The following is a 144,179-nucleotide window of genomic DNA, read 5'->3' on the forward strand; positions in this document are numbered from 1 at the left end:
TGAGGGATTTAAATAAGATCACTTATCAATAAAAAAAACGATGTAACTAAGGAAAAGTCAATCTATAAAAAAGAAAGAACAATGATTAATAAAATAAGGAAGTCTATAGACGTAACAGTTGTTTTTATTTATTTAATATATAATAACGATCCTTTTACTCCCAAGTATTCGTAGGGAGTCTCTAAATTTTCCTTGTTTACTTCTAGTGTCGCCTCTGTTGTTGACTTTTATGGTTATTAATTGAGGGCCCCAGTAATCAAAGCTTCCAAATCTTTTAACCTTATTATTTAATTATTCTTTAAGACACTTGGGGTATTACAGCAGAACCGCCAAGAAACACTCTGGGGGTGCAACTTCCTGGCGCCATGACTACTCATTCCTTCGAACTTGGTTTTTATTTTCAGGGCCGGATTTACTGCCTGTGGACCCCTAGGCTGAGTCTGTGGTGCGGGCCCTCTCTAAGGGGGGGGGGGGGGTGGGTGGTATATTTAGTATCCCTTTCAGTGAAACAGTGGGTGCCTCTTGCCTGGGTCTGGGTGGGTAGTTTATTTTAATTCACCTACAAAACTCATATTTTTGATCAGTTTTCTATTTTGAAAAAAATTACTTTATTATTAAACTAGACAATTTAACCAAACAGTGTTTAGAGGTTAAGGAATTAAGTGACACCAAAACCAATGAAAATAATCGAAAATTTCTAAATGCTGACACAACTCATATATCAGCTCTCCACAGAAGAGTTCAGTTCGGCGCAATTAATCCACACAAAACAACTGGACACTATGTCGAAGCGTATTTTAAGAATATAAGAAGATCCACATCGCAGTGTCGTGTGGTGCGGGCCCATAGGCTACAGCCTGGATAGCCTGCGCGTAAATACGGCCCTGTTTGTTTTAGTTTTCCAGGGCGTGCAAGTCGTCCCGTGGCAACTGAATAAGCCATGTCTGGTGGGCGGTCAAATGGGCCGGGCGCGCTGTGACTTGCGCTGGGAACGCGCACGCGGTCAAATGGCCTGGAAGAAAGACGAGAAGAGCACCCAGTGGACCTTCAGAGCTAGCAGCACCAGCGCGGTCTTCGTCGCCGTGTGCAGCCAGTACAGCCTGGAAGAAAACAAAAATAAAGTTACATTAGTTGTCAGAATTATTTCATGATGGAAGGACATTTTATAACGTATAATTTTTCTTCATAATTTTTTTTTGCATAAGGAAAACATTTTACACGTTGCAACTTTCTTTTATAAACTAACCATACCGACTGAAATGCATATAAAACATCCTCTAGATGTTATCTTTAAAAGATTTGTGCAATGGGAGTGCATGACTTGATGTAAGTTTTTGGACATACGCCATTGCTAAGAACTTTTTCTGTTGAAGAAAAACTAATAAATAAAATAAATAAATAAATAAAATAAAAAATAAAAAAAAAAAAATAAAAAAATAAAAAAAAAAAAAAATACTCAAAAAAGGAGACAAAAAACACACAAAATTAAGCAAACAATTGCTGTTGTCAACAAGGATATGAACACCACAAAATATTCCGAAACAGGAATATGGTCAGCAAACAAAGAAAAAACAAAGAAAAATGTACTAAGAGAACGAAAAAATCCCCACAAATGATGACAACACAAAAATATTGAAACCCAAAATAATTCAGCACAACAGTTGAAGCGAGACAAAAAACATGACAAAACGAAAAAACAAACAAATACAATAGTTTTACCTAAACAGAAACAAGCGACGTTTCGGGAACTGCTATCTGCTCCCGTCCTCAGGCAGAGACGCACATGGTACGGAAACACAGGTGCGACTGAGAAGGGGCTGGAAAATGAGGGTATTTATCAGAGAAAGGGCTACATCTTGCTCAGCCAATGACAGACGAGCTGTCTCCCCATTGGCTGTGCACCATGTAGTTAAAGCGGATTGGTTATGGTGGGTTGAGTATTGGCTATTGTTTTGTGCTGCAGGGATGTTTCTCTCTTTATCAAAGATAAGGAATATGGTCAGCAAACAAAGAAAAAACAAAGAAGAAAATGAGGGTATTTATCAGAGAAAGGGCTACATCTTGCTCAGCCAATGACAGACGAGCTGTCTCCCCATTGGCTGTGCACCATGTAGTTAAAGCGGATTGGTTATGGTGGGTTGAGTATTGGCTATTGTTTTGTGCTGCAGGGATGTTTCTCTCTTTATCAGCTCGTCTGTCATTGGCTGAGCAAGATGTAGCCCTTTCTCTGATAAATACCCTCATTTTCCAGCCCCTTCTCAGTCGCACCTGTGTTTCCGTACCATGTGCGTCTCTGCCTGAGGACGGGAACAGATAGCAGTTCCCGAAACGTCGCTTGTTTCTGTTTAGGTAAAACTATTGTATTTGTTTGTTTTTTCGTTTTGTCATGTTTTTTGTCTCGCTTCAACTGTTGTGCTGAATTATTTTGGGTTTCAATATTTTTGTGTTGTCATCATTTGTGGGGATTTTTTCGTTCTCTTAGTACATTTTTCTTTGTTTTTTCTTTGTTTGCTGACCATATTCCTGTTTCGGAATATTTTGTGGTGTTCATATCCTTGTTGACAACAGCAATTGTTTGCTTAATTTTGTGTGTTTTTTGTCTCCTTTTTTGAGTATTTTTTTTTTTTTTTTATTTTTTTTTTTTTATTTATTTTTTTTTTATTTTTTTTTTTATTTATTTATTTATTTTATTTATTAGTTTTTCTTCAACAGAAAAAGTTCTTAGCAATGGCGTATGTCCAAAAACTTACATCAAGTCATCCTCTAGATGCTTAAAAAGTGTTATTGTAAATCAGTACCTTTGTAAAATACAGGATTATTTGGACTACTACATGCAAATTTGTATTGAAGTCAATTTGAGGGCTTCTATCCGATTTTAGTTGGAAAAATTTCTTTAGTTTAAAGTACCAATTTTGTTAAAATTAAACACAGACTATTTGTTAAGTCTGCAGTAATAACACTCTTCTTTTGTCCAAGTGTGTGTTTACCTTGGTTAAAAATGAAAGTTACAGCGCGAAAAATTGAAAAAGGGCTTAGTTTATACGAAGATTCAGTTATTGAAATTACGAAGAACGATTCGTTTATTTGAGTAAAATTATTCGTCGAAAACTCTGTTAATTTAATGTTAATTCTAGCAGCGTGCATGGCCACTTCTCTAAGAGCATAGGGTGAGAGAAATCGGAATCGACGGAGAAAGTTACACAGTTTAAATAACAGTAAATTTATGGACTTTTCAACAAAGAATTAACCTCAAATAAATGTAGCGTTCTTCGTGATTTCAAACAACTTCGTGTAGAAACTAAGTCATTTGTCGTGTTACGATTTGTACATTTAGTTTTTAACAAAGGTAAACACACACTTTGACAGAAGAATTTGACAAAAGAAGAGTGTTATAACTGTAGACTTAACCAGTTTATGAATATTTGGTAATATTTTACTGTAATTATTATTGTATCGGAAATTTTTAGGATAACCCGTTAATTGACGAAGATCCCTGGGTAATTTGTAACCAGCATTCTTCTAAATTTAAAGTGAAAAAAAAAAATAGTGTACATAGTCACCTCCTGATCCTGATCCTGCCCTGCTGCATGGTGCTGGGGTCCTCCTTCAGGAGGTTGATGCGGCAGCCGTACATGTACTTCTCGATGAAGTCGTCCCAGTCCAGCCCGGCGATATCGAAGTCCCACAGCGTCCGGTCTTCGGGCGACAGCCGCCTCCACAGCGCCACCACGTTGCCGTCGTCGAAGTCCCAGTTGTGCGTGCCGAAGTAGGATATGACTTTCACGAAGCGGTGGATCTTCTGGTAAATCTTGAGCATCCTGCAAGGGCATCATCGCACTGTGAGGGCAGAGCTACGGCAGCGGATCGAAAATCACTTGGCTGACAGTTGGTAGACCTAACACGAAGTGGTGGATCTTCTGGTACACATTCAGCAACCTGCAAGGGCATGATCGCGCTGTGAGGGCAGAGGTGAGGCAGTGGACCGAAAATAGTTATGCTAACAAGTGGATGAAATCTTGAAATTGTTTTTGTAGTTTTTTGAGTTTACCCCTTACAAGCCCACTACATCTCTTTATAATATCAGTATGGGTAAAATAAGAAAAATAAAATACTATACATAAACTTTCCCCATGTGATTTGTCAACGCGCATTACGTAACATAGCATTTTCTGTTTCTTCCGCAAGTGTGCGTTTACCTCCAGCCCAGTTAATGTGAATAGAATGACTTGTCGGATCATACAGGATTGTCAAGTATTCTTGGAAAGCCATGGCAACATTGCAAAATAACTTGATATTATATGTACAGCATATAGAATTTTTTGTGTAGTTAAATATGAAAAACAACACATAAAATGAGTGTGTTTATAAGAACAAACAGTAAATATATTTTTAAAAAATGCATTGTAGTTATAATCCTGCTTCTTGCCCTAAGTCATCTAACTTAGATGTCATTTGACTGACAGTCGTTTCAAAGAAACTTGAGAAGTTCATCTCGTTTCGAAATAGTGGCAGACCGAGATGACAATTTTGGGAATGGCGGATAACCAATGGGTGTTGGTTATTATGGAATTTCTCCCTGTAACATCTTAGCTCTTGGTATACAGCATTTGGAAGGATTAATTTCGTGAACGGAAGTGGCATGGAACGAAAACCACGCTACTGCCATCTGTGGCAGATGGCGGGAACCAACGTTCACAAAGCCAAAGGGAAACTTTATGGTATTAACTGTTTAATGAATTTCAAGAGGAGCAGTATTTTAATAAAATTCCTTTTCGAAGATAAGTAATTTTTAAAGTCTGTTTTAGCTTTATAGGAGTTCGTTCATTACATAGTTGAAAAAGTTTAAAGTTTAGTTTCGGTCTGCAAAAGGGATGATTCGAGAGTCGACGTAGCTGCTCCGGCAGCGAATTCTAGGGGCGGGTGCGGAAACTGCGTGCGATTCGCGTCCAGAAATTTACAGAAAACACAATTCGCGCACGTTTATCATGCTTGGCATTATTTTTAAAGAATTCTATGTCAGACTTCGTGTACGTGTTTCACATAATAGCCCAAGTGTATTTGCAGCATGAGAACACAAAAATTTGGTCATTACCGAGGTTTAGATGTTGCACATCTCCGGCGAGTACTGAAGGCCTAGCTCCCATGTTTTTTTTTTTTTACCGTGGGTCCCATGAAGCTTGGTGACAGGGTCTCACTCACCTGGGCTTCCTGAAGATGGCGAGGGTGGCTGCGTCCACCAGCAGCGCGGGCAGGATGTGCAGGAAGAAGGACAGCAGCAGGTAGACGTGGTAGTGGCGGGTGAGCGTGATGGTCGGGTACCAGATGCCCTTGGTTGAGGCGATCTCCTGGCCGAGTCGGTTGGCCGTGCCCGAGAACTCCTTCCACAGGATGGGCCGCCGCGTGGACGACACGTAGTTGTAGACGGGCAGCGAGCCAGCGCCCCTGCCGCCCGCCCTGCGAACCAACGGGCGGAGTTCCAGCCAGGGTTCACTTGCGACATTTCTATTTCCACTGTACGTCACAGGGATGTGAGAGGTATGGTTCCGTGTCGGTGCTACTCAAATCCCGCAGAGGGGGCTGGCTCTGTTGGTGGTCTGGGGGTTTACGGCGGAGCTGGGGGCAGGTCGGTAGGGCCGATGTTGGGATGGGTCTCCTCAAACTCTCGACCTAGCCGTGCGCTCTCCAGTAACATGCTGCGATTGGAAATGGTGAATCTATTTCCCGGTTCTCGGAACCCATGTTTGGCACTGGTAACAGTGTCAGGCATGTAAAAGACCCATCTTTCTCCTAACCAGGATAACGCCCTAACGGGATCATATGCCTGGGGGAGTATTGATGAAATTTATGAGGTGTGAACCTAAGTTACATGTATGTCACAGAGAAACCAAAATAATGAACAGGAAAGATGAATTCACAGATACACAGAAAGCAAGCTGAATTCAGCCGATGTCAAATGCTAAATACTTGGATGGCACAAATAATTCTGTGGAAGGAATTAGTTTAAGTAGTATATGAAAGGGGCTCCAGGCACTGGTAACGGTGCATGGTGTATGGCGTCTGTGTCTGCCATCTCGTACTGTGACATCACGATGGCCATCTTGGATTAACCTCGACATTGACCCCGGTGGCCATTTTTTATATGCCATTTTGTTTTCAGCCATTTTGTACTCTAGAACATTCCGCCACTTAGTTTTGCAGCAGAATTTAGCCCAGGATCATTGCCCTGACGCGAACTCACCAGGCAGTGGCCTACTTCAAGGACGATTTGCCACAGAAAAAATATGTGCAAATGGACCACACACGAGATCTAGCGGCAGAAATAGTAACTTCTTCACTTGTCGCCAGCTAGTGGAGCTAACGCCCGCGACACCTGGTAGCGATATTGCTAACCTTCTTCTTTCTTTCCCCTGCAGGCCGCCAGAGAGCAGCACCGACTGCGCCATTAGCCCCAGGCTGTAGCAGATGTCTCGGGCGAGTCGATCCTTTTTTGTTTCGGATACCCCTCAACAGGTAGCGCTAAACTCGGCCAGTGCTACCAACTTCGAGATATCGAAGTTAGAGTTTTTTGTGATTCCCACTCGGAGAACTTCGGAACCTTTCGGTCAGGACGCCCAAGTCTCCCCCCCCCCACCTTTTGATTGAGTTATTCCTTTTAATTACGAGACGCGGCCCCTCCGCGGACACTTTGCTTCGCGATTCCAGATGGACTGTTTTAGGTTATAGGCGGATTGGCGAGACGCACAACAAGTCTTCTGTCCGGCCGTAACCGACGATGTAGTCAATTAGACAAGGGATGCTATCCCTATAAACTCTTTAAGTAATTTAGTCCGTCTGTACAGTACACAGCATAGTAGTTATTTTTTTTCAATAATTTTTTTTTGAAATTATGGAAATGCCCGCGACTCCCGCGTTTCCGCGATCTTCATATCCGGATGTGCTAAGCTTCAGACCCTAGAAGCCAAATTCCCTGTCTGGTGAGTTACTATCAGCTTCATTCCCCGACCTCCTCTTATCTTTTGCGGGCATTTTCTGCCCAGTTTGCTAACTGTCTGTGTACCAGTTCTGATCATGTTTGATTCGGACTGTTCACAGACAGGGTCCAAGAGCCGGATGCAGACCTAGTCGCATTTTCGCAAACTTCCTCTCCAACAAACAGGTGCCCTGTCACCATGTTGACTGCTGAACTCCGGCCAGCGAACATCAGACCTCAGGTCCTACAGTATTTATGAACCTTTTGGAACAGCATTTAAATTATTACGTTCGAAGAAATAAGAATTATATAAAACTTTCGTTCTGGACTTTCACCATCGGAATTCGGATTGTCAATGCAGCTATGAATTTTTTAAATTTAATTGAGTTTGTTTATTTATAATAAGTGAAACCTTTAATAATTAATTTAGGGCCGACCCGTATTTTTAACATATGCGAGACCTCTTTTAATTATGTAATTGAAATTATGTTTTAACAGATTTTAATAACTCTTATATATTTGTCTCTCATTCTACTGTTATAAGTTTCAACATTTAAATAAATATAGAGTAATTATATTCAGATAGAATCACACCTTGTTTCTGTTCATTTCTCATGTCCTTGTGAAACCTAAATATCCATTGTTGCAGCAGTGTTTAATGTTAATGGTATTATTATTGTAGTTAATTTTATTTACCTACACTGCCCCAACATAATAAAAATGATAGCAAAGCGTGGTTTCGCAACAGTTGGTCTTGCAGATTTTCAAACGTGTACTCCCATACCGAATATCGACGAAAGTAACTGCAAGATGTGCTTCCTTAAAAGTGATGGCACTGCTCATGAAATACAGTTACCTGTTAGTTCTTACAAATTTTGAAGACATGGCAAATTACATCTCGGAGAAGTTACCACCATATGTAGACTTTCAACTGCATGGAAATCCAAGCACCCAAAAAAGCATTCTAACGTGCAGTAAAAATGTCAACTTTACGAAACCTGGGGCTATAAGTACGATGCTCGGATTCGAACCAAAGATTACGCTGCAGAAAAAACGTACGAATCTACGTGCGCAGTAGAGTTATTGCCCATGAATGTCATACTAATAAACTGTAAATTATGCATGCGGATCATACCTCAATGGAGACTAAACAACATGCTACACCTGTTTTCAGCCCATGGGCCCGCCTGGATATAAACTGTTTGAAGTGCCGCAAAGTATAATTTATGTTCCCGTCATCGTGAAATCCGCACAAGAAGTCGTGGTCAGAATCGTTGACTGGCGAGGGCGCTTGGGGAATTTTCTAAATGAAGAAATTACATTTCGTCTGCACTTGAAGTGATCGGCATAAAGTTTGTAACACCGAGCAGTTATAAAATAAATCTCATTGGCGTGAAAAAGACCAGCTATCTACCAGAAGTCGGTTCATTTACACCTGATAGCGTGAAGTTTCTTCCCAGTACATGCGTGGAAGACCTGGTAATTTTTGATGACAGCATTACGAAAATAGAACTGCAAGAGTGCCAGAATTTTCTGCTCGGACCATAAACACTACCTTTAGAAGTACGCATCGCCGTACAGAACCAAAGATATCTGTAATTTGTCTTCGCTGTCATTTCTACGTATAAAGGACACGCTGACAAAGGTAGATGGTATGCAGCCGACAATAACGACAATATCCTGCAATTCTATACTTCACTTAATCGAGCGCATTACATTATGTACTCAACAGGTCGAGGTAGACAAGGCAAGATGTGTGGGAATAACATCCGCAAACAAAAATTACCTTTCGCTCACACCAAACGAAATGTCTGCTGCAAAGATGGCCGGTTGGGGCATGGAGGATGCATACAAGCTACCTGTTTATGCTGATGGAAAGTTCGAAGTTTGTGTTCCTCTGTCCATGCTTCTTGGATTCGCTGAAGACTACAAGCATATAATCATTAATTCGAAACTAGAGCTTGTACTGCTTCTAGCCAACATGCATATTAAGGCAATTGTTGCTACAGCATAAAATTCACTGGATGATCTCATGTGTGATACCAAGTCCTTTATTGGGTTTATCCCCCACCATATTGCAGTTTCATATGTTATGATCCTGCTTGCAACTAGGCTTCCGTGCTATTTTTTTTCTTTGTTTTAACATGGCATAGGACTTAGCTCTGGCTACTTGTTGAAGTCAAAACTTGTGAACTGGTGTGATTATCATGATAATTGTAGTCGCCTGCGTGAAAGAATATGTGATTTCTTTGCATCTCTTACAGACTAGAACCTGTTAGAAAACATGTGGGTGCAAAACGGTATAGACGGTCTGGGAGATAATATTTACGACTTTACATGACAAAAATTACGATGAATAATTCCAAATATACCAATCCGTACTAACTCACACATGGCGATGATAACATAGAAAGTAACTTCAACCAAGCCCCAGCCACTAGCAGTCTTATGGGAGAAGCGAGGGAAGCGATTAACACTTTTTTTTTCCACCCAAAAACAAAACTGGACAAATACCAAAAATAATTTACTCCAGATCACACCTGATCTTTGATGAAAGTTATATATTTTTTTGTATAAAAATTGTGTAATTTTAGAACTACTGCACTGTGTAAAATGTATTCAAAAATTTTAGACAATACAGCTGTGTTAAAATAGACTTTTAAGTGACTTAATGGAACATTTCTGATTGGCTATTTAACTGGGAGGTACACAACTGCCCGGTAATGTGCCCCTCCCAAGGAACCTGATGGGTCCGCCACTGGTTGCAGCAGTGCCAACCCCGTGGAAGACGTGGTCACTCACCCGTGCACACTGTGCACCTCCCAGGCGGACGCGATGAGCGCGCCCACCGTCATGTCGACGGGCACCATGTTGGCCACGTTGTTAGGGTCGATGTTGACGACACGCAACAGGCCCATGCCGACCCCCAGCAGAACGCCCGTCGGCCCGTAGATGTTGTCGATCCAGCCTGGCTGTGGCTCGGACCGTGTGCCGATCACTGCATGCGGAACAATACACCATGGAGGTTACAAGTTAGTGTGTGTGTACTATGGAGGTAACAATATAAGAGTGCATGTATGCGATGGAGGTTACAAGTTAGTGCGTGTGTGCCATAGAGGTAACAAGTTGGTGCGTGTGTGCCATGGAGGTTACAAGTTGGTGCGTGTGTGCCATGGAGGTTACAAGTTGGTGTGTGTGTGCCATGGAGGTTACAAGTTGGTGCGTGTGTGCCATGGAGGTTACAAGTTGGTGCGTGTGTGCCATGGAGGTTACAAGTTGGTGCGTGTGTGCCATGGAGGTTACAAGTTGGTGCGTGTGTGCCATGGAGGTTACAAGTTGGTGCGTGTGTGCCATGGAGGTAACACGTTGGTGCGTGTGTGCCATGGAGGTTACAAGTTGGTGCGTGTGTGTCATGGAGGTATCAAGTTGGTGCATGTGTGCCATGGAGGTATCAAGTTGGTGCGTGTGTGCCATGGAGGTATCAAGTAGGTGCATGTGTGCCATGGAGGTTACAAGTTGGTGTGTGTGTGCCATGGAGGTATCAAGTTGGTGCATGTGTGCCATGTAGGTTACAAGTTGGTGCGTGTGTGCCATGGAGGTTACAAGTTGGTGTGTGTGTGCCATGGAGGTTACAAGTTAGTGCGTGTGTGCCATGGACATAACAAGTTAGTAGTGAGTGTGTGCAATGAATGGCACAAGTTAGGAGTGCGTGTGTGCCACAATAATAACAAACTATGAGTGTGGGGTGTGCGATGGTAGTAAGATATTAGAAGTGCGTTTGTGCAATGGAGATCAGAAGTTAGTGAGTTGATGTTCGCCATGTATGTCATGTCTCTATAGCATAACAAGTTGACGTGGATCTTCTCTACTGTCGATAAAGTATATAAGTCAAATGTATGACATAATCAGAGCACAACAAAAAGTGTAAATCTTATAGGATAACAAAAAGCTTATCTTGAATTAAGTATATTTTATTTATTAAAAATACCTGAACACACACATGTAGGGAGCAGTGTTCGATTGTATATTAAGATCTTTATTAATAAAGGAAACAAAGATGTTCTTACTGTATTTCGCGTAGCGCGAAAATGGTGAGGTATGCAGAAGTGAAATACGTCTTAGTCCTTTTTAATTAACTAATTGTTTTTAGGGGTTTTTGACCTAATTTTTCCGCTATATCCATTGCAACGGCTATTACATTGTTGATGCATCATTCACTTCCGGATCATGATCCAATCTTCCTGTAACCATGTTTGACATCGTATAGAAACATTTTTTTGTTAACTACATGCGAATATGAAGGCCCTTGAAATCTTTTAATTTAAAATGGCGACTTTGGTAAGATTTTATTTCCGTTCAACTAAGTTATAACTATCTGTATTAGTTTCAGAAGTTATATTAAATTCTAATTAGTTTATTTATTCCGTTCGAAGCGTGGCAGTGGTGTACCCTCTTGTGGGGACATGTACAGTATGTCCACTAAAGAATGTCCCAGAAATAAAATTTAAAAGTATCAATCGTAAGAGTTTTAGTGTGTTGGTTCAAGGTCACAATAAAAGAGTTGCTCGAACAGTTTTAGATATAAGCGTATGCGCGAGTACTTATTGGATGTTTTCTCGCATGCAGCGCGAAAGTACGGCTCTTTCCCCAATTAGTATAGGGTGAACTTGTAAACTTTACTTGGCAATAGGATGGTGCCCCTCACCATTGGAATTTATTCGTACGGGAGTGGTGGAACGTCCAAGTCCCTGACCGTTGGATTGGTCGTAATAGTCTAGACGACAGAGCTCTTTTTAGCTGGCCTCCACGTACACCTGACATAAAGCCATGAAAACATTTTCTTTTTGGGGCTTTATAAATGATTGTGTTTACGTTCCGCAGCTACCTAATGATTTGCCAAAGTTGAGACACAGAACTGAAGAGGAAATTGCCTCCATTACTCCGGACGTGTTAACCAAAGTATGGGAAGAATTGGGCTTTAGTTTGGATGTGTTCCGTATAACTAAAAGTGCATAAATTGAACATTTGTAAAAAAAAAAAAAAAAAAACAGGTTACTTTAGCTTCAAATTGAGGTATGATTTGTTGCACATAGTGTAAATTAAACTAATATAATATATAATTGAAACTGGGACATTATTAATGGACAACCTGTGTAACGAACCGTGTTTTGCCTGCAGACCGCTGTAGTGAAGCTTGGGTTAGGCAACTGAATTGAAAATATTGTCACGCTGTCAAATTTAACGGGAAAAGGTTATTGAACTTAGTTTTGCGCAGTGGTGCTTTGTGAGCCCGCTTGAGTGCCTGATGCTTGCTTGCGACACTCGGTTGTGGTTCTTTCTCTTCGCGGCGCGGTAGATTCCGAACATTCTCGGTTTTTATGAGACGTTGGCATGATTGCTGCTCGATGCCTGGTCAGCTGGGAAAGCCTAAGATGTCCATCAAGTTCTGTCCCTGCTCGAACACGCCCGAATATTCACCTTCGGCCAACCTCGGGTTTATTTATATATATTTATAGTTCTCTGTTTATTTTAATTAATGTAGCTATACTAACCTAACTAATCGTCCATAGTGTTTTAAAGTGTTTTAATGTAGCTAACCTAACCGACCACTTTTAATATTTGAATTCATTTTTCCTGCGCAAAAATAAAACAAATCCCGAAGTTGGCCGAAGGTGAATTGTTCGGGTGTAATCGGGAATGGCCGAACTTAATGTGCATCTTAGGTCTCCCGGCCAGCTGCAGGCGGTTGTTTCTACATGGCGGCCTGGAATCTCCGGGAGCGTTGGCCGCCCTGGTTTGTTTCCGCTGCGTTGTTGTTCCTGCGCAGGCGCGCTCGCCCGTCGCGCTGGTGACTTGTGTCGCAATCTGGCGGAAGGAATGCCAGTCTGGCATGGGTGGTGTAGAGGGGAGAGCGTTGTTTGGCCGCATAGCGGTTGGTTGCGACACCACGGCCGGATTTTTGCATCCGCGTAGATTGTTCTCGAACGTGATGACGATGTGAGTGAAAATTAATAAATGGGCCACCCAGGGTGGGCCCGGGTTGGTTCTTCTCCTTGAGATTTTTGGGGATCGTCGGAGCCCCTCACTGGCTGCCATTTGAAGAAGGTGTTGTAAGTAATGGCAAACTCGTAATTAATTTTTCATCTCGGGCTTCTGCTCGAGTAGGTAACGTAAAGCATGTGGGCGTATGTCAAATTGTGGTAGGACGGCTTAACCATTTGTTTCTTTCCAGGAGTGCAGGCAGTTTGGTATCCAGAAATTTTAAATTCCTTTCGTTAATTTAGCCTGAGGATGGGTCGAGTTGTTTGTGAACATTAATCATTTCATTCTGAAAGTTAATACTCATACTAAGAATAGGGATAAATGATTGTTTATATTTTCCAAGGAGTGTTTGTTTATTTATTGTGAAAATAGTAGTTTGACATTTTTTTTAAATTTATTTGTGTCAGTCATAGTTTACATGAAATAAACCTGAAACATACGTGTGATGAATAATACTTTTTTTTTCTTTTCAGTCAACACACCCTACACCCCTTGTCCCAAGGAGGTTAGACATCCCTGTACCAGGTCTACTGTTTAACCCCCCCCCCCCAAATCTTTTGGAAATCTTAAGATGTTAGTTTATTATTTTTATCGACGTGACAACGTCTAATAAATCGATGAACGCCGGCTGCACGCACGAAAAATTATCCCGTTACGCACATTGTTCCGTTATGCTGTATCCCGTTACGCTCATTGTATGCTTGCACCGCATCTATCTCTCTTCCACTCGACTGTTTATAAAGTGAAGTGAAAAGTTAATGTGGTTTTCATTGCTTATTACAACAACAATTTCGGCAATAAAGGTTAATTATTCTCGCATTTTAAAAATCTGATTACTAGTATAATTTCAAGTATTTATTCTTTTATTATTAAAATAAAAATGATTCAATTTTATTCATAAAAGTATGCAATCATTGCATAAATGTTTTGTTATGACGTTGTCACGTTGAACTATCGTCCGTAAACCGACTTTACAGACAACCAATTTTTTTTGGGTGACATTTTGCAAATCTTGACGGAGTCTGAGTGTCTCAGCCACAATATTACCTCCACGGGGCTTTGCCTCTGGTCGACGCCGAGGAATCAGAGTGTCTGGCGAAGGGCAGAGAGTTGTGTGTTTGAGACGGAAGGAGTACGGCACCGGGTGCTCCACACAGCTGTTCGTCACTCACCCACGGCGGGTCGGAAGATGCCGACTGGCAGGTCGCCAGCGTACTCCTTCACTACGTTCTCGGCGACCGCTTTGGTGTACACGTAAGTGTTCGGGTACTTGCCCAGAAACCTGTCGGGAAAAGCAACAGCAAAATAAGGCTGGGTTCACAATTAAAAAAAAAAAAAAAAAACAGTAACAGTAGGTCGTGTGCACATTATTTGACCACCATTTTTTTTCCAACCTACTGACTCACAACAACACACAGGATGGTCGTGTGTATAGTAAGGATATTAATATATATATAATTGCTTTTAAGAAATTATGGCGAACACCCAATGAGAGGAGAGTATGGTAGCATTTGGGCGCGAGTTCGGAAAACTGTTTGAATTTATGTGTAATATTGTGGCAAGAGACTGTTGAGATATTAAATTGATCAGAAAATTCCTGCTTAAAAAATATTTAATGCTATTACTTAGAAAAAGTAACTAGCGACAAATGTAAATACAAAAAAAAATAATTTCGTAGTTATGATTGTTGGCTAAAAATTTAATACAACCCAAACTGTCTTCAAACTATTTGTCATTTGACACGGGATTTGTATTTGGTAGTTAGTTATCATGAATAATTACTTACACTACCAACATGCGAGATGTGTTCAAAAAGTATAAAGAATTTTGAAATTTCACTGATTTGTGCTATCTTTTTGGTTGTTGGGTTGTAAACATGTCTGAAAAGTATCTTCACATCGTTAGCCATATTATATGTTCAGTTTGTTATCAAAAATGTTATAATATGTTTTTCTACCATCGGCAATTTGTATTTTTTTGTTTAAGAAATTGGCTTAGAGAATTTTCCTTTTTTTAATGATAATGGAGTTACGCGTAGAAATGTTTTATAAATGGTATATATATAATTATATACATACACACACCATATATATATATTGTAACATGAGTACACAGCTACAGACGAGAGAGCTCAGCAAGTCCGAGAAGCAAAAGCAGGTCTCGCGCCAGCCAAGTGCGGCTACCTGCAGAGCGGCAGTGTGCTGCGGGAAGTCGCCAACCAGGCGTCCGACCTCAGACACTCGACACTCACTTGAGCGAAGTAACTTGAGCCACACATCACAGCATGCTGTCTCCTGACAATCAAATCCATTGATGGATGACTCTCACTTTGGCTAGACAAGGTGAAGAAGTAACTTGAGATACACAGTACAGCACGCAGTCTCCTGACAATAAAACCATGGATGGATGACACTCACTTTGGACGGGGAGAGGTAATGAAGTGGCATGAGCCACAGGTCACAGCATGCTGTCTCCTGACAGGAAACTTGGTGGATGGATGACATTCACTTTGGCGAGTTAAAGTGGCATCAGCTACAAATCACAACCTGACATTTCCTTAAAATAAAATTCATGGATGGAAGACACTCAATTGGACATGGCGAAGTAAAGTGGCTAGAGCTACACATCATATCATGCCATCTCCTTACAACCAACTCCATGGATGGATGACACACACGTTGGCATGGCGAGGTGAATAGTGGCTTGAGCTACATATCACAGCATGCCGACTCCTAACAATCAACTCTTGTGGAAGGATGACATTCACTTGGATATGGCGAGGTATAAAGTGACGAGAAACAGATCGCAGCATGCTGTCTCCTTACAATGAACTCTGTGGATGGATGACACTCACACGAACATGGTGAGGTAAACTGTCTTCGGTTACACCACACAATAATACAGTCTCATTACAATCAACTCTGTGGATGGATGACTCTCTCTTTGGCATGGTGAGGTAAAGTGACTTGAGCTACACATCACAGCTTGCCGTCTCCTGACAATAAAATCCATGGATGGATGACACTCATTTGGACGTGGCGAGGTAATGAAGTGGTCTGAGCTACACGTCACAGCATGCTGTCTCCAGAAAATGAAGTCCGTGGATGGATGACACTGACTTTGGCATGATGGGTGAAGAAGTGGCTTGAGATACATGCCACAGCTTGCCGTCTCCTGACAATCGACTTCGTGAATAGTCGACATTCACTTGTATTATGTTGAAAGATGAAGTGGCCTGAGCTACACGTCACAGCATGATGTCTCATTACAACCAACTATGTGGATGGATGACACTTTGGCATGGCGAGGTAAAGTGACTTGAGCTACACATCACTGCATGCTGTCTCCTGACAATTGACTCTCACCTGGGCGTAACGAGGTCCAGCTCTTTGTGGTCCACAGCCTTGAACTCGGCCAGCAGCTCCTTCACGTCCAGAGGCAGCGGGTAAAACTCCTCCTCGATCCTCTGGCGCGTGCAGTTGCAGTAGGCCGTCGACACGTGCACGAAGGCCTGAGGCAAGCAAGAGCTTCCTTTCGGAAACACGAGAAGACTGCCTGGCGCTTAGACCCGTCTTGCTCCGGTATCGCCCGGGACATTCCACCATCGCGCCTGCTGCTTCCACGAAGCACGGAAACCTAACCGACGGCAACCGATGATACTGCATTTCAAGTTTACTAAATACCATACCACGTGCCAGAATTTAAACGTATAAGTATAATAATAAATAAACCATAACATTAAAATAGAAAAAGAGATAAATGCTTGTACTTGAAACAATTTTTAATGTATTTAGAGCATAAACTAAAATGTCTTTCGCCGGCTCCTACTGGTCGCACGGAATAAACGTAAACGCAAGAGCTCAGCATTGTCGAGCTAAATCCGTACGGATCCGTCTCTGTCTGCGCGCTGTTGTAGAAAAAAAATTGTTCCGTGAGATCCGTCTACAGATACGTGTCATTGTAGAACGGGCCTATGAGGAGATACCGCGCTGGAAGCACCAAGCGTGCGTCACACTCATCATTCCGGTTCACTGAAGGGACACCCCCTCCCCCCACCAAACACACGATCAGTCCGAACGGGTCGTTACCACAACGCCGAAATACCATAATGCAAAATGTCAAAATTGACAAAAACGCCGACAGCTAGAAAAATGCTGTGTACTACAACGCCGAAATAACAACTGAATGAATTTGTGTGTGTTTCTTAAATGTACCTTAACACCGAAATACCACAATCAAACCTAACCTTACTTAACCTAACCTAACCTAGCGTAATATAACCTAACGTAACTTAACCTAGCATATCCTAGCCTAACCTAGTCTAACCTAACCTAGTCTAACCTAACATAGTCTAACCTAACATAGTCTAACCTAAACTAGTCTAGCATAACCTAGTCTAACCTAACCTAGTCTAACCTAACTTAACCTTTGTGACAGTCCTGCAATGACATTTTTCGGCATTAGTGTATTTCGGCGTTGTGGTAATTCGGCGTTGTGGTACACAGCAGTTTTCTAGCTGTCGGCGTTGTGGTCAATTTGGCATTTCGGCGTTGTGGTATTTCGGTGTTGTGGTGCGTCCCAAGTCCCGAACTGTCAGTTCGGACTTAAAAATCGGAACTGTCGCGTGTGAGCAAAGACTGTGGACTGATAAGTCGGAACTGATGGACCGTCGAACTGATGGCTCCACATCAAATGGGAATGTGGGTTGGAGAGCCCTCAGTCCGAACTGCCGTGTGTGTCAACAGCGTCTCACCAGTCCAAACTGTCAGTCCAAATAATCAGCACATCCGTCCTTCATCTGAATGTCGTGGGAGACATCTTTGTTTATAATCTTTGGTTACTTGCTATTTATGCCCTCTTTTTTTCCTAACTAAAAGCACAACTGCAATCCAGCATCCAATGTTTCGTTAAAATTCTATGCTGAAACGATAATCTAACAACAGCAACCACAAAACTGATCGTGTGTGGGGAAGACTTCAGGTCGGTCCAAATTGTCAGTTCGGACTGTTAATGTAGGGGAAAGTCGTCCAAAACGGGGACTGCGGGTGATATGGGGACGGTCCTTTTCTTGGAGTTTAGTGCTGCTATCTGTGTAAAAGTGTCGTACTATGAAGCTTCGCTGTCCATAAATCAGTGTGAAGCGAGACGTTGCGGGAGGCGGTTGTTTTTGTTAATTATTGAGTTGTTTGAAATATTGTCTGGAATTGGTTTCAATATTTCGTAAATGTTGATTTTGATTTTAAGAAGTAACACCTGAACATTGATTTTCGGTAAGTACAGCATTGATTCTTACAGGTTCCAGTAATGTTTTGATATGCCATTTTATAACTTACCTTTCATGTGAGTGAAAATACGCCATGTTTGTTAGACTGTGTGAGGGTCTGATAAAATGGGGACGCCTAGGGTAGGACAAAATGGGGACGTCCCCGTTTTGAACGACACAAAATATTTTTGAAGAAAAATGTTTTTAGATGTTAATTTTTATACAAGTCAATGATATTATGTTTATTAAGTGCCTAAATGTTAGATTTGACAAAAAAAATTAGTGTAGCTGTAATTATGTTTGTTGTTAACTATACAAATATTTTTATTTCCAGATGTCACCATGGGACGCTATCAAAGAACGACTGAAAGGCAGAGCTGGTCTAATGAAAGCATGGCTGGAGCAATTCAAGAAGTTTTAAATGGAAGAATGGGCTACAGAAAAGCATCTAAAGCCTACAGTGTGCCACAAACTACCTTGGAGAGAAAGGTAAAACAGGCTCGCCAAAAGGGGTTGTCTTCCAAAGCAGCTGCTGAAAAAAGGTTAAGTAGGTACAAACCAGTTTTCTCAGATATTCAAGAACGAGAATTAGTGGATCACATATTATTTTTGGAGCAGAGGTTGTTTGGCCTAACTCTCACAGATTTACGAACGCTCGCATTTGAGTTAGCTGACAAAAACAACCTCCCTCATGTATTTAATACAGAAAAGAAAATAGCTGGGAAGGACTGGTTATATGCTTTTCTAAAACACCATCCTGCACTAACTTAACGTGATCCTGAGAAAACTTTTATGGCAAGAGCAAAGGGCTTCAATCGTATAGCAGTCGGCAAATTCTTTGATTTGTTGGAATACCTGTTTAACAAATATAAATTCTCACCCAACGATGTTTACAATGTTGATGAAGGAGGTGTGTTGACAGTACCAAACAAGCCATCCAAAATTCTTTTGTCTGACATCAGCAGAACGAGGGGTGCTTGTGACAGCAGAAATATGTATGAATGCTGCAGGTAATTTTATGCCCCCTATGTTTGTGTTTCCTTGAAAGAGAGAAAACCGCCTTTTGATGGATGATGCCCCTCCCCTCCCCCGGATCATTCGCTGTGTACCACGAGACTGGCCAAGGAAACATTCCTTGCTTCGTTCAGGAGGTTTCTAAAGTTTTCTAACCCAGGACCTCAGAAACCAGTGTTGTTAATCCTTGATGGCCACAGTTTCCATACAAAGAGTTTGGAACTGATAAATCTTGCTCGAGAAAATAATGTTGTGCTGTTGACATTTCCTCCACACACAACATATCCTATGCAGCCCCTCGATGTGTCATTCATGGCACCACTTTCTGCCTTTTATGAACAAGAGGTTAGAAAATGGCTGATAAATCACCCTGGACGTTGTGTTACAATTTATCAAATAGGAAAACTGTTCAATGCTGTCTTTTCTAGAGCAGCTAATGTGCAAACTGCAATGAAAGGATTTGAAGAAAAAAAACCGGGATTTATCCCTTGAACCGAGATATTTTCCCTGAACATCTATTTGCACCATCAGAAACTACAGAACAGCCACATGGTAGAACTGATAGTTTTGAACAGCAGGAAATGACAGATATTAGGAGCAGTGGTCCTACAGTACTAACAACGGGACTCCAGACATCAACATCTTCATGCAATTCTATGATGGTGGAGGCTCAGCCATCTAGACCTACTTCCAGTTCTATGATGTTGAAGTCCCAGCCATCTATTTCCAGGCCTTATATGGTGGAGTCTTTGTAATCCTCTTCCAGACCTACTATGGTGGAGCCTCAGCCATCTTCTCCCAAGCCTAACACAATGGAGGAGTCCCAGCCATCAACTTCCACATCTACAACAATGGAAGAGTCCCAGCCATCAACAACTAGGTCATGTGGCTCAGTTTTTATAATTTCACCAAAAGTGCTTATGCCACCTCCCCAGGAAAAAGAACGCATTAAAAAAGTAAAGAATGACAAGAGGAGAGGAAAAACAGTCATACTGACTTCATCCCCTTACAAAGCAGAACTGGAAGTAGAAGAACAGGAAAGGAACACACAAAAATGTGTTAAACAAAAAACAAATATTCTTAAAAGACTTCATAAATCTACTAATCTTAAGATCAAAAAAAAGTAAGCAAAGGAAGGTAGAAAACTCAGCATCATCTGAAGAAGAGGAGGAAGAGAAATAAACAAACGAGGCTTGCATATTCTGTAATTAACTATACGTCCATTCAAAGAATAGAGAGATATGGATTCAGTGTTGTAGTTGTCAAGGAGCCTGTTCGAGTGCTGAAGAAGAAAATGACACATTTATATGTGACTTTTGTGCCTAATAGCTTAAGTTAAGCAAGTGTGTGACTATCTACAGTGTGAATATTCTTTGGAAAACTAAAAATGACTGAAATGCAATTCATTGATGATATTAGTGTATCTTTTTATGAGTGTTTCATGTTTTCACTTTTATTTTTACATTTAAATAACCTCTAATAAAAATGTTGTGCAACATTCTAATTATTTGTTGTAGGTACCCCGTTTTGTCCGACTGGTTGTTGAAAATGGGGTAGAAGATCATTTTGGAACTAAAGTTATTTCTTCTCCATATTATTATATTTTTTGCACTAACATATAATTTTTATGATAATACATGAACTTACCTACAAAATGAATTAAAGAGATTTTTTTATTCATTAGTAATTTCTTTTCTATGAGACAAAATATGTTAGCGTCCCCATTTTGGGCAACTTTCCCCTAAGCAGAGGGCCTCAATTCAATCCAGGCTGAGCTGTTCTAACTGGGAGCTGGAGTGATCGTGTGTGGGGGCCTTAACATCAATACACCCATGACTAAGCGGGCCCCTTAAATACTATTCGTAATCAGACACAGCCACCTTTCAGAAATACCGAGTGGATTGTGAATGGCTACAGCCCCTGTAACTGTAAATCAGCCAGGCAACCAGGTTAAGCTTTATTGTAATACCTTGACACGTAAAATATTTAATTTATTTCAACACTGACTTCTTATTTCGCAACAGAGAAACTGGTTTCCACGATTACTACTTGGAAAAATATACGTCAGTATACAGATTTACCCCTTCACTCATTCATTTACCAAAATTTTGCAAGTCATCAGCAGTCAATGGAAAAACACGTAGGTTAAGTTTGGTAATGCTTTACAGCGAAATATAAGTATTCTTCTGTTTGAACTATGGTTAATTTTCCTCCAATAACTTTGGTACTAAGAACCTGCTTAGTACCTGGCTACGTAAATGGTTAATGTTCTATGTAAAATAAAATAAAAATATCGTCCTTCGTCACGGAAACCTCAGTTTTCTGTTTCCCAGAAACGCGCGTAACAGAATTATTTTTTTCTGAACAACAGATCCGAGACACGTAACCTGACGTCATCAAGGTTAAGTCACCTCGTGTGCACAGAGTGTGACGTCATTCGGCCGCGAAACCTTCCACTTACAAGCGGGCATTAATTAGGTACCTTCGACTCTGCTCCTTCGCTCGCTCGCTCAGAGAAAATAATCGGACTGCGAACATCCCAACTGCTTCCGCTGCGCAACTTTCAGTCGCGCGAGGTTTCACTGCGTAGTCGTGCGTTCATATCTTTGGCTCTTTGAGCTTCAAAAAAAACTTATTTTATTTATTTATTTTTTCCTTGTGATCTTCTTGAAATTTTATCTGGGTCATCATTTTTAACTGCAGCTTTGCGCCTAAACATCAACGAGTACACAGGATGAGTCAGAATTCTACCGACAACCTTCGGCTAGAAGTCCATTACGAAGGAAAAAAAAAGTTGAAAAATATAGAGTATCCCAGAACTGATAACAAATAAAATAAAATAAAACAAGCTATACTTGTATGTAAAAAGAAAATATCTGGAAGACTTACGTGAAAAATAATATTGGTAATCGAGTATCTTGTACTAGTCATGCTGTAAAAAAATTTACTGTGCTATTTTATAAACTTATTCGAAAATATGGCTAATTAATGAAAATAACTTGCTAAAGAAAGCAAAGTAATTTTTTTACAGTGTCAATAGAAACATTTACCCGATTAAAATTGTTGCTTAGTAAGTGATGCAAAGATTTTTCCTCACAAAAGTAGAGCATGTTTGAATTAATTTTCAATTCTTATCAATAGTAGGCTATTTATTTATGATTGAATAGCTACAAAAAATATTTCGATCATGGTATCAAACAATTTGGCGCAGAGTGGGAATTAAAAAAAAAAAAAACATTTTAACATATGCCTATAACTCAAAAACTAAATTTTTTTGAAATTTTTTTTATATTCAGAAGCATGATTAATTGTCCTATAAACTGTTCTCGGCTTTAAGTTGAGTTAAGAGACATCATGTATATTAAAAGTATGTCTAAAGTGCTTCACTTGGCTGATAACGCCTTATGAACTTCTGGCTGACAACACTTGCATTGCAAAGAATAAATTGTTTCAGATAGGAAACCAGGTGTCTGGAAAATGTTGGTTCAAGAAATTTCTACATCCATCACCAAACTGGTCCCTTTCATAAAAAAAAAACATATATTTAAAATATCTGAAGGACATAAAATGTAAAAAAAAAAAAACATTATTTGAAGTCATTCTATAAGTTCAGTGATTACAAAATAACAAGGAAGAATCATCGGAGTTCAAAAAAAAAAAGTACACGGGTATGCACTCAAAAGATCTGTTTTTGGGTAATTCTTATCCTTTTCCCCAGACGCCTTGAAAGAAATGAATTAAAGTTTCATAGTTTCGTATCTGGTTGATGCATATCCTGAATGAACAGAAGAAATTCTAATGTACCCACACTTGCATTCTCTCCTGTCAATTTCCCTGACGGCAGAAGGGATGGCACGTGTCCATTAGCCAAAAGTAAAACAGCATCTAATAATTAAACGTGACTAGATGGTATTTACTAACACACAAACTGCTCGGATAACGAACGACCATGGTCAACCAGGAGGAATGTCGGGGAGCGTGAGGCACACCTTGAGGCGCGGCATGTCCTTGGCCAGCTGCAGGATGTGCTGGGTGCCGAACACGTTGATGTCCATGGCGACCCCGAGCGGCTCGTCGAAGCGCACCGTGGCGGCGCCGTGGAACACCACGTCCACCTCCCGTGCTAGCCGCTGGCGGTCCGCTTCGGACAGACCGAGCTGCGGCAGCGAGCAGTCTCCGGACACCACCGTCACCTTGTGCCGGAACTTGGGCACCTCCTGCTTCAGCTTGTCGAACAGCTGGGCAAACAACAACCAAGACCACCATCAAGTTGTGCAGTAACATGAGAACCTCCTACTTTAGCTTGTGACACTCTTTTGAGTGCCACGTTGTGTTTGCTTAGGTTTTGTGTGTGATCGAGGCGCGGGCGAATTCGTGCACGCTATCTGTGTGCAAGCGCGCGCGGCGATCAGGTTAGTTGCTGGTTTTGTCGTGCGGCGCTGTGATCTGGTGAAGACGTTGATGGTTGTGGCGAAAATTATGATGGTGATGGTGGTGGTGAAGAACTGAAGGTGGCGGGGCCAGTTTTGGCGGATGGGTTGATGCGTGATGCCATCCAGCTCCCTCACCGGGTCGTTGAAGAGCTGCTCTGCGCGGCTGTCCACGTCGACGCCCTTCTTGCTGCGGATGATGAGGAACACCTGCCTCAGAGCCGGGCAGCAGCGCAGCAGCCGCTCCATCAGCACCTTGCCCATGAAGCCCGTGCCGCCTGTCACCAGCACGCTCGTGTCCCGGTAGAACTCCTGCACGGGCGTGCCCATCTCCGGCTCCTTCGAGGGCATCGCCTGCGGCACACATCGGCACGGGCCACGATCAACACTCCAGCTGTTCACAGTCCAGTCTATTTCATCCCAGTTCCCACCCTGCTTAACACTCTCGATGCTATCATATCAGAACTCACACCAGGTGCACCCCGTAATCAACAACCCACCCATTCACAGGCACATCCATTTGATCTCAGAACTCACACCAGTTCCCAACCTGCTGAACACTCTCTATGCCATCATCTCAGAACTCACACCAGGTGCACCCCGTAATCAACAACCCACCCATTCACAGGCACATTCATTTGATCTCATAACTCACACCAGTTCCCACCCCGCTGAATAATCTCGATGCTATCATCTCAGAACTCACACCAGTTCCCAACCTGCTGAACACTCTCGATGCTATCATCTCAGAACTCACACCATGTGCACCCTGTAATCAACAACCCACCCATTCACAGGCACATCCATTTGATCTCAGAACTCACACTAGTTCCCAACCCCACTGAACACTCTCTATGCTATCATCTCAGAACTCACACTAGTTCCCAACACTGCTGAACACTCTCTATGCTATCATCTCAGAACTCACACCATTTCCCAACCCCGCTGAACACTCTCTATGCTATTATCTCAGAACTCACACTAGTTCCCAACCCCGCTGAACACTCTCGATGCTATCATCTCAGAACTCACACCATGTGCACCCTGTAATCAACAACCCACCCATTCACAGGCACATCCATTTGATATCAGAACTCACACCAGTTCCCACCCCGCTGAACACTCTCTATGCTATCATCTCAGAACTCACACCATGTGCACCCCATAATCAACAACCCACCCATTCACAGGCACATCCATTTCATCTCAGAACTCACACTAGTTCCCAACCCCGCTGAACACTCTCTATGCTATCATCTCAGAACTCACACTAGTTCCCAACCCTGCTGAACACTCTCTATGCTATCATCTCAGAACTCACACCATTTCCCAAACTGCTGAACACTCTCGATGCTCTAATCTCAGAACTCACACCATGTGCACCCCATAATCAACAACCCACCCATTCACAGGCACATCCATTTGATCTCAGAACTCACACCAGTTCCCACCCCGCTGAACACTCTCTATGCTATCATCTCAGAACTCACACCATGTGCACCCCGTAACCAACAACCCACCCATTCACAGGCACATCCATTTCATCTCAGAACTCACACCATTTCCAAACCTGCTGAACACTCTCGATGCTATCATCTCAGAACTCACACCATGTGCACCCTGTAATTAACCACCCACCCATTCATAGGCACATCCATTTAATCTCAGAACTCACACCAGCACCTGTGCGTTGTTCACGCTGAGCTAAAGTCAGCATATGAAGACCCGCAAATGCATTTTCTGACAAGTTGACAAAGGTAGCAGTTATCATAATTCATCACCCCTGACATAATTAAACAATGCGGCACAGTGTAAAAACACTAGGGAAGTAGGTATACAAAACGGACGTCTGGTGATGGCAAACAAGCTGTTCCATGTAGGGCACAAAGAGGTTTTACTTTGCAGTTTGCAAACGTGGCATAAATACTTCATTATTCTGTTGTTTTTTTTTTTGCGTGTAGTTATGTGGTCACCCCGATAGATGGTGTCACAATCGCGTTGGAAAGCCTTCTTTCAACAGACGAGAGAGCCAAACCCGAAGTTCCCCAGAAGTTCATGCTCGCCTTTTTTTTTTTCCGTACCACAACATGTGTATTTATTTGGGGGAAATCGTTTACATGGTTTCACAGTATCTTTAATGTAGCTATCCTAACGAAATCAACCGTCCACAATGTTTTAAATTATTTATAATGTAGCTAACCTAACCTAATTGACCATTAGTTATCATGACTTGTATATTTATTTACAATGAACCAAAAAAAAAAAAAAAAACCGAAGATGCACGATCGAACGTTTGGCTCTCTCGTCTGTTGAAAGAAGGCTTGCCAACGTGAGTATTCGGGTATGTCCAGAAGGACGAGTGAATCGTGGGCTTCCCGTCTGTACTTCCCGGGCGACTGGCGCATTGCGGCGGAACGGGAATTTCTCCCACGGAGCCACCAATTCGCCGGAGAGAACACGGCTAAAGTACGGGGTTTCTTCACGTCAGGACGGATGCGCACTGAGGCTTGCGGACTTAACGTCAGACTTGCCGGGATCACAGCTCACTTCCAGGAGAAGCCTTCTTTTCACAGACGAGGGAGCCAAACGCCCGATCGTGAATCTTCGGTGTTTTTTTTTGTTCATTGTAACTCATAACTAATGGTCAATTAGGTTAGGTTAGCTACATTATAAATACTTTAAAACATTGTGGACGGTCGATTTGGTTAGGATAGCTACATTAAATATACTGTGAAATCATTTAAACGGTTTCCTAGTCCTGGATAGCTACATATTAAAAAGTTATTTGCTAAGCAACCATAAAATGATTTTACAGTATTTTTAATGTAGCTATTCTTACCTAATATAACCAACCATCCACAATGTTTTAAAGTATTTATAATGTAGCTAACCTATTATAATGCACCGCAAAATTTAATGCCACACCGGTTTATACAATGAGGTAGAACGGAAAAAAAAGCGAGCATGAATTTCGGGGAACTTCCGGGCTGGCTCTCTCGTCTGTGAAATGAAGGCTTTCCCCAACATATGGGCCGTACGCACCACATCGAGAGATGACTTGTATCGGTTAAAACCACGCGCAAAACTCTCGCCCCCGCCTCTTTGCTTACAACCAACGTGACGTCCGCATGACTATAGTCCGTCTCACGCTTGGATTGCAGTAGAGAGCAAATGGTGCCATCTTTTACCAGACTGACACCAATCGACTTGTTAACATTTGAGTTAATACTATGTATACTACCAATACTCATAATGAGTTAAAGTACTTTTTTTTTAAAATTTACTATTTGTTGATGTTTCTAAACCCACAATACAATGTATTTTGATAGTGTTATAACAGTTGTATACATTCTGAAACAAAATAAAATTCGCTTCCAAACCCTAATGATTATTTCAAAAGAAAAGCTATTTGTAGAATTTTAGTCACTATTAATCCCAAGGCATTGAACTTATTAAGGTCAAACAGAGCCAAAACATTTTTTAATACAAGAAAAAAAGGTTCAACCCAAATTGCCTTTTTCAGTTACATTTACTTAGATGTAAGAATTGACTATTACTATATGACATAATTAATGAAATAGGACGAGAAAGGATATTTCAGAAATTCTAATGCAAAATTTTTTTTTAATAAATGTTTTAAACTAAAAAAATTGGTTTTCTGTAAAGTCGGTTTACGGACGATAGTTTAACGTGACAACGTCATAAAAAAATTGATGAATTGATTGCATACTATTATGAATAAAATTGAATCATTTTTAATGAATTATCACTATTTTGTATGGATACAAAGAAGGAGTGAAATGAAATCTACAATTCATTGTTAAAAATTTACTTTTAATTGCACTCATTAATTCAAATATGTTTATTACTTTAACGAAGATATTATTTTAACTATTACTTTTATACATGTTTGCTATTCAACTTCTTCCAATCTGTGTTATTCTGTTAAGGATAGGACGATGATAGGAAAAGTAGGAAACGAATGGGAGTGTTTCAAGTTTAATGTGCCTCGAAAAAGTCAAATCGATGGTTGTTCCAAATCGAGTGGAAGAGTGATAGATGCGGCGCATGAGTACAATGATTGTAACGGGACACTCTATAACGGGACAATGTGCGCAACGGGACACTTTTTCGCGCGTGCAGCCGGCGTTCGTCGATTTATTAGACGTTGTCACTTCAAAAAAATTCTTAATTGGCTCCGTCTATCCCAGAACTATATTTTCCATGTACCCTCATCATTTCTCTTAATTATCCTATTACGGATCAGAAAAGCCTTTTTAAACCACACGTACGTTTTCCAAAGGTTGCAAACTGAGTTTCGTTCGGAATTCAGCTGAAAGCCGCGCCTTCTGTTGACACACTTCAGGAGCGAGCCCACAACTCTCGTGTTCTTCTGGAACCTGGAAGAACCGGTTATATCGCTGGAGCTTTCAGGTGTCCGTAGCGACCCAGCCATGCGACCCCGGGTGAAAGTTTTCATTCTCTCACAGTATTAGAATTCAGTATTGTTACGTGTGGTAACACAGGTTCGGAAAGAATAGTCAAAATTAATTAAGAGATTTATTTATTAACCTCTATTTGCACTTTTTGACGTCAATACGTCTTTAAAATTGCTTCCATAGTGGGAGGCAATTAAAAAAAAACCGAATGATAACAAAATTCGTGGGGATACAGTTCGGCGTTGCAGCTACATATCTATAGTCTCCATCAAAAAATTTAATCACACCACTGGATAGCTAAAGGATCTAACAATTCGTTACGCCAAGTGAGGACTGTGACGCATTGCGTGTGGTGGAGGGGGGAAGCGCCGCCATTTTTAGGTCGTTTTGCTGCGTTTCGAGATTTCCGTTTAGTATAACTTTCGACTCGGAGAAGCTACGACGTTCATTTGAGTTTCAATCGTCAGCTCTCGTCAAAATCTATCGATTGCATGTATAAAACATTAGTGTAAAATAGTTACAGTGTATATATATATGTTAAATAAAAATATAGTATATAACCAAAAATATATAATGACGGCCTACAAACTACTTCTTAGTGTTCAAACATGATTATAACATACATAAAATAGCGTATTATATATTTTTTATGGAAAATATTACCTGTTACGTACAACATACAATCGTGCCCATGACACAGCCACGCCCCATTTTTTTTTCTAAATTACAACATTATAAATGCCTATCCAAAAAATTAATCGCACTTCATTAAAGTACTCATTGCAGTTCACCCACTGGAGCTCTACTCGACAGTGGCTCTGTCCACTGCTAGTATCTAACCGCGCACGCCGGTCCCAACACGCCGCCTCGCGCACCGCTCGCCCGTCCGCCGCACACGAGGCCAGTCTCTCGTCGCCCTCTATCGCTCGCCAAGGGGTCGTTCGCCCTCTCCACTTCCCTGCCCCTCCAGGGGTATAGTGATCCTCCGAAGTGTCGGCAAGCGCGGCTCCAGAAGGGGGGGGGGGGGCGGTGGGGGCGATAGCCCCTCCCGAGACCAACTTTATTTATTAGTGTACATTTATGTTTACTTACATATTTAATTTCATATGTTAAACTTTAATCTCATCAAAAGTTGCATGGAGCTACTAAGGTTCTGTATTTGAAACCCTGTATTTTGTAAATAATATTCCAAGGCCAATATCTGACCACTTTCATTTTTTTGCAACTACGACCTTTCTTTGTGCGATAGCCCCTCCCGAAAGGTCATCCTGAAGCCGCCATTGGGTGTCACGTCATCAAAGTCCCCTTTGAACTCGGCACTCGAAGCTGCGAGAACAAAGCCGTCCTAACGACTTCATCCCGTGGCGTACGAGAATACGGTACGTTGGCGCATAACCAGAGCATGCACACGATAAAAATGCTGCGTGAGCTGTGTGTGTACACGTGGATGTAGCATGAAGGAGGTAGATTGGCTTATTAACAATCCAGGTAGTACAAAAACATAAGCACCCCTCTCTAAATATGATGCAAAATTTATTATTTTTTTGAATGGAAAACCCAAGTTTTTTTAAGTCCTTATTGGTATAAAATTGGTTGTCTGTAAAGTCGGTTTACGGACTATAGTTTAACGTGACAACGTCATAACAAAACATAAATGAAATGATTGCCTACTTTTATGAATAAAATTGAATTATTTGTATTGAATTATCACTATGTTGTATGGATACAAAGGAGTGAAATGAAATCTGCAATTTAAATGATAAATTTACTTTTATTTGCACTCATTAATTCAAATATGTTTATTACTTTAACGAAGAGATTATTTTAACTATAACTTTAATACCTACATGTTTGCTATTTAACTTCTTCCAATCTGTGTTATTCTGTTAAGGATAGGACGATGATAGGAAAAATAGGAAACGAATGGGAGTGTTTCAAGTTTAATGTGCCTCGAAAAATGTCAAATCGATGGTTGTTCCAATCGAGTGGAAGAGAGATAGATGCGGCGCAAGCGTACAATGAGCGTAACGGGACACGGCGTAACGTGACAATGTGCGTAATGGGACACTTATTCGTGCGTGCAGCCGGCGTTCATCGATTTATAAGACGTTATCACGTCAAAAAAAAAAATTTCATGAAACATTTACATTAAATAATAATTAAAATTATTTTAGTTTAATATGGTATACACATTAAAATTCCAACGTTAACAAGCTCTTTAATATTAATGTGGCAACAGTAACCGCCATTTTCTCCGCACTGTGATCTATGCGTGGGACGGACTATAGCCAAACAGGTTCGAGGGATAAAAAAAAAAAAAAAAAACACGCGAACGCGACCTAATTTCCAACCTGACGGAATGCCTGCCGATTACCTCCGCTGGCGATTATGTAAAACTATGTTCGTAATGGCCAGCGACCACAGACGAGGTCTGAGTCACGCAGCCGGCCGAGACCTTGACTCGCTAAACTTTCCGTTTCCTACCGTTTTCTTTTTAACGGCACGAATCCTCGTCGCTCATTGTTCTGGAATAAAAAAAAATTGGTTGTCTGTAAAGTCGGTTTACGGACGATAGTTTAACGTGACAACGTCATAACAAAACAATGATGAAATGATTGCATAGTTTAATGAATAAAAATTTGTTGTCTGTAAAGTCGGTTTACGGACGATAGTTTAACGTGACAACGTCATAACAAAACAATGATGAAATGATTGATCCAGAAGAAAATGAAATATCATATTCGGCCTGAGACTGAGCTGTAATAGGTTTTTGCAACCAAACCATTTAGGCATTAAAAATATTATATTCTTAGAGGAAGAATTTTTTTTTAATTTTTCTATCTTTTGTATGATAAAATCTACCACTGCATACTTTTATGAATAAAATTGAATCATTTTTATTGAATTATCACTATTTTGTATGGATACAAAGAAGGAGTGAAATGATATCTACAATTTAATAGATAAATTTACTTTTATTTGCATTCATTAATTCAAATATATTTATTACTTTATAGTGTCGCGCGCGCCGTATTTATTTTTACAAGTAAAAAACTGAAAGTATCGCAGCGGCCGGGTTTCGATCCGTTAACCTTTGAATTGGTAGTCAGCGATGCTAATCACACGGCCACGATTATTTCAGATGTTACATATATATTTATAAAAATGTTGTTTTGTGTTGTGGAAGTTTTAAAAACGTATGTAGTCCGCCAGTTTTTATAACACGATTTTATAACAAATACGCATCCCAAATACACCAAACTTATTTATAATGTGTTACAATATTTTGTAAAACTTTGTGCAAAAGATCCCGGGTGTAATTTGAATTATTATGTGTAACTGTAAAACACCATTGTTCGTTAAAAACGTATTTGAATATTCAACATTACTTTTGAATAACCGTACCGATTGTGCTGAAAATCGGTGGACGATCGTTAAATTACATAATATTAATAATTCAAACGACGAAAACATGATTGAAAAGTCAAATCGATGGTTGTTCGAATCGAGTGGAACAGAGATACTGCGCATGCGTACAATGACCGTAACGGGACACATACGTAGTGGGACAATGTGCGTTAGGCCTACGGGACACTGTTTCGTGCGTGCAGCCGGCGTTCATCGATTTATTAAACGTTGTCACGTAAAAAAAAAAAAAAAAAAACGGCGCGAAGCGAAGATGGCGTGGTGACAGCAAAATAACGGTTTTCACCCGAGGGACAACCATAAACAAATTGAGAGAGTACCTAATTTGTTTCATTCCAATTTAACATTCATTTGTAAACATCACAGTGCGTGTACGCATTTCAGAGATTTCACACACAAATTTAGTAAATAAAACCTTAAAAATAAAACAACAACAATAATATTATTTTATGTTGCACCAGTTCAACCAACTTTCGAAAACGAATTTATGACACACGCAATTCAGTAACGCCGCGCATGTGACACGATATTTATTCCACTGAAAGTAGATTGTGTTGGAACAGAAATATACGTGTGAATTTACAGATATTTGTAAATTTGTACATTTACGTGTAAACAACAGTATCACTACAAAATAGTGTACGCAGTAATACTTGGTTCGGATACTTACACGGGAATTCAAGCCTTGTGTTGTTCCCAGTACCTCAAATAGATAAAAAGTTATGTAAAAATTTCCGTGAATAGCTTCCCAGTATTGACTGCGCATATTAATAAGCACGGTAAAACAACATAACTTCAAAATGTTGAACTACGCATGAATGAAACAAGAATTAAAATATAAAATCATGCGGAATTTTTTTGTAAGATATACTCGGTATTATCAGGAACACATGTGTTTCATATATATATACATACATACACACGCAAAAATTTTCAAAGTCATGTGCTGTACAAATTTACAATATATTTCTTACAGTATTGCAACTATTTATTGGCAACTGGTTCCCAAAGGAATCTTTTGTGAAAGTGCAGAATTTTTTTCTTCTGTGTAATCGGAAATTGTTTTTCGAACTCCATTTTATTCACGCTGACGTCATAGATGCGTCGAACGTGATAGGTTATAAATAGAGACCGGAAAATTCGCGGATTCATTCGGCGATAGGCTAGAAGTCAAATACATATACATTTTAGATGAATTTGCTATTGGCTTACTGTTCATATATACGAATCTCAACCAATTATAAACCCTCAAGCAAAGAAGGATCGAATCACAGACAAACCAGCTGAGACGACTCACAAGTCAGCAATCAATGAACATGCGTTATTTGCCCGAGTGTACAGGGGAATTTGCAGTCTATCCTAATGGCCATTGAAACCGCGAACTTTTCCGGTCCCTAGTTATGAAATCTTAGCGTTGCCGTCGTCACGCTACTGGGGTTCCAGCAATGATCTACGGCTTCGTCACGTGTTTGAAAGCTCGGAATCCAGGTAATTCACAATCATGTTGACTCTACAGTAGAACCACAAGCCAAGGCGTGGGCCACTCCAGGGCTGAGCAATCACCCGGGGTTCCAAAATATTGTTGCCCCTGCGAATATTGTGATTATTATTATATGTACAGATTATTATTATATGTACAGATTATTATTATATGTACAGATTAGTATATGTTCATATTATTGTGTGTGAAATTATTAATATATGTGCAGATTATTATTATATGTGCAGATTATTATTATACGTGCACATTATTATTATTAGTGTTATATGTTCACATTATTGTGTGTGCAGATTATTATGTATGTAATTATTAATACATTTGCAGATTATTATATATGCATATTATTATACGTACAGATTATTATTATATGTACAGATTATTATTATAATATGTACAGATTATTATTATATGTACATATTATTATATGTTCATATTATTGTGTGTGCAGATTATTATGTGTGCAATTATTAATATATGTGCAGATTAATATACATATATGCATATTATTATATGTGCCGATTATTATATGTGCAGATTACTATTATTATATGTATAGATTATTATATGTTCATATTATTGTGTGCCGATTATTATCTGTGGAATTATTTATATATGTGCATATTATTATAATATATGCATATTATTATATATGCAGATTATTATTGTATGTGCAGATTATTATTATATGTACAGATTATTATATGTTAATATTATTGTGTGTGCAGATTATTATTTTTAAATCCCAGGCATATATATATTTTTAAAAATTTCAGAAATATCACAGAACACATTTTCTTGTTTAGAAAAACATTAATTATGAATTACGTAAATAAAATATTTAAAAAATTTGGCATCCTAAGGACTACATCATTGTGAATACATGTTTTTAAAATGAATTACAAATGAACAGAACATCACGTCACACCATAATTATTATTAATATATTGAATGGCGAGACAGGAATATAATGTCATAATGAAAGCCATGTATTTTAAAAATAATTTTTTAAATCTTAATTGTTCCAGTTTGAATACACATAACTAAAAAAAATGTTTCTAAAATATTACACACTCATGTCAGTTACAAAAAAAAAGTAGTTTTGTTTTGATGTGCGATCGCTCGTGAAACTTCGGGTTTTACAAAATGGCGGTGACTTGGCCCTGTGATGGTGGGGAAGCCTTCATTTCACAGACGAGAGAGTCACACCCGAAGTTCCCCGAAGTTCATGCTCGCTTTTTTTTTTTTTTCGTTCTATCTCATTGTATAAACCGATGTGGCAATACCTTTGCGGTCGATTAGGATAGGTTAGCTACATTGTAAATACTTTAAAACATTGTGGATGGTTGGTTATATTAGGTATATATAGCTACATTAAAAATGCTGTAAAATCATTTTATGGATGCTTGGCAAATAACCTTTTTAATATTGTGCCGTTTATCATAATATTTGGGCACAAATTTTGAATTTTGAATTTAATTTTGAATTTTTAAAGAAGAAAACCAAATAATGAATTTGCATTTTTAAATTGTTTCCATTACTGTACACTCCGACGTAATCTTGTGCAACCCAGTGCACCTGCGCTTGTTCGCAGGCTTCAATTAGATACTGTTTGCTGACGATTTGTGATCGCAGCATCTCAACCGCGGTTTGAATCACGTTTTCTCCCTGTAACAGTGCGACATTTCGTGCTAGCGAACGCTACCCCAAGCCCACTGCTAGCAACTTTCATTTCTCGGAGGCAAGCATAGGTAAGGGTTTTGCCAACACGCCTCGGGACGGTCCACACGACGCGACGCCTTTCCCTTTCATAATATTTGGGCACAATATGTAGCTATCCAGGGCTAGGAAACCGTTTACACGATTTCACAGTATCTTTAATGTACCTAGCTATCCTAACCAAATCAACCGTCCACAATGTTTTAAAGTATTTATAACGTAGCTAACCTAACCTAATTGACCATTAGTTGTCATGAGTTGTCCAAAATAAACATTCACAGGGCACACGGCAAACGAAAAATATGGCGGCGTACAAATAAATGCCGTTGCCTTGTTTATGGTGTGGCATTAAATTTAGTTTATCAACACCGCCATATGTATTTACAATAAAAAAAAAACGAAGATGCATGATCGGTAGAGACCTGAAAAATTCTCGAATTCATTTCGTGTTATGCCTAAATTCAAATAATTATACCTTAATGCTGCTTCTGCCATTGGTTCACTGTTAATCTGGAGGACTGAGGGCCAATTAGAGACCCTCACTCATAGAAGTGTCGAATCACAGGCCACCCAGTCGAGACGACTCACAAGTCAGCAGCCAATGGACAGTTGGCATTTTCCCGAGTGTGTAGAGGATATTGGAGTCCATCCTGAAGGTCATTGAACCCGCGAATTTTTCCTGCCTCTAACGATCGGGAGTTTGGTTCTCTCGTCTGTGAAAAGAATGCTTCCCTGTGGTGGTGTGGTGTTGTGGGTGGTGGGGGGAGGTGGGGACGCGATAGTCTGCGGCTGTCCACGTCGTGTCGGATGCCACCCGAGATAAGGCCGCCATCTTGGCGAGTGTTTGTCGCCTCGGGAGCACGTTCCCCCGCAGAGCGATAGCGCGGACATGGCGGCCGCCCACCAACCACAGGCTGTCCGTCAAACACTCTCCCAGTTTCGACGCCACATCGGAACGGCTTCATTCATACCAGTGGTTCCCAAACCATCTTTACCTGGCGACCCACCTTTACTTATAGGTAGAGCCACGGAATTTTCGCGCATTCATTTAGTCGCAAGCTAGAATGCCAACCTCCACACTGTCGCACTGTGATCATGATTGGACCGCAGTTGTCTGGACACGCACCTCTACGACCGTGAGCCAACGATGTCCAGCTAGGAGAGAAGTAAGCGAATCAGGCAGTGCCAAATAACAAGGATAAAAATGTTCCCGCTAAGAAATCAACCAATGGGAAAGTAAACATGGGTTGAGCACACCTATAACTTTGAATTCTATCCTGAGGCCAGAGGAATCCGCGAAATTTCCGGGACTCTACTTATAGGTAGAGACCCGAAAAATTCGTGGGTTCATTTCGTGTTATGCTAAAATTCAAATAATTATACCTTAGTGCTGCTTCTCTCATTGGTTCTCTGTTAATCTGGAGGACTGAGGGCCAATTAGAGACCCTCACTCATAGAAGTGTCGAATCACAGGCCACCCAGTCGAGACGACTCACAAGTCAGCAGCCAATGAACAGTTGGCATTTGCCCGAGTGTGTAGAGGATATTGGAGTCTATCCTGGAGGTCATTGAACCCGCGAATTTTTCGGGTCTCTACTTATAGGTAGGGACTGGAAAAATTCGCGCTTTGGATTACCTCTAGGATAGACTACACAATCCCCTACACACTCGGGCAAATGTCACCTGCTCATTGGCTACTGACTCGTGACACCTGTCAACTGGGACGCTTGCGATTCGATACTTTTTTGGTTGAAGGTTTTTTCATTGGCTCAAAGACCTTCAGATAAACTGTGAGCCAATCAGAGAAGCAATGTAATGGTACAATTGTTTGGATTCTATCATATCGTGAAATGAATCCACGTATTTTTCAGGTCTCTAATTATAGGAATACCTCCACAGTCTATCGGTCCACGGTGGAGTGAAAAAAACCTTATTTGTATCGTATACCTTCCTTATGTATACATAATTTATCTTAAAATATTGCATATATATATATATATATATGCTTTTTTAAAGTTACAGAACGATTACTGATAAACAATTTGTGTTCTGATTTGAAAATGGTTGATGAAATATAAGCACTTTGATAGCAAAACCGTTATTTGTCTAACAAAATATATGTGTTTACACACAATTCGATTTGCTTCGATTTTTCTTATCTTTTCCGATGGTTTATTCGATGGTTTCTGACAGTTTTAGGATCAAGTCGCGACCCACCTGTAACCCTTCCGCGAACCCACTAGTGGGTCGCGACCCACCGTTTGAGAACCTTTGATTTAGACCATTCACACCAAATCATACAATAAAAAAAATTGAAGGTAAACTAACCTAGGTTTTCTTACAAACATCCAATATGCGCACCTTTAGTTGTACGGCACACAACAAAACCTAAAGTCCAATTATTCCCACACACTTTCGTTAACAAGTACGGAGTAACGCAAGCAATAATAGCCTCTTCGATTCTGTGTCTCAACTCTGGCAAATCACTAGGTTAGCGGCGGAACGTAGATATACATCATGGCGTTTATGTCCGGTGAACGTGGAGGCCAGCGGAAAAAAAAAGAGCTCTGTCGTCTCGATCAACAATCACTAGAGACCGGAAAAATTCGCGGTTTCGATGGCCTTCAAGATAGACTGCACATACCCCTGTACGCTCGGGCAAATCACGCAAGTTCATTGGCTGCCGACTTGTGAGTCGTCTCGGCTGGTTCGTCTGTGATTCGATCCTTCTTTGGTTGAGGGTTTATGATTGGTTGAGATTCGTCCTATATGAAGAGTAAGTCAACAGTAAAATCATTAAAAAGGTATATGTATTTGAATACTAGCCTATCGCCGAATGAATGTGCGAATTTTTCCGGGTCTCCACCAATCACCGGCACTTAAAAATGTGTCTATTCTCAAGTCACTGAATGTCGAGTTCCGCAGTTCGCACTCCACACTGGAGCTGGGCTCGACAGTGGTTCGCCCCTCACCTCGCGCCTGTACACACACACACAGTCTCGCGCCACTCAGTCGCACTCTCACGGTCCCGTCGAACTCCGCGTTGCGCCACTCTCACAAGTAAAGGGGACCACCAAGTTAGGTACAAACGGATTTTACTGGGTCTTATATATGTTGTGGAGGGAGGCCCCCAGAGTACTAAGCTAAAAGGGGTTTGTCCAATGCGCCTTAGTTTTCGCGAAAATGGCGGTTAAAGTGTTATACGAACGTTTTACACCGGTACATTTTCCGTCGCGCCAGGCTAGCCAGCCTAGCCTAGTTGGTAAGACTCTTGCCTTACCTGTTGTTGCGGATCTCCTGGTCCTTGGTTTTAATTATTCTTGTTTTTCTTGTTATTTTTCGTTACTTACCTATTCGCGCCACTAATTAGGCCCCCTGATTGACCACTTACTTTTCCCATCTGGAAGCAAGATGGCGACCTGGTTTTTAATTTTTCTTTCCGACCCTCCATGTTTCGGGTCGATTTTGTCTAATTTCTGTTCCCTTTTTGTTTGCTGTACTCTGGTTTTTTTTGTACTTTTTCCTAGAAATTTTAGTGGTGATATTTTGTACTGTTGTGTTGTTTTTTTAAACATTATAGTATGTATTTATTTTAAGCACGAAAGAGCTGAGTTAGCTGGAGCGTGCACTTTTATTTGCTGTAATGTTCGTTTGTAATGTGTATTTATGTGTTGAATAAAATCAATATAAATCTATAAATCTAAGACTTGCCTAGCAACCGGCCGGTCAGGGTTCGCTTCCTGCTCATAGAATTTTTTTTTATTTTTTCATAATTTTTTAATAGTTATTATTTTAACGCTGAAATAAATAGTCAAGAAATATTTTATTTTTGCGTGATGTATATTTTTTTCAATCATACTTTGGAGAGATTGCTACCTGATTTTGCCGTTCCCAACCTTTCTTTTAATAATCGCTCTTATGCTGTAGTTACGGTAGGCGAGTCCTAATGGGATTCTAATCTTTTAAAGGGGAAATAAATGGTCAGGAAGTATAGACTATATAAAACATCATTCACTCATTGTTATATTTAATGCTATTCAATGTGATTTTAACACACTTCTAGTACGAATTAAATACATCGTCGCTAGCGTTAAAACAAGAATTATTATAAAATAATCAAAAAATACAATTTATATGAGTAGAAAGTGAACCCTGACCGGCCGACTGCTAAGCAAGAGTCTTACCAACTAGGCTAGGCTGGCTAGCCTGACGCGATGGAAAATGTACCGGTGTAAAACGTTCGTATAAAACTTTAATCGCCGTTTTCGCGAAAACTAAGGCGCATTGTACAAAACCCTTTTAGCTTAGTACTCTGGGGGCCTCCCTCCACAACATATATAAGACCCATTGAAATCAGTTTGTACCATATTTGGTGGTCCCCTTGTCAGAGGGTGTCTCTCACCCTCTTCGCCGATGTCGCACTTCCCTTTAACTCTCTGTACTCCCGCGGAGGCCGGCGTCGCTGCTTTAAGTACCTGTGGCAACCTTCTCGAACCGACGAGAGCGGCTGTGACGTACTGCGTCATCCCGGGGCCGACCCCGACGTCCGAAACATCAAGAATGTCGACGCTTATTCACGCCACTCCACGCGGCGGCATCTGTAAGCCCGGAATTCCCCTCCGCCTCTAAAGGCGATGACAGTCCGAGGCGGGACGAAGCATTAGGAACGGAGGGGAGGGGGGGTAACGAGTACCTTTGTAATCCGGCCAGGCACACGTGGCATGCCTTACGTCAGTGGACGGCTAGTGACGTCAGTGGTCGTGCGTGATCACTCTCGAGCGTCGGAGGTTCACTGCGCAGGTGCTGGCTGGACCCGAACAACTCGCGCCGGGGAAACCCTCGTACGAGCAACCGGTATCGTAAATGAGGGGGGGTTTTCCCAACTCCCTTTCCCCCCCCCCCTTACGCGGGCAACGACTGCGGTCGCGCTCCGGGAGCAAAAGAGCGGGTCTGACGGGCGGCGGGGTCAGGGGAAGCCCGGGCTATGATGACGTGCGACGGTAATGAAGGGTTAGGTCCTGATGAGGGAGGGAGGGGGGAAAACCCCCAGGATCTCAGCGGCGGAACACAGACAACCGCCAGGGGCGCTTGCGTCCCTGGCCATCAAATTCCAGTCCAGGAGAAGACAACAAAGCGGACCTTGAGTCCAAGTGCCCAACCCCCGCATGGTAGACTCTTTATACTCTGTCCAACACTTCATCCAGACCATCCTCTGTCTCCTGTACTTTCCTACATTTAATGCATGCAAACTTGCATCCCGCATGAATGTGCCCAGGGTTTTCATTGTGTGTATGCAGGTTTTACCTGGCCCAACTTAACTAGTAGTTTATACTAGAGATAAGAGTGAGGGGAGTTAGTCATGGCGCCAATCGCTGCCATGGCTGGCCAATCCCCTCCTAGAACATGATGCATGCGACCCTCTCCCTGCATGGCTAATCCCAGCATGACTAGGCGTATAGGCTTCGGCCTGAGACGCACCTAGGTCCCTCCCTAACCCGGACCCCTCCAAAACACACTTTGTTTTTAGTTAGGTTAGGGAAAAAAATAATAATAATCGGAACACAGACAGCTTCCAGTTGTTTGGAGGGCGGGTGACCATCATGTCTGGGTGGCATGGAACCTGTACAACCACCCCCCCCCTCTCCCGCCCCCACGGTTAAAAGGGTGCCCGTAACATTGAAAAAAAAAAATAATAGTCCTTTATAGCGTGTACTTATGTAAGCGCTTTACAAGTTATACTTACTTGACGTAATTTAAAAAAAACATGCATGCAATTTATTAATAAAAATAAAATAATAAAATGATTGGTGTGATATTATAAATACGGTTGGTAAAGTGTAAATTCAATCAAATTTAAAAAAAAATTAAATAAATACTCAGTATTCAGTATTAATATTAACACACGTACAAAAATTATTATTTTAATTTAGTATAGTACACTAGATATTTTTAAAGTAATAATTAATTAATTTGTTAATTTAGATTACAAATAAATTGTACATACGGGAACATAACATCACATATATAAATACACTTGAAAAGTTTATAAACACAATTTCTATCACAAATATTCACAATATATATATTTTTTAAATTATATGGAATAGTATTCAATATCAATCATTCCGAAAAATATTTTGAAGTTGCTCGTGCATCGTAAAAATTAATTCTTGTCTTTTTTCTTCTTCAAAACGTGACGAAAGAAGTATAACTTCAAAACTACTACTTTAAAGATATTTTTTGTAAACAAATTCATCATCAAAAATATAGTTTTATCGGATTTTTACGGTAATTTAAGTTTAAAAAAATTGCACAGAGTAAAAAAAAAACTCTTTAAAAATCTGTACATCAGAGGCATAAAACATTACGTCCATTTTTGGGCAAACTGTTCGTTTTAACCTTAATTGACCACCGTATGACCTCTCTCGTGGCATACAACACTAAGATCTACTATATGTCAAAAATTCACCTTTTTTCTTGGTAGAAAATAGAGTAAATAAGTGACACATTTGAAAAAAAAAAAATTTTTGAACTGATCTTGTGAAAAATATGGTTATTGCGACATGGTGTCTTATGCCCCCGAGTTACAGAAATGTGTAAAATAATACTTTCTTCTACAAAAAAAAATTGAATTGATATCATAGGGTAGATGCGGACTGAGGTATATGGCAATTTCTTATACCATTGGCTTTTAAGTTTTAGGAAATACGGTTTTTGTTGCCGGAGGGTTGGTGGGGGTTGGTGGGGGTTGGTAGGAGTTGGTGGGAACACCACATAACTTAGAAAGTCACAACTTAGAACTGTCACAACTTAGAAAACTTGGAAAAATCCACATAACTTAGAAACACACAGCTTATAACGGTCATAAAATGAAACACACAACTTAGAAACACACAACGCAGAACCACACAACTTAGAAACTTCATAACGTAGAAACTCATAACTTAGAACTATCACAACTTAGAAACACACAACTTAGAACTGTCATAACTTAGAAACACGCAACGCAGAACCACACAACTTAGAAACGTCATAATGTAGAAAGTCATAAATTATAACTGTCATAACTTAGAACTGTCACAATTTAGAAAATTCTAAGTTATGTTCAGGCACAAATGTACGATTTTAAATTTAATTTGTACTTTTTAAAGAAGGAAACCAAATAATAAATTTGCATTTTTAATTTAATTTAATTTTGTTTCCATTACTGTACACTCCGACGTAATCTTGTGCAACCCTGTGCACCTGAGCTTGTTCGCAGGCTTCAATTAGATACTGTTTGCTGACGATTTGTGATCGCAGCATCTCGGCCGCGGTTCGCGTCACGTTTTCTCCATGTAACAGAATGACTTTCGTGTTAGCGAACGCTACCCCAAGCCCACTGCTAGCAACTTTCATTTCTCGGAGGCAAGCATACGTAAGGGCTTTGCCAGCACGTACTGGACTAGGTTACAGCCAGCGGCGAAGCCTCGGGACAGTCCACATGACGCCTTTCCCAGGCGATTTAGCAAATTTAAACCCCCCTCCCCCCATCAACCACCTGTGGCTTCACGGGAACTCCAACCCGGAGCATCGACCCCCAATGAACCCAGGCGGGGACATTGTCTCTTCAAGGACTTTCGCCCTTGTCAAACAGAGCCCTCAGCGAAGTCTAGCGGCGGGTAAAATCCCTAACCTTGCTCTGAGCGCTGGTCGCGAGCGCGCCCACTGCACTCTAGCGGACGTTTCTGTGACCCTCCAGACAGGTTCTCGTCTTGGCCACCAGAGTGCAATACTCATTCCTCCCATAAGAGACAGCTGGTCACAATTGACCTTGGCAGCAGTTGTAGTGCGATTGCGATCTTAGTTCGCCGGCGACTCGCGTGAAAGCGCAGCGAACATTTTGCAGTCTACTTTGCCCCTTCGGGCGTTCCCGGACACCTTCGGGCAATCACCACCCCCCCTTCTTTGGCTGGGGGCGGTTGCTTCCTTTAATTAGGCGCCCCGACGCCATTTTTTGAAGATTCAGCGGGCAGCATCTGGTCTGTGCGGACCACGCGTCGCGATCCGCGAGAGTCAATCTCCGTTGTTCGTCCCAGACTCGACACTACGTCATGTAGTCGCCAACGTCAAGGCATAGAGGCCTCAATTATCTTATTTTTAAATGTTGCTGCCCGCAATAGTTTTTTGCTAATCTAAATTATTTCTTTATCTCTCAACATGACTACCGCGACCTTCCGTGCCGCGAGCTCCCTTCTCTGCTCCTGCAGCCAGTCTACATGATATCACCCCGCTGTTTTGGGTTAGTGGTCGTCATCCCTGCCCCCCCCCCTTTTTTGCCTTTCCCTGGGCATAGTTTTTCCCAGGCTGAGCCGCCTGTTAACCAGTCTAAGTAATTTGGGACTTTGGTTGCAGGCGGGGTCCAAAATCAGCCTTGAAGTTTATCTCCAAAATCAGCCTTGAAGTTTATCTCCAAAATCAGCCTCGAGGTTTAGCTCCATGTTAACTCCAATATGAGCTCCAAAATGAGCTCCAAGTTCAGCTTCGAAGTTTATCTCCAAAATTAGCTGCAAGTTATCTCCAAAATTAGCTCCAAGTTTATCTCCAAGTTTATCTCCAAGTTTACACAAAATGATTCCTTCTGGACTTAATCGACCGAAACCTCCGGTGCCAGGACACAGAATATAATTAAATTTCAATGTAATTGTTTCTTTCTTTTGAGTCTGCGAGCTCACTTAAAACCAGTATTAAGTTCGAGATGTATTATTGTGTTACTTTTATGTGTATTTTGTTGCCCATTTTGTAATTAATATGTTTTAATACCAGTGTACTTAAAAGATACAAACAAATAAATTATTTTAGTAAAAGGGCACTTAGGTACATAAATCAAACCACCAGTCTTGTTATTTCATTATTATTCATCCCCGATCTACATAGCCTACTAGAGTTGCCAGGAGGTTATAAATAAAATTCCTTTGTACGACGTCTGGGCACCTCTGTGATTATTGTTGTTATTGTTTTGTTTTCTGGGCTGACGCTTCCAAGGCCTTAATTTAATTATTCATTGTTGAGTGTTTACCTGCAGCCCAGCGTTTGTTATAAGTGGAAAAATTTCACTATTTTCTGAGCGAGTCCTCGGAACGACGGTAGAGATTCCAACGACTAGTGCAGCTAAATTCCACCAGGAAGTGCTCTAGTCGATTTCCTTCACACCCAGCGACCAGCGTGTACGCAGTTGAGTGTGCGAGCGTGCAGCCGTACTGGCGAGTGAATAAGAATGTGCGTGATTATGCAAGTGTGCTACGATGTAAACATGCCATCGAGCGCTGCTAATGCCATATGTGTTTTCAGCAAGTAATTTTGATAACCGATAAAGGATACAATGGATTTTGACGGTTATAACCAACATAGCGACGAAAACCCTGCAAAAAAAGTCTCGCAGTTGTCTCTCTCTCTCTCTCTACTTTATTCTATCTGATCGTTACTTTTTGACGTGACGTCTAATAAATCGAAGAACGCCGGCTGCACGCACCAAAAAGTGTCCCGTTACGCACTTTGTTCCGTTACGCTGTGTCCCGTTACGCTCATTGTCCCGTTACGCTCATTGTTCCGTTACGCTGTGTTCCGTTACGCTGTCGGCGAGTGCAGTAATAATAGGTTATGTTACAATTGACTAAAAAAATATGGTGATTCATATAATTGATGATATAAATCTGATTACAATTTATTTATATGAAAACTTGTTCATAATTATATTTAAACTTTATAGCTAAACACCAGTTTTTAAAATTAATTACAAGTCATCTACACGTGAACTGTTTCGTCGACTGTTTATAAAGTGAAGTGAAAAGTTAATGTGATTTGCATTGCTTATTACAACAACAATTTCGGCAATAAAGTTTAATTATACTTGCATTTTAAAAATCTGATTACTAGTATAATTTCAAGTATTTATTATTTTAGTATTAAAATAAAAATGAGTCATTTTTATTCATAAAAGTATGCAATAATTTCATCAATGTTTTGTTATGACGTTGTCACGTTAAACTATCGTCCGTAAACCGACTTTACAGACAACCTATTTTTTTCTCTATACGCTTTTTTGAGCTTTTAAATATATTTTTTTGTAGATGGGACAGAAATATTCATATAAACTTATAGATATTTGCAAATTTGTAGACTTCATGTCTACAAAATAGTGTCCGCAGTAGTACTGGGTTCGCATTTTTACCCGGGCATTTATGCTTAGTGTTATTCCAGTAGCTCCAATAGTTAGAATTTATTTTTAAATAGTTCCCTGAACAGCTTTCCGATATTTCCAATTATTAAATATTTGATTATATTTTCCATGGTTAAAAAAGTTATGCTTAAATTATATGTCATTAAAATATAAAATTATCCACTTATTTTCGTAAAACATACTCAGTATTTTCTTGAAAAACGTGTTTCATATATTAAATAATAAACATGTTTTGTCACTGATAAATGGTTTTTGTTGGGGCTATAATAATAATAATTTTTTTTGCTATCACCGCAGAATATTTTGTGGGGTCTTTATTGACACGAAAAATATTTTATGATAGCAAAATTATTTTCAGTGGGAAATCGCAGTAAACGCTAATAGTTTCACAGCTGTTATCAATGTTTGTAGTTTGCTATTCAACTGCACAGTTGACAATCAGCGTATGGTCAAACGAGAAAATGGACTACCAAGAAATTTAAAACATTAGTTCCTTTGTTATCAGAGAACCACATATCCACGGCTTGTAAACAATTGGCATTATAATTTTTGTAAACACTTTATTTTTCACCATTTTGTAAGGTAAAGCACTACGATGAAGTCGCTGATAAACTGCTTATTAAATGACTAAATGCATTATGATTGTTAAAGAAATTTCGAATAGCTGTTATTTCTTGCATTGTGTTTCTTACACTTAAACAGCACAATCTTTCGTAAGACCATATTCGGTTATTACATGATTTTTGCAAGGCAAAAATTTTACACAGTTAATTTTCTTCGTTTGTTCCACTACATAAATATTACAATCTGTCTTCTGTAACAAACTTCATAACCAACGTGAGCTTCTTTTAATCTGCTATTTGGAAGAAATAAGGGAAATATTCATTATTTACATTATCCCTGGATTAGATACAAAGTTGTCACCCACTACACCAAAAAACAAATTTTTATACTATTTGAATTGATTGCTTTCGGAACTGGTTGCCAATAAATAGTCTATAACACTACAAGAAAAAAATTGTTAAATGTTTACAACCCAATGCTATGTTTATTTTTGCATTCATCAAATAAGTTTTTGGATACATTTCATTATTTTTTTTGTCGTGCTTACAACATTTGGTGCATAATTTAAAATATGAATTAATATTTTATGGCAAACATTTATTTTTTAAATCACGAAAACGATAATTGAATATTAAACAAGTTGACTTTATATTTTATTATTAATGTGCGCAGTTATTACTGAATAACTATTCATGGAACAGTTTACAAATAACTTTCACTAATGTAGGTATTGGGACAACACTAATATTTTACAATATTTTGGAATAATATTTTATCAAATTTTTATTAATTAGTGTTTTTATAAATTATAGAATTTTTCATTAAAATCGGATAATAATTACATATTTTCAAGATGGCGGACTTAGAGTCATACTAGTTGCCGATATATACCTTGGCATTAGTGGTGGGAGGTCAGTCTGCCGGCGGCTTACGTGGAGGAAGGATCTGACATAATTTGTTTTGCTCTCGCCGGGTTCGAACCGAGAACTCCGAGCTCCATGACGTAAGTTCGATTTTTAAATAATATTTTATTACAATTTTATATATTAATTTTTGTATAGACTTTAAAATTTTTCCCGATTTTCTAGCATAAAAATTACGGATTTCCAAGATGGCGGCCATAGTGAAAAGTGCAACGAATTAGAATCCAAGATGGTGTAATTATTTTTATTTAATGATATTTTTATTAATTCTAAAATTTATCTCATTAAAATTTGATAATAATTTCGGAAATTCAAGATGGCGGCCGTAACGAAAAATTGCAACAGTTACATCATAATCCATTATGTCGTCAGAGGCTTATCGGAGGTTGTAGTTATGGATTCTTAAGCCTCAATGAGGTCTTATTGAAGCTGTTGGGATTTTTAAGGATTAAAACGGGACATTTTCTCTCATAACGGGGATATTTTCCCTCGAAATCGGGATATTTTTTTTTAGGAATTTTGAGTCATTTTGAGTAATTTTTTTTAGGAAATATCACAAAAAAAAATTGCCGTCGTGACGTCACAAATCCAAGATGGCGAACCTCTATCCACATCCACACGCTGAACCCTGGCGATGGAGGAACTATTATACACTAACTATCTGCGTTATTAAAAAAAGTAGGGGGGGGGGGGTTGTCTGTAAAGTCGGTTTACGGACGACAATTTTACGTGATAACGTCATAGGAAAACATTGATGAAAAATTGTATACTTTTTAATTTTCAAATATTATTTATAGTTTTTTGCACATTTAATTTAAATAATTTGTTTAAATATAATCACGAACAATTAGTTAAAAAGACCGCCTTAACCTGTTTGATATTATAGAAGATTTTCTCGCACGGTGTGGTCGGCCGGTTCTTGCACGCTCGGCTCAGGCGGAACGTGACAATGAGTCATGCTTTTTCGTGCGTGCAGCCGGCGTTCATCGATTTATAAGACGTTATCAAGTAAAAAAAAATTTTATTCTTTAAATTTTGTGACCGAATTTCGTAGTATAGGCGTGTCTGCGACTTGAGAATACGTGAATTATGCTCGTTGCCGGGCTCACCTCTTCGGGAAGCCTTCTTTTCACAGACGAGAGAGCCACACCCGAAGTTCCCCGAAGTTCATGCTCGCTTTCCGTATCTTTAATTTAGCTATCCTAACCAAATCAACCGACCACAATGTTTTAAAGTATTTATAACTTAGCTAACTTAACCTAATTGACCATTAGTATCCTTTTATCAACATCGCCATATTTATTAACAATGAACAAAAAAAAAATTGGTTGTCTGTAAAGTCGGTTTACGTACGATAGTTTAACGTGACGTCATAACAAAACATTGATGAAAAGATTGCATACTTTTATGAATAAAATTGAATTATTTTTATTGAATTATCACTATTTCGTATGGATACAAAGAAGGAGTGAAATGAAATCCACAGTTTAATTGATAAATTTACTTTTATTTGCACTCATTAATTCAAATGTCTTTATTACTTTAACGAAGAGATTATTTTAACTATAACTTTTATACATGTTTGCTATTTAACTTGTTCCAATCTGTGTTATTCTGTTAAGGATTAGGACGATGATAGGAAAAGTAGGAAACGAATGGGAGTGTGTTTCAAGTTTAATGTGCCTCGAAAAAGTCAAATCGATGGTTGTTCCAATCGAGTGGAAGAGAGAGATAGATGCGGCGCAAGCGTACAATGAGCGTAACGGGACATTGTGCGTAACGGGACACCTTTTTCGTGCGTGCAGCCGGCGTTCATCGATTTATTAGACGTTGTCACGTCAAAAACAAAAAAAAAAAAAAAAACAACCGAAGATGCACGATCGGGCGTTTGGCTCTCTCGTCTGTGAAAAGAAAGGCTTCCCCCACCCCTTCAACCGTCCTCGAGACACGGTGACAGCGAAGGCCCCGTTTGACGCACCCGCGCGCGGCAGGCGGAAGGTTGGCAGAACTGTCCCACGCCCGACGGGAACGCGAACGCGACCTAGTGATGACGAGGTCGGTCGCGTACTTTACCTCCCCCCCTCCCACACTCCCTCCCCACAACGCGTCACTGCATGATTTACCACGCGGTAACCGGGCGAGAGTATACATAATTAACACAGTAGCTTCCGTTGTGCAAACCTGCCGCCAATAAATACATACATAGTCATCATGTAACCTCTCGTCATAATGTCAAGACGTCATCATGTGCGTAGTGCGAGAGCACACGTAATAAGTAATCTACTTAGTGAAACTCTTTAACACTTGATTGACGCACAGCCTAGAGAATTGAAATTCGTAGGAAATAGTCCTCGAGTACCCTAGGGATGCTCTGAGTGGAGTTTTTTTTTTTTTAAAAATGCCACCACTTAAGGCGTGAGAAAGAGTGGTAAAGTTTGTACGAAGCGAAATACCACTCAATGACCAACTCATCAGCTAGGCACCGAAAAAAATTCGCGAATTCATTTCGCGATAGGCTAAAATACAAATAGTTATACCTCAGTGCTGCCTCTGCTGTTGGCTCGCAACTCACCTGGATGACTCTGGGCCAATGAGAAACACCCAACCAACGCTTTATCGAATCACAGGCTGCTACGTTGGGACGTCTCACAAGACAGCAGCCAATGAGTGGGTCACATTAGACCGAGTGTACGAAGAACTATGGAGTTCATCCTGCAGGTCATTGAACCGGAGTTTATCCTGCAGGTCACTGAACCGGCGAATTTTTCCGGTCCCTACTCATCACGAATTCTCGTCAATTATAAGAGCTACACACCGGAAATTTGTTCCGTGCATTCCGTTTGCTACGTAGGCATCCGCTAAGAAAGGAGTTTTCCGAAAAGCAGCTCCCACGGTGGGCATCGGGGGGGGGGGGGGGGGGGGGAGAGTTAAAAAAGATCAATGGATTTCCCTTCTTTCAAGACTTGAAACTCAGCAGGGATGTTCTTCATATTGCGTACACATTAACTGAGCACGGTTTCTTTCTCTTCTAAGGCGGGTTGGGGGACCTTTTTAAGATACCAATTTTCCCGTCTTTCAAGCATACGTCCTCCAGACTTGATTCAGCAGTGATGTTCCTTATGTTAAATACATAGCCCTCAACTTGAGTACGAGGTTTTCCGAAAAAATTACTTCTTAGTTGTGATTTAGCCTGGGTAACGCCGGGTAGTTCAGCTAGTGCTACAAGAAAAATATTGCCAATATGTACGACTCATTGATAGAGACCGGAAAAATTCGCGGATTCATTCGGCGATAGGCTAGAATTAAAATACATTATATCTCTTAGGTGATTTTGCTATTGGCTTACTGTTCATCTGGACGCATCTCAACCAATTATAAACCCTCAACCCAAGAAGGATCGAATCACAGACGAACCAGCCGAGACGACTCACAAGTCGGCAGCCAATGAACTTGCGTTACTTGTCCGAGTGTACAAGGGAATGTGCAGTATATCCTGAACATCGAAACCGCGAATTTTTCCGGTCTCTACTCATTGACAAGGGAGTAGTCAGTAAGACAGGGAGGCCCTTTCTAAAGCTTTATTTTTTTCTCTCAATAATTTTGCAACTCATTAACACATCAGCTGATTCAGTCTTGTTTTCTCTGAAATTTTTATCTTCATATTTTTATTTAATTTTTTTTATTTTCGATATTTTTCCATGACAAACAGTGCAAAACTGCAATGGTGTATGTTCAAAAAACTGCATTGAACCACGATAACAAGCCTATTGAAAATATAGTTTTAAAGCTTCCTTCTGTCCACCTCTTCCACAAATTGCTATGGTTATTTTTGCACACATGTAAAACTTTTTTTTTTGGGAACAATACTGGATGTTTCTTGTCGCGATTACGAAAATGGGCGTTTATTGAAGTTATGCTTCTTCAGACACGTTATGGGAAAAAAAACGATGAGTAAATTTTTACGATGCGCGTGCACAATGCAACGAAAGTTTCACAGGAAGATGGCGGACCCAAGCGTATGAACATAAACTCATTTGTAGACACCTTCATGAAAATTAAGGGACATAAAACATATTGGTGTCCAAAAATGAAACTTTGCGATAGTGAAACTACCCTGGAATATATTGGGTAAACTATAGGCCTAATAGTCATAGTAAAGAATAATTTCAACCTCTAAAAAACCTAAGTATTCTGGTAAGGTATTAGATATTCGCCATTAAATATTCTGTCAGGCTGCTTTGCACAGTGGTTATAGTGAACGGTTAATTAGTTCAAGGAACTTGGTTAAAAACTCGACAATTGGAAATTTTACTACATTTAAAAGTTACTGGATCATACAAATTTCGCTCTAAGCAAATGTATATAAATACTTTTTATTTGTTCATCGTCTCGCTATAATAAATTTAATAATAGCTCAGTCCATTCGATTGAATATTTCACACTAGGTAGGCCTATATCCTCTTTGTTACTTTTTTTTACACGTGTTGGAAGTTATACTTTCATTTAAGACATTGAACTATTTTAGAAATATATCGTAACAAAAATTAGTTAAATAAATATTCAGTATGCAATATTAATATTCGATGATTCTGCGAACAAAAAAAAATTGCGTGCAAAAAAAAATCAAAAAATCCACTCCACGTCCCGGAACTTCAGCATGGCAAATATTTGACGTTGACGACTTACTTGCATCGTAAATTGTTTCGGTACATCGAACCAGAGTTATTTTCCTCCGTATGCGAGAACACTTTTCTCGTTTCGCGCTGCGCAATATTTTTTTTTTATGACGCGAAAGCACACATTACGTTGCAGAAATAAAAATTGTTGACGCAGGAAGGAGTTTGTTCGGTGGAGAAGTTAGCAAGCCATGCTCGGGGAACGCAAGTAGTGAGCCCACACTGAGACACACTGCGCTGGACCGAAATGGAAATTACGAGGGCGTGCCGATGAGTGACGCAAAGTATAAAAAATTTTCAAGCAGGAAATTAGTCCGTATAAAATTGGTTGCCAGTAAAGTCGGTTTACGGACGATAGTTTAACGTGACAACGCCATAACAAAACATTGATGAAATGATTGCATACTTTTATGAATAAAATTGAATCATTTTTTATTTTAATAATAAAAGAATAAATACTTGAAATTATACTAGTAATCTGATTTTTAAAAAGCAAGAATAATTAACATTTATTGCCGAAATTGTTGTTGTAATAAGCAATGAAAACCACATTAACTTTTCACTTCACTTTATAAACAGTCGACGAAAAAGTTCACGTGTAGATGACTTGTAATTAATTTTTTAACTCGTGTTTAGCTATAAAGTTCAAATATAATTATGAACAAGTTTTCATATAAATAAACTGTAATCAAATATCTATCATCAATTATATGAATCACCATAATTTTTTAGTCAATTGTAACTTAACCTATTACTACTGCACTCGCCGACAGCGTAACGGAACATAGCGTAACGGAAAAATGAGCGTAACAGGAGACAGCGTAACGGAACAATGAGCGTTACGGGACACAGCGTAACGGAACAATGTGCGTAACGGGACACTTTTTCGTCCGTGCAGCCGGCGTTCATCGATTTATTAGACGTTGTCACGTCAAAAATGAAATAACCATGTACTGAAACTATAACTAAAGGGCGCTGCTGACCGGTCGCAACGGAACAACTCGTGATTCCACGTGCCATAAGAGGTCATCAGTCGCCGGTGAAACGGCGTTGATTACGCCATCAACCGTGGAGCAGAAACGAGCTGTGATAATGTTTCTTTGCGCAATACGCAGTACGAGAGCCTTAAAACTCATGAAGTTATGCCGTGGTTTGTAAACTGCGAAAGGAACTCGTCAATGTCGAAACGCCAACACGAAACCAACTTGAGAAAATCACAATCGTTTTTATAAAGCCCGAAAGTTGCAATATATCACCAACCCTAGAGATTACAATTCTAACTGGTAGAAAACCAATTTCTATCCCTAGCTCCTCTTAATAACTGATATTTATCGATAAAAGAAAATATACCTTTAAAAAATTTATTTAAATATGTAATTTTCTTACACTACATGAAATGTTAACAATTGCAAACGTGATGTATATAAACACTGTTAAAAATATTCAGCTTAAATTTACGAAGAACACTTGATATTAAATTATCCAGGGATCTTAGTAAATTAACAATCATTCTCATAATTTTACGGATGCTGAGTTCACGTACTTTGAACGTGATTCGACAATAATAATCATATTACATGAATAATACATTGAAAAACGTGTTGAGCTTTCAGGAAAAACCTGATTTTTTTGGTTCTACATCTCTGGTTACATTGCTTACAAATAAACACAGAACTCAGAAGTCGGAATCCAGCGTAATTTTGACGAAGATCCAGACATCTGAAATTACGAAGAATTCTTAGTTTCTTTCAGGTTCATTCTTTGTTCAAAAGTCCGTTAAATTACTGTAATTTTTAACAGTGTGATGAAAACCACACCGTCATCTGTGCACACAAGGTCTGAGTTTTTAAAAGTTTTCAGAACACTTCTCATCAAGTATGGCCGTCGGAGACACAAGCAAAACCGCAATAAGTTGGAAATGTGCACATTCTTGCGTTGGTTTTTTTTTTTTACGTAGTTACAAACAGTTCCTTGAAAACGTCGTTATCGAACTTTTGTGTCATTGTTATTGTGTAGGGAATGAACCAGAGACCTCGGTGGTATTTACGCGGGCACTTTGCACTGTCAAGTGTGTCTACAAGGTCGAAGTTAATGGTTTCACCAAGCGCATCTTCGACCTTGAGACCAGCGAGCGCAGACTTTCTGGCTCTTAATGGACACGTCCTGTTTGGAAACAACACGTTTCTCCCCAGATCGCATAGTTGATGCTCACATTTTGATATTTTTTTCTTACAATTTTTTTAAATATTCTTCGAACATTTCATGAGAGACAAGCTAACCCATATAATCCTAAGCTGTAATTCGATTTTTCTTTTTTTCTGTTTAAAAAAATTAATATTACAATAAATTTATATTTATGTAAGAATTCAAATAAATTGATTGACAAAGTGCTGAGACAGGGTCTGTTTGACCTGTACCATTATGTTTGTTGAAACTCTGCATTTTTTAAACGATATATCCTTTGGTTAAAATTTTGCGTAATTTTATCAGGTTTTATTAGCTAATTTTTTTTTTAAATCTCTGAAATGTGTTAAGGGAATTTTATTTATCCAGTTTGAACGTTGAATTTTAAAGAAACACGTATTTTCATAACATGTCAATTATAAAATACCTGCGTGTTTTGTTGTTATGTTCATTGCGCAAGTCGTGGTAAGAAACATTTTTGTTAATATTTTTTTTTTTTACAGTCGCACGGGTGAAAACCTACATGTTTCACAACCGCGCGATGTGTAATAGTCGCGCCGCGCCGCGCCCTTCACGCTATGCAGTCGCGCTGTTGTTTCTGGACGCCACGCGACACCGAATATCGCACTGTTCTGAACAGGAAGTATTCTCGCCGTGCCACAAACTGATAACAACCCGCTACATGCCACGTGTTTCCTGCTGTTCACACATCCCACCAATCACACGACACCCACCAATGTTTATCAAATATGCTCAAACGTACCCGTAAAAAAAAAAAAATATTTGTTTTGATCTAAATTTTACGTTTATTCCGAAAAGTCATCGTAAGTGAACATTTTTAATTCCCTTCCCAAACGAGTTCGGTGACTAAAAACTTCTGAGTTGTAGCCGAGTCCAAGGCGAAGGTACCACCGACGTTTCTGTCGACGTCACATCAGTTGACGTCATCAGGTAACAGCTCGCTGATGATGGAAGACTGCAACCTCGACCGAAACTTTTGTGATATCTTCGCCTTTAGACTCGGCTACAACCCAGAAATCAGAGGTTCCCCCCCCCCCCCCCCAAACACTGTGACTCACCCCCCCCCCCCCCAACCTAATGATGGGCCCCCCCCCCCGAAATTTTTTATGCCATTTTCTCAATGATTTACTCAATTATTTTATAATATTATACTTTTTAAGTATTATATTATATCACATTTTGCATTAATTAAAACTGATTTTCTAATAATAATTTTGGTCATATCAGGTAATATTTCCATCCTGAACCGACAGATGCCAAACTGCTTTTGTTGAGGAAAGTGCGGGGTTGCCAATTTGATTTACAAGATCCCTTTCAATTATAAAAGCACCAGAAACGTATTTTCTCATTAGAAGCTATAATTATGTAAATAATATATACATTTTTCTCTCGTCTTTTAACCCCCCCCCCCCCCTGAAATTTTAATGACGCAGTCTGCGTCGTTACCCCCCCCCCCCCTTGTGGGCACCCCTGCAGAAATGATAGTTGAACGTTTAAAAAATAAACAGGACTGGACCCAGGGGTCCACCCAGCTCCACCCTTGTGGGGGCCATGGATGACGGTACAGTTGCAGCTCAACTTGCGGCGGTGCTGCCTGTTGGGGCAACAAGTCCCGAGCCATGTGTGAGTCCAGCAAGAAGCGCGGACGGCGAGTCGTGACCTCCGAGGTCGTGTGGTCGGCTCGCGGGTCAGCGGAGTTCCTCGCGACCTCCCCCCGTCCCGCCGGGGGGGGGGGGGGGGGAGCTGAATTGTATCCCCTCGGAAAGGGTACCTTTCAGGATTTTCTGTACAATGACACAGCAGAAAATAAAAACTGGAAAGGTACCCTTTCCGATTTCTAAAAAAAATGTTTTAGTTTTAACGCAAATATGTGGACCGGAAAGGTATCCGCTCGGAAAGGTTATGTTAGAGGGGACAACTTTCACGATTTTAAAGCAGAAAATAGTATGCATTTTTAAGAAAATCGGAAAGGTTACCTTTCCAATTTATTTTCTGCAGTGTCATCGTACAGAAAATCCTCAAAGGTACCCCTTTCCGAGGGGATACCTTTCCAGTGAATATTTGCATTAAAACCGAAGCATTTTAAGAAGTCGGAAAGGGTACCTCTCCAGTTCCTACCCAGCTACACTACAGCCACCATAAGTCTGAAAGGTAGCCTACCCTTTCCAAGGGGACACAATTCTGTCGTCCCGTCCGGCCGAGGGACACCCCGGCTCGGAGGGAGCGAGGCGCCATCCCTGCTCAGTGTGCTGAGCTGTAAGGTCGAGGAGAAGATGGTCCAGGAGAATAGTCCAGGAGAATAGACAAAAGTTTCGGGTGCTCGGATGCAGGATGCTGTGCCCGGCTCTGCTCCGGGACCAACATGCCGTCGTCGGGCGCGCAGGATGGATCTGTTAAAGACCGTCGAACCGATCACTAGAGACCGGGAAAATTCGCGAGTTCATTTCGCGATAGGCTAAAATACAAATAGTTAAGACCTCAGCGATGCCTCTGCCATCGGCTCACAACTCACCTAGGGATGACTCTGGGCCAATGAGAAACACCCGGCGACCAACGCTTTATCGAATCACAGGCTGCTACGTTGGGACGTCTCACAAGACAGCAGCCGATGAGTGGGTGACATTTGACCGAGAGTACGTAGAACTATGGAGTTCATCCTACAGGTCATTGAACCGGCGAATTTTTCTGGTCCCTATTGGTCACGCAAGTTTCCGGGGTTTTCTTAGCCCTTTGCCTTAGGTGCTTCTTCCCTGGACTACTAGAGGGCACGAGTCCTTCTGAAGTCATTTTCAATTGGCTGAAAAGCTGAATTCCCGCCCCCGCCTCCATAACCTAGATCCCCCTGAAACGTGTTGAAGAGTGGGAGGTGGCAAGAGTCTCTGTTGGCTTACCAGAACAGTAACGTGTTGCTGGGAAGGAGGCTGCCACCGTCTCTATTGGCTCGTAGAATAGTAGGCTTGTCTTCGAAACACTGACGAACAGTTCAACATGTTATTCCGGGCAGAGCCCGGCCTAGCCTCACAAACTCCTCCAAGAGCTGAACCCGTGAGGGTATTCCAAGAGCACTACTTTGGTCTTTTTTACTTTCCAAGCATCTATAGGCATGATGTGATGACATTGGAAAGTTTTTGGCCCTAGTTGTTTCCATTCTGCCTTATGATTGGTTAAACCACTCTGTGGGCCATTACCGAGAATAACATATCCGTTCCGACATCACCGCTGTGCCAGCAGCCAGAACGAAGCCTTGTCAATGTTAGTTAGAATCCATTTCCATATGTGTCCACACAATAAAATGGCGTTGGATGATTTTTTTTTACCTTTGCTATCATTCCGCGTGGAAATCTCTCACACGCCATCTGTGTCAGGACGGTCGCCTGTGCCCGACACAGCGACACGCTAGGGCGCTGAACAGATCGACGCTGGTTTCCGGGCCGAAGGCCGGCACACCCGCCACCCCCTTCCTAAGTCTGCGCCCTTTTAGGGTAGAATAGGAGTCGTCTTACAGATCTTACTAATCCAGACCCCAACATCTGAACCAGACTTGGAAGACAGGTCCCCTCCGCTCTGTCCAACTTGCGGACCACCAACTGCCTACGCAAGTCAGTGGACAGAGTTTCACAGGAAGTGAAGCCTCAGGTTTCCGACAGACCCAACCAGCACGTACTGACTTCAGAAACTGGTGACCACATAGGTCTGCCACCAGACAGGTTTCAACCAGCTAACTTGTCACCGAACTGAGCAAATCCGGGTTTGGAAACCAGAACCGTGCTCCAGAGATGAATGGGCTAGAGACCGGAAAAATTCGCGGATTCCTTTCGAGACAGGCTGGAATCCAAACTCGTTTAGCTTAATGCTGCGTCAGTGATTGGACCGCAATTTACCTGAAGGACTCTGAGCCAATGGCAAACACTCAACAAAAGAAGTATCGAATCATAAGAATCGCAGTAAACAGGTGTCCCGAGTCGGTAGCTAATGACTAGAGACCGGAAAAATTCGCGGATTCATTTCACGATATGATTGTACCTTTATATTGCTTCTCTGATTTGCTCACAGTTTATCTGAAGGACTTTGAGCCAATGAAAAACCTTCAACCAAAAAAGTATCGAATCGCAAGCGTCCCAGTTGACACGTGTCACGAGTCGGTAACGCATGAGCAAGTGGCATTTGCCTGAGTATGAAGGGGATTGTGGAGTCTATCCTAGAGGTCATCCAAAGCGCGAATTTTTCCAGTCTCTACTAATGACCAGGTGATAGTTGCCCGAGTACATAGAGAATCGTGGAGTCTATCCTAGTGGTCATTGAAACCGCGAATTTTTCCAGTCCCTATGAATGGCACTACACTACCCCTCCAAGTGCACTATTTAAAGCGGAGGACAGTTCTACAGTCTGGCAGTTGGTACCGACCCGCAATGGGCTCCCCCCAGGCCGATGGGTTGACCTTGAACGCGCACGAGTCTCCCCCACTGAGCGTCACCCTTCTCCCGACCTCTGCCACACCTAGGCACATCCAACACTAGCTCATTCTTGTGGAGCGAGTTTCCAGTCGCTGGGTTTTCAAACACCGGCGTCACACAACACGTTTCTTTTTTTTCTGAATCATTGCACCATCGCTCTTCTGCACTGCACATCACAGTGGAAAAACCCGACGAACGCACAAAGAAAGATAAATTCACTAGGCTTGGGCTGGCTGGAAGCTCGGCGGGAAATTATTAAGTCGCCCCAGAAAGAACCAGTACCTCCCAAACCAATGCGGACAGAAATGTCCAACCCCTCCACCCCCCGCATGGTAGACTCTTTTCTACTCTGTCCAACTCTTCTTCCAGATTCATCCTTCTGATTTCCCGTAAGCATCCTGCTTGATATTAATGCATTAAACTTTTGCATCCCGCATGTCAGAGCCTAGGGTTTTCCCCTTTGTCTATGCAGGTTTTACGTGTGCTCAACTTATATAGTTCTAGTCTAGAATAGTCAGTGAGGGGAGTTAGTCATGGCGCCAATCCCCCTCCTAGCACATGATGCATGCTACCTCTCCAGCATGGTTAACAACCTGCATGATTAGAGCGTATGGGCTTCGGCCTGAGACGCACTCAGTCTCCCTCCCTAATCCGGAACCCTTCCAAACACGCTTAGTTTTAGTTAGGTTAGAAAAAAAATCACTGGGTTCTCACTTACGTCGTTGTGTTGTCAGTTTTGTTCTCCAGTTCATCTGTATCGGTATCATTGTTGTGTTCTTTTGTCTGTCCCCGTGTTGTTTTTGTCTGTATTCTGAAGTTTTTGTTGCAACTGCCCAGTCGTTGTCTGTTGACATAGTTCATCTGTGCTGTGACATTGTTCCGATTCCTTCCGATGAATTCTGTAGACGTTTCAACATTTGACATTGGGTGACATTTGGCTTGTTTTCGGCGTGTTGCTGTTTTCATTCTGTCCAACTGTTCAACACGACGCAGATCTTCAACTGAGCAAGAAGCGACTCCACTTCAGTGTCCACGGAGTGGCGCAAGATTAACCACTCTCTGTTCAAGCGCGACTCCAGAAGGGGGGCGGTGGGGGCGATAGCCCCTCCCGAGACCAATTTTATTGATTAGTGTATATTTATGTTTCCTTAAATATTTAATTTCACATGTTAAACTTTTATCTCATCAAAAGTTTCATGGAGTTACTAAGGTTCTGTATTTGAAACCTGCAATTTGTAAATAATATTCCAAGGTCAATATCTGACCACTTTCATTATTTTGCAACTATGACATTTATTTGTGCGATAGCCCCTCCCGAAAAGTCATCCTGAAGCCGCCATTGTCTCTGTTCGCGGTTGAGACCTTCCGGGAGTGTCCTTTGTCCAGGGTTTGTTCTCTACGACCAGCGGGGCGGCTATTATGCCGACGCGCGTGAACGACTCGTGTATTCGTGTACTCATGCTTCCCGGGCGAGCGGCAGTGTTCCGTTAACTGCTGTCATGCAGCACGTCCGTACAAGAATTTCCCCACTTATAAAATTTCAATAGTACCAACTGTAAGCATTGTAGAGTGTTGGTCCGAGGTCACAATTGAAGAGTAACTCAAACCGTTTTGGACAAGCACATGCGCGAGTACTGCTTAGTTGTCTCTTCGCTTGGAGCGCCACCTACGCAAAATGGCGACTCCTGAGCGTTAAGCATTTTGTGTTCTGCAATTTACTTAAGAGTGAATCTGTAATTTCAGTTAAACAAGGGGTTTCGTTTGCACGAGAGTGGTTGAACTTCGACAGCTGTATTGGTTGTTAATGGTGCAGACGACACACAGCTCTTTGTCGCTGGCATCCACGTTCACCTGACATAAAGCCTTGTTGATTTTTTTTTCCTTTGGGTGTTTATAAAAGATCGTGTCTACGTTCCGATGCTACCTTATGAATTTCCAGAGTTGAGACACAGAATTGAAGAAGTTATTGCTTCCATTACTCCGGATGTGTCAACCAAAGCGTGGGTATAATTGGACTTTAGTTTGGATGTGTGCCATATAACTTAGGTGCACATATTAAACGTTTGTTAGAGAAACTAGGATAGTTTACCTTCAATTGGATTTATGATTTGTTGCAAATATTCTAAATGAAACTCTTATAATATACCATTGAAACTGGGACATTATAATATGGACACATCCTGTACAATGACTCGAAAACAAAGACGGATCTGTACAATGCCACGGAAACAAAGATCGATCTGTACAATAACACGGAAACAAAGACGGATCTGTACAACGACACGGAAACAAAGACGGATCTGTACAATGAAACGGAAACAAAGACGGATCTGTACAACGACACGGAAACAAAGATGGATCTGTACAATGACACGGAAACAATGACAGACCCGTACAGTTAAGCCCGGCAATGCTAAACTCATCCGTTTATGTTGTTCCGTGCGACCATTAGAAGCCGAGTATAATGTTGCGGTGTTAGCCATGTTTGTTTATGTTCTAAATACGTGAATAAATTTCTTCACTTACTAGGATGCCCAATGTTCAATTAACATTTTATCTTTTATTTTTGTGATATGTGTAAATTCTGCCCATGCTATGGTCTGGAAGCATGGCATATTTTTTAGTTAAATCAGTATTTCGTAACCTTGAAATGCAATCTCGATGACTGTTATTTGTTACGTTTCCGTGCATTGTGGAAGCAGCAGACGCGATAGTTTAATGTTCCGGGAGCACAGGAATAATTTTTGGTATACAAAAATGTTTGACACTCGTGTACAAGTAAACAAACGTACAGACGAAATGTACAGATTTGCGAGTGTGTAGAAACGTGTACGAGTATACCAGTGCACAAGAATGCGAGTGTGTAGGAACGTGTACGAGTATATCAGTGCGCAAGTCAACGAATGCGTAGGAACGTGTACGAGTATACCAGTGCGCAAGTATGCGAGTGAATAGGAACGTGTACGTGTATACCAGTGCGCAAATATGCTAGTGAGTATGAATGTGTACGAGTATACCAGTGCGCAAGTATGCGAGTGAGAATGAACGTGTACGAGTATACCAGTGCTCAAGTATGCGAGTGGGTATAAACGTGTACGAGTATACCAGTGCTCAAGTATGCGAGTATGAACATGTACGAGTATACCAGTGCGCAAGTATGCGAGTGAGTATGAACATGTACGAGTATACCAGTGCGCAAGTATGCTAGTGAGTATGAACGTGTACGAGAATGTTTACCCACCCCCTTTCCGATTTAGATTACTTCTTTTTTGCAATAATGAATTATAATGGTAATATTCTGATGTGTTGTTTACATTTTTGTTCAATTATACTAACTTCACGATGGCATTTTTACGATTCTTCATATCGAGTTCTCTTTAAGCTATTGAATAAACTTCTTGCATTAGTATTTATACAACAAAAGTTTGTTTTGCTAACCAATAGCTTCTTACCACAGTGACTTCAATTTTAGAACAGACACCAATTTCACAAGCCTATACGTTCACGTAGAGAGTATTTGAGACAATAGTTTATGGATTCCAAATTGTAAAACCACTTTAATTATAATAATTATAAACATATTGAATACAATTTCTTAATGAAGTAAAATAATTACATTTTTTAATCAAATATGAAATAAAAGAATAACGTTCTGGAAAAATAAATTTATTTAAATATTAAGTTTGTTTGGAAAATAATATTTCTCCAAGGTTTCAATATTTCGGATTGCAACACAAGCATTTTTATAGCAATGGTAGCCAAATTCATGCTTATGAAAGTCGTCAAATTTTAACAAAAGCCTCTTGGAAGCGTTTATTGGCCGATACCACAGAGGGAGACTCTTTATTAATCGTTTTGGCTCAATTTAATATTTTTTGACTTCATTGTGTTTTCCTGCAAAGAGTAAAATTCAATGAGAAGTGTGAAGATTTGTGTGAACACTTCTAATGTTAAAAAGTGTTTTTTTTTTTCAATAACAATCTTCATTGCATGAAATTAAGATGCACAAAATTTTATTAATAGTTTTCTGTTGAGGGGTATTATTAGGCCCAGAAATCTTGGATTTTTCAATCTTTTTGCTATAGTTAAAATTTTGAAATATCTCTCCCAATTTTTTGGCATATCAAGGCATAAATCATATATCTCCCAGAACCTAAATAACTTGTTACAAGCGCATATTCACCAACAGACTCCAGTCTGTAAGCACCGTGAGGAAAAAAAAAACTTCTAGTTTCACGCGGGCAACCACACCAGTTCACAAGTGTTTACTTAAGGGGCCCGCCTCGTCAGGGGCGTATCTGTGTCAGTGAGGCGGGATGATAAGCGCGACGCTCGCTGGTGCTTCTAGCGCGGTGTCTCCTCTGGACTGGCGCGCAGTCTTCTCCCAGTGCACATGAGCGGCGACCGTGACATTACACGGCGGAGAAATGAAGATAAAGTTGTAATGCAAGTCCCGTAAGTGCTTTCAGGAATCTGTACCGATTGTTTTCACGCCTAAAAATTACTCTGAATACATTCGTTTTAGCAATTTTAACTCTTCCAAAAATACAGTTCAAAAACTTAATCCGAGATCAAAAGTAATTTTCGACCCTCAGCGAACTCTTAAACGCTTTTCGTAAGCAGACCCCGACTCGGATATCTTGAGTAGTTTTCAAATCGCTGTTTGTTTTTCCTGAAGCTCTGCGCACCGTGTGTGTGCCCAGGTAGGCGGAGCTCTTAAGAAGCCAAAGCTACGTCCTTTGCTACGTTGATAAAAAAAAAAGCATGGAAGCTTTATTGCAAGCGGTGTTCAAAATATTTGAAATTGCAAGATGGTGAGGTCTGGTTTCCCCCCCCCCCCCCCCCCCTTTTAAGACAGCTTTGTAATCAGATAGATACCAAAGCAAAACCATTGAATGTATATAATATTCAATGGCTAAACGGAGACTTTTTTTTTTTGACGTGACAAAGTCTAATAAATCGATGACCACCGGCTGCACGCACGAAAGAGTGTCCCGTTACGCACATTGTCCCGTTACGCTAATAGTACGCTTCCGCCGCATCTATCTCTCTTCCACTCGATTGGAACAACCATAGATTACACTTTTTCGAGGCACATTAAATTTGAAACACTCCCATTCGTTTCCTACTTTTCCTATCATCGTCCTATCCTTAACAGAATAACACAGATTGGAAGAAGTTAAATAGCAAACATGTATAAAAGTTATAGTTAAAATAATCAGTTCGTTAAAGTAATAAACATATTTGAATTAATGAGTGCAAATAAAAGTAAATTTATCAATTAAATTGTAGATTTCATTTCACTCCTTCTTTGTATCCATACGAAATAGTGATAAATCAATAAAAAATGATTCAATTTTATTCATAAAAGTATGCAATCATTTCATCAATGTTTTTTTATGAAGTTGTCACGTAAAACTATCGTCCGTAAACCGACTTTACAGACAACCAATTTTTTCTTCAAAACTAACTCCGCGACAACTCGGCCTGCTGGTAGAACGATGACGAACACACCCCACTCTTGTCTCCCAACTGAACATTTCGCAGACGTGATGGTGTTCAACAGGTTGCTGTGTTCTTCGCGGTTATGTTTTTTTTTGTGTTCGAGTGAACTACTCAAGTGTGAAATGTTCACTTACAACGCGCGTGGTGGCAACCTACCCATTGACTTGATGTAAGCTTTTGGACATACGCCATTGCTGAGCACATGTATGCCTGTAGAAGAAAACTACAAAAAACCAAAAGACAAAAACACAAATTAAGCAAAAAATTGCTGTTGTCAACAGGATATAAACACCACATAATATTCCATAACAGGAATATGGTCAACAAACAAAGAAAAACCAAGAAAAATGGACTAACAGAACGACAAAACCCCCACAAATGATGACAGCACAAAAAATATTGAACCCAAAAAAAATTAGCACAACAGTTGAAACGAGACAAAAAACACGACAAAACGAAAAGACGAAACAAACACAATAGTTTTCCAAAACATAAACAAGTGACGTTTTGGGAACTGTTATCTGCTCCCGTCCTCAGGCAGAGACGCACAAGCACAGGTGTGACAGCAATGGCGTATGTCCAAAAGCTTACATCAAGTCATGCACTCCAATTGCACAAATCTTTCAAAGATAATAACCTACCCATTATTAATTTTTTTTTCTCTCTCGCTTTCAATTTTTTCCAAGGTACAAATTAGCTTCGAGGCAACTGGAAGAACCTGCTTACTAATCCCCAAAGGTGTGTACCCGCCCCACTTACCAATCGAGAGACACCTTACGTCGTTTCTGAGTATTTCCTCGTTGCGGGTTCCTGGCTGACCTTGAAGTCTCCTTGCGCGGGGGACAAGGGCTAAGACTGGCCTCCAGACGTGTTGAAGTACGCCGCCGACCAACATGTAGGTTCCGCCTCCCCCCTCACCCGCCACCGATCACTCACGTGTTGCAACACATTCCAGCAACTTGCCTTGGATCGTTCCATTCAACTCTGCGACGCAATCGTCCACAAATCGACGATCACGCGTGGACTAGAGCACGTGGGTAGTTTCTGATTCAAAGTGATGCAAATAAACAGTGCCTGAAGTAAAAAAAAAATTATTGATTCGTAAATTAAAACACCATTTTTTTTTAATTTTTTAACGAGATATACATACACAAACATACATCTCTGGTAATCGATTTCTCACAATTAAAAAGAAACAAAAAAAATCAACATATTTAGGAAAATCATTTGTTCAGGAGATATATTTAACATATTGCTTTTTTCTGACTTTTCAGTGCCTTTCCGTAATAAAAAAAAGTTAATGCTGGGGCTACAAAAAGTGTCTTTCCGGCGTCCTGTGGTTTTACCTCAAATAGCCTACTACGTTCCTCGTTTATCTACTAGATTTAGAGGCGGCTACATGGTTCTACTAATGGGTGGTCCGGTTCTCAGCACCCAAATGCTTGATTTTATTGATTTATTAAATCAACACCAAATAATTTACCCGTTTCCTGCGTCGTGTGTTTTTAGGCACGGTACAAGTGTGCTCTATTTCAGTATTGTTCTATGGTACTTGTATATCATAAAAAAGGGCAAAATTGTCACCTGTCGCACCTCATGAGGGATCCTGTTCATAACCAGACCATATCGCGTAGTAACTACTATATGGCTATACATATTCACACACAACACAAGAAACTAGAAAATTGAGGACAGCAGAACATTACATCACGCGATTCGAGAATGGTCTATATTACAAGGGCACAAAACTTTACACTTATTATTACATAAAATATCGAACACATTTTACCTATATCATAAAAACAGTAAAACAAATTCTTATAGAAAATCCGTTCTAAAAATAGAAAAAGAGTTTTTTTTTTAATTGACCCGATATGATTTTATTAAATGGTTACTGTTGCATGTATAATATAATGTACTAAAATTTGCTTTATGAAAATTGTTACCAGATGTTAATTTTATTATTCTATATTTATACACTGCATAGTAATGTTTCTAAAAATGTACTTTTGTTTTGTATTGTATTGTAAGGAGGCACACATGTTTGTAATTTTTTTAATTTATGTAAATAACAATGTATGTGCACATATATTTTACGTTATTTACATCCCAGAGCTTTGAATACATGACAAATCTACAAGACAAGAAAAAACATTATAGTTAAAAAACAAAAAATATATATATATATCGTTGAACAAACAAACAAAAAATTAAAAAAGTAAAATTTAAAATTAATTTTTTTGTCCAACAGCCAAATAATGAACCACAACTCTGTAGGCTATAACTAAAAGCGTGGGGTGCGCTCTTCTTTCATTTTAGTAATTACTATATCCTAAAATTGGTAATAGAAAATTTAAGACAAATTATATCCAGCACCCCATTAATAATTATAAGTTTATTATTGTTATTAAGTTAATATAGTAATTTTCGTAATGACCATATCCTAAAAATTTCGAAATGACTAGCTATATCCTAAAACTAGTGACCAAAAATCCATTACAAATAATTTTGCTATAACTGATAAAAAATTTAAGACAAATGAAATCAAGCACCTCATTACTATTTTTAACTTAAAATTGTTATTAATTTCATATATTAATTTTCGTAATGACTACATCCTAAAAATAGTGATACAAAATTTAAGACTAATGATATATAACACTCCACCCTTTTAGTTATACAGAGTTGTGGTGAATTATTTGGCTGTTAAGAAAAACCTCAATTTTAAATTTTATTTTATTTTTTTTCAGCCAAAAATAAAAGCGTTTTTTTTTTAGTTTGTTCTTAACTATAAATCTATTTTATACCTTTCAGTCTCAAAATAAAATGCCGCCATGTTTGATACAGGTGTCACTCACTACCCATTTTTTACTTAATTGTTCACCACAGCATATTAGCATTACAGCACTATGACATAACTGCAGACATTAATTAATCAATAAAAATTAAGATAACAATTGTTTTATATTGCCAGTTAAAATATTGTGTGATAACAAAGCTGTCTGAAAGGGGGATTAGGCCTAGAACTGACAAATTTAGATCAGTCTTCCTTTAAATTAGTTTTTCGAAACCATAAAAGTTGTAACAAGACGTGCCGAAACGTTGGGTATTATCATTTTCTCGTGCGTGGCTTCAAACCAGATGTCAAGAAGTAGTTATTAAAACGAACCCACGAAAATTTTTAGGTTTTTCTAAAGACGGATAAAAATCATTGAAGGAAAAAATATCACTTGAAATTAACAGCCACAGAACGTTGCTACCATGATTTAAAAAAAATATTAATTATAGCACGTGTCCTGTATTTAGTGTTCCGCTGTACCTTAGTATCTAATTCGTACACTTATCTGTAATCATCAGTTCGTTTCTCTGAATTGGCTGGCTCGTTCGTGGTCAACTTACGGCTCTCGTTTCTTTGTCTGTTCGCGCGTGATTCGGCAGCTGCTCGGCGCAAGACCGCTCGTTACAGGCTCAATCAAGGTCGCGGCGAACAGAACGAGATCCCGACCAACCCAGCGACTCGAAGGAACGCATGCACGTCCAGACAGCCGGCGAAGGACCTCCAGGAAGAACTGGTTCTGGACTCGACGCAAAGTTCTCGGCGGCGGAGAACGCGGAAGCGTCCTGAAAAACTGAATCCTGTTTTTTTTTTGACGTGACAACGTCTAATAAATCGATGAACGCCGGCTGCACGCACGAAAAAGTGTCCCGTTACGCTGTCGGCGAGTGCAGTAATAATAGGTTATGTTACAATCGACTAAAAAATTATGGTGATTCACATAATTGATGATAGATATTTGGTTATAGTTTATTTATATGAAAACTTGTTCATAATTTTATTTAAAATTTATAGAAAAATGCCAGTTTTTAAAATTAATTACAAGTCATCTGCACGTGAACTGTTTCGTCGACTGTTTATAAAGTAAGATGAAAAGTTAATGAGGTTTTCATTGCTTATTACAACAAAAATTTCGGCAATAAAGGTTAATTATTCTTGCATTTAAAAAATCAGATTACTAGTATAATTTCAAGTATTTATTCTTTTATTATTAAAATAAAAATGATTCAATTTTATTCATAAAAGTATGGAATCATTTCATCAATGTTTTGTTATGACGTTGTCACGTTAAACTATCGTCCGTAAACCGACTTTACAGACAACCAATATTTTTTTTTTACGTGAACACGTTTTTAAAATTGCTTCCATAGTGGGAGGCAATTAAAAAAAAAGAATGATGACAAAATCGGGGGATACATATTTTTTCTGCAGCTACATATCTATCATTTCCCTCCAAAAATTTAATTACACCACAGGATAGCTAAAGGATCAAAGAATTCGTTACGCTAAGCGAGGACTGTGACACATCGCTCGTGGTGGAGGGGGTAAGCGCCGCCATTTTGAGGTCATTTTGCTGCGTTTCGAAACTTCCATTCAGTATAACTTTTGACTCTGAGAATCTACGACGTTCGTTTGGGTTACAATCGTCAGCTCTCATCAAAATCCATCGATTGCACGTACGAAACATTAGTTGTAAAATAGTTACAGTGAATATATATGGTGTTAAGATAAAAAAAAGTATATAATCAAAAATATATAATGTCGGCCTATACGCGCCAAAAAGCCAAATCCAAGTACAGAGATCGTATACTGTTGGAAAGGGCTTCCCAAAAGCAATCGAATGATGCCAATGAAACACCATATGACCGAGTGAAGCAGTGCCGGGAACGTAAAAGAATGAATGCGGCCGAGCGGACCAACAACGGTGCCAGTACATCTGCAGCTGGGGCGGTTCAAATTATGTTGTGAGCTCCAAAAGCAAGATTATTCAAACCTGGGCGCGGCTGTTACAACTGCAGGAGTCATTCCTTACGCCATTTGGAGCAAAAACACGTCAGACACATGTTGGGTCCTGTTACAAATAATTTCCGAGTGATTAAAAAAAAATGCAAAAAAAAAAAATGTTCGAACAGTTAACCTAAGTAACAAACAATTTTATTGCAATGCAAATGATATTAACTGTAGAGCGAGTTTTCTCAACATATACTTCCTACAAATTATAAATCAATCTTACAACTATTTTCATAGGTACTAAAAATTTACAATCACAAATTTTCAGGACAATCTGTACGGAGTTAGGAGGGCTAGAAGAAATTATTTTAAACTTTTTATTCCGTTAGAGAATTGGTATATTAAAAAGTTATTTTTATTTAAATAATAATTTTCTGCTTTTTTTAGTTTTATGTGTGAATTGTCACCCATTGCTAAGCTATGTTAAAGATTCAAGTCTGTAGCTCATAGCGAAGATAGATTAAAATCGATTGAAAAATTTGTACCGAACAGGCAAAAAAAAACATATAAGAAAGCAAGTTAATGAAAAACCGTGATAAAATGACTTACAGAAACAACACTACATTCAGAGACCAGTACAGCGATGTGCAATAGCCTGTGCAACTTATCACAAATTTTACAATCCTCAAAAATGGTGACTTCACAATCCGTCTGCCGCTGTTCTTCTGTCAACAGTGTCTGCAAATAATTTCACGCGCTGGTCGGTGTTCGCAATAAAGACAACACGTGTGTTGCTTTGCAAGTGAGAGACGTGAAATGTGTGTAAAGTGGTGCTACTTAACAGGGGATTCCAAACTCCCGACAAGTTAGACGACGAACTATCACTAGGGACCGGAAAACTTCGCGGATTCAATGACCTGTAGCACGAACTCCATAGTCAAATGTCACCTACCCATTGGCTGCTGTCTTGTGAGACGTCCCAACGTAGCAGCCTGTGATTCGATAAAGCGTTGGTTGGGTGTTTCTCATTGGCCCAGAGTCATCCAGGTGAGTTGTGAGCCAATAACAGAGGCAGCACTGAGGTATAACGATTTGTATTTTGGGCTATCGCGAAATGAATTCGCGAATTTTTCCGGTCTCTATTTATCACCAACGAGCCAGGTATTCACCCTTTAGTTACTGATTACTGAACAAGTCATGACTGCGTGGCGGAGCTGTGGCCAGTAAGGACACCAGGCCTGGCCGGGGACTCGAACCCAGAGCCCCTCGCACCGGACGTCCCGGGCGATGTTTCCGCGACGTTGCAACGTCTACCCCCGGGCTCTCAGCTCTCGGCGGGAGTGATGTGATGCGAGGGAAGGGGGTAGGGTGGGGGAGGCCTGTTGACACCCGGCAGCACGACCCGGCAGCGACTATCGCCAGCCCCCCTCCTGCCCCTGAGACCATGGGCTGGCTGGGCGGTAGACGGCCCAGCCAGCCCCCCTCCTGCCCCTGAGACCATGGGCTGACTGGGCGGTAGACGGCCCAGCCAGCCCCCCTCCTGCCCCTGAGACCATGGGCTGACTGGGCGGTAGACGGCCCGCGCGAACTGCGCGCCAGAACACTGCTCTGGGACAAGGCCGAACAGCTCGTTCGCCAGCACACAGGAAATAAAAACCTCCCTTTGCCAAGAAATAGTTTGGAATCCTACAAGAAATATGTTGCAATTTTTAACAACACTTGGCTGTTGTCATTTTCGCACATAAAAATACGTTTTCGAGATAAAACTTAAAAATCTGACACATAATTTAATATATTAATTGATGTTTCATTTAAAAATTATTTCTTCAAAACATGGACAATAATCAAATATTAATTTTTTTTACTATTTTGTCATGTCATGCTTAGTATGTGCGCTGAACGGTTTACAAAATATTTAACTATTGGAGTTACTGAGACATAACACCATAAATTACCCGGGTAAGAATCCAAGCCCAGTATTACTGCGAATACTATTGTGTAGTGTTACAGTTGTTTTCATTTAAATATACAAATGTACAAGTACCTGTAATTATACACAAATATTTCTTTACCCCTAAAATAATTAATTACAGGGTACGAAATGTGTGATCACACACTCTGTAACTCTCCCTACCGTCACGTCATCAACATCAGGGTTTAACGCGAATCGACATTGTACTCACGTAGCTTCTTCCACGACCTGACGGCACATCTTGGAGCGGGAAGTTCTGTTAAACCTCTCGGCTACCGGGGCTACGACACTGCTGAATGTGGAGCAGTGTCTGAGGCCACCCGTCTTCGTCAAGCCCTTGAAGGTCGCACTGTAGATCTGTCGGCGGGCACGAAAGTACACGGCCTCTCGTGTGGCGGCAGCACGTGGTGTCGGGGAAGTATCGCACTCAGTAGCGCCCAGTCACGAGCCGGTGGCGAGACGACATGCGTTAACACGCGTGGCGTACGTCAACTGGAGAACTATCTTCCCCCCCCCCCCCCATGCGAGACTACAGTGAGTAACAGGCGATTTGCCTAAAGGCGGTTTGCCTAAACATGAATTCGTTACTGCGATTTGCTTAAAGTCATTTCGCCTAAAGGCGTTTTGCCTAATGTCGAATTGCCTAACGGCGAATTGCCTAATAGCGAATTGCCAAACGGCGTTTTGCCTAACTACGATTTGGCCAACGGCGTTTTGCCTAATGGCGATTTTCCTAACGGAATTTTGCCTTACCTACCCTAAACTAACCGCGTTTTGCCTATCGGCGTTTTGCCAAACCACATTTTGCCTATCAGGGGTTTGCCTAACTGCGATTTTCCTAACGGTGTTTTGCCTAACGGCGTTTTGCCTAAACGGCATTTTGCCTAAAATTAGGCAAAACGCCTTTAGGCAAAACGACACATGCCCACCACAGTTACCATGTGTGGCGTACGTCAACTGAAGAAATATCTTCCCGTTCCCGCCAGGCGAGACGACAGTTACCATGTGTGGCGTGCGTCAATTGGAGGACCATCTTCCCGTCAAACATCAAAACTATGTCTTATGGAAAACAATCTGTTATTTTTAAGTTTTCCGCTTATTGCATGCATATAGGCCAAATAATATGGGCAGTTTACAACATACAAGCACTTATCAATTAAAACCCACCTGCAAAGTTCTAGTCCACGCTGTCCCCCCCCCCCCCCCCCCACCAACCCCTTAGAATCCTATAGATTTGCACCCCCAACCCGTTATATCCTCCTTTCTCACCTTTCATAGCAGAATTTTGGTGTTTCGTGATGTAAGTTTGGACCATCTGACGTTGGAAATAGGAAGAAAATTACTACTCTTACGTCAGATTTTGGAGGGAAAAACACCCCATTTGCATAATTGTCCGTGGACCAAGATATGAGAGTAATCACTGATTACTTGCGAGTTCTAATATATATATAATATATACATGTATATATTCGAATCTCCCTGAAGTCCGGGAAACGCCGGATACTTCAGCAAGTTATGAAAGTGTTATTTTTCAGGAAAATTCTTGCGAATCATCAGGAAAGAACTATAATATGATAGCGGGGCCACGGGGGAGGAACTCTTTAATTGCCGAGACGGAGACCATTTTTTTAAATAGTTTTGAACCCAACCGCTAGATAGTAGCTGTCATAATATATTTACTTACATAATAGCTACATTGATTGTGAGAAGCAATAACACCAGCTTTTATGAGGGAAACATATTAGTGGAAAATTAATTCACTTTATTTTGGTAGCCACGTATTTTCTGATGTGACATACCAGAAATACTGCGTCTACATTCATTTATATAGAACATGTCTTTTTATTACAAAAAAAATGTGTTTTTCACTCAGCTCAAATTTCTTCTGGTAAGCAATTGGTCATATAGTAATGTTCGCAGGCTTTCACAGCCATTGTCTGAAGTAGCTTGGCTTCTGGGTTGTAGCTGTGTCCTTGGCGAATAATTCACCGACGTTTCGGCCGACATTGCAGTCGCCATCATCAGAGAGCAGTTACCTACTGTAACTGCTCCCTGATGATGGCGAGACTGCAATATTGGCCGAAACGTCGGTGAATTACAACCCAGAAGCCAAGTTATTTCGGTCATATAGTAGTTAAATCATCATTATCAAGTCTGCACTACTTATGCCATTAAAATTAACCCACTTAAACAAACGTTTTACTAATGAAAATAATTAATTCTTATAAATTTTTTCCACATGTTTATGTATTAAGTTTATGTTCAAGATCTTAACCCTCATATATTGTTGTTATGTACTCAGCTGTCACAGATGTGACGTACACACAGATATAAGGTAACAAGAACCTTCCTCCTCATACCATAGGTGGGATAAGAATTATACCTTAGAAAATTATTATTTTTTGACGAGACATCGTCTAATAAATCGATGAACCCCGGTTGCACGCAAGAAAAAGTGTCCCGTAACGCACATTGTCCCGTTACTCTGTGTCAGGTACGCTCATTGTATGCTTGCGCCGCATCTATCTCTCTTCCACTCGATTGGAACCATCGATTTGACCTTTTTGAGGCACATTAAACATGAAATACTCCTACTCGTTTCCTACTTTTCCTATCATCGTCCTATCCTTAACAGAATAACACAGTTTGGAAGAATTTAAATAGCAAACATAGATAAAAGTTAAAGTTAAAAAAATCTCTTCGTTAAAGTAATAAACATATTTGAATTAATGAGTGCAAATAAAAGTAAATTTATCAATTAAATTGTAGATTTCATTTCACTCCTTCTTTGTATCCATACAAAATAGTGATAATTCAATAAAAATGATTCAATTTTATTCATGAAAGTATGCAATCATTTCATAAATGTTTTGTTATGACGTTGTCACGTTAAACTATCGTCCGGAAAGCAGACTTTACAACCAATTTTTTTGTTAATTTTTCTGATTATTTTAGAATAAGTGAGTTTTTTTCCAACCAGTCTCTCTCTCTCTCTGGTGTGGTTGGAGCATATAATGATCTGCATTGTATTAAGGGTAGCCTCAAATTGCTAGGCGCCATATTGTGCCAAGTGTCAAGCTTGCCCGAGTTTTTATTTTATTTCTTTTTTTTTTGTTGCCAGTGGTTACGGGCCCAAACACCCCCCCCCCCCCCAACTAACCAAACGGGCCGCTACTCACGTGCGAGTTGACGTGTGTGGGGTTGGCGACACTGCCGCTGCTTGCGACCTGCTCTCGCCAAGCACTCGGCGAGGACTGAGCCTCTGGCCCTCGGGCAGCGTCTAATATGGCCCCCACGTCCTCCCCCCACCACCCGCCCCTCCTTCAACCCACTCCACCGGACTGCAGCGAGCGGGCGCGTCGGCGTCGCTCCAATCACAAATCCTTCCGCACACGCCCCGACAATTGCTTCTGTCTTCATGTAACTTCGACATTTTTTTTTTTTGGTTCGGTTGAACAACAAAAAAATGTGCTCGTGTTATTCAGCGGGAAGCTTTCTTTTCACAGACGAGAGAGCCAAACGCCCGATCGTACATCTTCGGTTGTTTTGTTGGTTCATTGTAACTCGTGATAACTAATGGACAGTTAGGTCAGGTTAGCTACATTATGAATACTTTAAAACATTGTGGACGGTTGATTTGGTTAGGATAGCTAGGTACATTAAAGATACTGTGAAATCATGTAAACGGTTTCCTAGTCCTGGATAGCTACATATTAAAAAGTTATTTGCTAAGCAACCATAAAATGATTTTACAGTATTTTTAATGTAGCTTTTCTTACCTAATATAACCAACCATCCACAATGTTTTAAAGTATTTATAATGTAGCTAACCTGTCGTTTTGCCTAAAGGCGTTTTGCCTAATTTTAGGCAAAACGCCGTTTAGGAAAAACGCCGTTAGGCAAAACGCCATTTAGGAAAAACGCCGTTAGGCAAAACGCTGTTAGGCAAATCGCCGTTAGGCAAAATGCCGTTGGCCAAATAGGAGTTAGGCAAAACTCCGTTAGGCAAATCGCCGTTAGGTAAAACGCCGTTAGGAAAATCGTCGTTAAGCAAACCGCTGATAGGCAAAACACCGTTAGGTTAGGTTAGGTTTGGTTAGGTTAGGCTAGGCAAAATGCCGTTAGGCAAATCGCCATTAGCAAAATGCCGTTAGGCAAAACGAGGTTTTGTCATCATAGTAACATTTTAGGCAAAAAGCCGTTAGGCAAATCGCCGTTAGGCAGAACTCCCTTAGGGAAAACGCCGTTTGGCAAATCGCCGTTAGGCAAAACGCCGTTAGGAAAATCGCCGTTAGGCAAAACGCCTTTAGGCGAAATGACTTTAGGCTATTCGCCGTAACGAATTCATGTTTAGGCAAACCGCCGTTAGGCAAATCGCCTGTTACTCTCCTTATCTACCGCAAAATTTAATGCCACACCGGGTTATACAATGAGATAGAACAGAAAAAAAAAATATCGAGCATGAACTTCGGGGAACTTAGGGTGTGGCTCTCTCGTCTGTGAAATGAAGGCTTCCCCCCCAACAATTACTTTTGCCTTCGTATAACTTCGGCATTTTTTTTGGTTCGGTTAAAAAAAAATGTGCTCGTGTAACTCAGCACACGGGATAGAAGTGAAGCTTATTCGGAAATTCTAACCTCAACTCGCAAGTGCTCACTTTGTATCTCATCTCCTCGGCGTCAGAAGAAAAAAAAAGTTTAAAAAAAAAATGATCCACGAAAACGTTGCATTTAAATTCTGCCTTGAAATTGTAAAATTGAAATCTCAACCCTCGTCGCCGTCCGAATAAGTTTCAACTCAGAAATATTTAGTTGCAAAAAAAACTCGCTGAGCACTGTTTTACAATACCGATTTACGCGAGTAATTAATTAATAAAATATGTGCTTGTACGCGCGTGAGAAGTTATACTTCTTTGGCATCATTAAAAAATAGTTTTTAATTGCATGGAAATAATTCTCCATGGTAGCGTTAAACATTTAACGCAACCTTGTTGGAAGTTGCATTAGAAGTATAACGTCAATAATACGTACGTACTTAAATAAAAAACAAATTTTCTTGAGAATATGGAACGGTGTCGCGGTGCTCAAACCCCGTTGAGTTGCCAGTGTTTCACGAAAAATGTTTCATTAACTTTTGACCTTGAAATTTTACTCCCATCGCGCCCAAAAACAAAATAATTAAAAATAACAGATCCTTTCCATAAAATATAGTTTTGACGTATAAGTTTATCAACACTATCCCACAGTCACGACTTTGAAAGAGCTTATAACCATTTTAAAAAAAGTTTATACCAAAAAACTGAAGTACTATTAAGTAAAAAAAAAAGCACGATCCCGAAACTAATGGATGTAGGGGCGCATCTAGGAAACCTCGAGGTAGTAACCACTTAAAAAAAAAAATGCACGGGTTAAATGCGCGACATAAAGTTATCTAGTTACGAAACAAAGATACTTAAGCCATTAATAACGAGAAAAAAAATTATTTGAAAAAATTCAGCAAGTATTTTTTATTCATTTAAACGTTATGTTGGACATACGGGAGACCTAAGATGCACATGAAGTTCTGCCATTCCCGATTACACCCGAACAATTCACCTTCGGCCAACTTCGGGATTTATTTTATTTTTGCGCAGGAAAAATGAATTCAAATATTAAAAGTGGTCAATTAGGTTAGCTACATTAAAACACTTTAAAACACTATGGGCGGTTAGTTAGGTTAGTATAGCTAAATTAAAATAAACAGAGAAATATATGTATACTAATATTATAAAGCTGAAGAGTTTGTTTGTTTGTTTGAACGCGCTAATCTCAGGAACCACTGGTCCTATTTGAAAAATTATTTCAGTGTTAAATAGTATATTTATCGAGGAAGGCTATAGGCTATATTATATTATCAATAACATTAGGGATCCTTACTAAAAGTCCAATTTAGAATCAAATGCGTTGGAGGGGGTTAGATACAACATGCAGTACACGTACGAAGTGTGTGTTGACAATGCCGCAGGCGCTAGAAGTTTATTTCCTATTGCCTATTAACATTATTGCCACGTACTAGATGCCTTATCATTCTTAATTTTCCCATACAAGTAAAAAACACCCGTGTGATATTAACAACGAAGCAATCAGTACCCTCATAAGAGTTCAATTAGTATTTAAATACTTTTTATCACTTTAAATCGCAAACCTAAACTATTGTTTTTTTCCTCTCTCTGTGTTTAATTTGTTTTTTATTGCCTTTTTTTTCAAGTATATATTATACAGACTTGAAACTTCACAGTAATGTTCCTTATGTTACGCAGGATGACATTATCCGAAAATTAGATCCCATGGGTGGTTAAAACCAGGCAACAGTGGGTACTTTGTCTGCATGAGAACAGGATTTTGTATTGTTCATGCCTTCTGCGTCTCCATGACAACGGGAATCGCGCGGCAGTGGCGTACCCACAAGGAGGGGCATGTATAATGAGCGGCGCAAGAGTGATCTGCCTGTAGACTGCCGTAGCGAAGTACGGGTACATCAGTTGTACATTGCGTGCACGAGTCGGGAAACCATCGGTGCTATTTATTTTCTCTCCGGTACATTATACAGCATTGTAATAAATTTTCACTGAATTATTTTTATTTACCATTACTGTAAATGGGAGATGTGGCTTAATTTTTTTCCATTAGTATAGCCGTGCAAAGCCGGGTCGGGCAGCTAGTAAATATATATAAATAAACCCGAGGTTGGCCGAATGTGAATATTCGGGCGTGTTTGGGCAGGGATATAACTTTGTGGACATCTTAGGCTTCCCTGGACATACACCATACACTGTGTGTCAAAGAGAAAACATGAAGCACGTACGAACGAAAGACGAACACACAAACAAACACACACACGCACATACACGCACAGAACACCAAGCCAAACTGAGCCGATGTAAGATGCTAAATCCATAGACAGCAAAGAAAATTCCGTTCAAGGAATTATAACAATCTCACAGCGCAGACAAAACAGTTGCGACGTTTCGAGAACAGATATATTCCCGTCATCAGGCAAAAGTAGTGCACGGTTTAAATTTAAATTATTCACTTTAAACATTAAATTTTATTTAAAACCCGTTTGCATATGTCCATGAATACTGATCGTCTTTTACGCAAATATTTGTAATCTTTATTCCGGTATCTTAAAAAAATTAATACTATAATTTATATTTACTGTTATTATACGAATAATATAACCAAATGTCTTATAAAACTACCTAATCTGCATACCCAAAGTTAATTTAATTTTTTATTATTGCAATGAAACGTAGTATATTTTATTATTACTCCCAAAAAAGTATTTCTGAAAAATATTTTTAAAAACTAAATATTCGGTTGAAATGCATGTTTAACTTTATTGTAAATCAAAATCGTAAATAAATTTGAACATTGTTATAAAATCTATACTCTCTTTTCCCATAAAAAAAACAATGTCATATTTTTATATCTATACTGGCAGGCACTGAAGTTCTTTTTGAAACTCAATTATATTTTCTACTAGCTGCCCGACCCGGCTTCGCACGGCTATACTAATGGAAAAAAATTAAGCCACATCTCCCATTTACAGTAATGGTAAATAAAAATAATTCAGTGAAAATTTATTACAATGCTGTATAATGTACCGGAGAGAAAATAAATAGCACCGATGGTTTCCCGACTCGTGCACGCAATGTACAACTGATGTACCCGTACTTCGCTACGGCAGTCTACAGGCAGATCACTCTTGCGCCGCTCATTATACATGCCCCTCCTTGTGGGTACGCCACTGTCGCGCGATGCCCGTTGCCATGGAGACGCAGAAGGCATGAACAATACAAAATCCTGTTCTCATGCAGACAAAGTACCCACTGTTGCCTGGTTTTAACCACCCATGGGATCTAATTTTCGGAAAATGTCATCCTGCGTAACATAAGGAACATTACTGTGAAGTTTCAAGTCTGTATAATATACACTTGAAAAAAAATGGCAATAAAAAACAAATTAAACACAGAGAGAGGAAAAAAAACAATAGTTTAGGTTTGCGATTTAAAGTGATAAAAAGTATTTAAATACTAATTGAACTCTTATGAGGGTACTTATTGCTTCGTTGTTAATATCACACGGGTGTTTTTTACTTGTATGGGAAAATTAAGAATGATAAGGCATCTAGTACGTGGCAACAATGTTAATAGGCAATAGGAAATAAACTTCTAGCGCCTGCGGCATTGTCAACACACACTTCGTACGTGTACTGCATGTTGTATCTAACCCCCTCCAACGCATTTGATTCTAAATTGGACTTTTAGTAAGGATCCCTAATGTTATTGATAATATAATATAGCCTAGCCTTCCTCGATAAATATACTATTTAACACTGAAATAATTTTCAAATCGGACCAGTGGTTCCTGAGATTAACGCTTTCAATTAAACAAACAAACAAACTCTTCTGCTTTATAATATTATAAGTATAGATTCCTAAGTATACAAGCTTAGTTTGAAATTTATCAAGAGATTCAATGCGAAAAAAATTAAAACTTGTAATATTCATGTTTTAAAGTGCTTCATAAGCCTGACATACCTACGAATTTTAAATTGGTTTCGAAATTCTGGTAAATTACAAATTGTATAAAAATTATTTAAGATGGAAAACTAAGCGTCCAAATAATGTTAAATTGAACGAAGTGCTACAACGACACCATAAAACTGTCGCCACAGTAAAATGTTTTCTTCAATTTGACATATGATTTTTATAAATGGTCTAAATTAAATTGTTATAATATACAATTAAAACTGCAACATTATTTTATGGACACTATGTTTAATTCCCTGGAGTATTAGATTTCATGAGTACTTTTTTTTGCATATTGTAATAATTTTTTGTTGATTTTTATTGACGACTAAGTTCCTAAGAAAATACACAATTACTTTTAACTTACTTTTAACATGACTGTGTATACAGTATAATGAATGGTAATTGTAAGTTATAAACCACTATAATAATATAAATAGTGATATTTTAAAGACGGAACTAATTATTACTGTTAATTATGAAGTATTAAATCTTTAATTAAACTTTACGACTCAACAAAATATCAGATATGGCTTAATATAATTGTATAAATCAACATTCGTAGCATAATTAGCCAGTAATTTACCGCAGTTGGTTGGCATAGCAAATATTAGTTTTAAAAAAGTTCCAAACAAATGGTAAATGGTTTATGAAACCATTAATAAAAATTTATACTATTTTCTGTCACAATTTAATTTATTAATTTGATTAATGGTCTAATTTGTTTCAGAACAAATTTAATCTTGTATTTTAGACTTAACTCAATTAAAAAATACATTCTGTATACATGGAATATATATTCCTTTGATATAGCCTATATAAAATATATGAAGGTTTGGAAGTTTTGTCTCATTTTATGTGTTTGCTGTTGATCAGATTTTTTGATGAATTTGTGAAACAGACGTAGCCCATATATTGGATAAAATCGCAGGGTGCATGTTGTCCCGAGAAAAACCAGAGATCTTCAGGAAATAGCCATTGCAATCTATTACCAGAGAGAACTTTACAGCAAAACGGGCTGAGAAAACAAGTGCGTGTGAAGTGAATATTAATTTGTTGATGTATATGGATGTAGCTTACACCTTTTTTTTGAATTTTAAATAAATATTACGTGAGCATTATTAGTTTGTTTGAATTTTATTATAATACAGTTCTCAAAAGTTCTACCTATATGGTGATTACTCCGCGAGAATTGACTAATTCCATAGCTATGTAGATGCATATGTACCTGAACACACCAGAAAGTTTTCCGACTTAAAATAAGTCCAACCCATAAACGACAGCACGTGGAAAAAAACAATACTGTAACCAATCAAAACAGTGTTGTGGTTAACACCATTATAATTAGTTGATTAGAGCAAAATATATTTTTGCGAGGTCAGTTATGATAAATGTGAATTTCACATGAAATAAGTTTCCATACATTTGTGTAATTTTTCTCCAGTATTTATTAGCAAACAATAAATGGGACATCCATATAAAACTTCCAAATATGGGCGAAGTATTGCGAGAAATTTTACAGATAATTTATTGACAAAAAGATCAAATATAATTTGTTTTGTGTAACAAACCTACAATAATAAAAAGTTAAAAATTTTACGATGACGTAAAGTTTATCTATAGAATTTAAGCATCTACACGCATCTACATCAATGCAATTCTTATGACAATACTGGAATAGTTCAAAAGAAGCTTAATTGAAATAATTTTCAACCATTTTATTGACACTTGGTTCACTAAAACTCTTTAGTAAAAGGAAAATAGTGTGCGGGGTTATGTTAGATATCTGTTTTAATACGATATCTTGGACATACGCCATTGCAGTTTTGCACTATTTGTCATGGGAAAAATTCGTAAGTGAAAAATAATAAATAAAAAAATTAAAACATAAAAGTAGTATGTAAATGGGGCTCCTGAAACAGGCTTCAGGCTGTGGTGCCTGTGGTGCCGACCGCCATCTTGGATTTGTGACGTCACGGCGGCAAAAATTCCTCAAAATTCCTCAAAAATGCCTCAAAATGACTCAAAATTTCCCGTTTTAAGAAAAAATTTCCCGTTTTCGAGGGAAAAATTCCCGTTTCGAGGGAAAATTTCCCGTTTTATTCCTCAAAAATCCCAACGGCTAGAAATGTCCTGATAGAGGCTTAAGCATCCTTAACTCAAGCCTCAGTTAAGCCTCTATCAGGATGTGACCTTGACCTTTGACCTTGACCCCGGCGGCCATCTTGGATCCGCCATTTTGGATGACGTCATTTCGTTTTCTAGAAAATTCCGGCATTGTGTTATCCGCCATATTGGACGATGACGTCACCGTTGCAATTTTCGTTACGGCCGCCATCTTTAACTTTTTTATTTATTATCCGATTTCAATGAAAAAATTTTTAAAATTTATTAAAAAATCCATTTAATAAAATTTTAATAAAAAATATTTAAAAAATATACTTTTACGACACGGAGTTCGGAGTCCTCGGTTCGAACCCGGTGAGGCCAAAAAAAATTAAAAATGGCGACCGATCCTCCTCCCGTGGTGACTTTTGGCAGACTGACTCCCACCACTTTTCTTAAAGCATATATATATCGTCACCTAGTATGACGTCATGTCCGCCATCTTGTCTTCGATGCTGGAAGCCATCATCATCATTGTATCGTCGACGAGAGTGCGCTGACACCATGTTAGTTTAGTTCGTATCCGCTAGAGTGCAGTAATCATTTATTATTACTGTGACACCCGCCATCTTGAAAATCCGTAATTATTTAGCTAGAAATTCGGGAAAAATTCCAAAATTCATTAAATAAATCACTCATTAACTTACATATTGATTCGATCCGCTCCAGTCCTTGGTTCGATCCCTGAATGATGCAAAACATTTAATTTTATATAAAAAATAATAATTTCAATAAACCATGTTCAAAATTCTTAAAGAGACTTTAAATCCTCTACTACCATCATCCTATCAGACACCATGACCACCATATTGGAAATTCGTAATTGTAATGCTAGAGATTCGGGAAAAAGTTCAAAATTCATTAAATAAATTTGTAATCTATATACTGATTGATTAGATCGACTAAGGTCCTTGGTTCGATCCCTGGCCGATACAAAACAACTTTAATTTTAAAAAAGTACCAGAAAAGTGTAAGGTTCGAGAAATAAAACACCTCAAAGTCTTTTACAAACATAATATTTATTACACAATTTCTATCCTACTACAGAATCACTTGCAAAAGCCAACAACAATCTTATAAACATTTAGCCCTGCATAGACGTGCAACGACTACTTCTTAGCTCCAAATGGCTCCCAAAGCTCCAACAGCCTCCAAATGCTTAACACAGCTCCAAATGGCTCCAAATGCTCCAAACGGCTCCAAATGCTCCAAATGTCTCCAGCAGCTCCAAATGCTTGACAGCTCCAAATGCTCCAACAGCTCCAAAAAAAGGCTCCAAATGCTCCAATAGCCTCCAAATGCTTAACACAGCTCCAAATGGCTCCAAATGCTCCAAACGGCCTCCAAATGCTTGACAGCCTCCAAATGCTTAACACAGCTCTAAATGGCTCCAAATGCTCCAAACGGCCTCCAAATGCTTGACAGCTCCAAATGTCTCCAGCAGCTCCAAATGCTCCAACAGCTCCAAAAAAAAGGCTCCAAATGCTCCAACAGCCTCCAAATGCTTAACACAGCTCCAAATGGCTCCAAATGCTTGACAGCTCCAAATGCATAACACAGCTCCAAATGGCTCCAAATGCTCCAACAGCTCCAAAAAAAGGCTCCAAAAGCTCCAACAGCCTCCAAATGCTTAACACAGTTCCAAATGGCTCCAAATGCTCCAAACGGCCTCCAAATGCTTGACAGCTCCAAATGTTTCCAGCAGCTCCAAATGCTCCAAATGCTTGACAGCTCCAAATGCTTCAAAAGGCTCCAAATGCTCCAACAGCTCCAAAAAAAGGCTCCAAATGCTCCAATAGCCTCCAAATGCTTAACACAGCTCCAAATGGCTCCAAATGCTCCAAACGGCCTCCAAATGCTTGACAGCCTCCAAATGCTTAACACAGCTCTAAATGGCTCCAAATGCTCCAAACGGCCTCCAAATGCTTGACAGCTCCAAATGTCTCCAGCAGCTCCAAATTCTCCAACAGCTCCAAAAAAAAAGGCTCCAAATGCTCCAACAGCCTCCAAATGCTTAACACAGCTCCAAATGGCTCCAAATGCTTGACAGCTCCAAATGCATAACACAGCTCCAAATGGCTCCAAATGCTCCAACAGCTCCAAAAAAAGGCTCCAAAAGCTCCAACAGCCTCCAAATGCTTAACACAGTTCCAAATGGCTCCAAATGCTCCAAACGGCCTCCAAATGCTTGACAGCTCCAAATGCTTCAAAAGGCTCCAAATGCTCCAAATGCTCCAAACGGCCTCCAAATGGCTCCAACAGCTCCAACAGCCTCCAAATGCTTGACAGCTCCAAATGTTTCCAGCAGCTCCAAATGCTCCAAATGGCTCCAACAGCCTCCAAATGCTTAACACAGCTCTAAATGGCTCCAACAGCTCCAAAAGACTCCAAATGCTTCAAAAGGCTCCAATTGCTCCAAGAGCTCCATCTTCAATTGGTTCCAACTGAATCCTATTACTTTTATCGAACTTGGCATGATTACTAACATGTCTTTATCAGTATACATTTTGACTGGCAGTGGTAACGTTTTTTTACACCTTTAAGTTATAAGTTTTATTTAGAAATCAGATTTCGATAAATGATAGCTTCCATCTGGAAAGAAAATATATTAATTTATCTTCAAGTTTATACACATACATTTAATTTAATCCATTATTGTATGTAGCCAGCTTCCCTCAGTTCTTTGAGTATGAAGGATATTTCTTTAATGTTCGAATAGTTTCCTGCACAAAGCGATCCATGTAGTAGTCGTAGCCTGTTAACCAATATGTTAGGATCTTCCCATGAGGTATAATCAATCTCTTCTGCTGCCTTCATCATCCTTGCATGTTTATAATAAATATTATCTCTGGTGTTTATCGTTTTAACACCAACCACAAGGTCACTTTCGTCATCTTGCCAGTGATTATCACAAGCTTGATCGGGATAATTTATTTTATTACGCCGTTTCCATCGTTTTGGTCTCAAACCACCATCACAGTCTTCGCTCTTGCATGCTTTTGGTGCTTCAGTACAGTACTCAATCATGTCAGCCTCAGATGTGTCACCACAATCTTCAATCATGCCAGCTTCTGATGTGTCACCACAGTCTTCAATCATGTCAGCACCACAAACTTGATCAGGATAATTTATTTTATTACGTCGTTTCCATCGTTTTGGTCTCAGACTGCCATCACAGTCTTCGATCTTGCCTGCTTTAGGTGTTTCAGTACAGTACTCAATCATGTCAGCCTCAGATGTGTCACCACAATCTTCAATCATGCCAGCCTCAGATGATTCATCAAAGTCTTCGACCTTGTAAGCTTCAGGTGGTTCTCCATCTTTCACATTTTCATGGAGACGACTAGATATTGGAGTAAATATATTTTCATTTCTAATGTGGTTACAACTTCCTTCGTTTGTTTTAAATTTTAAATTATTATCTTGATCTAGATCAGTAATTTTAGCATTAGCTTTTTCGCCTTCGTTCCTCTTCCGCGATGTTGTAGCCCAGTCTTCGTTATCTTTATTCATCTTAATTTTACAGGTCTTGTAATGTCTATCCAAGTAATATCTTCTACCAAAGGATTTCTGACACTGACTGCAATGAAATGGTTTTTGACAAGGACCCAAATTACACTCGCTTCTCTCATGTCGTTTAGCATTCTTTCTCAAGGTAAACACCTTGCTACAGTATCTACAGTGATGACGTTTTGATACAGCAACAAATCCCGTTTCAGGATTCATATTAGTTATTGAGACTAATGCCAGATGCAAACTAAGAGTTTTAAATTAGATATATTACTTAAATAGAATTTTTTAATTATTTCATCAGCGAGAATTAATTTATCTCATTCAAAGGTACTTGTTGCAAGTAGTTCTGCTTTTCAACAACAGATGTCGCCACATGTTACTTGCAGGTAAATAATATTTAGTTCTTTTATGCGGGATGCGGGATGCTCACTAACGATCGCAAAAGAAGGATGGCTTCGCTAGACTCCAAGGAGAAGGAAGTTCGTCCATCCTGTTAGTGCTTCTTAGATTTCTCAGAGATTATTTGACTGAGTAATGATATTTTTTTTTAAAATTTCCACCTGATAAAAATATTACAAGTGCTGATTTATTGGCAGAATTTCAATAATTAAATGCGACCTTGAATAAAAAATGACATGACTCATTAAGTAAAAAATTCTTCATGCAGAGATCAATTCCTCATCAGTAACCAGAAGCACTCGGAGAAAACCATCAGATGTCTAGTCAGGAATAATCAGAAGCACCCAGAGAAAACCATCAAAATATTGTCAAGAATAATCAGGAGCACACGGAGAAAACTACCATAATATTGTCAAGAATAAACGGGAGCACACGGAGAAATCCACCATAATATTGACAAGAATAATCAGGAGCACACGGAGAAAACCACCGCAAGTTTTCTTTGATATCATAAAATTTCAGGAAAAAAATAATACTAAAAATAAAAATAAATTAATAAAAAATTAAAAAAAAAATAAAATAAAAAAAAATACATAAATATATTCTGCTAGCTTGTGAACTTCTCATTGTTGAACAATGCTTATCTTCTGTGGGTTTATGTTATGTAAATTTTTTTCTTATTTTGCATTTATGAATTTTTATCATGACGAACAGCCTAAAGACTGCGACGACATAATGTCCATGAAATTGTATTATATAAAAATTCCCCGCCAACATCGTTGTACACGTTGTGGTTCAATTGCTCTGTAAAGGCGGGGAGGTAAAACAAACCTGTTTCGCGCTCTATACAAGGCCAACCAGCCGCGCTGTACAAAAACGCATTTCCTTGTAGTAAGTCTGATCACTGGTCTTCTACCTGCTCGATCGTCCGCTAACAAATTTTAATTAATGAGAAAAATTAAGTTATGTTACGAATTAAAGGCTCAATTGATGGGCTCGACAACGAAATTATACAATAAATAATTATCTACAAAACTACCCGCTCAATAATAATTTACAGCCCACAAATGTAACTTCGTGCAGGAGTTTCTCATTTTATAAACGAAACCCCAAGTTTAAAGTTTATTCAAGTGTCGTATTACATTTGTCACAAGGAAAAAAAAAATGAAGAGTAAAATTATGCCTCTAGTGTGAAATTGGCTTGCATGCAAATTGGGGCCTCTACATTTTTTTAATTGCAAAAAATATTTTTTCAATTTTTTTTTAAAACGTTGTGCATTGTGAAAACTATGTAAGCAAAAATAGGAACTTTGAAATGACACGATCCTTCCCCCACTTAAAACAATACCAATACATTAAAATAATCTCCAGATTTTAGTTGCATCTGTTATTTTATCTTTGAAAGATTTGTGCAATGGGAGTGCATGACTTGATGTAGGCTTTTGGACATACGCCATTGCTGAGCACATGTTTGTCTGTAGAAGAAAACTACAAAAAAACACAAATGACAAAACCCCAAATTAAGCAAATAATTGCTGTTGTCAGGATTTAACACCACACAATACTCCACAACACGAATATGGTCAACAAACAAAGAAAAACAAAGAAAAAATGGATTAAAAGAATGAAAAAAAAACCCACAAATGATGACAGCACAAAAATACCGAATCCAAAAAATTCAGCACAACAGTTGAAACGAGACAAAAACACAGCAAAACGAAAAGACGAAACAAACACAATAGTTTTCCAAAAACAAAAGAGAAACTAAAAACCCCCCACAAATGATGAGAGCACAAAAATATTGAACCCAAAAAAATTCAGCACAACAGTCAAAACGAGACAAAACACGACAAAACGAAAAGACGAAACAAACACAACAGTTTTCTTAAACAGAAACAAGCTATGCCTGTTATTGTAACGAAGTGTATTACTAATTGAAAACAAAATATTATTTAACTGAATGTCATTTATAATCCATTTTTGACGTGACAACGTCTAATAAATCGATGAACGCCGGCTGCACGCACGAAAAAGTGTCCCGTTACGCACATTGTTACGTTACGCTGTGTTCCGTTACGCTGTCGGTGAGTGCAGTAACAATAGGTTATGTTACAATTGACTAAAAAATTGATTTCAGTTTATTTATATGAAAACTTGTTCATAATTATATTTAAACTTTATAGCTAAACGCCAGTCAAAATTCGTATACCGAAAGCTAAGATGTTACACATAAATTTTTTTTAAAAAATCCCATTCGGGCGTCGCAACGTGGAACAAAACAAAGGATCAGTATGGCCAACTTTCCCGCAAGGAAAGTCCTGCGAGAGCGGTAACACCCAGTCAGGCCAGAGACGTGCGCAAGGTTACACTGGAAACTAATTAAGTGGAATGTACTGGAACTGTATACAGTATATAGGTAGGGACATGTAACGGGTGTCCATAACATTTCCCCCCCCCCCCCCCATTTCCAATGGTACATTATAACAGAATAATTTAGACTATTTACAACAGATCAGATCATATTGAAGGTAAACTAACCTAGTTTTTCTTACAAATGTTACAAATTTGCAATACGTACACCTTTAGTTATACGTCACACATTCAACCTTAAGTCAAATAATTCTTCCCACACTTTGGTTAACAAGGCCGGGAGTAATGGAAGCAATGGCCTCTTCAACTCGGTGTCTCAACTCTGGTGAATCATTAGGCAGCGGCGGAACGTAGACACGATCTTTTGTAAAGCCCTGAAGGAAAAAAAATAAATAAAAATATCGCATGGCGTTATGTCAGGTGAACGTGGAGGTTAGCGAAACAGAGCTCTGTCGTCTCGACCATTACGACCAATCCAACAGTTACCTGGCTTTAAAGCATGTGGCAGCTGTAACTGGCGTGGACCTTAAACGTAACGCAAGTTGAACTAAAATTACAGATTCACTCTTAAGCAAATTGCAGAACACAAAAACTCTTTACGCTCAGGTGTCGCCATTTTGCGCAGGTGGCGCCGCAAGCGAGAAAAGCAACAAAGCAGTACTCGCGCATGCGATTATCTAAAACTGTTTTGAGTTACCTTTTAATTGTGACCTCGGACCAACACTCTGCAACGCCTACAGTTTATACTATTAAATTTTATAAATGGTGCATTATTTTATGGGCATGTTGGATTTTTTGAAAAAAATAAAATAAAAAATGTTTCAAGACTACCTGTTTTGTTGATTGCTTGGCAACACTCCAGTGCATTCCTGAAATCCTTCTCAGTAGCTACATAACGTGACGCGTGAAAGGCCGCAAGGCAACAAATTTCACACTCAGCTCACAGAAGGTCTATTGTTAGACATTACTAAAAAAAAATTATAAAAAAAAATAAATAAAAAAATAAAAAAAAATTATGGTAACTTCAAATGGACAATGGATTTGATTTTTTATTTTTTTTTTTAGCAATTTTAAGGTAAGTGTGTGCAGTTGGGCTATACATTTTGTGATAAGTTAACTAGCTCAATATTAACGGTTAAATAATTAATGGGTTTTACTTGTTTAAATTTAATTTTGTTTAATTAGCATAGTTATTGTTTTTGCTTGTAAATTATAGTTTTAGTTATTGTTCATCTATCTTTTTTATGAATTAAAAAAAGCACGCATTGAAAAAAAAAATATTAATTATCATTTCTTCCATTGTTTTCTGGGTGAGATATTTGTTAGTTTATTCGTTTTATAAGTTTTAAATTCTATGTTTTCTCTATTTAATGTTAATGTTTGTGAAAATATTTTTATAAAAGTAAGAAAATAAATAAAACTTCCCTACCATGTACACTGTAGAATTGTTGTTTATTTTTGTTTGTATCGATGTGTGACGAATCACTGCATGTGAAGTTAAACTTGGAGAAACAATATTCACAGGTTTAAAGTCGCACACGCACCCAAAGAATCCAAACAGACGACACACCTAACGCACCGTCACTGTGTCAAACTATAGGAGCAAAATATCGGGATATTATCTTTTTATTGAACCCCAAGTAAATAACAGGAAGTTAAAAATTACATAAATATTCATCGGAGAATGCAACTCAAATTAATGAACGATCATTTTGTAATTCCAGATAACCGAATCGTTGTAGAAAGTGACCCGGATTCATGTTCACTTGTTCTACATTCTGCCGTGAACAGGCAAACAAGCATTTGTTTCAAGAAGCACGTGTATTTTGAAGACTTGGCATGTTTTTTGACGTGTTCGTGTACAAGAATAAAATACGAAGGGGGAAAAAAAAGATCCCTGATAGTTATTATTTCATTCCGTGAACTAATAACAATATAACTAGTACACGCAAATGTATGAATTTGTCAGTTCAGAAAGATTTCATGTTGGTTTTTAACTAATCCACTTTTCAAACATTAATTGTGACAAATTTTTAACAGTGTATCAGTGGTCTTGCACACTGTGATATACTATAGTTAGGGCCAAGAAAATTTCGCGAATAGATCCCGAGAGTAGCTGGAAGTTAAAACACTGTAGCATTGTCTGTGTTTCGTGATTGGGTGAGTTACTTTGAGGTGCATGTTGATTTTTACAACAACCAATCACACTAATTCATTGTGCAAGCAAACTCGTCCTTAGTGGCTCGTGCAAACAAGGCAACGACATCTTTCGCAGACGGCCGCCAATCACAAGGAAGAAACCGCTGGTGTGGGTATACTTTGTTGCAGTCTAGTAGGCGTTCAGATATTTTCGCGTAAATTTCCTGCCCCTAGCTATAGTAATTCCACGTAATTTTTAACGAAGAATGTATTTCAAACAAACAAAGATTTATCCGTAATACCACCCATGTACCAATTCTTCGTAAAAATGTACGTCAAATTCTAGCTTACGAGTTCTGTGTGTGTGTTTTTTTTAGCAAGGTAAATATGCACGTGGTTGGAAGAATAACCTGTTTGATGCAGATTTAAATAGTTTTTTAAGGTCATTTTTAATAGTATAATATTATTTTCGTGAGCAGATGTGCATGGGATCTAATACGATGCCAACCCGTTTCACTCTCGGAATACTTCTTGTTGATTTGTATTCAGTCTACTCTTCGCAAACATACGGCACCATTTTTCTTTTTCACAGCAATGTGGTTCCTGATCTTGCAAAAACGACAAACCACAGTTAACAAAGTGGTTCCTGATCTTGCAGAAACGACGCACCACCGTTAGCAAAGTGTTTCCTGATCTTGCAGAAACGAGGCACCACCATTAGCAAAGTGGTTCCTGATCTTGCAGAAACGACGCACCACCGTTTGCAAAGTGTTTCCTGATCTTGCAGAAACGACGCACCACCGTTAGCAAAGTGGTTCCTGATCTTGCAGAAACGACGCAACGCACCACCGTTAGCAAAGTGGTTCCTGATCTTGCAGAAACGATGCAACGCACCACCGTTAGCAAAGTGGTTCCTGATCTTGCAGAAACGATGCACCATGTTAGAAAAGTGGTTCCTGATCTTGCATAAACGACGCACCCCCCTTAGCAAAGTGTTTCCTGATCTTGCAGAAACGACGCACCACCGTTAGCAAAGTGGTTCCTGATCTTGCAGAAACGACGCACCACCGTTAGCAAAGTGGTTCCTGATCTTGCAGAAACGACGCACCATGTTAGCAAAGTGGTTCCTGCCTGATCTTGCAGAAACGACAAAACACATTAAAAAAAGTGGTTCCTGATCTTGCAAAAACGACGCACCACCATTAACAAAGTGGTTCCTGATCTTGCAGAAACGACGCACCACCGTTAGCAAAGTGGTTCCTGATCTTGCAGAAACGACGCAACGCACCACCGTTAGCAAAGTGGTTCCTGATCTTGCAGAAATTACGCACCATGTTACAAAAGTGGTTCCTGATCTTGCAGAAACGACAAAACACAGTTAACAAAGTGGTTCCTGATCTTGCAGAAACGACGCACCACCGTTAGCAAAGTGTTTCCTGATCTTGCAGAAACGACGCACCACCGTTAGCAAAGTGTTTCCTGATCTTGCAGAAACGACGCACCACCATTAGCAAAGTGGTTCCTGATCTTGCAGAAACGACGCACCATGTTAGCAAAGTGGTTCCTGATCTTGCAGAAACGACGCACCACCGTTAGCCAAGTGTTTCCTGATCTTGCAGAAACGACGCACCACCGTTAGCAAAGTGGTTCCTGATCTTGCAGAAACGACGCACCATGTTAGCAAAGTGGTTCCTGCCTGATCTTGCAGAAACGACAAAACACATTTAACAAAGTGGTTCCTGATCTTGATCTTGCAAAAACGACGCACCACCATTAACAAAATGGTTTCTGATCTTGCAGAAACGACGCACCACTGTTAGCAAAGTGGTTCCTGATCTTGCAGAAACAACGAACCACATTAAAAAAGTGGTTCTTCATCTTGCAGAAATGCCGCACCACGTTAGCAATGTGGTTCCTGATCTTGCAGAAACGACGCACAACCGTTAGCAAAGTGGTCCCTAATCTTGCAGAAACGACGCACCACATTAAAAAAGTGGTTCTTCATCTTTCAGAAACGCCGCACCTCGTTAGCAAAGTGGTTCCTGATCTTGCAGAAATGCCGCACCATGTTGGCCTTGTGGTTGTTCAGGGGTTGCGGCGGCTGTGTGGCGTGTTTTTCTGTGACGAATTACATTGACGGTAGCAACAAGGTGTGCGTAACAGGTTGGAAGGTGGGAGAGGACCAACCAGTCACTGAACTGGAGGACCGGTCCCACTGGCCAAACAGGAGCTAGTACTCTCTCTCTCTTTCTCTTTCAGCATGCAGCGTCGGAACATACGACACTTTCTACTGCATTGAATATTTGCGTGCGCCCGCGACAACCGACCCCGGACCGCCGCGCCGGCTGGAGGAATGTGGACCACCTTGCCGCGGCGAAAACACGCGAGAGTGGTCCACACCACGCCCGGATACGCGCGCGCCCGCTGCGAGTGAGTAGGGGGAACGAGTAGAACCCGGAGCAGAGTCCTCCCGCTCTCTCGATCCGCCTCGACGGTGGCCATCTTGAACTCTTACCAACCACACTTTCACGTGGTCGCTCTGGAATCCCGAGCAACACACGTACCCTCCTTTTCACCACTCACTGCCTTCTACTGCATTCCTCGTCCCTTAAATATATACACCAATATATATAATAAATAACAAAATTCTTAAATTTTCTTTATAAGAAGGCATAATATACCACCGATTTTATAAATGTAATTATGCTAAAATCTTTTTCTCTAATATTTATTTTTGCTTCATTAAATTACCACCCACTCAAAATAGACTATATAGCAGCCCCGGCACATTTTGAAAATGTTATCTTTTTCCCACAAAATATTTTTTACTGTTACATTCATTTACAACTGTGGGCTAGAAAAATTACTTCAGGAACATGTGTGTTATGTATATATGTATATGTTTATGTGTGTATGTATGCATATATATAATTACTGAGACCAAATTAGTTTTCACGTATTTATTTTGCGCCAGGCTTGACTGAAAGTCCTATATATTCACTACATTGTTTGACAGCTGCCACAGTCTATGTTGCATATGACTTGGAGTCACACTAGGGTTGTCAATTTCGTTCAGATTCTGTGCCAAAAAAAAGTGGTTCAGTCACAAACATGATAAAAAATGTACCTAAATTCATTATTATACCAATGCCTTAAATTTAAAGCAAGAATTAGCATTGTAATTTTTACTAGAAACTAGGCATTATCGATAGCACAAAGTAATTTCAACTTATTTCCAGAAAATAAATTTAAACAACTCATTTCATTACAAAAAAACATTACCTATGTTCTTTTTTATTGTGAGATAAGCAGTTATGTTATGTTTTCTATGAAAGTCTTAAAAAGACTTTGAGCTATCGTTCCTAATAAAAATTACAATACTAGGCCTTTCTGTAAAAACCTGAGACTATTCTAGAACACGATACCACATCATTTTTCATGACGTCACCAAGATGGCTTACATCAATTGCCCTCACCTTCTTTTAGGTCATGCGTAGGAATATGGGAGTTTTGGGCGAGAAACATTTTATTCCCTATTTTTAATTTTCTTATAATTATTGTTTTCCAGCATCATTAAATAGAATATAATCATCCCCTGCCCTATTCTATGTTACAATACCAATAACACATTTCCTTGAAATTAAAGTTTTTTTGTTTAACAACTAAATATAGGTATCATCATTTTGATAGTATATAATACATTTTAAACATAATTAAGTACCGATATCGCCAAATAGAGTACACTGGGTGGGACTGTATTGTACTTCATGATACCAGGAAAATAATCTCGCAACAGCCAGATCATTAAATGAAAAACTTTTTTTTTGTTATACAGCATTACGCTGGGTGTTATAGAGAAACCTCGAGAACTGACTATGAGATGAATTCACAAACACTCTGGAAATAAGCTATTTTCTCTTGGGAAACCTTTAAGGTTCAAACATGCTTTCGTCACTGCGTTGTCAAAAATATTTGTTTAGTCTCATTGCTGGAATTAATTACCTGTGAGCAGTAGTATGTAAATGTATTTTCTGGGACACGGGTTCTGGGTTGAGGTGAGAGGTATAACCACATCTCTGATTTTGACATCATGGCGGCCATCTTGGACTCAAAATGACTCAAAATTCCTAAAAATGTCCCAATTTAGATTGAAATTTTCCCGTTTTCAAGAAAAATTTCCCGTTTTTATCCTGAAAAATTCAAAAAATCGGAATTCGAAAAACCTCAAAAGTCTTTAGCCTTATAAAGAACACAAATTCCAAAAGAAGCTTAAGAATCCATGCATAAAGCCTCCGATAAGCCTCATCTAGGATTATGACATCAACGTTGCAAATTCCGTTATGGCCATAATCTTGAAAACCCGTAATTTTAATGCTAGAAAATTGGGAAATTTTTTAAAAATTATAAAAAATTTAATTAATTAATATTAAATTAAAAATATTTTTAAAATGCACTTACGACATGGAGTCCTCGATTCGAACCCAGTAAGAGCAAATAAAAAAAATGTGGATAAATCCTTCCTCCACAGAAGTCACCTGCAGACTGAGCTTCTACCACTTAAGCCAATGTATGTATCATCAGCTAGTATGACATCAAGTCCGCCATATTGTTTTCGTCTGCTGGAGGCCACCATATTGTTTTCGGCTACTAGAGTGCGCTACCGTCATGTTAGTTTAATTTTAACCCACTAGAGTATAGTAATAATTTTTTATTACTGTGGCACCCGTCATCTTGACATTTGGACGCCATCTTGGAAATTCGTAATTATTTAGCTAGAAATTCGGGAAATATTCCAAAATTCGCCAAAAACATCTGCAATTAAAATACTGATTGATTCGATCGATTCCCGTCTCCGGTTCAATCCCTGGGCGATACAATAGTTTTTATTTTATGTAAAAAAAATAATTTTAATAAATATGGTGCAATGTCCTAAAATATTAGTTTCTTAGCAAACCAGCATCCTATAGGATGTTAATTTAACTCATGCAAAATAACATGCTCAAGTATTGTTGATTCTTTCCAACAGATTTTTTCACATGTTGCGTAGAGGTAAATACTACTTGTTTTTCACGTGGGTGCAGGATGCTCACTAATGATCGTAAAAGAAGGATGGCTTCGCTGGACACCAAGCAGAAGGAAGTTTGTCTTGTAATTTTCCTTAAAAATGGGAATTTTTCAATCTAAATTGGGACTTTTTTTATAGGAATTTTGAGTCATTTTGAGTCATTATGAGACCGAGATGGACGCCGTGATGTCAAAATCAAAGATGTGGTTATACCTCTTACCTCAACCCAGAACCTGTTTCCTAGAAACTATACTACTGCTCACAGGTAATTGATTCCAGCGATGAGACTAAACAGATATTTTAGACAACACAGTGACGAAAGCACGGTTGAACATTAAAGATTTCCCAAGATAAAATAGCTTGTTTTCAGAGTGTTTGTGAATCCATCTCATAGTCCATTCTCGAAGTTTCTCTATAACACCCAGCGTAATGCCGTATACGAAATAAAAAGTTTTAAATCTAACGATCTCGCTGTCACAAGATTTTTTTCTTGGTATCGTGAAGTAGAGTACAGTTCCACCCGGTGTACTCTATTTGGCGATAACGGTTTTTAATTATTTTTAAAATGTGAAATATATGATCAAAATGGCGATACCGGTATTTAGTAGGTAAACAAATAAACTTTAATTTCAAGGAAATGTGTTATTGGTATTGTAATATAGAATAGAGCCGGGGGGGGAGGGGGGAGGTTTATTATATTCTATTTAACGATGCTGGAAAATAATAATTATAAGAATACTACATAAGTGAAAATTAGGGGGAAAAATGTTCCTTGCCCAAAACCCCCATATTCCCATGCTTGTCACAACAGAAGGCAGGGTTGGTAATTAATTATGAAAGCCATCTTGGTGAAGTGATGAAAAATTATATGGTATATTGTTCTAGAATAGTCCAAGGTTTTTACAGCAAGACCTATTATTGTAATATTTATGAGCAATGGCTCAAAGTCGTTTTAAAACATTCATAGTAAACATTATTAAACTGCTTATTTCACAGCACCAAATAACATAGTGTCTTTTCATGTAATAAAATTAGTGGTTTAAATTTTTTTTCTGAAAATGAGTTGAAATGACTTTGTGCTATCGATGATGCCTAGTTGCTCATCAAAATTTCAGTGTTAGGCCTTGCTTTAAATTTTAGGCATTGCTATAAGAATGAATAAAGGTATAATATTTATCATGTTTGTGACTGAACCACATTAATTTTGGTACAGTATCGGAAAGAAATTGACTAACTTAGTGTGACTTCATGTCATATGTAACATAGTCTGTGGCAGCTGTCAAGCAATATTTTAGTGAATATATAGGACTTTCAGTCAAATCTGGTGCAAAATAAATACGTGAAAACTATTTTGGGCTCAGTAATTATGTATGCTGTTGTTCCTGAAGTATTTTTTCTAGCCCACACATGTAAATGACAGTAAAAAAATTGCGATAAAAATATTATATTTTCAAAATGTTCCGGGGCTGCTTTATAGTCTGTCATTAGTGGGTGGTAATTTTAATAATATAAAAATAAATTGGAGATTTTTTTTGCATTTTGACATTTATAAAATTGGTGGTACATCATGCCTCTTTTATTTATAAAGAAAATTTAGGAATTTGTTATTTATTTTATATATATATTGGTGTATATAATAATTAAGGGAGGAGATATTCAGTAGAAGGCAGTGAGTTGTGAAAAGGAGGGTACGTGTTTTACCCGGGATTCCTGAGTGACCATGTGAAGGTGTGGTTGGTAAGAGTTCAAGATGGCCGCCGCCCAGGCGGATCGAGAGAGCGGGAGGACCCTGCTCTGTGTCCCACTCGCTCCCCCTACTCGCTCGTGGGGGCGCGCGCGTATCCGGGCCTTAGCATGCTTTCGCGTGCGATTTGTCTAAGGCATAAAAATATGTATTTTCCTTCTATGTGGAGCTATGTGGTGCTTTTTGGATTAGGTAAATACTAAATGTAATATTCAGGTGTACCCATGGTAAAGCATTTTTTTATTTTTCCATTTTCATATGTGTTGTGCCAAAACATGGTCACAGAATCATGAACTGTTCTTGCATTATTAACTGTGATTTAAATTTCTATTTTAATGGAAGATGAACATTGGGCAGTTCCGCCAGTCATTGACTATGACTATAGAACCGCGATTGATAGTTTATTTCTCTTAGAGCATGATAAGTATGCTAGCTTTATATATAACCAAATTGTTCGTGTAGGCCATACATAGACTATAGAAATTTTTTGATATTGGAAACTTACTCTATGGATTTAGTCAGGTAACGTGAAGTATACGTTATGCATAGTGTTACTATTTTGGGCTTTACTATGACGTTTTGTACCTATCAAAACACAGCCACAGAATAAACAATTGGTAACAGAAGCGACAAAATGTGGTTTTATCCTTGGTTAGTGCGTACCAGCAATCTGATGCTCTCGGGGCGTACACGAATGTAAATAAACAATGTTTTCCCATTGAAAGTAAGGGGCGTATGATTTAATGAACAGTTTGTGTGGTAGTAAATACAATAATTCGTCGTAATTTCACAAATATGTTTGAATTTATAGTATTTAGAGTATTCATTCGTGATTCCAATCAACATTATTCTTTTGTATTGGAATAAATAAGCTAGTTCATGCGCATTCTAGCCTTGTGTTCCGTGATTCAAGGAATTGTGCAGTAAATGCCGAACAAATGTATTTCAGAAAGAATGCATAATTTTTGGTGTAACTCGTCGACATGTTATTAAATAATGATTGAAAGCCAGTAGGCGTCTTCTTGTCCATCTCCTTTGCTGGAAAGAATGTGTGATATTTGTGTAACTCTGTGCTTACTGCCATGCAACGTGTCTCGATGCCTTTATTTATTAATTTTTGCCACAATGCACCTAAGACTACAGCAATCAAAATGTAGAGAGATTTTTGTCTATAATTTAATATGCCATTTATGTTACAAATGCCACACTTAACATACGTGTGATTTATTTTCCTGTAGGCCTAATGTAGTATTGTTGAGAGTGAATTTCTTTAAGTCGTTGCTTTTAATTGGCCCCTACGTTATGTAATTAACACGTATAAAATATGTATTTACATACTTATAATAAACTTTGTAAATGCACATCATATCTAGGTATTTCTAATGTAGGCCTAAATAGCTACCTACTTTTTTTGGCTTGTTAAATAAGTATAATCTCATAACACAAATTAATTTAACATTTAAGTTTACTTAACCATTTTATTATTGACACTAACTGAAGAAACTTTCTTGTCTGTAAATTTTAGCTCTTAATGGGAGGACTACATATCATTATGTCATTTTGTTTAGCTTATTTTGTCCATCTTGTCAGATCTTCTGTGTGTACAATTTTGTACAAAGATATTACACGTCAATACAAAACAAACAAAAAATTCCTTGCATAATCTTAATCAATGTACGCAAATGTGAAGCATACATAATTAAATCATTTACAATGCCAGAATTCACTCGCAATCACTAACTAATACAGTACTTAATTCAAATCCGACTAAACTGCTATCCCAGCATTGGCTAAACGCGCCCCGAAAAGATGGCGACCGAAAAGTAAACAAACGATGAGCGAGTACGCGGGTAAATCCACTTTGTCGCTTCTGTTACCAATTGAGTCGTCCAGTTGCACAACTCATTATGTCCAGACAAACAGAATTTTCAGGAAGGGCAAAAAACTGTGGTTAATGGAATATAGCAGTTAGAAATTTGGATTATGTACTAATAAATATACAATAAATATCACAATTTATCAACCAGAGAGCGGATAATTTTCACTGTAATTGTCAAAGTTATTTCCAAAACCTGTTTGGACATAACGAGTTTTGCAGCAGTTAGGAGGACTTAATGCATTTTGCTGCAGTATGTAACACTGGGGAATCTTTATACTAAGTGTACCAGATTCAAAAATAATAAATACAATTTAACTGCAGTATACAACTAAAATAACAATGGGTATACTCTGAAGAAATCTTACCAAATACATAATAATATAAATACAATATTCTAAATAAATGTTAACACAATTTTGCTGCAGTACACAACTATATTCAAAATGGGTATACTCTATACAAAATACTTTACATTTTCATTCATGTACAATCAATCACATTTCAATAAGGTAAATAGAATGCAATATTTTCTGTATACATCTTTCATCACAATGGGTATTCTGCATGAAAAGAATGCCAGATACAATATTAATGTAGACCTAAATACAAAGGCGTACCAGGTGAAGTTCGCATAATTACTACCCTCTTGCAAGGTTGAAGTTTGAAATGCCATTGACCGGGCTCTTTAATAACTTTGGAATCTGCATCTTTCCAATGCAATACAGGATAATCTTCTCCTAAACGTTTCAGTGTTGCATGGGATACAATAATGTTTCCATAATCTTGGCGAGTAAGGATTGTTGACTTTTTCTTTACTTCTGATTCAATCCGTCCGAATATCCTGTCAGGAGGGATGAAGGAGTGTCCAGGTACTGGGAATACCAAAGTTACTTGGTTTACTGATGTAGGAGCGTCTTCAGCCAGATATTTGCAGAACATACGTAGAAAAATTTTGTTCTTGTTTTGGCCTCCACAGCCATCTGCTACCAACTTTACTGCTTTGTAATTTGTTAAGTCTGCGGACAATAATCGATGGTTGAGGGCACTAGAAATTTGGTTTGATCCTTTCTTATATTCATCTTCAAGCCATACATAAGAAAATATATTTTCCTTCCATTGGCTTTCTCTTGAATTTCCAACACAAATAGTAAAGTTATATAAATATAACTTCCTTAGATAGTATGCTGACTGGTCGGGTAGTTTAGGAATAGGCTGGTTTTTCTGGCAATCAAAGCTAAATGTGATTTCCTGATCATTGCTGAGCCGTAAGATATCATAAAATGCTTTTGCTCGTTTTTCATTAATGATGAGTTCTGTTTGCAATTCCTTTCTCTGTTGAACATCTTTGCTTTTCTTTATTCATTCTTTAAGTGAAAGGCATACTGAACAGCAGTCGGTAGCTGGAGAACCGAAACCTATGTTAAAATCACTATCAAACATGCTGCGAAAATAATCATACTTGACGTGCAACGTTTTCTCATGTGTGTCTTGATATTTTGTTCAAAGGGATTTAATGCTTAGTTCACTAGGAAGAAATTGCCTAGTTATATTTTTACTGCAACAGTAATGTGATTCAAATACAGTAATTAAGGTTATGAATTCTTTAACTGACTGCATCTTATCTGAATAATGGATGGATATTTTTTCTCCTCCACGTTTATCCACAGGCACATCGCCTAGTTGCAGAAACTTTCTGCATAAATTTTAAACACGGTCTCCTGATACACATAAGGTCTGTATAAATAGTTTTTTGCAAACATTTATATTTTCATTGTGACTAATGTTCAAACATGGTAGGAAATACTTTTTTCGTTGGAAATCGCTATTGCGATTTCTTGACCTTCCTCGTTTTGGTGTACACACTACAACATGGCGTAGTATAAAATTTTGTTGTACTTATCTACAGTGGTAACTGTAGAAACGTTGATGCATTCTCCTCACATCTTGATACGGCACTTCACTGCAACGATACGCCTCTGCTGCCTTGTGGTTACATGATGGGGGTCGTGGAAATGATGGTGCAGAGTACCTAAACATCACGAGAACAACACTAGGTTAACTTGACATAAATATACACCTAGAATCTTTGACTTTGTTAGTATTAAACATTTATTTCATGCATAACCTAAACATAACTATGTTTATTATGAATGTGTAGCATACCTCATTCTGTTAGCAACATTTCTTTTCCAACTGTCCTTCAATGCCCTTTTATTTATTCCTTTTCCAGGCTGGGCTACCTGCACTTGTAAAGGATTCATATTTAATAATAATAATAGTATATAAACTGTTTATGATGCTTTGTTTACAGTTGACTGAATGAAAATATTCTGACAATGTTTACTGTAATAATGGAAATAAAATCATATATTATAAGCAACAGGGAAGCATTTCCATGATAGCCAATCTTACAACTTGTATCTCGCAATTTTTTCATGACTGGTATTCAAGAACACAGTGTAAAAATACTGAACACACTCTCGGTGATACAAACTGGGACATGGTGCATTTTGTTGCAGTTTATTATATTCGCTATGTATTACTCTTGGACATAACGAGTTTTGCATCAGTTTGATTAGTTGGACATAATGAGTATTGCAGCAGTACTGCTCATGGACATAAAGAGTTATGCTGCAGTATGGGTTTTTCAATGCCTGTTTAACACTGGATTAAATGGGATTTGCATCGCTACAAATATTCTAGATTTTGTATTTCTCACTGAAGAACAACATGAAGCAAATAACTCAATTTCCGGAAAATGTGGACATAATGAGTTTTGCAACTGGACGACTCAATTGTTTATTCTGTGACACAGCATTTAGAAATTAAAGAATTTTAAAATGGAACATTGTCAGTGTGGAGCTACTACGTGAAACTATTGTATAATAAATATGTGTGAACGACTTGGAGGTGATATATTTAATTCAGACTCCCAAGTTTTATTACAGATCTGAAATGCAAATTATCCCAAAAGGGATTATTGTATATTGAAGTGTATAATGTAAAGAAGAGACACGGTTATAAAAATTCAGTTTCCTGTATACGTCATTTATAGTGAAACTATTTTAATGTAAAGTTAATGCTTACAAAACATACGAAATTAACTGACTTAAGTGAAACAAAATAACTACAACTAATGGTGATTTATGTTAGACATTTCAAGCATAACTCTTGAACCATAAAACTTGTGAGTAAATCTCAAGAAAAACCGGAGCAATTTAATTTTAAATAGAATATTAATTTCCTAACCGGTTCCCGCGTATTCATTGCGAAACTATATTGCAGTGAGATGTAATTATGGACTTTATTGGAGACTCAGTTACATTATAACACAGTAGAAAAATACAACTTAAGGGTTGATATGTTGTTAACATAAGTAATTGCAGAGAGTGTATAGTTTGCGGGCGGGGGGGGAAAAAAGTAGTAAACCTTTGTCGAGTACAACATGTTAGAAATGCTTTGCTGAGACTTGTGTTGTTAACATCTCAACAAATTCCCGCAACCCCTTCAGGCAAAAAGTTCAAAGTATGCACACATATAATAAAATATAACAGTCTCATTCTTTAGCTGTAAAATTACTTAAAAGCTTTAATTCTTTCTTGTTATAATAACATAACTCGAGATTAAAAACAAAAATTTTTATTTGTTGCTTTCAAAGGGGCTTTCGTTAAAAGAACATAGAAAATTAGCGATTACTTTACATGGTCAAACATGTAAACAAATTAACACGATGTTTGCAAAATCACATTTTAGGTACGTATTGTGTATATTATATATTGTTTTTAAAAAATAACAGAAATGAATGTGGGAATTCAGTGAACAATCACTGAGCTCACATTTGGGATATGAAATATAATATAATATAGGTTCAGCCATTAAGATTTCGGTTTTCGACGGTTACACAAGTCAGTTCACTCACTACCGATTCTTACAGTATTTATGTTTGTGTATCCCAATCACATCAGAACTTATATTAGACGAGACATTTGCACACTGTAAATTTTTGTAAATGGAACAGAAATATTCATGTAAAATCACAGATGTTTGTAAAATGGTACATTCACATTAAAACAACTGTATCACTAAAAACTTGCGTCTGCAGTAATATTGGATTCAAATTCTTGAACGGGCATCTATGCTTTATGTTGACCCAGTGCCTCTAAAAGTTAAAATGATTTGTAAACAGTTCAGTGGATAGCTTTGCAATATTAACAGCGCATATATATTAAGCATGGTACGAAAAAATTAAGTCAAATTGTTAGATATTCGATTATCTTTTCCAGGGTTTAAAAAACTATGCTTGAATTAAAATTCAATCAAAATTTAAAATTATGCGTCCATTTTCGTGAGAAATGCTCAGTATTATCTCGAAAAAAAATTTTTTTTTTATATGCAGAAATGACCATAGCCACCACGTATTGTACAAAGTTACAGTATTTTTCTTGTAGTATAACAAACTACTTCTTGGCAACTGGTTTCCAAGGGAATCTTTTGTAAAATTACAGAAAATTATTTTATCTGCATTGCCTTGTTACAGTATGCAATATGACGGCATTAAGAAAATTTAAAAGGTAATTCATTTTACTTATCTGCGAGTGACTCTTAATTTTCTGAGAAAAACTTCATCTACCAAAATTTTCGTTTTCAGTTTGCAATGTGACTGCATTAAAAAAGATTTAAAAGTTAATTAATTAAAATATATGCGAGTCATTTTTTTCTGAAAAAATTAACCGCCTTAATAATTCTTTTTATATATTTTTTGTTTAACTTAAAAATAGCACCTGAATTCTTAATAAAGTCCAAGACATTAAAGTCCAAGGCCAAATGAGCGTGTCAAATTCATCAGCCGTCCAAGGATAACTTTTCTTTACATGTCCTTACGTACTGGCGCAGTTCCAGAATAACAGGTTGAACCAGGCGGTACTTGCTCATATTCTATATATATGTAGCAATCAATTGCAATGCGTCAATCTCGCAAACATTTGAAAATGGCTCGACCGATTCGAATCATTTTTTTGACGTGATAACGTCTTATAAATCTATGCACGCACGAAAAAGCATGATTCATTGTCACGTTCCGCCTGAGCCGAGCGTGCAAGAACTGACCAACCACCGTGCGAGAAAAACTTCTATAATGTCAAACAGGTGAAGGCGGGCTTTTTAAAAGCATCAATTTAAAAAAAATTGATTTATTTGTCCAATTTCGTCATTTAAAGTTAACAATTTATTGGCATTGATTTGATTTCAGTTTATTTCTATAACTAATTGTTCGTGATTATATTTAAACAAATTATTTAAATTAAATTTGCAAAAGCTGTTAATATTTGAATATTAAAAAGTATGCAATTTTTCATCAACGTTTTCTTATGACTTTTACACGTATAAGTATCGTCCGTAAACCGACTTTACAGACAACCCCCTTTTTTTTTGTTTTGCCTCAATACTGGGGTGGTATAGAAAAAAAAAATTATCATTAGGAAAAATTCAAAGGAACAGCCGAAAAATAGCAAAATAGTTGGTGATTTTATATGGGAATTGCCACTTCGGACTACTTTCAATCAATGGCGTTCATGGCGAACCTATAGTTTGACAGCTGCGCCATGGAAACCCGTTATTCATTCAGTTGTGTGAAATATATTACATTTAAAATCGTTTTTTTCGTAAATAAAAAGTTAGTGGATTTTGAGAATAGAGGTTAAAGCGAATTTAATTTAATTTTGCGAACATTCATTTTGATCAGCCATTCTATCCATTACCAAATATTTTGCCATTTTTCGGATGTTCCTTTGAATTTTTCCTAATGTTTATTTTTTTTTCTAAACCACCCCAGTATTGAGGCGAGAAAAGAAGGGGGTTGTCTGTAAATCGACTTTGCAGGGCTTAGACATAACCAAAAATTCATTCAAATGTGTTTTTAGCGAGACTCGGGGAATTAGTTTGAGAATTTCAATATCGCAAAGTTCCCGAGGTAAGTTCGACAGATTTTGAGAGAATGTGAAAACAATTCCGTGTCGTTTTACAGTGTCCATTACAATGCCTAGGTCTTTTTTTGTTAAATTTTAATTAATTACACTTTGCGAACATTCATTTTGATCAGCCATTCTATCAAGGTAAATTGACTTTGTAGGACTTAGTCATAACCACAAATTCATTCAAATGTGTTTTTAGCGAGACTCGAGGAATTAGTTTGAGAATTTCAATATCGCAAAGTTCCCGAGGTAAGTTCGACAGATTTTGAGTGACTGTGAAAACAATTCCCGTGTCGTGTCACAGTGTCCGTCGCGATGCCAGCTGGCGTGGCTCGTCCCAGTCGGTCAAATGCGCCGCAAGCTGCGTCACGTGGCAACCCGCACCGGATGGGGAAGCCTTCTTTCCACAGACGAGAGAGCCAAACGCCCGATCGTGCATCTTCGGGGTTTTTTGACGTGACTACGTCTAATACATCGATGAACGCCGGCTGCACGCACGGAAAAGGGCCCCGTTACGCACATTGTCCCGTTACGCTGTGTCCCGTTACGCTCATTGTACTCATGCGCCGCATCTATCTCTCTCTTCCACTCGATTGGAACAACCATCGATTTGACTTTTTCGAGGCACATTAAACTTGAAACACTCCCGTTCGTTTCCTACTTTTCCTATCATCGTCCTATCCTTAACAGTATAACACAGATTGGAAGAAGTTCAATTGCAAACATGTATAAAAGTTATAGTTAAAATAATCTCTTCGTTAAAGTAATAAAAATATTTGAATTAATGAGTGAAAATAAAAGTAAATTTTTATCAATGAATTGTAGATTTCATTTCACTCCTTCTTTGTATCCATACAAAATAGTGATAATTCAATAAAAATGATTAAATTTTATTCATAAAAGTATGCAATCATTTCATCAATGTTTTGTTATGACGTTGTCACGTTAAACTATCGTCCGTAAACCGACTTTACAGACAACCAATTTTTTTTTGGTTCTTTGTAAAAGGTTAGGTTAGCTACATTATAAATACTTCAAAACATTGTGTACGGTTGATTTGGTTAGGATAGCTACATGAAAGATACTGTGAAATCATGTAAACGGTTTCCTAGCCCTGGATAGCTACATATTAAAAAGTTATTTGCTAAGCAACCATAAAATGATTTAACAGTATTTTTTAATGTATCTATACTTACCTAATATAACCAACCATCCACAATGTTTTAAAGTATTTATAATGTAGCTAACCTATCCTAATCGACAGCAAAATTTAATGCCACACCGGCTTATACAATGAGATAGAACGGAAAAGAAAAAAAGCGAGTATGAACTTCGGGGAACTTCGGGTGTGGCTCCCTCGTCTGTGAAATGAAGGCTTCCTCACCGGATGATCAGCGAGCGACGGACGGTGGAATAGTCGTTACTGGCACGTCGGAATGACGTTCGAGAGAGATTCGAAAATGGAACGACAAGCGAACGGACTCAGATCGCAACGAGTTCGTGCACCACCAGACACCACGTCAGCGAGCGTGAGGCAACGAACATGACGCGCATGTTGCGAAACGAGCCATATTGATGGCGGCGGAAAACAAACATGTCGACAAGCGCGACTCCAGAAGGGGGTTGGTGGGGGCGATAGCCCCTCCCGAGACCAATTTTATTGATTAGTGTATATTTATGTTTACTTGAATATTTAATTTCATATGTTAAAACTTTTATATCATCAAAAGTTGCATGGAGCTACTAAGGTTCTGTATTTGAAACCTGTAATTTGCAAATAATATTCACAAGGCCAATATCTGACCACTTTCATTTTTTGCAACTACGACCTTTCTTTGTGCGATAGCCCCATCCCGAAAAGTCATCCTGAAGGCGACTTAAATGTCGATGATCTCAACGCGTCCATTCAACATTTCATTCCGGGACAGTTTTATTTATTTATTTCTATATTTTAAGTGGCGAACACTTAACCACATACATATTTACTAACTAGGTTCATGCAAAGTAAAACTGATAAATATTATAGCCTAGATATACCAAAAATTGTCACACATGCGTTCAAATAAAAACTGAATTAACATATCAGTACAAATATAAAAATAACAAAAAAAATTAGCATATAATATACACATGAGCTACCTGAAGTATCATATATTTTAGGCAAAATAGAAAAAGTTTTTTTTAAAAAAAAAAATCTTATGTTAAAGTTATAATGATTTAAATATATTTAATAACCTAAATATTTATTAAAAAACTAATTAAGACACAAATAAATTAAATATATACACCAATACATTTTCTTACAGTAAAACATACATATACAAGTACACTCACACATATTCAATCACACGTATCTGATACAACAGCTAAACCTGATTATTGGAGCTAAGTAAGTACCTGAATAATCCTTCAAATCGGTTGACACAGTTAACCACGATGAGGTAGTCAACTATCCCACAGAAGTTTTGACGTGAATACGTCTTTAAAATTGCTTCCATAGTGGGAGGCAATTCAAAAAAAGAATGATAACAAAATCGGTGGATACGGTTCGGTGTTGCAGCTACATATCTATCATCCCCAATGCAAAAATGTAACTACCACCACTGGATAGCTAAAGGATCAAAGAATTCGTTACGCCAAGTGAAGAGTGTGACGCATCGGGCGCCGTGGAGGGGGAAGCACCGCTATTTTTAGGTCGTTTTGCTGCGTTTCGAGATTTCCATTTAGTATAACTTTTGACTCGGAGAAGATACGACGTTCGTTTTGAGTCTCAATCGTCAGCTCTCGTCAAAATCTATCGATCGCATGCACATAACATTAGTGTAAAATAGTTACAGTGAATATACATGATGTTAAAATTAAAAAAAAAAATAGCGTATTTTATATTTTGTATAGAAAATATTATCTGTTACGTACACGTATTCACGTAAAACACACGGTCGTGTCCATGACACAGCCACACCCCATTTTTAATTCGTTGGAATGGCCTGGATTACCACCTCACAATTTGCAACTGAAAGTAGGCTCAGTTACCATCATGTTGCGTGGCATCAGACAATCCTCGACTATCCAATGGAACTAGACTGGCTGTGAAAAAGTTTATGAACTACGTCATTGAGGTGACGATTATCAAGGGAAAGTACAAAGGAGTTGATGTTTTGATTCCGCGCCTCCCGATGATTCCAACGGACTTTCAATTCGAATTTGGAACGGCTGCGATTCCCCGTGCGTCTGGTCTTCGCGATGCCCACCAAAAAATGGGACGATAGAAATGTATCCCCTCGGAAAGGGCACCTTTCATACTTTTGGTGGCGGTAGTGTAGCTGGGTAGGAACTGGAAAGGTACCCTTTCCGATTTCTTAAAACTTTTCGGTTTTAATGCAATTGTGTACAGGAAAGATATCACGTGATTTCTTAGTATTTTTAATGTAGCTATACTAACCCAACCAACCGTCCACAATATTTTAAAGTTTTTTTATATATATTGCTTATGATATTAACCTATGAATCGTTACTTAAGACATGATTCAAAACTACTTCAAATAAAATGTAGAAAAAAAATAATTTTGTAATTCTTAAGTTATGACTTTGATTGGACTATGAAAGAGAAAAAGCCCGAAAAGCGAAAAGTTCCCTTTCGGAGGGGATACCTTTCCAGTGCATATTTGCATTAAAACCGAAACATTTTTAAGAAATCGGAAAGAGTGCCTTTCCAGTTTCTACCCAGCTACACTACCGCCACCAAAAGTATGAAAGGTACCCTTTCCAAGGGAATACAATTCAGCCCCCCTCCTCACAAAGTCGTTGTAAGTCTGCGGAATTAACTTGGGAGTTTCCGTGTCTCCCGCATTTACAATTGTATGTCGCGTGTTCACGTGTTGGGAAGCCATCAAGTTGTTTATTTACGCACCGGAAAAAAAGTAGTTTACCAGAAAGCTTAGCATTGAATGCTAACTGCATTTTTTTCTTCAAAAATTTTGTTTATTTATTAAGTAAGTGAGTACAGAGGCAACGGGGCCAAATATATATATATATATATATATATATATATATATATATATATATATATATATATATATATATTCACACATATATATACATATATATATGTATACAATATTGATGATAATAATAATACACACAAACCTGGTTACACAAGAGTCGCAATTTCCAAACTTTAAAAGTCTCTTCCTGCAAAATTTGTTACGAAGAAACACAATAGGATAAAATTATATACATGATGCAATTACACTATATCAAATACAGCCCAACACGGGCAAAAATTAGAGTAAAAAACCCCACCACGCATAACTGCATTTATATTTCATGTAAATAAAAATACATTGAATTCATTTGAATTACAAACGAGTTTCATTTAATAACCAAACGAAACTCATACCGCACACGATGCGGCTAATAATATCAATCTCAATGAACTGGAGTTGGAAGGTTGATTAGGATTGATAACACAGGTCTGCGAAATTCTTTTTGAAAAGTTTTTTAGTTAAATGGTTAATATTTGGTTTAATTGTCTTAAAAGTAATAGAAAACGGTATTCATATGATATATACCACGCCACTTTTATCAGATTTAGATGATATAGTATTTGAATACGAAAAAGAACCAAACAAAAATTTAATAAAATTAATAAGAATAATTTTAGAATATTTTATAAAGTTGAATTAAGTCTATAGCTACTAAAATACATTAAGGTAAACATGAAGAAAATCATTAATAATAATGTTTTCTTTTTGAAAAAAAAAGCTTTTTAATGTTGGTTTTCGTTTATGATTTTTTATTACATCTCTGTGTATCATCCAGGAATAGTCCGCCATCATATTAACGTCCCAACGGCCTTGATATCTTCTTTCCATCTCTTTTATGTCCTGATGAAACCATTCACCTTGTTCTTCACTGTAGTCGCCTAGATTTTTTGGGAAACAATCAATGTGAGACTTCAAAAAATGAATTTTCAGACTCATATTACAGCCTAAATTTTTATAGGCGTCTAACATTTCCTGGGCAATATTTTTATACGCAGGATCTTTTGTGTTGTATATAAACTTAGATACGACATTTTAAAGCCATGCCAGGCATTTCGTTCCAAGATTGTCATCACTTTTTCAAATTCTGTATCCCTAATCAGTTTCCTGATATCAGGTCCCGTAAATATTCCCTCTTTCAACTTACCATCAGATAAGCTAGGGAAACATGAACAAAGATACTTGAAAGTATTTCCATCTTGCGGTAATGACTTTACGAACTGTTTGATCAAACCAAGTATGATGTGAAGTGGTGGAAGCAATATTTTTTCGGGATCCATCAAGCTCAACTGATGACATTTTTGACGTTACAACGTCTAATAAATATATGAACGCTGGCTGCACGCACGAAAAAGTGTCCCGTAACGCACATTGACCCACTACGATATGTCCCGTTACGCTCATTTAACGCTTGCACCGCATCTCCCTTCCACTCGTTTGGAACAACCATCGATTTGACTTTTCAATCATGTTTTCGTCGTTTGAATTATTAATATTATGTAATTTAACGATCGTCCACCGATTTTTAGCACAATCGGTACGGTCATTTAAAAGTAATGTTGAATTTTCAAATTCGTTTTTGTACGAACAATGGTGTTTTACAGTTACACATAATAATTAAAATTACATCCGGGATCTTTTGCACAATGTTTTAAAAATAATTGGATCACATTATAAATAAGTTTGGTGTATTTTGGATGCGTATTTGTTATAAAATCGTATTATAAAAACGAAATATAATTATTCCCCTACGGTGCTGTCGTCTACGGTGACGGACGCTAACCGAACGAATAGTGCTATATATCCGCTTACGCGGCAACCAGGCATTCGTTAATACATATTTTCCTTTGTTTATCGTGAGGGGCGTTAATATTAATGAATTATAAATAAAATTTCGTTCCCGGGGCCACAATTGCATCATTTTGAGCACTGGAAGACATAAAAACTTAAAATATTCTCGACGAATTTTAATCTCGGCCCCAGCGCACCCCGAGCGTCTGGTTTGGAGATTAAAGCTGAAATTCTTTCTTAAACTTACTAATACTTATTTTATTAACTGCAAGGGCATTTTTATTAAATTCTACGTTTGATTTCACGACGAACAAACATCGTCGTTAAATGTGTAATTGCGAAAAAGCGTAAATCATGCTCGACGATCTTGAAGTTAAATAGCAAACATGTATAAAAGTTATAGTTAAAATAATATGTTAGTTAAAGTTATAAACATATTTGAATTAATGAGTGCAAATAAAAGTAAATTTATCAATTAAATTGTAGATTTCATTTCACTCCTTCTTTGTATCTATACAAAATAGTGATAATTCAATAAATATAATTCAATTTTATTCATAAAAGTATGCAATATTTCATCAATGATTTGTTATGACATTGTCACGTTAAATTATCGTCCGTAAACCGACTTTACAGACAACCAATGTTTTTGTTTTTCTACCCCTATTTTTCTTGTTCACTTAGCTATTGGTTACCACAAAAAAAAACCCTTATAAATAAATGTTTTTGGTACACACAACTCTTACGAGTTGTAATAACTTCAAACAGGCGCATTATTTTATTTTCATATTAAGGAAGTTATAATTCATTTTTTTTTTTTTCAAAAATCTCCTCCATTGATACCTCCTTGGTCCACCCGACCGAAATTTCTCATCTGTGTGCTTTATGTATCAGCCTGGAGGTAATTTGTCCAAAATTACGGTAGTTATCGCGGTATAGAATTGGCACCTACGAAATCTGGTTAAAACATATTCCCATTTTTTTTTTCAAATTTATAAAGGTTTAGCTGAAACACTAAACATAATAAAATACAATAAACCTGTTAGCTTCTAATAGTCGCGACCTTCACTTATAATTTCGGAAACATAAAAAAGAATATTGTGCCTAAATTTCGAAAACACGCACAGAAATTTTCACCAAAGCGTAATTAGTAATGACCCTCCACTTAAATAATTCTTAAAGTTTTTAAAAATTCGAACAATGGATTTTCTGATACATATCACTTCCGTGTGAATTTTCTTCTCGTAATAGCGTTCATTTAGAGACGTGGGAAAGCTGAAGATTGTTCATCGTAGAAAAGAAAACTTGTCTTGCCAGATATCTCTCATCTGACGAGTTGGCGCGCATCTGCCTCGCGTACTGTTTCGAAGAGTAAGATACTTTCAGCCTGAGCGCTCAAATAAAGGCTGTAGTTAATTGGGGCTTCTGTTCTTGTAAACATTTTTACACGAAGCGGCAGTAGGGAGAGCGTGCCGACTCTGGAACATAGGCGAGGGGGGAGCGGGGTAATCCGGGGATTATCCCATTTTTTATGGTTTTTTACGCATTTTTTATGGTTTTTTATGTGCAAATCCAGTTTTTTATGCGCTAATCCAGTGGCTAATCCGCAAATCCGCAAATCCGCAAATCCGCAAATCTGCAAATTCGCAAATTCGTAAATCCGCTAATCAGCAAATCTGCTAATCCGCAAATTCGTAAATTCGCAAATCTGCTAATCCGGAGATCCGCAAATCCGCAAATTCACAAATCCGCAAATCCGCAAATCGCAAATCCGCAAATCCGCCATTTTATATTTCTAGAAATTTCCACCAACTTCGAATCGTGACGTCATGATTTTGTGTCGTCTGCTGGAGGCCGTTATCTTGATTTTTCCTGGTCGCCATCTTGTTTCGTCTGCTGGAGGCTGCCACCTTGATTTCTTCTGGCCGCCATCTTGTTTCGTCTGCTGGAGGCCGCCATCTTGATTTTTCCTGGTCGCCATCTTGTTTCGGCTGCTGGAGGCCGCCATCTTGTGTGACGTCATATAGTTCTGTTGGTCGCCACCAGGTAGCAGCAGATATTATTTTATTTTAACTAAAATATTTTCAGTGCCGAGGCTGGGATTCGATCCATGGGACGTGAAAACGTCCAGGATGTCGTGGTTACGAGGCGGACGCCTTGACCACTAGACCACGAGACCAATTGGAATATGGTGGAATAAATAATCTATATATGCTATGTACTGACGGCAAGTTTATGATAAATGGGGGGAGGGTGTTTTTGCCTTCCTTAATGCATACCTAAGGCGCCACATTTGAAATTAAAAATTATTATACAGCCGCCATCTTTAATTCCAGCACAGACTACCAGATGGCGCTAAATTCAAAAAATTAGTTGCCAGAGGCGCCGCCATCTTGGTTCTCAAGTTGGCTGGTAGATGTCGCTAGTATCGCGCGGCAAATTCAAAAATTAGTTGCCAGAGGTGCCGCCATCTTGATTCTCAAGTTGGCTACCAGAGTGTGCCACCGTCGCCATCTGTATTTCATATTTCAGCTGCCAGGGCGCAGCACCATTCGATAGGTCGAATGCTAATCGATATATTTACTTTTATTTCATATTTCAGCTGCCAGGGCGCAGCACCATTCGATAGGTCGAATGCTAATCGATATATTTACATTTATTTCATATTTCAGCTGCCAGGGCGCAGCACCATTCGATAGGTCGAATGCTAATCGATATATTTACTTTTATTTCATATTTCAGCTGCCAGGGCGCAGCACCATTCGATAGGTCGAATGCTAATCGATATATTTACTTTTATTTCATATTTCAGCTGCCAGGGCGCAGCACCATTCGATAGGTCGAATGCTAATCGATATATTTACATTTATTTCATATTTCAGCTGCCAGGGTGCAGCACCATTCGATAGGTCGAATGCTAATCGATATATTTAGTAACAAGTGTTGCTACCAGAGGGCGCGATATTTAAATTTAAAAAAATATTACAACCTTTAAACAATTCTCCGCCATCTTGGATTCAACAGCCCCACCATCTTGGAAGCACATGATACACCCAAGGACTCGTTCCAATACATGCACAGAGTGCACCGAAAAGATTGTTCCCTTACATGCACAGAGTGCACCATATTGAATGATCATGATATGTGTTCCTTTATATGCATCAGAAGCAGGCATAAGAAATTTTTTCTTATAGGCATACTTTAGTGTTAGCTTTCCTGTAATGCATTTAATAATAGTGTAAGCTCATTATTATTATTTAGTGATAGTGAATTTATAACTATGATGTGTAGTCTCATTCTCTTCATCTCGACGTGGCGGAAGATTCTCTGGAGTGTAAGCTGAAAAAAAAAAAAAAAAAACTTGTGTTTGAATTTATAGTGGTATGCTGCTTTCCACATCACCTTAGAGACTATGTCTCAGGAGGTACAGCATTAGATGCGTTAACTCCTTTTTTTTATACATGGCGAGTTTCCCCGAGAGGCCTATTTTCCATGTTTAACAAGGGCGCAAGCATTATGCTTCACCGTCACTCTCTCCGAAGCCGCTGTCCACTCCATCATCTGGCTCCACTTGCTCTTGAGCCTCCATTACAGCTTCAAAGCATGCTATAATACCGTTGTAAAGGTATGTTAGAAACTCGTATTCCTCTGGAAATGCAGCGAACAAATTGATCGCGGAGACCTCTAGATGGTGTACTATCGCATCTATATTCATGCCGATGCAAGCATGAAGCGCATATTCAATGCAATCGCGCATTTCCTCAAAAGCAGCCATGTTCATTATGGAATTGTCAGAGACAGAATGAAGACTATAGTTGACCTGGTCTTGACGGAAAGATGACATGCAACCCCGATGTCGCGCTACACATTCCAATGAGGCGCCCAGCGCGGGCTGACGTCACAGCTTGTTGATCCCAAGCTGCAGAGTGCTGGGTCGTGTTCAGGAAGTAGTCCACACATTATAAATACATTGCAGGAATAGAATCTCAACAACAGCCCACACAAACGATTCCATAGAATATGCTTCGATTGAGAACAAGCAATAAGGTAAAATAAAATGTGTATATGTAATCTTAAACTCCCATATCCTTTCTCTTTACCCATGTCCTCACGGTATCGGGAAACCCCTTCCAAGACACCTGTAATATTTCACCACGCTTTCGATGAATTTTATTTACCAAGTATGTATCGGGGTATTTTGTAATTTGAATTTCTGAAGCATAAAAAACACCTTGTATTTCATTTCCATCCATATCACTCAAGTTATACACACGCGGAAAGCTGGACCTCATAGCTGTTACTTTAAACACTTCGTGAGACCAATTCGGTGTAAACCCCTTTTCAAAAACTTTCTTGTTTCGTGACACGCGTACATGATCCCCCACACGAGCCTTAGGTTTTCTAGGGTCAATTGTCTTTACATATTTGTAAACACTTTGTAGCAAAGAGTCATCCTTCACTTGATTCGGAGCCATGCCAATGGTGCGGTGGAATCTGTTATTGTAGACACGTAGAACTTGTGGTAAAATTTTAAGCCACTTATAATTTCCTTGAGCTGAAAACTCGCGAAAAAGCAGCGATTTTAGAGATCTATTAAACCGCTCTACCACACTTGCTTTAATCTCACTGTGAGTGGAATAATGATTAATATTTTTTCTTTTCATAAGAGCTCTGAAAGTTGAGTTATAAAATTCTGTTCCCGCATCACTTTGAATACTTTTAAAACTTCCTGCTTCTTTCAAAATACTTCTCATGGCAGCAGTAACCATCACACCTGTCTTTTGTTTAACTGGAACTGCATAAGCACGTTTGCTGTACACATCTATGGCAGTCAGGATGTACTTGTAACCACTGTTCACTTTACTGTATGGTATCATTTCTACCAAATCAATCTGTAGTAAATCATGGAGTCCATATGTTAAAACCTTTCTGCGAGGAAATATAATACGTTTGCCTCGGTGAAGCTCGTATGCAATCCCACGCTGTGCGTCGCTCATTTTGCAATGTATCCTGATTCTTGTAACTCTTCAAGTATCGAAAGGATTTCGTTATTGTGTCCGGTGTGGCCAGAAGCCTGCGAGGCCATTAACAACCTGAGTCGATCTACTATCTCATTCGGATCATTCCAATAAATGAACTCTCGTTTACGACCTAAATCCAATGTTTTATGTAACAATCCACTTCCTCGTTGCTGCGAACCAATATGTGGAAACAGTTGCTTAATGATATCAAATTTCGCATGTGACGTGCTTTTATAGAGATTTGTTGCAGGATCATTCTTTTTAAAATAAGCATTTGTAAGCTCTAGTAGATTACCATATTGTTTAAGGGCCGATTCCGAGTACGTATGCGGCTCTCTGCGAAATAAAAGTTCAAATAAACCAGGAGCAGGTTGTATTAGTTCATCTTTAACGCGAATCATATTGTTATCGTGAAAAAATACTTCCGTGTCCCCTAAAAACCAGCGGTTATGTCGTTTAGATACACCATAGGTTCCATCACCAGAGCGAAGGTTGTAGCTCTGCAAATAAGACTGCACTCCACCTAAAGAATCATCATATGGAACACCGTGATGTTTTAAAGGAATAGCGCTCGAGTCATCACTGTCGCTTGATTCTAAATATTGTTTCACAGTAGCTTCTTCCGCAGAATCCTGCTTCACAGTATCGATAGACTGTGCGAGCGATGTAGTAGGTCCAAGTTTATCCAAACGCGAATTAACAGACTTGAATATTTCTTCATTAATTGCATCCCTCTCCAAACGAGCTCGTTTGGCAAGTAGATACTTTGCACGAACATTTTCTATGACGCGCTCCAACTTACTAGCCTCAAGAGACATGACTGCAGAGTTAGCGATAGCATATCACCCTTTTATATACAACTAGCATCAATACGTGAGTGATCTAGGCATGTCTAGAGCTTGATGGTTTTGGAGGTGCTGGTTTTGGAGGTGCTGGTTTTGGAGGTGTTGGTTTTGGAGGTGCTGGTTTTGAAGATGCTGTTTTTGCAGGTGCTGGTTTTGGAGGTGAAGGTTTCTTAGACAACACACCGCGAGAATATTCATCAGGAGTAATCGTCAAAACACCAACAGTGCGATTCATTTGTGAAAGCTGTTGTACAATTCCAGCATTAATTTTCAATACCATCTCAACCATGTTAGCATTTAGTGCATCATTTAGTTCCTCTATAAATGTTTGTGCGAATAAATCTAACCTGCTCTCCAACGAGGTGCACATATCACCCAACTTTGTCGACACAGCTGAAAGACTTTCATTTAATTGAGCAATTAAATGCTGTTCTTTAGCCTCCATATTGCGCAAGAACTCCATAATCCCCACTTGCACATCTCTTGTTACAGTAAGTGATCTGTTGATATCTGTAACTTGTCGTGTCATACCATCAGTCATCGAATGCAAAGCATGTGTAAAAGCCCCGCTTACTGCGTCAACATACTTCTTATTAGCAGCATCACCATCTTGTTTAGGATCACCAACTCTCTTCAAATGTTTCCAGCTTAAGTCGCAGTCCCCTTCACGAGTAAACGTCATGCATGAGTCGTGCGATCGTTTAAGTCCACCACCACCGAACTTTGACATCATGATTCATGAACCTATCACAATAAACTGATCAAAACCACATCTGTAACGCCCTTTATGTAGAGGAAAATCTTTAGCTATCACAATGAAACCATGCTCATTAGGACTGTTCCAACAGTGACCGCAAAGAGTTTTAAATCTCTCAAAGCTCATATCTGTACCGACATGGTCGGAAAACACATGTTTTAGATTAAGATCGTCCATTTTAAACAAAATTATTAGATTACAATTATCTCGCACTAATTGCTTTCGGGTTTGGGTATAAGTTTGTACCAAGTAGAAACAGTCGATCTTGTGGTGTCGCCCCATAGAATAATACTTTTGAACAATGCTTTGTTTATCACAAGCAACATCATCGAAGATTAGCACAGAGTTGGGGAGGGCTTGACTGGGGTCTAAAACATCAGCATTTTCTCGAAATTTAAAAAATTTCACTCCCCCGACATTTTCCAGCACATGGGCTAAACGTTGATATTTTGGTTGTTCTAGGGACTTGCTATATAAATACACATTCTCAAAACGTATCCCATTGGGGTGTTCTAGAAGTGAAAGAATAAGACAAGTTTTGCCAGAATTCGAAGGACCTGACACTATACACCGTATGGTATTTGGTAACAGAGATCCATGACGTTCTTCAGTTTTACTAAACACATCATCATCAATTAGTGAAATTGGTAAAGCGAGCTGTTGTTGAACAACCTCCATTCTTAATACTAAACCTAAACACTATAAAACAGTCATCCTTATAGTGAAACCACTCAGTGTCTTGATATGTCTTGTATGAGACGGAAGAGAGGTTCAGGCTTAGTTAATTCTGTTATAAATAAGCTACCATTCGAGGCACATCTTCCGGGCTACAATTTCTGTGGACCTGGCACGAGACTAGCCGAGAGACTAGCAAGAGGTGATCGTGGTGTGAATGCACTAGACGAGGCGTGTCGTCTTCACGATATTGTGTATGCGAATAGTAATAACTTGGCTGAAAGACATAAAGCGGATAAAATATTAGCTGACACGGCCGAGAAGATTGGAAAGTCTCCCGAAACTAAATTTGGACAGAGAGTATCCGCGTGGACCGTTAACAAGATTATGAGAGTGAAACGTAAGCTTGGTGCAGGTTTAAGATTTTCATCATCATCAAAGAAGAGAAACCGTAAATCTGTCAGGAAAGCCCTGGGGAAGAAGGGTGGTCTATTACCATTTATATTTCCAGCACTCGCTGCATTAGGCAGCTTAATTGGTGGAGCTGCGGGTGTTGCTAAAACTGTTTCCGATGTCCGGAGTCAGGCACGTATGCAAGCGATAGCACGTGCAGCAAAAAACGGTTCAGGACTTTATCTACGCCCCTATCCACAGTCGGGTGGTGGGGGAAAGCGAAGAGGAAGAAGAAGAAAGAAAAATCGCGGGAGCAGGAATCGATAATCAAAAACTTACCAAAGCGAGCTCTTACAAACCTCGAGTTAATGAAGGCGATAAAAGAATTGAAAATACCATACTTTAGACAAATATACATGCGCGATTCGCTACCTAAGAAACCATTGCGTAATGAAAGTGCTATTTTGAATCTAGACTCATCCAAAGGACCGGGAACGCATTGGACTGCTTATGTCAAGACCGGTCCTAACGTTGAATATTACGATAGCTTCGGAGACTTGCCTCCACCAGTGGAACTGATACGATATTTAAACAAGTGCAACATAACCTATAATTATGACAGGCAACAAAAGTTGCATTCATGGAATTGCGGTCACTTATGCTTAAGATTTTTAGTATCAATATATAAGAAGCATTAGTGTTATCATAAGCCACATATGCGACAGAGTGTTTATAGAGAGACCACACACAATGCGAGACGCAGTGTAAACTAGACAAAATGTCAATAACATTAATTTTAACTGGGAAGAGCTCGATTATGAGAACCTACTACTTCCCTCCCTTGCAATTGGATGGAGAGTGGACAATGGCATTGATCGATCTGACAACATATAACTCGATACCGAACATTGATGAAAATAATCAAGTTTTTCGATACATCGCAAACAATGAACATCATGAAATGAAATTACCAACAGGTGCATATGAAATAAGTGACATGGAAGCTTACATAAAACAGAACCTACCTGCAGATTCAACATTTCTATTACGAGGCAACCCCAACACCTTACAGTGCATAATGTTCAGCAACAATATACATGTGGATTTTAGTGGAAAAAATACATTAGGTGAAATGCTTGGATTTTCTTCTCAAGTATACAAAGCAGGTGAGCTGCATGAATCGACAAATCCTGTAAATATATTCCCCGTGAATGTTATACGAATTACAAGCAATGCTGTGGGACACACATACTTGAATGGTAAATTAAACAATACTATTCATGAATTTTCCCCCATAGTACCTCCGGGATATAAGATAAATGAACGACCTACCACGCTCATTTATGTCCCAGTTACCGTTCAATCGATATCGGAGCTCGACATTCAAATAGTCGATCAGGAAGGACGCTTAGTTAACCTAAGAAAGGAAGAAATAACTCTAAGACTGCATTTGAAAAAACAATGGGAGTGAAATATTTTTCTAAGCATAAATGGAGCGGTTCAGGTGTGTCCTTATCCAGTAGACGACGAGACATCAAGCGGCTAACATCTGTTAACGTGAGATTCCTTAAAAAACTTGGATTTAGAGTTTATCCTCATGGAGAACACCGTTCTTGAAGTCGAGCAAGCACCACAATTTGAGGATTCTATTTCAAAAACTGAACTGCATATTTACAAACCATACTTAAATGGACCCTATGCCCCCAACTCTGAAATCCGTATAGTGATTCAAAATCATGATGCATACACAAACATCTCAAAATCCTTTTTGCGTATACGTGGAAAACTCGTAAAGGCAGACGGACGGAAACCGGACCATGCAAAGATTATAAACAATGGTGTATTACATATGATCAATCGGATAGGATTTGAACTGAACGGCGTTCTTATAGATCAGACCAGATCACTAGGAGTGGTATCTACAGTGAAGAATTATCTTTCACGAACTCGTGATGAATACGCCATCAGCAAAATGGAGGGATGGTGTCTCGAGGAAAACTATAGCTTGCCTCTAACAGCCGATGGTGTTTTCGAAATCTGTGTTCCGCTAAGCCATCTCCTCGGCTTTGCTGAGGATTATCACCGTATACTTCTAAACTCCAAACAAGAGTTAATTATAGTTTTAGAAAATACGTACATTAACTCGATCGTAGATGCGAGTGCGCAGCCTCAAGCAGTTAATTTAACCATAAACTCTATCGATTGGGCCGTACCACACATCAAAATGTCTCCAGCGGAACGCACGCGACTGCTTAAACTTGTGGAGAAAGGCAGAAATATAGATATAGCATTTAGATCTTGGTCTGTTGAAACATATCCCAGCATGCCACAAGCACAAAATGTCAGCTGGTCAGTAAAGACAAGCTTCTCGATGGAAAAACCACGATACATAATAGTCGGCTTTCAATCGGCTAAACATAATGTAATGGCTGCCGATAAATCGAGGTTTGACCACTGCAACATAAAGAATATAAAACTATTCTTGAATTCAGAAAGTTATCCATACACGGATTTGGACATAAACTTCGACAATGGATTTTACTTAATCGCATATGATATGTATTCAAATTTTCAAGAGTCTTACTATGGAAAGCAGAATGCACCTTTGCTTGACCCTCATCAGTTTAAGGAACTGGCTACGTTATTCATGTTTGATGTAAGCCGTCAAGCTGAGAAAATACCTTCGAATATCATAGATTGCAAGTTGGAGATCACAAGCTCAGACAACCTACCGATCTTAACACAAGCATTTGCAATAATATTGCACGACAGACTTGTCTCCTATAATCCACGAGACAAAGCTGTTAAAATACTGAGTTAAGCATAGTAGAGGCTCAGTCGTGTCTCAGCCACCATGAAGTATGTTAATCTGCAAGGATTTTTCTCTCAGTATGGCTTTATTACCAAGGAACTTAGCATTGCTGACTCTGTGGGGAACATAATTACGCGAACATTCAAACCGCCGTTTGAGTGGAGAGACATTAGTCGTAAATACCGGAGAAGTAATGCGTGGCTCACTAAAAATTTTCATAGTTTAAAATGGGAACACGGATTGTTTCCCTACAACAGTCTTTCCACCATCTTGACAACTCACTTGAGTGGAACTGTAATAGTTGCTGGAAGCGAACAGAAAAGATGGTTGGGTAAACACTGTCTCAAACACATGCACATAGTGGATGCACAAGAGGAATATGGCTGCCCGGCTTTCAAAAAATTAGACATAATGTATGCTCAAAATCGTGACAGCATAAGACCTGTATCGTCTCGCCGTAACGTCGCATTGCTTAGGGCTTGGATGCTAGAACACAGCGATCCTGGAATGTTGGATGACGCGCTCGAAATGGAATCAACAACAAGCGAAGCAACGGTAAACATGTCTGGACTGGAGGCGCTATAAATTGAGGTCATCGTCCCGGGGTACGACAGTCAGCGTACAGTTCGCGGTCGTGCGGGCGTAGACTCACTATATATTCAAGAAAAATGACGTTCGATCCATCGGCACGCTACGCAGACGTGTCACCCGGCTTTCGTCGTGTGGCATACCTTACCGGAGATGGAGAGTTCCACCTCATAGTCTGCAACTTCAATCATCACTGGAGCACCGATTGCGATCTGGAGGCTCCGGACTTTATTGAGACGCCCTGCAATCAGGTAGATTGTGTTGTGCACTACTTGAGACCCGACAGTAAATTTCCTACTACCTTAGAAGAACTTAAGGCAGCAGCCGCTACTGAAACTATAACCTCAGAACCAGATTATTCTGCAGTAAGGTGTGATTTGAGACGCAGCACGAACCCAGAGACAGTTGTGCATTGGGAGGAGCAGTGTGACGGTTATGTTCACAACACAACTTATGAAAACAGTGTTTGCTACGAGACATGTAGTTTCCTTCAGTGTAAACTTTATCGATTCACCCCATTCGCTTAAGTTTGAGAGCTAAGACAATACCTATGTCAGTCATGTTATCACCGCGATTCCATGATATAACTCAAAGCCAAGAAGATGCCGTAATAGATGAATTGTGGGCACCGAGCATCTTAACATGGGATGAAGCGACAAGATATTTTAATTATCCTCCTGATCCGCGATCTAAAGAAATGAAGCCTTCGACTTTGTTTGACAATACCGAAAATAGATATCTTTACAAACGTGCAAGTCTGAACTGTGTTGAATTTCATGTAGAGTTCTATGAATTTGATATTGGATTGAGTAGTCTTCGATACGTTTATTTCGAACTTTGTCGCGAAAATACTCATTTCCGACTGAGGTGGCACGCTGATAGGCCATACAAGTCCGTGACTCTCTTGACTGTTTTCGACTGTCAGCATAAAGACTGTGTAATAAATCTTAGTCATCCAATGGCAAAGTTTCCCTGTACTATTGATGAGCTCAAGACATCCCGTGACAGAGACTATGAAAGTACTTTCTCCGAATGGTGTACCGGAATTAAACACTATCGCCATAATCCCGCTACATGCATGTGGAACCCACCTCACGACACGCCTTGCAGTAATCATTTGTGTTCCTTGTCGAGAGGTCGTTTATTACGAGAAAACAAATTCTCGGTGTCGACGCATCTAAGCAAGCAACTATGGGGATATAGATAATGGACTGTTCTACGAGATGCTCTACTCTATGGAATTTCGTAATCAATTTATTCATTCGGATGGGCAATATATTTTTAAATAGGATCGCCGCTTCCTGGGTCGACAGTCGAGCTGAAACTGTGTCGGTGTGAGGATTTGTGCTAAGCAAGATGTCTAACTTTCATTCAAGCAAGAAATACGTGAGTGTAAATCCTGGTCTAGGCAGTGTTGATTACAGCGAGTGGAGTCAAGACAATTTAAAACACATATCGGAAAGCTGTGACGGCATGTTTCACTCGAAACAAATACTCGACCCAGGACCTCAAGACATACCATTTGAATTAATTAACTGCTCGGGTTATGGACAATGTATTGTTAACATGCTTCGACACGATACAGTGCTGCCTGCCACGAGTGAAGACGTCTACGCACACGCATTCAACCAGACAGCTACCCAATCGGTTCAGGTTATCCCTGAATGCATTCAAATCAGCCCTGATTCGCCAACATCCATCATACCTGTAGCTGAGCCAATCACCGAGGCGACACCGAAGTCCACCAGACGACAGCGAAAGCCTGCTGCCTCTCGCAAGAGTCGAACCAGAGATCTCAGTCATTTAGGACCGGTGAGTCAAGATGTCGGAGTTCAAACAGAGTCTAGTGCTTCCATACAAAGAACTGACGAGATGGCCCGGGTAGCAGTGCGCTCATTACTTCTAGAATTATTAAGCAAAGTATAATTGAATTTTTGTCACTTTGTGTATGTAAATGTTTCAGCTGAATACGTAAATATAATATTCTTTGTGTGTAAGGAAATGTTCAAGTTAGCATTCAAATCTTTTTTTTATCGTCACTTTAATACTCTTTGTATGTAAATGTTCAGGTTTGTATGCAAACATTATGTGTGATTTTCTTGTAATATTTCAGTTTTGCATAAAGTTTTAAAATAAATTGTTAAAAGCATAATGCATATTTTATTACCGAAACTGTTTGCAACTTAAGTAAAGAACGTGTAGGTTACTGTATTTTTTATTAATACTCTTTTCAATTATATAATTTTCTGGTTTAGTATAATTTAAAAAAAAATGTATTCAAATTATCCATCAGTCTCTGCGCCCGCACGTTCACGAAATGTATGTTGACTACAATAAAACTAATGTGTAACCTCTGATTTATTGTTATGATTTAAGTATTCCTCTGATATAAAATAAAAGCTAGCATTGAAACGTCCTGCCTTCCTGGGCCGACCAGCGGGTTGACGTGCGAGAGCCCGTGGATGAAGCTCTCTATTTTCAGAGAAAGGAATTTGTTTTTCCAGACAACTGTCGTCGCACCTAAGAGGTGTCTATATGCTGTCACAGACTTGGTTGACAGTTTCTGCAATCGTTGTAATGCATTACAACGATTGCAGAAAAATGTTTTCAGTAAGCTATAATAAAAAAACATTAATTAAATTTTAATTCTGAAAAAAGTGAATGGTAGAAAATCTACTTTCTAAAACAAAAAACATATAGTTTAACTAGTTTTCCATGATCACCATATTATTAAATGATTTTACCAAATATAATCTACTCAACTTTCTTAAATTAATAATTTTCAGTTTATAACTGTCATCTAAAGCCGACACACAGAGTAGGCGATTCCGCGAGAATTCAGGTCATCGCCCGACGCAGATTTATATATATATACACCTGCCACAGAGGTCGGAAACCTCATTTGATCGCAGCCAGCCCTCGTCAGCCCTCGATACCTCCTCCGCAGAGAGACGTTCTTCTCCAGATAAGGTATGTGTTCTGTCAGTTCTGACTGACAACACGAGATGGAGTACATTCGTTTCGTTAAAACACGTTCGCGCACTGTGTTTACAGTTCTTATTTAACAATATGTCCACTATTTTAAATAAATAAACACGTTAAAACGGTCGAATTAAGCAATAACTAAATCCATGTATTTATATTACTTAAATTGTGTATTATCACGGAAAAATTACTAAACTCTATTTTTTTTGTTGCGATTATATTACTTTGAATATTATTCCTGTTTTCGCTTATTTATTAATGATTGAGAATCAACTTGTTTTCATAATTATTTTTACAACGGAATGCGTGTATTTAATATTTCTTTAATACATCTTTCATTCTGTTACTGAACGCTATGCGCGATTTATAAAAACAACAACCATTCAGAGCTCGTTCTTTGCTTGCAAACAGTTAAATAAATTTTGTCAAACTTTAAACAATATTAAGCGTGATATGAAGTTGATATACATTTGTTTTCAATACAGTATGTTCCATGTAAATAATAATTCTCTACATTCTCAGAATATACCGACATATAATTAATTTCTTGCACATTGTTTACATGTCTTAAACATTTTATATTTCTACATTATTTACAACTTGAAATACTTCACAAATAAATATTACAAGAAGTTTTCTCATGACATACAATTATTTCATATTTACACTTATTTTTTCAATACAAATTTTTACACATATTATGGAAAATAATAAGTGCTGATACAGCTGTTGGTTTCAGTATATTAGAGCAAGCATCTTTTATTTATTTTTCAGGTTCTAACTTGTTGAGCGTATCCTTCTTTATTTTTTTTAAATTCCTTTTATAATAATGTCTTCTCCATACTCTAATAAGCGTGCTAGATTTGAGGAAAGCGAGCCTTCGATGTCTGAGCTCGATGAATCATCTATTGATTCATTGATTTCATCTTCATCATCATTTGAGTCAGTGATTTTATCGTCGGCTGATGATTCATCCAACCTAGAGATCGAAGACACGCCACCTCCCTCTTTGCCTAGCCTGAAGCCCGTCACTTTAGATTCCGCATTCCAGGGTCGACTTGTTGATTCCAGAATCGCGAATGATATTCCCCAGCCCGACCCCAACATTAATAGATTTCTCTCCAGGTGCAGGGAACCCTTTCTGGACGTAGTGGGTGGCGTTCTCCGCCCATTCAAAATTTATCTTACATTGGCCGCGGTATTTATTAAGGAGGATCCTGTGCAGGGCCCCATCAGTGAAAGCTTCCACTTCGCCTCCAAAAGTATCCCTGTTTTGTTAAGTGAGGACCTAGCAGAAATTTTCAGTTTCACATTAGTTTCTGTGCTTATGGAGCATGTAAGTGAGTTTGCTTTGCGCGGGTCTGGATGGATGTTGAGTCATGTAAAACATCTCGACATGCATGTCTCTGCATACCGACCATTCACGGTGGGGGCCGCGCATACAAAGTTGCCTGCATTTTTGTCTAACCGCAAAGCTTGTGTAAACATCGAGACTGACCGTGAGATGTGCTTTCTGTATGCCGTTATGGCAGGTGTGACGCCGGCGGCTGGGATGGTTACTCGTACTGGATCGTATCCTAATCCTCTCGAGGTTTTTGATACGACCGGTATGACGTTCCCCATGACACTGCATCAGGTTAAGATCTTTGAGAGTCTCAATAATATTTCCGTGAACATTTATTCTTGCGTGAGTGATCAGGGAACGATTATTGACGAGGATTTTAACAAACCCACTGATGCAAGTATCCAGCCGATTTGCATTACCTCTATGCGATGTGATCGCCATGTGAATATTTTGGCTATTCGTGCGTCTGGTGCTCCCGCTCATCTCCATTTCGTGACTATTAAGAATTTGTCCCGCTTGCTTTCTTCTCAACTCTCGCGTGATCAACATACAAAGTGGGTTTGCGACCGCTGTCTTCAGTATTTCCATACTGCGGACAAGTTGAACTCCCACACTGATTTGTGCAGCCAACACACGGCCGTTCGGTCAGTATTCCCGACTGAGGAGACCAAATGGCTCGAGTTCACAAATGTATCCAAGAAGGAACGTATGGGCTTTGTCGCTTATTGCGATACAGAGACCTACTTGAAACCGATGTCCACCTGTTTACCGGAGACCGATGCCTCCAGCACCACGACGGTGAACGAGCACGTGCCTTATGCATGTAGCATTTTATTAGTTTGTTCGTACGATGCTTCGCTTACCAGATATGCGCACTTTGAAGGGGAGAATTGTGTTGCCGACATGGTCTCTACCTTGATTGATATGACTAAGTGGGTGTGCGCGATTTATGCTAAGACCGTTCCCATGAAAGCCCAGACTCCTGCTGTTGCTGCGCGGTTGGCGAGTCAGACACATTGCCATATATGTAATAAGACACTAGGTGACAAGTCAGTGTTGGACCATGACCACCTGACCGGTGAGATTCGTGGCTATGCGCATTCTAAGTGTAATATTGCATTTAGACTGCAGAAGAACCAACTGGTGGCTATTTTCCACAATCTTCAGAATTATGATGCCCACTTTTTGATGAGACCATTAGTCTCACGTCATATTGCACAACCTGACGGTTCCTCCATTTTGGAGAACCCCGGGGAGGTCAGGGTTATAGGCACGTCTCTTGAAAGTTACAAGAGCATAACAAAGTACATACCGATTACCGGTAATGATGCGAGAGGAGGTACTCGAACAGTGCGTTTAAGATTCATTGACTCCCTTAACTTCCTAACTTCATCTCTGGATACTCTGGCAGGTAATCTCTCGCCTGCTCAGCTGAGCCTCACTCGTGTCCAGTTTCCAGAAGACGCACAGTTTGATCTAGCTCGTAGGAAAGGGGTGTTCCCATACGATTTCGTCACTAGTATGGCAGAACTGCAGACGACCTCACTACCCCCTAGGGAAGCATTTCATAATGCTCTTAGTGGGACTGACGTGAGTGACGGGGACTATGCTCACGCTAGATCTGCGTGGAATGTTTTCCACTGTAAGACTTTGAACGATTACGCGTTGCAGTATTTGAAGGTGGATACGTGTTTGTTGGCTGACGTGTTCGAGAATTTCCGTTCAGTTTGTTGCCAGTCCTATGGCTTAGATCCGGCGCACTACATTACGGCCCCATCACTTGCGTGGGACGGTTTGTTGAGCAAGTCTGAGGTGTGTCTGGAATTAGTCACCGATCCAGATATCTATCTTTTCTTGGAGAATGCTGTTCGGGGTGGGATCACCAACGTTAGTCGGCGCTATGCGAAGGCTAACAATGTTTACATGAGCGATTATGACTCCAGCCTGCCGTCTTCCTACATCTGTTATTTCGATGTAAATTCTCTCTATGGTCATACGATGCTTGGTAAGCTTCCGGTGGGCAACTTCCAGTGGGTGCAGGAACTCGAATATGCAAACTGGAACTTTAGCACCATGGACACCGATGGTGACTGCTCATGTTTTATAGAGGTGGATCTATCCTTTCCGCGTGAATGTCATGACCGGCTATCAGACCTGCCGCTTGCACCCGTGAATGGCGTACCGGTGAACGGCAATATGTCAAAGCTCTTATTGACACTTGAACCGCGAAAGAACTATGTTTTACATGCAAAAACACTGCAGCACTACCTTACGTACGGGGCCGTTCTTGACAATGTTCATCGTGTTTTGCGCTTTGAACAAAAATCCTGGATGGCGTCGTACGTACGGTATAATCTGAATTGCCGTGCTCAGGCAGCGAACCCCTTTGAGAAATCCTTCTATAAATTAATGAATAATTCCGTTTTTGGCAAATCTTTGCAGTCGCCGCGTAGGGAGCGTGACATACGTGTGGTTTCGCGGTACGATACCATATATGGTGCGGCAGAGTTGATAGGTCGTCCGTCATTTAAGGCAAGGCGGATCATCGATGAGAATCTGGTCCTCATTGAGTTAGCCAAAGGTTCGGTAACCTTCAACAAACCCCTTTACACTGGTGTGGCCATCTTAGATTTATCCAAATTGCATCTCTATGATTTCCACTATAACTATATGCAGGTTAAGTTTCCCTTTCCATCTCTGCACCTGCTTTACTCAGATACCGATTCTCTTCTGTACCACATCGAGTGTCGCGATGTGTATTCTTCGATTCTCCCCGATTTGGCTTCTCGATTCGACACTTCGAATTATGCTCCAGATAATGCTCAAAGGTTTCCATCAGTCAACCACGGCATGACTGGTGTCATGAAGGATGAAGCCGCTGGACGCATCATTACTGAGTATGTTGGTCTTCGCCCCAAACTTTATGCATACAAGATGGACGATGGTGCTTTTACGCTTAAAGCCAAGGGTGTGAAGGCCAGTGTACTCAGCTCGCTACTTTTTGAGCAATATCTGGATTGCTTGCAAACAAATTCACGGGTTTGGGGGACTCAATATCATTTTCGTTCACGAAATCACATTGTTTGTACTGAATGCGTGACTAAGGTGGCGTTGTCATCAGGTGACGACAAGCGGAGCATTTCCGATGATGGAATTAGCACGCTTCCATGGGGACATTACCGTCTAGATCCCTGAACCTGAGTTCCCCACATAATAAGAGATTCTAACTTTTTTATTTTATTTTATAATTTTCCAGTTTATTTTTTTTTGTACTATCCTCATACCTTGGTACGCTCAATAAGCATTGCTGCTCCGAGTCGAGTTGTAGGAAAACAACAGCGCTGCAAACTCCTCCTCCGCTCGGAGTGGCCAACTGGGTAGATGGCAACCAACTTCGATTCATTGCCTCCCCCTTCAGCCATAAAACATTAAGAATGTTGGACAGAACTCATGCACTACTGTACTGCGCATGTGGAGATAAAACCATCGGTATGTTTAACATGTAGAGATTGCACTCATCTTATTTACATGGTTCAGATAGTGAATCTGATAGTTTTCTTTAAATGCTAGTCTGTTTAATAATTTAAAGTAAATTTGAGTCTATCCTGATTTTAAATGCTAATGTGGTTAAACTTTGTTGCATGTCATCTTTCCGTCAAGACCAGGTCAACTATAGTCTTCATTCTGTCTCTGACAATTCCATAATGAACATGGCTGCTTTTGAGGAAATGCGCGATTGCATTGAATATGCGCTTCATGCTTGCATCGGCATGAATATAGATGCGATAGTACACCATCTAGAGGTCTCCGCGATCAATTTGTTCGCTGCATTTCCAGAGGAATACGAGTTTCTAACATACCTTTACAACGGTATTATAGCATGCTTTGAAGCTGTAATGGAGGCTCAAGAGCAAGTGGAGCCAGATGATGGAGTGGACAGCGGCTTCGGAGAGAGTGACGGTGAAGCATAATGCTTGCGCCCTTGTTAAACATGGAAAATAGGCCTCTCGGGGAAACTCGCCATGTATAAAAAAAAGGAGTTAACGCATCTAATGCTGTACCTCCTGAGACATAGTCTCTAAGGTGATGTGGAAAGCAGCATACCACTATAAATTCAAACACAAGTTTTTTTTTTTTTTTTCAGCTTACACTCCAGAGAATCTTCCGCCACGTCGAGATGAAGAGAATGAGACTACACATCATAGTTATAAATTCACTATCACTAAATAATAATAATGAGCTTACACTATTATTAAATGCATTACAGGAAAGCTAACACTAAAGTATGCCTATAAGAAAAAATTTCTTATGCCTGCTTCTGATGCATATAAAGGAACACATATCATGATCATTCAATATGGTGCACTCTGTGCATGTAAGGGAACAATCTTTTCGGTGCACTCTGTGCATGTATTGGAACGAGTCCTTGGGTGTATCATGTGCTTCCAAGATGGTGGGGCTGTTGAATCCAAGATGGCGGAGAATTGTTTAAAGGTTGTAATATTTTTTTAAATTTAAATATCGCGCCCTCTGGTAGCAACACTTGTTACTAAATATATCGATTAGCATTCGACCTATCGAATGGTGCTGCGCCCTGGCAGCTGAAATATGAAATAAAAGTAAATATATCGATTAGCATTCGACCTATCGAATGGTGCTGCGCCCTGGCAGCTGAAATATGAAATAAAGATGGCGACGGTGGCACACTCTGGTAGCCAACTTGAGAATCATTATGGCGGCACCTCTGGCAACTAATTTTTGAATTTGCCGCGCGATACTAGCGACATCTACCAGCCAACTTGAGAACCAAGATGGCGGCGCCTCTGGCAACTAATTTTTTGAATTTAGCGCCATCTGGTAGTCTGTGCTGGAATTAAAGATGGCAGCTGTATAATAATTTTTAATTTCAAATGTGGCGCCTTAGGTATGCATTAAGGAAGGCAAAAACACCCTCCCCCCATTTATCATAAACTTGCCGTCAGTACATAGCATATATAGATTATTTATTCCACCATATTCCAATTGGTCTCGTGGTCTAGTGGTCAAGGCGTCCGCCTCGTAACCACGACATCCTGGACGTTTTCACGTCCCATGGATCGAATCCCAGCCTCGGCACTGAAAATATTTTAGTTAAAATAAAATAATACCTGCTGCTACCTGGTGGCGACCAACAGAACTATATGACGTCACACAAGATGGCGGCCTCCAGCAGCCGAAACAAGATGGCGACCAGGAAAAATCAAGATGGCGGCCTCCAGCAGACGAAACAAGATGGCGACCAGGAAAAATCAAGATGGCGGCCTCCAGCAGACGAAACAAGATGGCGGCCAGAAGAAATCAAGATGGCGGTCTCCAGCAGACGAAACAAGATGGCGACAAGGAAAAATCAAGATGGCGGCCTCCAGCAGACGAAACAAGATGGCGACCAGGAAAAATCAAGATGGCGGCCTCCAGCAGACGAAACAAGATGGCGGCCAGAAGAAATCAAGATGGCGGCCTCCAGCAGACGACACAGAATCATGACGTCACGATTCGAAGTTGGTGGAAATTTCTAGAAATACAAAATGGCGGATTTGCGGATTTGCGGATTTGCGAATTTGAGATTTGCGAATTTGCGAATTTGAGATTTGCGGATTTGCGGATTTGCGGATCTCCGGATTAGCCACTGGATTAGCGGATTAGCCACTGGATTAGCGGATTAGCCACTGGATTAGCGCATAAAAAACTGGATTTGCACATAAAAAACCATAAAAAATGCGTAAAAAACCATAAAAAATGCGTAAAAAACCATAAAAAATGGGTTAATCCCCGGATTACCCCGCTCCCCCCTCGCCTATGTTCCAGAGTCGGCACGCTCTCCCTACTAGCGGCTTTACTATTTTTATGTTTTTAATGTACCCTAAGGTCACCTAGTCTTTGTTCACAACCCTTGTTGTGTGTAGAGGACTGAAAAATGACCAGAGATTCGTATGAGCAATGTTGATTTCAAAAGAAGAAAAAGTGGTTACTCAGTGACGTTTGCCCAACGGCTAAAACATTTAACTGTCGCTCGGTAGGGCTCAGGTTTTGTCCGTCTTCAATGATATGGCTGCCAACAAGACGTAAATAATAACACTAAAAATGTTTATTCATTTAAATGCTGATCAAAAGTTATTTGCAAACAGTCACATGCAGGCATTACATACAAAAATAAAAGTATGAAGGAAAAAGTTACATAGCTGCAACATTTAATGGTTTTATATATATTTTTTATTTTTAAATAATATTTATTTAAAAAGCAATTATGTAAATATAAAAATTAAATACTAAATTTCTAGATAAGGCACGCTTTAAACAAATTAAATAAAATTCTGATAATTGTATTTTAGTACTCGGTTTTGAACAGTTTATATGTTTAAGTTAGCTACATTTCAAACTAAGTAAAATGTTATCAATGGTTGGTTAGTTAAAGTTAGCGACATTAAAAACACTAAATGGGGTTTTCCGGGTCATCAGTACTCATAAATACCTTTTTATTGGGTTGTTCATACATATAAATTTAATTTTATATTTCAGATGTATATAAAGAAAATTAAAATTTTTATAAATGTTATGTTTCACGGAATTATTTACGAAATAATCTATTTACAAAAATTAGAGTTTTAAGTAATACGTTTCATTGTAAAAAAATGCTGTATGATGTCTCATATTTAAAGTTAGGTAATTTTTTTCGTTATTATGACAATATATTTTTTTTTAGGTTACGAAAAATTGTTCCGATTATTCATACTGACGCCCGATGATGTAGGTGGTAGGTCGGGCATTGGCTAGCAGGTCGCTTGGAGGCACTTGGAGCTGTTAGAGCTGTTGGAGCATTTGGAGCTTTGGAGCTTTGGAGCAATTGGACCCAATGAAACATTGGAGCATTGAGCATTGACCATTGGAGTAAATGCCTGTTGGAGCCAAAGACAGTTGGAGCTTAAAACTGATGGATCCAAAGACATTTGTACTTTTCTTGACATCAGGCAGAACATTTTTTATCAATCAGCTTACTGATGAAGTAGCTACATACAGACCTTTGAAATATAACTTATGGTTGGACTGTGTATATGGCAAACCATATCCGTTTGAGGACAAAGTGAATAAGTGCGCATTCAAGACAGTGGATACTGCCATTTACAATTCCGACGATGTGAAGCAGTCTGTTAAACACAGTATCGAGAAACTATGCCGGGAAGAAAAAGACTATGTAGGCAAAGGATCTGGCTGGTCTCTGTCTTCATAAAACCGAGTGGAGCTAAGAATTAGTCAGTTCAAGCCGACGCGTACGTCTCAGGCCGAAGCCTATCACGCCTTAGTCATGCTGGGATTAGCCATGCAGGGAGAGGGTCGCATGCTAGGAGGGTATTCCTATTTATACCAGGAGCTGGGCAAATGACATCATCGTTAGCCAATCCCAGTGCGCCCCGTCCCTAAAGGCTGTTGCTATGCGGGGTAGGGGCCCCTTTGCGAGCTGTCAATCAGCGTGATGGCATCGCCTAGTTGTCATGCCACCCGCTTGTCTTGTATGTGGTGCAGGTGTTGCGCACTATAGGAGAAATCGTTCGGAGTGAAAAATCACACCGTAACACCGCGTTCGAGGATTTACTTATATCTTCGGCTTCCTGTGCCAATATCTCGTCGGCCCAGTGCCTGGATTCAAGATCCTTGCTTAATGAATATGCAATATCGTGCTGCTTGCACTTTTCGTCGAGAAAATTAATGCTCACGTCACCGCGAGCTAACTTTTTCGTTAGTTTAGTGCCGGGGCCGCAGAATCTGTAGCCGGGAATGTGTAACTCGAATGGCAGATTGTTTATCAGCAAGTTCACGAGTCCTGCACCGATGTGTTTTTTTGTTCTTACCTCTTCGAGTCATTGCGCACAAACTGACCAGAAAGTATTGATTTGTTTGATTTTATACAATTTCGCGATACCTTTACTTCCTGGGGAGGCTAGGCTAACTTCCCAGCGAGCTGGGGGTGAAACAATTTCATAGACAAAAATAATTGGTTGTCTGTAAAGTCGACTTACGGACGATAGTTTAACGTGACGTCATAACAAAACATTGATGAAATGATTGCATACTTTTATGAATAAAATTGAATCATTTTTATTTTAATAATAAAAGAATAAATGCTTGAAATTATACTAGTAATTAGATTTCAAAAATGCAAGAATAATTAACATTTATTGCCGAAATTGTTGTTGTAATAAACAATGAAAACCACATTAACTTTTCACTTCACTTTATAAACAGTCGACTAAACAGTTCACGTGTAGATGACTTGTAATTAATTTTAAAAACTGGCATTTAGCTATGAAGTTTAAATATAATTATGAACAAGTTTTCATATAAATAAACTGTAATCAAATATCTATTATCAATTATATGGATCACCATAATTTTTTAGTCAATTGTAGCATAACCTATTATTACTGCACTCGCCGACAGCGTAACGGAACACAGCGTAACGGAACAATGAGCGTAACGGGATGCAGCGTAACGGAACAATGAGCGTAACGGGACACAACGTAACGGAACAATTTTTCGTGCGTGCAGCCGGCGTTCATGATTTATTAGACGTTGTCAAGTCAAAAAAAAAAAAAAACGAAAGAAAAAAATAACGGAGTTGCGCAAGTTGCCAGCCTCGATCTCGCAACCTATGACGAGTAAGTTTGCGCACCGCGTGCAAATTACTAAACAAAGACTACACTACAACACCGCGCCGTGGTCATCTCTCGTAACACACGCCAAGCAAAGAGCGTGGTGTACGTAGACATGTCACTTCTGCCACACGGCCCTCGCTCAACGCACAATATTATTCTTTAAACAGCAGATCCAGCTGTTTTTAACTCTTTTAAAATGAACCATGGTGCAAGGAAAAAAAAATTCAAATTTACAAACTTCAAACCGGAGCAGTGACCGGAATGTCACCCTAATATTTAAACTTTTATGAAGTACAACTAGTTAACCTTCGGTCAGTTGAATCACTAGTAGGCACCAGTGGCGTCTCCAAGAAGACTTCTCGGCAGGGGCTGTCGCACGAAAAAGGGATGAAGGGATTTCAAAGAAACACTACTTATTGTGTAGACGTTATCATGGCGCGACTTCAGGAAAATCTTATATATAAAATTCTCGTGTCACAGTTTTCGTTGCCATACTCCTCCGAAACGGCTTGACCGATTTTGATGAAATTTTTTGTGCTTATCCGGTATCTATGAGAATCGGCCAACATCTATTTTTCATCCCCCTAAATGTTAGGGGTAGTCCACCCCTAACATTTTTTTTTTAATTTTTGGACAAAAGTTTCTATTTTATTTTTTTTATAATGTGGCATTAGAAAATACATACAACCCTAAATTTTCACCCTTCTATCATCAACCCTTAATTTTTAATATATTTTTATATTTTTCAACCCCGGTCGATAGCTGATCAATTAACACTTGATCAACCTTCCCCGCCTACAGCGAGCTCATTACCTGGATTAACTCATAGACCACATATTAATATGAAATGCCATCCCTAAGGGAGTGAAAAAGTGATAATTTCATTTTATAACAAAAAAAATCATAGGTCATAGACATACAAATAGTGAGTGAGTGTCATTTCTTTATGTCTGCCACACGATCATACACATAGTAAGGTCTGGCAAATTCACATTTTTCTCCTTGGTGAGACCAGCCCGCTTAGTGGAGCTCGCAGCAGCTAGCAAAATAAAGGCGCTCATAACAGTTTTGTTCTTAACTTCGTCAATAGATAGCGTTAGTTGCCTTGAATTTTAAACGCACCATCGTTTGATGCGTTTGTCATGTCTTTAATTTTCGTTTGTTTGTGCCGTATATGTTCCTATACCATTCATCCAATTGCGATGCAATTTTGGTGAGTTGTTATGCGCATGCCCGTGAAGGTTTCTCAGACGGTATAACTATTTTGCAATAGTTGGAGCACAAATCGTTTCAAAAAAATGTGTTTATTTCATATTATATAACGGCACTTCGTCTGTTTTTGTTGTATAAGTGCACATGCATGACACAATTTATTTAAATATAAAAGAGAGTCAGAGATAGAGTGATATATATACAGAGTGAGAATGAGAGAGACAGAGAGATAAGTTGAGATAGAGCGAGGTATAGAGAATGAAATGGGTTAGATAAATAGATATATAGATGCATAGCGCTATATAGAGATTTATATTTAGAAGAGATAGAGATAGTGGGAGGTAATTATATATGTACATATGTAGATATAAAGAGATAAATAGAGATAGAGAGATACATATATATGTAGATGTAAATAGAGATAAATATATATTTAGAGATATGAATGGATGATTTGTTTATGTGTAACTACTTTAAACATATTACAAAACAAAACTGAATGAGGCATTGTAATGCATGCTGAGCATTAGCTTGATAATGGAATCATTTAAATATTAGTAATCTCTTATTTTTCAGCTTTTTTCTATAGTGCTTTATAAAGTCTAGATTGCATACAGACCACCAATTTTTCGATATATACAGGTAAATAATTATACACTGGCAGAACAACGTCTGTCGGGATCTGAAAGTGATATAAATTATTTTGCACACTTGACATTCAAATTAAGAAGACAATTACTAACTACATCTGATTTCTAAAAAGGTCCCCTTCACCCTGTGTTCAGCCCGGGAAACGCCGGGTACTGCAGCTAGGAATTCCCTAGAAATAATTTATATGGCAAAACAACGTTTGCCGGGTCAGCTAGTCTTTATATAGTTTTTCATTTCATGGGACATAGTAGACCCCAAAACCATCGTCAACACATTATGTGTATATATATATATATATATATATATACACACACACACTAGCGGACCCAACAGGCGTTGTTCTGTTCAAACGTTTTAAATTCGAAAATTTACAGGAAATTTCGCTGAATCTAATCGCAGCGCCATCTGCCGGGTCGAACTGAAATAAAAATAAAACATTTTTGAATATTCGATAACGCGATCACAGTGCTTCCTATCGGATCCAATGTAAAACATCCAAAGTTCAACAACATTAATTAAATCAATTAATTATAAATATTATTTATCGGATTGAATTGTGAATCTAAACCATTCTTGAATCCACCTGAACACACACTTTAAAATGGACCCGACAGACGTTGTTTTGTTCAAACGTTGTAAATCCAAAAATTATATATATTTTTTAAATGAACTATAAATTAAAAATATAAATATAACATTAAGGGTGGTATTCCAAGGCGCTCGGGTAAGGTGGCTAAATAAGCACTGCCTTGTTGGGACACAACCATAACCTAAATCGCGAGCCGTATTCCAGAACGTGCGCAACAGATCGGCGAACGTTTTAATAAACGGTGCCCCTGCGCGAGGCTAGAAACTGGTTCCAACGCATTCTGGCGGAAGTTTCGCAATCACCGATGCGATTGTTCCGGCAAACATACTAGAGATGGCAGCACCATCACACAAAAATAGATCTGCCTTTCTGATGTTCTCAACTTCTTTCAAAGTTGCGATTAATTCTTCTCTTGGCAATTAAAGTGTACAAAATGTATTGCAGGACACCAGTGCACACACCAACAGAAAGGGCGCCCATGCCTATGGACAGGGTGGGCCCGTGGCTCCCCCTAGCTTTCAGAAGAAAAAAAATTGGTTGTCTATAAAGTCGGTTTATGGACGATAGTTTAACGTGACAACGTCATAACAAAACATTGATGAAATGATTACATACTTTTATGAATAAAATTGAATCATTTTTTAATGAATAAACACTATTTTGTATGGACACAAAGAAGGAGTGAAATGAAATCTACATTTTAATTGATAAATTTACTTTTATTTGCACTCATTAATTCAAATATGTATATTACTTAAACGAAGAGATTATTTAAACTATAACTTTTACACATGTTTGCTATTTAACTTCTTCCAATCTGTGTTATTCTGTTAAGAATAGGACGATGATAGGAAGAGTAGGAAACGAAAAGGAGAGTGTTTCAAGTTTAATGTGCCTCGAAAAAGTCAAATCGATGGTTGTTCCAATCGAGTGGAAGAGAGATAGATGCGGTGCAAGCGTACAGTGAGCGTAACGGGACACAGCGTAACGGGACAATGTGCGTTATGGGGCACTTTTTCGTGCGTGCAGCCGGCGTTCATCGATTTATTAGACGTTGTCACGTCAAAAAAAATCGCATGGCGTTACGTCAGGTGAACGTGGAGGCCAGCGAAAAAGAGCTCTGTCGTCTCGACCATCACGACCAATCCAACGGTCAGGGACTTCGACGTTCAACCACTCCCGTGCAAGGAGATTCCAATGGGGAGGGACTCCGTCCTGTTGCCAGATAAAGTTTACAAGTTCGCCCTCTACTGAAGCGAGAAAACAACAAAGCAGTACTTGTGCATGCGCGTATCTAAAAACTGTTTGAGTTACTCTTTAATTGTGACCTCGAACCAACCTTCTGGAAAGCTTACGGTTGATACTATTTAAATTTTTAACTGGGTCATTCTTTTATGGGCATACTGTTTATCCTCAAGAATAATATTTAGAAAAATAAAGAAATTTGTTCCTGAGAGGGGCAGTGGTCCTTCGCCACCCCTCTCTCTTCATCTGGAGTGGTACTTGAAAGTAGCGTTTCGTGCAGGAGTTGGAAGTAAGTGTTTTTTTTTTTACGTGACAACGTCTAATAAATCGATGAACGCCGGCTGCACGCACGAAAAAGTGTCCCGTTAAGCACACTGTCCCATTACGCTGTGTCCCGTTACGATCATTGTACGCTTGCGCCGCATCTATCTCTCTTCCACTCGATTGGAACAACCATCGATTTGACTTTTTTCGAGGCACATTAAACTTGAAACACTCCCATTCGTTTCCTATTTTTCCTACCATCGTCCTATCCTTAACAGAACAACACAGATTGCAAGAAGTTAAATAGCAAACATGTATAGAAGTTATAGTTAAAATAATCTCTTAGTTAAAGTAATAAACCAATTTTTGAATTAATGAGTGCAAATAAAAGTAAATTTATCAATCAAATTGTAGATTTCATTTCACTCCTTCTTCGTATCCATACAAAATAGTGATTAATTCAATAAAAAATGATTCAATTTTATTCATAAAAGTATGCAATCATTTCATCAATGTTTTGTAATGACGTTGTCACGTTGAACTATCGTCCGTAAACCGACTTTACAGACAGCCAATTTTTTTTTTCCCGCCAAACGCTGGTTTCGAGAGAGTCCAGCAGAGATGTCGGATGCCTTGCCGGCCGGGAGATCCAGCCGCGCCGACCTCGACCTAGAAGGCGGGAGACACGAGACCGGCCTTCGTCCCCCCTCGCCCGCATGATCCGCCCGCCGCCACACGTCCTCCCGAGCGGCCAGGAGGGGGTTTGCTCAGCCTCGAAACACAGAACAAGTGTTTGCTTCGCTCGAGAAAACCTCGCCTGGAAGTTTCTCCACTTGCGAGCGAGTACAAGGCCTCTTGTTCAGAACGACCATTGGCGTAGCTGCGTTCATAAAGTTGGGGGGGGGGGGGGGGGACAAATAATGATTTTGATGTCATGTCAACCCATTCCCCTCTTACTAAGATAGGGGGTCCGGGAGTCCTCCACAGGAAAAGTTTTGATTTTAAAAGTGCAAAATAGCGCTTTTTAAGCAGTTTTTGTATCCAACCATTGGATACGTCGATGTTAAAATTATTATGGTTTCCTCAAGATAAAATTTGAGAGTGAAGAAATAACAAATAAAGTTGGGCAGAATAATGTTATGAAATAAAAATATCACGGTCTAGAAAGTTGGGGGGGGGGGGGACAGTCCCCTCCACCCAAAAAATTTCAGGGGGAAACGTCCCCCCTGTCCCCCCGGTTCCTACGCCCCTGAGAATGACGATAAGTTTTTACGTGAGCTGGTCACACAACCACGGCCGCAGATCCATCATATTGCCATCCGGGGCAGTAAGCGTGGGCGAGGCCAGAAACCCAAGTTTCTACAACTCGCTACGTGCATAGTAATTCAGGTGCACCCCACACTGGTGAATAATCATTTGAATCGACGGCGGGGGGTGCGTGTCTTGTGGGTTAGGTTTGGCACACGGGCCTGTGTGTGCGCTGGTAGGTTGTGTAATGATATAAAAGTTACGTGTACCTAACTCGGCGGGGGAGTGAAGCTCCCCACCAGCTAGATCGGCCAACTGGCGTGATGTAGTGTCGTGTTGGTGTGCATTAGAGGCTTGTCGGTGTGCTGTAATTTCAAGGTGACCTAGTTAAACTCGGGTGTGGCGTGTAGTGTAGAGCTGTGCGAGCCGCTCCTACGAACCCCTGGGAACACACAACATGCAAGGGTAGTTAGCCCATTAGTGCATGTAACAGGTAGTTCTGGCCGACACTCGCGCAGGCATATAATCGTGTGGTCGTGTTGGTGATACGGTAAAAGAAATTACATGGCACATCCACGGATCCCTAATAGATTTCGTTTTCCACCGTGAACAATGCACACTCATAGTCAAAAAAAGAGTTACATTACGAACGAACCATATCATAAGTGAAGTTCATTGGCTTTCGTGGCAGTTGACTGAAAGGGCTTGGATTGTGGATTTTCGCCACGTCAAGTTACACAATAAATAAAAATTGAGTAAATGTACACATTCGGTGTTAGTATTTTTTTTGTTACGTGTAATTCGGTTTGTGTATTTTTTTATACATTCCTTGTGCAAAATGTATTACTACATCAAGACATTTTACTCCAAAGTAAAGGTTGATATTCCCAAAAACATACCAATTTTGTGGAAATACACAGGTTCCGTGTAAATAAATGATTCTTTTACAAGTTTTACACTCTCTGAGGTTTATTTTGAAACGGACTGAATATGGTGACAACAATATTGGAGAAAGCATCGGAGACTTTCCTCCAGCTTGGTGCAGAATCAACAACCTAGACTAGAGGTGGGTTGTTACAGCAATTTTCGGTATCTGTTCCAACCTGATACTGATACAGCATTGTACCATGTTACAAGTCTCTGATACTTCTGTATCAGACGGTCCCAGGAGGCAACAAAGCTCCGCGTACGCAGACCGTGCGACCGGAAGGAGAATCTGATACATTATTTATCATGCCTGGTAATTCTCTACCTCTGATACTCTCATGCCCGCCTGATACAGCCAGTATCAATCAGTTCAACATTCACTGCAGTTCGTCCTGGCCGTGTATCACCATGTTGCGGGCTGTCATGCTTTGTAGTTAGTATCTTTATAGTGAAATAAGGAATGGATAAGTGCACTAAAAAGACTTCATTTGTGTGGAATTTTTTCACGGAAAATAATGAGTTTGCTAATTGTAATTTGTGTAAACAAAAACTGAGTTATAAATCATCATCGACTAATCTGAAGAAACATTTGAAACGTAAACATTGATATAGTATGCTCACTAATGTACCTATCTGTTTTTTTATTTTTTATTTTTGATAAAATCGTGAATTTTTAATGTATAAAAACACTAGTTACTAATTGTTTTCGAAAAAATAAAGTCCATATGTTGATTACATCTGTTATTAGTGTCAACTGAGAATTTATTTGCATTTTCATAGCTGTTAGGTGCACAAATATAAATATATCTTGTATTAATGTACTTTTTAATATTAAAATTTCATTAGTTTTATTATTGAACGGGACGGTGCACGCACTGCGCACTGAGCGTACTTTGAAGTAGGACAATAAACAAAACGACTTGTAACCAGGGCTGCCACTCTGATATTCATGAAAAACCTAGATAACCTACAAAAAAACCCAGACACATGGGTAAAAAAACCCAGATGCGTCTAAAATGCTATCGTTGAAAATGTTTGCGTACTAATTCAAAAATATAAACATAACTGGTTTTAATATAAAACAATGAATTACCTTACAAGACTGAAAATGGTTAAATACAACCAATACAAGAAAATTACACTGCATCAAAATGGCTGTATAAGTAATTCTTGGACCAGCACATATCATAAAAAAACCTACAAATATATACATGACAAAACAAACACCATCACTGCATTCTTTAAACCGGTAATTGTTTTTATAAAACTGCATCATGTACGTTAGTCTTTATTCAGAGTCTGATTCTACAAGATTGGTTTGAAGGTTAATTGTTGCATTGGTTTTGTGTTCTGCAAGCCTCTTTGAAGAATGTGTCTAATTTAATATTCGACTTAGCTTCTTGAAAACTAGTTTTGTGTTTATATGTATTTTTGTGTGTGAAACACATAGACTTGTTTGCATTTATCAAACAGATATTGCAACAAATACAGTAGCTACTACCTTTATTATTGTTTTAGGTATAAAAATAATTGTAAAAAACCTAGAATTGTTGGAATTCATTATTTAAAAACCCAGAAACCCAAACACCATTGGAAAAACCCAGATCTGGGTGGAAAAACCCATGAGTGGCAGCCCTGCTTGTAACAATATCGCTTTGCGCCTCTCCTTCAAGGCTTCAACGCCTTCCCCTGCGCTTCCTCCCCTACATTCTTTCCCTTCTTTATCCCTTATTCGTCGTTCCTGCTCCCTCCCCTTTCACAAGCTCCGCCCAAGTGACCGTCATCTGCGATCGGGTACTGCGCTCATTGGCCGTGGTGTTGTTCCAGCTGAATTCTGAACTGATACTAAAGTCTCTGATACTTTTCAAGTGTACTCGTTTGCCGTTCCTGATACAGGCGCGTATCAGTGACAAAGTATCAGGTTGATACTTTTCGACCCACCTCTAACCTAGACCAAGCCAAATCAATTTCTTTGTTAGCAACTATACCCTACCGTCAAAATAAACACAATTTGGGGTGGAGATTTGGTTGCTTATTATTCCCGATCGAAATTTACACATTTTATTGAAAAATCTGGAAAAAAAACTTTAGTTTTTGAACACATTTCCTTCCTTTGATATCTTCTCGACTCGTCACTTATGCCAAGCAAGACACTGCTGTTATTAGCATGATTCGATATATAGGCAACCACCCCCACTATGATTTTTAGGTAGATTTCAAAGAAATGCTGCCTATTGTAGCCGTTACCATAGTGCGACTTCCGAAACATTTTTATATAGTTTTTCATTTCATGGCTCATAGACATATATAAATATAAATATAAATATAAATATATATATGTATTCCTTGAAATCAATTTTAATGCGATCAACTATTACTTCAAGGGATGGAGTAAACCGGGGTTGAATGACAAAAAAAATAATAATAACGCTATTATTGGACACACTATCAAATCCGTTAAAATTGTTTTTTAACCTTTTAAATGTTATCAAAACTTTTGTCTGGAGAAATTTTTGATACAACTAACCACAGCTGCCAGGGGTGGCTAAAAGAGGCTAAAATACAAAAATAAATTAATAATTCCCTAAGTAGGCTGTTGTGCCCTAGTTGCCTTAAGGTTCACATGTGTTGTTACGTATTTAGTGAGCACTTGTACTCGACGCCTGCGTGACATGCAACCCGCAATGCTTGCGCGCCTAGCGAACAGTCTGTCGCCCAGGAAAGCAGTGGTTCTGTGTGAAGAAAAAAAGTGTTCCAGGGATTAAAAAAACAATCCTCCTCCTATTGTCAACGTCTGGAGAAGAAGTTAGGGATCGTCCATTAATCACGTGAGGCTCGAAAGGGGGGGGGGGAGGGGGGAGGGAAAAATCACGAAATTTCACAAGGGGGGAGGGGGGTGTAGAGAGATATCACGTGTATTTTTTTTTTCTCGCCCGATTTCTACTAAACCGAAAAGCGATGCGTGACATTGACTCGCCGTAGCCAGGCAACAATATCCCCGCCCGCCGCAACATGAACCACCCGGCTCGGCTTGCCAGTCGCCAGTAAGACTGTGATTTTGCGTAAATCACATATAAGCCTTTCCTTTATTATTTTTATGCCAGTGAGAATAAACCTGCAACCTAAATGTGTGTCCGGACATTTTTATCACTGTGCTTAATTTTCCAGAATTATATTAGATTATACCTATATTTAAAGATAATATTCCAAAATTTATAAAAATATTTTGCACCAAAAAATTCACGTGATTTATTGGGGGGGGGGGGGTGTTTGTCTGAAACCTCACCACAAATCACTAGGGGGGAGGGGGGGTTAAAAATTTGCTAAAAAAACATCACGTGATTAATGGACGACTCCTTATACGGGAAGACTAACTGCAACTACCTAGAATAGATGGTTCTCTTCTGGGCTTATCGTGCGGGTATATTAACCCCTCCAGAGCGAATGAGAGTAGAGTCCGCCGGTGCCCGTTCACTCCATAGAGGCCCCAAGCTGCCGGATCGCCGCTTTAACGTCGCCCTTCTGGCGCGGCAACGAAACACTAGGTCACATTCGGTGATGGAATAACTTCGGAACTGTTCGTTAAAGTATTAAACATTTTTGGTTAATGAGTGCAAATAAAAGTAAATTAATCAATTAAATTGTATACTTCATTTCACTCCTTCTTTGTAGCCATACGAAATAGTGATAATTCAATAAAAATGATTCAATTTTATTCATAAAAGTATGCAATCATTTCATAAATGTTTTGTTATGACGTTGTCACGTTAAACTATCGTCCGCAAACCGACTTTAAAGACAACCAATTTTTTTTTTTCGTAAGTGCGTGAAGCGCGTTTACAATAAGCCACGTACTGCACACGCGCTCACGCAGAGACAGAACACGAGTGGAGCTCCCTTGGGCGAAGGGGGAAATACTTGAAGCGCGCAAGAGGCGGTCTGCCTGTTCTGTGCTTGACTTGACTCCGTGTGCCGAAACGAGTGCCGATGTCTGGTGCCTGGAGACAGCCTGGCAGGCTGGTCTGGGTGTCCAGTTGGTCTGGACACTGCCGCCTGCAGAGCGAGTAGCTGGGAACTGCTGGAGCCGGCGCCAGCGAGTAGCCGCTCGCTAGCATCGCGACCCAGCCACAGGCGAGTTACGGCGAGGTTTCAATACCACCTTTGAATATATATATACAGT

At 39.2% G+C, this 144,179-nt stretch overlaps 1 protein-coding gene across 1 annotated transcript; it reads right to left on the minus strand.

Annotated features, from left to right (window-relative positions):
• Positions 1–825: 825 nt before the first annotated feature.
• Positions 826–73,356, minus strand: LOC134540559 (fatty acyl-CoA reductase wat). The gene is made up of 9 exons (XM_063383375.1): positions 73,285–73,356; positions 23,858–24,073; positions 23,279–23,527; positions 16,378–16,523; positions 14,185–14,294; positions 9,773–9,968; positions 5,200–5,454; positions 3,561–3,818; positions 826–1,100 (listed from the first exon to the last, which is right to left on the minus strand). The coding sequence occupies exons 2-9, from the start codon at positions 24,068–24,070 to the stop codon at positions 1,004–1,006; spliced, it is 1,524 nt and encodes a 507-aa protein (XP_063239445.1). The 5' UTR covers positions 24,071–24,073; positions 73,285–73,356; the 3' UTR covers positions 826–1,003.
• Between the last annotated feature and the right edge of the window lie 70,823 nt (positions 73,357–144,179).

The sequence above is a fragment of the Bacillus rossius genome, chromosome 17 (genome assembly GCF_032445375.1).
Source record: "Bacillus rossius redtenbacheri isolate Brsri chromosome 17, Brsri_v3, whole genome shotgun sequence".
Lineage (NCBI taxonomy): Eukaryota > Metazoa > Arthropoda > Insecta > Phasmatodea > Bacillidae > Bacillus > Bacillus rossius.

What these genes read in the sequence shown, in the direction of transcription:
- LOC134540559 (XM_063383375.1), bottom strand. Translation starts at nt 24,070, where the DNA reads ATGCCCTCGAAGGAGCCGGAGATGGGCACGCCCGTGCAGGAGTTCTAC. An exon ending in CTGGACCTCGTTACGCCCAG is followed by an intron (nt 14,295 to 16,377) that starts GTGAGAGTCAAT and finishes TTTTCCCGACAG; the next exon opens with GTTTCTGGGCAAGTACCCGA. An exon ending in GCCATCTTCAGGAAGCCCAG is followed by an intron (nt 3,819 to 5,199) that starts GTGAGTGAGACC and finishes ATGCCCTTGCAG; the next exon opens with GATGCTCAAGATTTACCAGA.